Raw genomic sequence first — 120,809 nt, 5'->3', positions numbered from 1 at the left:
TTGACGTAATCGAGACTAGTTGACTAATCGTGGCAGCCCCTAATATATATATATCAATATTTTTCAATACACGTGTCCATATTTATGTCTCCAGATTGTTTGTATAGTGAGCCTTTAAGACTGTACTCTTGGAACAGTTTTTATTTTTGCTGCTTTTGTCTTACACTGTCAAATAAACACAGATTTGCAGCGTTTGTATGTGTGTGCAAAAGCAAATGTGCCAGGCCTCAAAGACAATGGGTGCTTTGCACAACAAAAGCAGGATGTGAATCGAGCATATGACCTGTACAAATCTCAGCAGGGGTGATTAACACCTCGGGACTTTCACCAGAAAATAAAAAAGTCAGAAATTCTAGTAGGTGTTGGGTTCAGGGGATTTCTGCAAATTTGCGCAGGGTTAGTAAATCAAGTGTTGAAGTTAGCTCGGTGCTTACCTTTAGATGAGCCCACAAACCGAGAGAAACTCCGTGATGAAGCTGCAATTCTTTCTCTCAGCTACGATCCAGGAGACAAGGGTGGGCGGATCGATGCAGATATTTATCCAGACGTTGGTAGTGGTTTTTGATCGGTACGTTAGTTTGTTTCTCTCCTGTAGATTCACTTCTTTACTCGCTGTGGATGAAAAAGCAGCTCTGTCTGGGTGAACACCTCTTCTTATGCGGCAGACGCACTTTGCTCCGCCCCCTTCTTCCTGCCCTGCTGGGATTTGTTACTGTGCCGTCACGTGACTCAGATGCGCTCAGAAGACGCATTTGGACTGCAGAGAGTGAGAAAGAGGAGCAACATGTGGAGATATTTTATGACTGTAATTGAAAATGCTGGAGAACAGATGGAAGGCGTGTCAAGCCACAGGAGACCACAACAAGCTGTAGAGTTCAGCTTATTTTACCTCAGTTAAATGCTTTAACTGAAGTCTCACTGCACACACTCAAACTTAGTGTTTGTGTACACCTTGGTCATTATAACCTGACACTGATCAGTGCTGCTCTGACGATCACACTCACATCCATGTAATCATTTAACTGGGCTGATCTGGAGTTACTGCACAATGCTGAATGTGTCCTTACAGTACAGGGAATAACTCTCTCTGTGTTCCTGTAGAGAAACTCTGGGTTTGTGTGCTGACCAGCATCACTAACAGTAAGATACAAAGACTCACTCATACCTTTCCACACGTGTGACAAATTCAAAAAGCTGCTGAAACCTTTAGAACATCATAAACTACACATTGTTGTCCTCTTTTAGGATGGAACAGCTTTCAGATTTATTTACTCTTAAAAGGATAAAAGATCTTTTTAAGAATTTTGCATTCAAGACGAGAATGTTTAAATAAGTCATGTAAATGAGAATTTCAAAGTTGGTGGCTGCAGTATATACAAATTGGTGTATCTCAAAAATAAAACTATGAAGACACTCAAAATTAATTTGGAAACTGTTTTATGCAACTTTTTTACATTTACAATTTTGAGGGATGAACCTCTGAAATTTCTTTAACTAGAAATTTGTGTAAAAATACTTCTGTAAACATTTGGGATATAATGGTTGTATTGATGTATAGCAACTTGAAATACTCCCAGAAATGGCACTACAACATGTAAAAATATAACGATAAGCTCAGGCAGACTTGGTTCTGTGGTAGGTCTAAAGGGTTAAACTGCTTCCTCACATCTGCTTCAAGATTATGAAGGGTTGTAGTAGGAGAAGGTGGTGTGAAATCCTCATAGCTGTGGAGTGAGGGGGGAGCTCCTGTGGGTGAAGTCTTTGATGGTGGTGATGGCTTTTCAGTGTTCCAAGTGACTTCTCAGTAAACAGTACATTTGCACACTGACGGAAAACAGCCCACGGAATGAACAATGGGCTGTAAGGTCAGTTTCTTCATCATTAATATGCAAATCATGACCATTGATCAAATTCCACGAGTACCCTTCACAGAGAGTTGGGGAATGGCTGCAATCCCAGCATTGTAAGATGGTGAAAGATGTACCCTTAGGGTTAGGGGCTCCAGATTGGACCCCCTGCCCTGCAATAATACATACAAAACCCAACAATCCCTTTGGTGACAATGGGAAGGAAAATCTCGCTTTTAACAGGAAGAAATCAGAAATCTCCGACAGAACCAGGTTCAGGTTCTTCTTTCACCCCACAGACGGTTGGGGTGAAAGAAGGAAGACAGGATAAAGACATGCTGTGGAAGACAGACAGAGATTAAGTATGATTGAATGCAGAGAGGTCTGTTAATACATAGTGAGTGAGAAAGGTGACTGGAAAGGAAAAACTCAACACATCATGGGAATCCCCCGGCAGCCTACACCTATTGCAGCATAAATAAGGGAGAATTCAGGGTCACCTGGTCCAGCCCTAACTATATGTTTTAGTAAAAGGGAAAGTTTGAAGCCTAATCTTCAAAGTAGAGAAGTGTAGAGTAGAGAGTGTCTGCCTCACCAATCCCAACTGGAAGCTGGTTCCACAGAAGAGGGACCTGAAAACTCAAGGCTCTGCCTCCCATTCTACTTTTAAATACTCAAGGAACAACAACTAAGCCCTGTCAGTACTGCAGCATTTTGGATTAACTGGAGGCTTCTCGGGGAGCCAAGACCAAAACCCAAACCCAAAGTGGGTTTTGGTCAGTGATTGTTGATCAATGGTCATGAGAATTTGCATAATTATGATTGTCTGTGAAGGTTCTCAGTCATCCAGGTCATCGTAGTCAAAGGAGCTTGCAAAGAAAAGTGTCTGGACTTCACAAGTTAAAGAAGTCCAGACGCTTTTCTTTGCAAGCTCCTTTGACCATAATTAAGATTAAGGAACTGACCTTCCAGCCCATCGTTCCTTCAGTGGGCTGGTTTCAGTCATTATGCAAATGTCCTGTTTATAAGATTGAAACCTGCAGTCAGCTGAGACTGAAGAAGTCACCTGGATGAGTGACGACGTTCTCCCACAAAACGCTACGTCCAGATGAACACAATCAACTTTTGGAGATTTACTTACCTGGATGATTGAGAATGCATCAAGACGATATATTGTGGTGGTTAATGTGCAGCTCTTGGTGATTTGGGAGAATCATGTTTTTAATCATGTTGTGGATTGAATGTTGGGTTTTATTTTATTTTGTCTACAGACGTTTTTCTCACCTGTGATCTTTCAGATTGATTTGTTGAGTTGACTTGAATCACGTGAAGGTTTAAAGCTGCTCCTCCCCCAAAAATAATAAAGTATAATCATGAAGAATGTAATAATGTCTTCCTGTGTCAAACACAGCTGCAGTCAAAGCAGGAAGGAAAGCTGGTTCAAACTGTTGAGAGGCCCCATCATTAAAGCACAGGTAGATCTGGCTGAAATGAATGTTTAGCATCGAGGGAATTCAGATGTTCTGTTCAGTTTTCTTTCTATAGGTAAAGTTCACAGCAACAGTCGTCTTAAACTGATGTTGTGATCCACTGTATGGTTTATGATGGAGACACTGAGTCTGGTTCAGCTGCTTTGTTGGATTCTGTATGTTAAAGAGTCTGTTTACATGGTGGAGGGGGTGGGGGCTGAAGGTGTTGAAGTGGGTGCGGTAGGGCAGATTATTTATCTCCTTGTGGCAGAAGCCAGTTTGTCTCGTTTGCTACAAAGAATCGGCTTTTGGAGCAAACTTGTTCATGAACTTCACATCACCAGCCTGGGGTTTACAACTAGTGTTAATGGAGGACGTTTGAAGGTTCAGTTTGTTCCACGACTGCATTTCACTCACTGCCTGTTTGTATCTCTGTCACTGCAGGACCAACGTGGACTGAGAAGTCAGCGCTCAAAGCTTGGGAAAGTCAGTCTTTTACGCAGACTTCAAACTTAAAAACACACCAGCTCATCCACAGTTAAAGCGTACACTTGTGATCAGTGTGGCAGAGCTTTTACTCACAGTAAGAGCTTACAGAGTCATCTAGTTACCCACTCTGGAATAAAAGCATACAGCTGTGTGGAAAAACTTTCAGCCAGATAGAAAGCCGGTAGTAATATAGCTGTACTTTTTTTTTTTTTATTGTTCTCATTTTTCAGAGGGAGACATGCAACATGGGACCTCTCAGACTCGCCAGACTCCCCACCACCATGGTTGCTAATCCAGACCCCCCCCCCCACAGTTGTGCAGGATCCTACAGGATAAGGTCTGTGTGAGGAAACCATTATCGACATCAAGCTTGCAACCAACCACCTGGTGATGTTGGCGCTAAACGCCTTTCTACAGGAAACATGCTACGGATGTCAAACAGCTCATCCCAGTCAACTGCAACACAGCTGCTTGCTCGAATTGCCCGAGTATTACTTTGACACACACTATGATGATGTGATGCTAAGGCTCAAGACATTCCGATTCATCCCCGCCAGACGCCTGTTTGTACGCTCATACACAGTCAATGGGACTGGAACAATTCAGCAGGACTGCAGAACACACCATGACTGAACTGAGATCGTCACAACATATAGTATGCACAATTAACGACAACATTGCGCTGCTGTTAGAAGCAAGTAGTTATGCCCGTCAGGTTAAACCAGGCATGCTTCGCATGATTGGTAACTACTGGGCTGGGAGACCCCTGGTTTAATGTATGTTGTTCAGTATTCATTGTCTGTGTGAATGAAATAAAAAGACATGTTAACACCAACATCTTAGTCATTTGTGGCCAACTTTGCTTCCCACACAGAGCGTTTCTGACACTCGGGCGCTGCTTATACAATAGAGAAAAGCAACAATACAGAGTGTTTCTCTGCTCCAAGACATCAGCGGGCCTTTCACACGGTAAGCGTGTCTGTTATACCCAGCGCATAAATGTCTGTATGTCAGTGCTGATTATTCAAACCCCGTTTAAAATGTGACACACATGTTGTCCGAAAACAATTCCTCTAAATTTGCAAAGTTACTGATTTAAAAACATATTTTTGAATTTTTAGTTGCATGTCAAACATATGATAGACTCTTGAGCATGTTTCTATAGCTACATTCACAATGGTATAACCGTGCTAAATAAAAGATGCCCAAGCACCAATGCACTCTAATGCCAGCCTCTGAACTGTATGTTGATAAGTACATGAAGCGTACCTCTACAGCTGAAAACAGTTTGTATCTGCACTCTGAGGGTCTGCTGAATTGTTTTTACAGTTTTTCTCGATTGCTAAAACACATTTCTTGAAACTACGCCTCATATCCTCACAACAGTAAACACAAATCCATAACATCTCACTCAATTTCCCAAACATCCTATTTCCAGGTCAAAATGAAGCTCTACACCCAAAACTATTCACTCCTGCTGAAAAACCAAACTTTGCCCTCAGACATCAAACACAAGCCCTCAAAAACACACACACTACAACAGAGTTTTGCACACTGGTACAATTAATTCAAAACAATAGTTCCAAAACAATTAGGTTGCCTATGGTTCTCCCCTTCAAAACCCTTGTCACACGATAAACACAAAAGCCTTAACCTGCCTCCACCAGGTGGTCGTCTCTGTGTCCTACAAAAATAGAAGCACTCATTACTGTAACTGTCACACATTCATTTTACAGGAAAATAATGGAAACATACAGCCGCTAGGACACATGTCTCAATACTTAGGTCACTTTTGCAAAACTCTTCACACAATTCTCCTAACTGACCCTCAGCTTGGCAAAGCAGTTCATTTCACATTCAAAATGCACTACAACTACCAAAACACTTTATTCAGGTCTCAAATAAACTCATTCTTCCAGAACACTAGCAAAGATTGACAGCCGACAAACACACTTTGTCACCCACAAAACAATGACCTAAAAAACACTAACAACATGTAGCATTACTGTGTTTTCTTGTGTAAAACAAGGACACATCTGTTTATAATTTCAATATATGTTACTGGAATGAATCAGACATCATGCAGAATTCGTTAATATTTGTTTATGTATTTTTATGTTTTTGCACTAAGTAATCCCAAAATACAAGAATTTGTATACACACCATCCACTGATACACATACAATAGTAATGCTAATCTACTTGGTCTTCTCCATTTGGCCACAGGTTCTCATCCACATCACATCTTATGTCATCCAGGGCAATACACCTAGGAAAGGATCTTCTGGCATGCCTGATCCATCCCTGGCAATCTTCTGCTGATATCTCCAGGCATCCAGCATTCGTTGCATCCAGGAGGGACATTTGATCATGTGGATCAGGGGTGCCCAATCCTGGTCCTCGAGAGCTACCGTCCTGCAGCTTTTAGATGCATCTCTACTGCAACACAGCTGAATCAAATGGTTTGATTACCTCTTCAGCGTGCCATCAAGTTTGGCAAAGGCCTGATAACAAGCCATCATTTGATTCAGGTGTGTCGAAACAAGGACGCATCTTAAAGCTACAGGACAGTAGCTCTCGAGGACCGGGATTGGGCACCCCTGATGTGGATGATTGTCGTAAACCTTCCACCGAGGAAAAGAATTCCTCTATGGGGTTGAGGAATGGAGAGTAAGGTGGGAGGAAAAGAGACTCCATTCTGGGATGGGCTGCAAACCACTCGGTGACTGCACGGGAGTGATGAAATGCCACATTGTCCCATACAGTTCTAAATGTTGGCTCATTCCTTCTCTCCGCATCCCTTTCCTCACCTAGCACAACCCGACCATAGAGATCATGCAGGAGCGCAAGGAGCCGTTCAGTGTTGTATGGCCCAATCAGTGGTCTGTGTAGCAGCAGTCCATCAGTGGATATTGCTGCGCACATTGTGATGTTGGCACCCCTCTGGCCCGGGACATTCACTGTGGCGCTCTTCCCAATCACATTCCTCCCTCGTCGCCGTGCTTTGGCCAAGTTGAAACCTGCCTCATCCACCAAGATGAAAATGTGGTGCGTTTGCCTGCCTTCAATCTCCATGACTCTCTAACATAAATCCACAAGGCAACATGAGCTGTTACAGTAGTAAATTTGTAAAATTGTCTTTGTGTGTGTTTGGTTTTGTTCAAAAACAGATCTGTATTTCATTCTGATCTTACCTGGACATACTGGTTCCTGAGTTGCTTGACATGTTCAGAGTTCCTCTCAAAAGGCACAGTGTGCAACTGCTTCATCCTGACCTGATGTTTTTCAGGACTCTAGAAATTGTTGTTACGCTTACACTGTGAATGTTTGCAAAAGTAACGTTGTCTGCCAAGACTCTGTGTCTAATTTCAGTGAGTTTTATCCCATGTTTCTGATGACCAGATCAACAATGGCAGTTTCCTGCACATCAGTGAACATCTGTCCTCTCCCTCCTGTGTGAGGTAACCGTTGAGTCCTAAGCAGAAATGGAACAACAATTACACAAAAGCTTATTTACTTCTGAAATGTGCAAATGCCCTGCAGAATACAAGTTACCTGTTGGTTTGCTGGAAAACTCTAACACTAGATGCCACTGTAGAGCGTTGCAGATTTGGCTGCACTCTCTGACCAGCCTCTCATTGAGTGACCATGATTTACTACATGATCAGTTACAGTAGCTCTGATCTCATCTGAGACTACAGCTCTTGATCTTCCTCTTATTCTTCTTCCACCATGCATATGTATTCCTCACCCCTTCCCAGCCACTCTTCTTCCTCTTTCAGCCACTTCTCCATTTCTGGCTGGGTCCATGTTTACGTCACACAACAAACCTATTCAGCAGTCGTCTCCTTTTGTAATGAAATTGAAGGAGTAACACCTGTGTAGATGTTCATCTACAATGAGAATCAGCTGTGGCTGGTTAAACTGCATTTTTAGATTTAAAATATGTTTCAATAAAATATTGCTGTTGGATTTTGCTGTCTTTTTAAGTTTTGCATTGTTTTGACCATAAGTTTAACAGTTTTGAAAACAGTATGTAAGCACATGCAAAATGTCCTGTACGTACAAAGGTTTTTGGCAGTTGTTGCGTCTGAGTGAGAAAATAATTCATGAAATTTGAGAGATGTAGTCATTGAATGCATTTTGTGCCAAAACAATGATAACTGGTCCTCAGTTTAGTCCACATAGACTTCTGTTGTGCTCACTGTGTGAGGAGTTTTGTGACCTAAGTATTGAGACATGTGTCCTAGCGTCTGTAAAAAACCTGTAATGATCTCTCTCTATCTCTGTGTGTGTGTGTGTGTGTGTGCGCGCGCCCTCACAGCAGGAGCTTTTCTCAAACGCATTTTCAATCAGTTTTTTTACAAGAAGTGCAGCTCATACAATGGTATAAATGTATTCTTTGGGTTTCTTTATGAATATGAGACTCTAAAGATTTTGAGTTCGTGCATGTTGTGAAACAAGAATCTAAATATTTGTGTCACAATGATTTCTATAAAAGCGTGTTGTTTATGGGGATAATGCAACAAATCTTTTGTGCGTCCTATTAATGATCAATGGTGATTGAAGAGGAACCCATGCTCAGGACATTTTCATGACAAGTGTCAGCGCAGACAACTACTAACGAGAGAACATGTTTTATCATCATAAAGACTGTGATATGAAGCATCTTTAAAGTGTCACTTCAGTAATGTTGACTCATGTTTTTAATAATGACTTTAAAACACTAAACTCTAATTTCTGTGGTTTATTTTAAGTTTACAGAATATAACATGTGGTAAGACGACGAGTTTTACTTCTCACTGTCCGTGTTATGTGTATCTATTTATCATGTATGCTACTTTGCTCTGTGGACTGTAAAATGTTTCATTGTGTTCATGAAATAAACCAGACTTTCACTGTCTGCATCTTTTACTGTTTTTCTGCTTTTGTTCACTCCAAGTTTGACAAACCTGCAGATATCCAGAGTTAACTCACTAACAATGTGGAGCAGTCTCAGTGTATTTAGCTGCTTTTTCCCTGAACACAACCAACTGAGAGAAACGCCTGCAGGCCTCACTTTGGTCATTTGAGCGCTGAAGGAGATTTGTTCCATAGACACCTTATACTAGTGTTTCCTGCATTTAATCCATCACTACTATGTCCTATTTCAATCCAGATTCCTTTTATAGTTTGCAGTGAAATTTGTTAAACCACTGTTTAATGGGACAGAAGTACAAGTCACTCTTTACTAACACATTTGTAGATGAGTTTATTGCTGAACAACACAGCTAGAAGCCTCACACACCGGTTTTTGAAGTTGTGTGTAATGGTTGAGTCTATCAAACCCTACCCTTTTCTCCCCAGTATCACAACAGTATGACTCCCAAAGTACACCTTCAGCCCCCACCCCCTCCACCATGTAAACAGACTCTTTAACATACAGAATCCAACAAAGCAGCTGAACCAGACTCAGTGTCTCCATCATAAACCATACAGTGGATCACAACATCAGTTTAAGACGACTGTTGCTGTGAACTTTACCTATAGAAAGAAAACAGAACATCTGAATTCCCTCGATGCTAAACATTCATTTCAGCCAGATCTACCTGTGCTTTAATGATGGGGCCTCTCAACAGTTTGAACCAGCTTTCCTTCCTGCTTTGACTGCAGCTGTGTTTGACACAGGAAGACATTATTACATTCTTCATGATTATACTTTATTATTTTTGGGGGAGGAGCAGCTTTAAACCTTCACGTGATTCAAGTCAACTCAACAAATCAATCTGAATGATCACAGGTGAGAAAAACGTCTGTAGACAAAATAAAATAAAACCCAACATTCAATCCACAACATGATTAAAAACATGATTCTCCCAAATCACCAAGAGCTGCACATTAACCACCACAATATATCGTCTTGATGCATTCTCAATCATCCAGGTAAGTAAATCTCCAAAAGTTGATTGTGTTCATCTGGACGTAGCGTTTTGTGGGAGAACGTCGTCACTCATCCAGGTGACTTCTTCAGTCTCAGCTGACTGCAGGTTTCAATCTTATAAACAGGACATTTGCATAATGACTGAAACCAGCCCACTGATGGAACAATGGGCTGGAAGGTCAGTTCCTTAATCTTAATTATGGTCAAAGGAGCTTGCAAAGAAAAGCGTCTGGACTTCTTTAACTTGTGAAGTCCAGACACTTTTCTTTGCAAGCTCCTTTGACTACGATGACCTGGATGACTGAGAACCTTCACAGACAATCATAATTATGCAAATTCTCATGACCATTGATCAACAATCACTGACCAAAACCCACTTTGGGTTTTGGTCTTGGCTCCCCGAGAAGCCTCCAGTTAATCCAAAATGCTGCAGTACTGACAGGGCTTAGTTGTTGTTCCTTGAGTATTTAAAAGTAGAATGGGAGGCAGAGCCTTGAGGTTTCAGTGTCACGGCAGAAGACACTTGAGGCTGGCTGGGTTCTCCTAAACCCCCAGCAGAAGACACTTGAGGCTGGCTGGGTTCTCCCGAACCCCCAGCAGACGAAACATGAGGCTGGACGGGCTCCTCGGGCCCCCCAGCTGAGATTGACGGCTGAATGGGTCCCTCTGGTCCTCCAGCAGAGGACAGGGGTAGAGGGGCGGACTCACTGGAGCTCTCAGCAGGGGATGACGGCTGAGACTGCTCAGTAAAGTCCTCTAATGAAGCCACTGGTGCTAGCATCTCGACCTCTAGGGGTCCAGAGGTGGCTGGTGACTGGCACCCAGCCTCTGGGGAGGCCCTAGAGGGAGCAACTGTCTCTGAGATGGCCAGTTTAACTGAACCAGTTAAAGTCTGTGTGAAGTGTGTTCCCTGCTTGTAATGAGGCTGTGAGGATAAAGGCTGGGTAAGTGAGTGGACAGGCTGCTGAACTGGTGGCAACTGAACTACAGGTAGCAAAGTAGTAACAGGTGGTGGAGTGGCTGGCTGAACTGATAAGGCTGATGAATCTCTTGCCAACTGAGCTATTGACTGGGCTATGGACTGTAACATGGTGTCTACTGGGTCTGACTGTGACTGTAATGGAGGTGATGAGTGAGTGGCTGACTGAGTTAGCGACTGCTGGGCAGCTAACCGAGCTACCGGCTGAGCAGCTGACTCAACGAACACAGCCCCGGTATAAACAGTCATATGAACTGGTGAAACAGACAGAGCGTCTTTTCCACTCACCACAGCCGGCAGTTCTGAAGTCCTATTCTCCAGCTGTGGGGCGACGCGCCGACGGCACGATCGTCGCTTCCTCCCGGGCAAAACCTCCGGCGGGCCGGGCAAAACCTCCGGCGTCCGGCTGAGTTGGGAAGCGGTAGCGGCTGGTGGGTGTAGGTGAAGTTCGTGAAGGATGAAGTCTTGCACGAGTGGGTGTAGTGAGTCCAATAGCCAGGGATAATCCGTGAGCAGCTGTTGCAGTCTGGCTTCCAGAACGTGGAGGAATGCTTCTCCCTCATGCTCTAGCCACAGGTTGATTATTTTTGAAGCGGAGTTCGTGATGAGGTCCCGAAGCTCCGTGGGTGGGGTGAATGCCGCTGGATCCATATCTGGCTGGTCCGTACTGTCACGGCGAGTGAGGTGAGCCGTGTGGAAAATAAAGGAGGATCCAAATGCAGGCAGTCGTGAAGGTGTGAAGGTGGTTTATTGAACATGAAAGTAAATACAAACGGCAAAAGGAGCTAGAACTAAACTATACTGGGATAAACTAAACTACAGAGCACAAACCTTAACGAGAACGACCAGAGGAGAATGATGATGGACAGCAGGGAAACACACAGATGAAGCAGGGTGGAAACACAGACGGACCAGCAACAACAATGACGGAAGACATGACTTAAATACACAGAGAACCACAGGGGAATTACACACAGGTGGTGGACACAGCTGGGAATAATCAACAAGACGAGACAAAGGTAAAACTGAACACACTCACATGAGACCCAGACCTTCACAATAAAACAGGAAATGAGAACACCACACCAAGACGCAGACCTGACACTGAGAGACAGACAGGAAATGACATATGAAACTAAACCCACATCGTAAACCCAGATAAACAGAAACATGGAACTCTAATAATAGAAATCATAATCATCACCATAACATGACAAGAGAACAAGAACACAATCCCTGATGCAAACTTAAATCAAAACACAATAAACTCAAAATACTGGGTCCAACGGACCCAGAACCGTGACATTCAGGTCCCTCTTCTGTGGAACCAGCTTCCAGTTGGGATTGGTGAGGCAGACACTCTCTACTCTACACTTCTCTACTTTGAAGATTAGGCTTCAAACTTTCCCTTTTACTAAAGCATATAGTTAGGGCTGGACCAGGTGACCCTGAATCCTCCCTTATTTATGCTGCAATAGATGTAGGCTGCCGGGGGATTCCCATGATGTGTTGAGTTTTTCTTTTCTAGTCACCTTACTCACTCACTATGTATTAACAGACCTCTCTGCATTCAATCATATCTGTTATTAATCTCTGTCTGTCTTCCACAGCATGTCTTTATCCTGTCTTCCTTCTTTCACCCCAACCGTCTGTGGGGTGAAAGAAGAACCTGAACCTGGTTCTGTCGGAGATTTCTGATTTCTTCCTGTTAAAAGCGAGATTTTCCTTCCCATTGTCACCAAAGGGATTGTTGGGTTTTGTATGTATTATTGCAGGGCAGGGGGTCCAATCTGGAGCCCCTAACCCTAAGGGTACATCTTTCACCATCTTACAATGCTGGGATTGCAGCCATTCCCCAACTCTCTGTGAAGGGTACTCGTGGAATTTGATCAATGGTCATGATTTGCATATTAATGATGAAGAAACTGACCTTACAGCCCATTGTTCATTCCGTGGGCTGTTTTCCGTCAGTGTGCAAATGTACTGTTTACTGAGAAGTCACTTGGAACACTGAAAACGCCACGTCCAGATGAACAGAATCAATTATGTTGGTACAAACAATTCACCACAAAAAAGACTCAATATTCAGGAAAATTCAGAAGTGCTTTAAACTGTGCAGTAAATATTTATGACAAACTCAAAACAATGTAACTTAAAACATACTGCAAAACAGTGCTGGCTCTCATCTCAGTGGGAAAAATTTTCATGGACATGTGCAGCTAGAATTTTACTTTGGAGGAAATGGGCTCAATGCAATTCTTAAGCATGTGTGCAAATGTCCGATGGATGGATGGACCTTTATTAAACCCTCGGCTCGGTTCCTCCGGGAAATTCAGTTTCCAGTAGCACAGCACCGACAGAAGTTGCATGTTGCAGATACGCTAAGGGAAATGAGAGTAAGGATATAAGCACAGGGCCCCACTCCACTGACGACCTGCTGCTGGCCAACACCCTCAACGACTTTTACTGCTGGTTTGATGAGACATCAAGCAGCCTTGACACCTCCACCTTCCCCAACAATAGAGACACTTTGGTCCATCATTCCCCCACCTCCCCACTCCCACCAGCACAGAGCCATCACCACCATCAAAGACTTCACCCACAGGAGCTCCCCCCTCACTCCACAGCTATGAGGATTTCACACCACCTTCTCCCACTACAACCCTTCATAATCTTGAAGCAGATGTGAGGAAGCAGTTTAACCCTTTAGACCTACCACAGAACCAAGTCTGCCTGAGCTTATCGTTATATTTTTACATGTTGTAGTGCCATTTCTGGGAGTATTTCAAGTTGCTATACATCAATACAACCATTATATCCCAAATGTTTACAGAAGTATTTTTACACAAATTTCTAGTTAAAGAAATTTCAGAGGTTCATCCCTCAAAATTGTAAATGTAAAAAAGTTGCATAAAACAGTTTCCAAATTAATTTTGAGTGTCTTCATAGTTTTATTTTTGAGATACACCAATTTGTATATACTGCAGCCACCAACTTTGAAATTCTCATTTACATGACTTATTTAAACATTCTCGTCTTGAATGCAAAATTCTTAAAAAGATCTTTTATCCTTTTAAGAGTAAATAAATCTGAAAGCTGTTCCATCCTAAAAGAGGACAACAATGTGTAGTTTATGATGTTCTAAAGGTTTCAGCAGCTTTTTGAATTTGTCACACGTGTGGAAAGGTATGAGTGAGTCTTTGTATCTTACTGTTAGTGATGCTGGTCAGCACACAAACCCAGAGTTTCTCTACAGGAACACAGAGAGAGTTATTCCCTGTACTGTAAGGACACATTCAGCATTGTGCAGTAACTCCAGATCAGCCCAGTTAAATGATTACATGGATGTGAGTGTGATCGTCAGAGCAGCACTGATCAGTGTCAGGTTATAATGACCAAGGTGTACACAAACACTAAGTTTGAGTGTGTGCAGTGAGACTTCAGTCAAAGCATTTAACTGAGGTAAAATAAGCTGAACTCTACAGCTTGTTGTGGTCTCCTGTGGCTTGACACGCCTTCCATCTGTTCTCCAGCATTTTAAATTACAGTCATAAAATATCTCCACATGTTGCTCCTCTTTCTCACTCTCTGCAGTCCAAATGCGTCTTCTGAGCGCATCTGAGTCACGTGACGGCACAGTAACAAATCCCAGCAGGGCAGGAAGAAGGGGGCGGAGCAAAGTGCGTCTGCCGCATAAGAAGAGGTGTTCACCCAGACAGAGCTGCTTTTTCATCCACAGCGAGTAAAGAAGTGAATCTACAGGAGAGAAACAAACTAACGTACCGATCAAAAACCACTACCAACGTCTGGATAAATATCTGCATCGATCCGCCCACCCTTGTCTCCTGGATCGTAGCTGAGAGAAAGAGTTGCAGCTTCATCACGGACTTTCTCTCGGTTTGTGGGCTCATCTAAAGGTAAGCACCGAGCTAACTTCAACACTTGATTTACTAACCCTGCGCAAATTTGCAGAAATCCCCTGAACCCAACACCTACTAGAATTTCTGACTTTTTTATTTTCTGGTGAAAGTCCCGAGGTGTTAATCACCCCTGCTGAGATTTGTACAGGTCATATGCTCGATTCACATCCTGCTTTTGTTGTGCAAAGCACCCATTGTCTTTGAGGCCTGGCACATTTGCTTTTGCACACACATACAAACGCTGCAAATCTGTGTTTATTTGACAGTGTAAGACAAAAGCAGCAAAAATAAAAACTGTTCCAAGAGTACAGTCTTAAAGGCTCACTATACAAACAATCTGGAGACATAAATATGGACACGTGTATTGAAAAATATTGATATATATATATTAGGGCTGCCACGATTAGTCAGCTAGTCTCGATTACGTCAACAATCAAATTCGTCAACGACTAATTTAATAGTCCACACGTCGTTTGAAGCTGTATGTGTGTGTGTGTGTGTGTGTGTATATATATATATATATATATATATATATATATATATATATATATATATATATATATATACTTATATATATATATATAAGTATATATATATATCCTTCTCCTCACTCATGTCTGCGGTAGGCTCGCTTAGCATAGGGGATCTAGCCTTAGGACCCTTACTGGATACAGACGCCCCAGGCAGGAATGGAACGTGCGATCCTGGGTTCCAAAGGCGTGTAGTCCACTACGCTATACACACACACACACACACTCACTCACTCACTCACTCACTCACTCACTCACTCACTCACTCACTCACTCACTCACTCACTCACTCACTCACTCACTCACACTTGGAATTAAGCACATTTATTTAAAATGAAAAGCATGTTGTATGCAACACATCACAGAATAAATAATTATGAGAAAAAAATGTAAACAGTGACAGTGCAACTCAAGTATTGTTTTCAGTTTATTGTAAACTCTGCCGCTTTGGACAACACAAGGGGCATTAATAAACATCTTTGCTATTTAGTGCACAATATTTGAATAAACTAACAACATCCACCAACATAGAACTGTGGCAGTCAGTGCAACTGAGGTAGGTATTAACATCAAGTCTAAGATGACTCACTTAATGGAGAGAAAAAGTGAGTGGCAGGTTTTTTTTTTTTTTTTTATAAGAAAAGTAGCTTTTCTGCATTATCAGCAGTCAGACTGTTTCTGTTTTCATCTATAATGTGTGACACTGAGCTAAAAAGACTTTCACTTTCCACACTGCTACATGGGGATGAGAGGTATTTACTCGTCTGTTTCTCTGTTTAGAAGTCTCACAAGCACAGTCACAGCTGGGATGACATCAGAGGCTAGTGCGTCGTAGCTGCTCACTTTTTTAGTTAGTTCCTCAAAGGGGGCGAGGATGGCAACAGTCGTCTCCGTAAGAGCCCATTGGTGAGCGGTGAGATAGTCAGGGAGTTCGTGCTCAGAAAAGCCCAGAACTCGCTTTTGCTCAATGAGGGACTGGAGCATGTAATACGTGCTGTTCCAGCGCGTCTGTACGTCCTGCTGCAGTCTCTTTTTTTGGCTGGTTGACCTGTCCCTGAATGTCCTCGAGGCGGGAGTAGGCTAAGGCGGAATGTTTAAAATGCCCAACTATTTTCCGTTCCACTGCTATAGCATCAGCTATGCTCCTCTGTGCTAATAAGCGTGGGTAAATAAGCGTGGGTAAACTCTTTTACATCATGTGCTAATCTCACTGGGCAGGCGTACAGACACTTTGCAGGCCAAATGTCTCTCACCTTTGCCCTAGAAACAAGTCTAATATTTATCTGTGTCTGTAAGTGTGTTTGCATTGACCCTCAAAAGACTGAATGCCAACTCTCATGAGCACATTTGCAATGTGTGTATGAAAAGAAGTATAACTACTTATTCAATAAAAGGTCACAAAATACCACTAATAAAAGGCCGGTTAGAATAATGAATTTCCCACAACTCACTGCCTCTGTTTGTATCTCTGTCACTGCAGGACCAACGTGGATCGAGAAGTCAACGCTCTCAGGAGCCCGACAAATTCGTTGAAGAAAGAAGTGGAAGAAAAAAATACAACTGTGACGAGTTTGGGAAAGATTTTACTGTGAAAGCTTCCCTAAAAATGCATCAGGTCATCCACACTGGAGAGAGACCATTCAGCTGTGACGAGTGTGGAAAGTCTTTTACCCACTCTAGAAGCTTAAAAACACACCAACTCATCCACACTGGAGAGAGACTGTTCAGCTGTGACGAGTGTGGAAAGTCTTTTACCCACTCTCGAAACTTAAAAACACACCAACTGATCCACACTGGAGAGAGACCGTTCAGCTGTGACGAGTGTGGAAAGTCTTTTACCCACTCTCGAAACTTGAAAGCACACCAACTGATCCACACTGGAGAGAGACCGTTCAGCTGTGACGAGTGTGGAAAGTCTTTTACCCAATCTGGAAACTTGAAAGCACACCAACTCATCCACACTGGAGAGAGACCGTTCAGCTGTGACGAGTGTGGAAAGTCTTTTACCCGCTCTGGAAGCTTAAAAACACACCAACTCATCCACACTGGAGAGAGACTGTTCAGCTGTGAGCAGTGTGGAAAGTCTTTTACCCACGCTGGAAGCTTAAAAACACACCAACTGATCCACACTGGAGAGAGACCGTTCAGCTGTGACGAGTGTGGAAAGTCTTTTACCCACTCTGGAAGCTTAAAAATACACCAACTCATCCACACTGGAGAGAGACCGTTCAGCTGTGATGAGTGTGGAAAGTCTTTTACCCACTCTGGAAACTTAAAAACACACCAACTCATCCACACTGGAGAGAGACCGTTCAGCTGTGACGAGTGTGGAAAGTCTTTTACCCACTCTGGAAGCTTAAAAACACACCAACTCATCCACAGTGGAGTTAAAGCGTACAGCTGTGATCAGTGTGGCAGAGCTTTTACTCGCAGTAGCAGCTTACAGAGCCATCTAGTTACCCACTCTGGAATTAAGGCATACAGCTGTGACATTTGTGGAAAAACCTTCAGCCAGATAGGGAGGCGAAATACACACCTACGCATTCACACCAGACATGATGTGTACTGCTGTGAGCAGTGTGGCAAACACTTTGCTACAAACACAGAGTTACGATGTCACATGTTTACCCACTCTGAGGAGAGACCTTATAAATGTGACCTGTGTGAGAAGACTTTTAAATCTCCACGTTACCTGAAAGCACACCAACAGATCCACACTAGAAAGACTCTACAAGTGCAGCTACTGTGAGGTATGTATTTTTGTTTTTATGTTGTCAGCCCGACTGTTTGAGGGATAGTGTTTGAGAATTGTATTACTGTTATTGTAGCATTAAACTATTAATTTAATGTTTTTACTCTTATGGTTTTTATAGCACATTAAATTGAGCTGAGTGTGACAATGTAAACAGTAAAATGTAATTGGACTTTGGCAGAGATGCTCTTTATCTCAGGCGACGTTCAGGATAAAAATGTTGACGGACTGACTTACACTGTCTTTGTGTCTTTGTTTAGAAGCAGAGCAACACAGATGGATCAAGTTCTCAACCCTGTCATCGCTGCGGGAAAGACTTTTGTTGTGACCTTTGTGGAAAAACTTGAAGTCATTGAAGGACTCTGAAAATATATCAACGTAGACACACTGGAGACGAAATGAACTACTGTAAAGAAAGCACTTCAAAGCACTTCAAACAATATGAAGTCATTCACAGTGGCGTTAAAAAGCATGTCTGCGATCAGTGTGGGTCATCCTTCATCAGTGCACGTCAGCTTGAAAAGCATAAACGAGTCCACACATGAGAGAAACCATACAAGTGCAGACACTGTGACAAAACCTTTTCCCAATCATGTGATCATACTAAGCATGAACGCAGACACATGAAAGAGAACTTCATCTGTGAAAGAGTTTGAGTAATCTCAGTTCATACTCCACTCACAAACGATTCCATGTTACAAATAAACTGTTACGTCTTGATTCCCGCTTTTACGTTAATCTTGTAAACAGTACATTTGCATAACGACTGAAACCGGCCCAGTGAGTGAACAATGGGCTGTGAGGTCAGTTTCTTCATCATTAATATGCAAATTCTTATGGCCATTGATCAACAACCACTGATCAATGGCCATGAGTACCATTCACAGAGTAAAAATTTGCATAATGATTATGAAGGAACTGTTTTACTGTTACCAATGTTCAAAAACATTTACTAAATTATCTCCTCTGTGCAAACATCAGCGTGATGCAGGACTGAAATCACTCCCATCTCTGGATCAAAGTGAATCTGCAGAGACAGAAAGATCCTCTTCTGGTTTCAGGGTCAGACTTAAACCCTTGAGATCAGGCTCCACAGAGTTCAGGTGGAGTCTTCTGTAAAGATCTGATGAGGCACCTATGAATGAAAATGTGCCTCTCGTTACATTTTAAGCTTTCTAAACTGTTCTACTGTAGTGTTTGTGTTGAGTGGTTAGCTTTGTTCCAGCAGTTTGATTAAGAAATCTGTTTCCTGTTAAATTTTTATTGAATGCATTGATCCAGGTGTTCTGCAGTTTTTTTTTCAGCTTGTTTGTGTAATGAAATCCTGCAACAGTTAAACCAAAATTTTACATGTTAAATAAAGAAATGGTTTACTGACAAAGAGTTTGAGCCGTGATGTCATTTCCTGTATATCAGAGCAACACCTGAAGTGACCAGTGTTTAAAGTCAGTCAAATTTTGTGTCAGCATGACCTTGTGAAAACTGCTTGGCGATGCTTCACTATGTTATCTGCTCACTGTTGGGGCGTAGAAGGACGAAACTCCCAGGGTGACCAGTGCCAGGAGCTTCCTGATGCAGAGAGTTGAGTGTGGGGGATATAAAGGAGAAGCTGAGGCATCCCAAGGTTAAAGCTGGCATAACTGAACTTTAATGTTTGATGTGTGTTTTGGTTCTCCTGCGTACAGTAATTAATAGCTTGAACACAGCAGAGCTTGATATAAAGACCTTACAACTGAATTGAATTAAATTGGTTATTTAGTAGGTCTAAAGGGATAAACTGCGTCCTCACATCTGCTTCATGAATATGAAGGGTTGTAGTGGGAGAAGGTGGTGTGAAGTCCTCATAGGTGTGAAGTGAGAAGGGGGCTCCTGTGGGTGAAGTCTTTGATAGCGTCGATGGCTCTGTTGTGGGGGGAGTGGGGAAGGTGGGAGGATGAGTGACCAAAGTGTCTCTATTGAGGTGTGAAAGCTGCTCGATGTCTCATCAAACCGGCAGTAAAAGTCATTGAGGGTGTTGGCCAACAGCAAGTCGTCAGTGGAGTGGGGCTGTGTGCTTCCTGAAGTGAAAATCTGGCATTTAAAGATGAATGGGGAAAACTCGCTCACAGCTGACTAATGAACATTTGCATGCATGCTTAAGAACTGCATTGACCACATTTCACCCAAGGTTTAAAATTCTGCCTGCAAATGTCAGAGGTCTGTGTCCATATTTTCTCCAGCATACGGGGGATTCCCATCATAATGAGTCTTTTGGTAAGAGGTGATAAAGAACCTAATCAAAATTTCCATCCAAATTCCCTCCATCTTTGTGAGCTAGTGCATTTCAATTGTTGTTTATGTTATGCACACTCCTCCCTCCTTCTCCCATCTTATTTGTAAAAAATGTATACAAACAGGAAATGTGTTTTTTGTTGATGTCACCACTATATGCCTTTTTGAGCATTGCTATCAAATCTACATTAGTGTCCGACACCACTCTAATTGTCCTCTTTATATAGTGTCTTATTAACAAGTATCGGCATAAATCCTGTCTTTCCAGATTGTATTTTTGTTTCAATGTATCAACACTAATTAAATTTCCATCTTTAATCAAGCTATCAAATGTAGACAATCCTTTAGCAGACCAACTTTTGAGACATGAGTCCAATTTTTGGGGGGTAATGTCAGAGACATAAGCATACCATTTAAATAATACCAAGTCTTGTTCTAGTTTGAATCCAAATATATATATTGTTAATTAAATGTTAAATAGAAAATATAAAAAGTTGCATTTCCTGCGAAAATGCAGTGTAGTGGAATCTGATGAAAACGGCAGGAAAATCTCCCTTTTAACAGGAAAGCAGAACTCTCAAATAACCAGGAAGGGGCGGCCATCTGTCACAACTGGTTGGGGTGAGAGAAGGAAGACAGGAGAAAAGACAGACAGAGATTAATAACAAGTATGATTCAATGCAGAGAGGTCTATTAACAGTGTTGGGAAGGTTACTTTTAAAATGTATTCCACTACAGATTACAGAACTTTGTTGTCTGGGTCAAGTTTGCTAGCCAGAGACAGAGAGAGGCATTGAAAGGCTCCAACGGAGCTTATTGTTTGGGAGGAAAACACGAACACAGCGTACAGTCGAGTCTTAATAGCGTACTTACAACTGGGCTTTTGGCTGCAGTGATTATTATTGTATTTACATGCTTCCAGCTCGCGTTTCTGCTCTATGACAACTTGTACTTTTCTCCTTTTTCTCCCTCCTCGCTCACAGACACATCACGGGTATGGCAGTCCATTCTCCCTGCAGCACGGACTGCACTGCCCATGAGGCTGCATTCTTTAGAGCTATGCTTGTAACACTCTCTTATTGCCTTCATATTATTTTTAAAAATATTTCTTCACTTCATATGAGATGCGAGATTGAGACACGGGCATTGTATTTTTTCACAGCCCGGTTAAAGGCTTTGGCTGAATTTACACTTCACACATTTTAATATCAAACTTAGTGTTTGTGTACACCTTGGTCATTATAACCTGACACTGATCAGTGCTGCTCTGACGATCACACTCACATCCATGTAATCATTTAACTGGGCTGATCTGGAGTTACTGCACAATGCTGAATGTGTCCTTACAGTACAGGGAATAACTCTCTCTGTGTTCCTGTAGAGAAACTCTGGGTTTGTGTGCTGACGAGCATCACTCACAGTAAGATACAAAGACTCACTCATACATTTCCACACGTGTGACAAATTCAAAAAGCTGCTGAAACCTTTAGAACATCATAAACTACACATTGTTGTCCTCTTTTAGGATGGAAAAGCTTTCAGATTTATTTAGTCTTAAAAGGTAAACCTTGTTTTGCATTTAGGAGAATGTTTGAATAAGTCACACACACGGGAATTACAAAGTCTGAGGCACACCATTAACCTCAAATTTCACTAAACCTAACACTGAAACAATCTTCTGTATGTTGATGTGTGAATGTTATTGCAGTGTCAACTCCTCACGCTGAGTGTTCAGAGGCAAGTCCTCTCATTGTTCCTCAGTAATACAGTTTTCATCAAACAGAGCAGAAATGAACAGACATGAGCGTCTCTTTTCTCGGCTCTGTGTGCACAGCGAGGGACTTCTCTCTGCTGAATTTGTGACAAAGTGTTAGTGTGTTTAGTTTTTCAGTTGGGTTTTATTTCAATCATAACAACAGTCTCCTTCAAGTGCTTTACATGGTAAGGTAGACCCTACAACAGGGATCCCCAATCCCCTGACTCTGGTCCAAATCTGGACCCCAAGAAGGTTTTGTCTGGACAGCCAAACATTTTTTCATTTAGTTTGTAGTTGGAGAGTTTACTTTCACTTCATCACTTAAATCACTTAAATCACTGCTGCTGTTATTGTGTATTGTGTATTTTGTTGTACAGTTATTTTATTTTCAATTTAATTTATATATTTTATCTTATTATTCAGTTGTCCAAGCATTTCACTACATATCGTACTGTGTATGACTGTGTACGTGACAAATAAAAATTTGAATTTGAATTTGAATTTATTCCTTCCTGTAATCTTGTTTTCTAATTCAAACATGCTTTTACCATTAAAGACTGCCCCCCCTTTTTTTTAAAACCCGTGTGTATATTTATAGCATCCTCCTTATGCATTTCATGCATGTGTTATTTTCAGACATGTGGGGGTTATGTCACTCCCCCCTCCTCCTCATCAGTAATGATCTAGTCCGATATTTACTTGGGCGTGAGCCAATTAACCAATACCTACCTATTATATGTCAGCTGACCTATCTATGAAGTTTTGACTGGTTAATTTGGAATCTTTTTTCTGTTTCCTGTCTTGTATTTAAGCAATTTTTACAATGTTTTACTATGACCCTGATGAAGGCCACAAGCCGAAACGCGTTGGTCAATTATTAAAGTTGTTCATCTTCCCTCAAGTGTTGCTGGAGTTCCTGCTTTTTGAATTCTTTCATCCTCTCCATGCACCTTGGAAACAGGTGAAGTTGTGCCAGAAAAGTTTTGCGGAGATTTTATTCCTGCCATCTGTTGTGGGCAACTCTTGAACAGGCGTGACGCAGCCTGTAAAATAAATAAATAAAAATAAACATTTAAAAAAGTGATAAGCAGATTGAAATATACATGAATGCAGGTGATGATCAGTGCATGGGACCGATGCAGTGAACACAGTATAGGTCATGCGTTTGTGGTGGGAACAGTCTTATGGTTATTGTTCATGTGTCCAACAGCAGAGGGGAAGAAACTGTTCTTATGGCGAGAGGTTCTGGTGCGAATGGACCGGAGCCTCCTGCCTGAGGGGAGCAGGTCAAACAGACTGTGTCCAGGGTGAGAAGGGTCAGCTGAGATCTGGAGGTGTACAGGTCCTGCAGAGATGGGAGTCTGCAGCCAATCACCTTCTCAGCAGAGCGCAAAACACGCTGCAGTCTCTGTTTGTCCCTGATAGTGGCTCCAGCGTACCACACGGTGATGGAGGAGGAGAGGATGGACTCGATGATTGCAGTGTAGAACTGCATCATCGTCCGTGTTGGCAGGTTGAATTTCTTCAGCTGCCTCAGGAAGTACATCCTCTGCTGGGCTTTCTTAATGACGGAGGTGATGGTGGGCTCCCACTTCAGGTCCTGGGTGATGGTGGTATCCAGGAAGTGGAATGAGTCCACAGTGGTGATGAGGGTGTCAGTCAGGATGATGTGGGGGAGTGGGGCTGTGTGCTTCCTGAAGTCCACAATAATTTCCACTGTCATTGTTTAGCACCAGGTTGTTGTGGCTGCACCAGGACACCAGACGTTCAACCTCCATCTTGTAGGCAGACTCATCCCCATCCGAGATGAGTCCAATAACGGTGGTGTCATCTGCAAACTTCACGAAACAAAAGGGAGCACAAGAGTCCAAACACACAAGAAAACAGTCCAAGAACACAGGAAAACAGATCAAAAATCAAAAACAAAACCAAATCAGAGCCCAACAAGAGTCCATGAAAAGTTCAGGGGGCCGACCGTGCACACGGCAACGGCGGCAACGGGCAAACAGTTCTGGAGACCGACCGTGCACACGGCAACAGCGGCGGAGGCAAAACCAATCAGGAGGCTAACCACTTGGAAGGTAGTGGCGGCCACTGAAGGTCGGCTGCGATGCCAGCGGCGGTGACGGGAAAACAGTTCTGGAGGCCGACCACTTGGAAGGCAGTGGCGGCCACTGAGCAGGTCCGGAGGGTGGCCACGATGCCAGCGGCGGTGACAGACTCTTTCCGGAGGCCGTCCCCGAAGGTCATGACGCCACCTTAGAAGCCCGGAAAATGGCTGGCAGAGACGAGGCGGAACGGGTCGAGCTGGCTCTGACGGCGGCGTGGCAACCACAGGACCAGACGAGGCAAGACCAGACGAGGCAGGACCAGACGAAGGCGGAGCGGAGGCCGGAACAGGCGTGGATGAAGACACGGCTGCGGAACCTGACGGCAGCGGGACGGCTGCGACTGAGCCATGGATAACTGAACTTGAGGTGAAAGTAGTGGTGGTGGAGTTGGTGACTGGGCTACAGGTGGCTGCTGAGCAGGTGACACTGGAAACTGAGCTGAAGGTGGCTGCTGATCAGGTGACACTGGAAACTGAGCTGAAGGTGGCTGCTGATCAGAAAACTGAGGTGAAGGTGGCTGCTGATCAGAAAACTGAGCTGAAGGTGGCTGCTGATCAGAAAACTGAGCTGAAGGTGGCTGCTGTAAAGGTTGTAGTGATGGTGGTTGTGATGGTGACTGAGCTAATCCTCCTGAGCCTTGTGAACACGAGAAAAACTGCTGGAAGGGCTCACCTGAGCCTCCAGCTGACACAGGAACGGGTGCCAGCACCAGCTGAACACCAAACCCTTCCATCCGAGGAACTGAAACGGGTGGAGGGGAACGCTGGGCCCGAGCTACCCTAGGAGCAGAAACAGGAGGAGAGAGAAGCTCAGGAATGGTCTCAAAATGCCCAATATTGTGTTAAGGTTCATAAATATTGGGGATGGAGACAAGAGAAAAACCACAATAACAACACTGGTCTGGTCGGGTTGAGTCAAACGATGATTTTAATGATCACACACGTGGGAGATGGAAACTGTACGCAGACAGCATCAGATCTCAAAATGGTGGAGCATTGCTCAAACTTTTATAGCCTCTGGTGCCTCCACCTTATCATAAAAAGCCTAAACATTCACATGCTTTCTCTCACACAGCGCCTAAGATAAGATAAGATAACCTTTATTAGTCCCACACGTGGGAAATTAGTTTTGTCACAGCAGGAAGTGGACAGTGCAAAAGTTATGAAGCAAAAATTAGAATACGATAAGAATAAATACAGTACACAGCTGTACAGAATAGAATAAAATAATATACTATATACAGTAGAATAAAATAGAATAAAAATATACAATAAGATAAAAATAGAATACAAATGCTATATAGAACTGAGTAAAAAAACAACGATGCCAGAAAAGATTATTGCACTTAGTGTTATTGCACATGTGTGGATGTGTGTGTTTGTTCAGTTAAAGTCTTTGTTGTGGAGTCTGACAGCAGTGGGGAGGAAAGACCTGCGAAATCTCTCCGTTCCACACCGTGGGTGCCGCAGTCTCCCACTGAAGGAGCTGCTCAGTGCTGTCACAGTCTGCTGCATGGGGTGGGAGATGTTGTCCAACAGGGATGACAGCTTAGCCACCATTCTCCTGTCACTCACCACCTCCACTGGGTCCAGAGGGCATCCTAGAACAGAGCTGGCCCTTCGGATCACCCTGTTCAGTCTCTTCCTGTCCCCAGCAGAGATGCTGCCGCCCCAGCAGACCACACCATAAAAGATAGCAGAAGCCACCACAGAGTCATAGAAGGTCTTCAGGAGTGGGACCTCCACTCCAAATGACCTGAGTCTCCGCAGCAAGTACAGCCTGCTCTGCCCTTTCCTGTAGAGGGCGTCTGAGTTATGAGTCCAGTCCAGTCTATTGTTCAGATGAACACCAAGGTACCTGTAGCTGTCCACAGCCTCAATGTCCATACCTTGGATGTTCAGTGGTTGCAGTGGAGAATGCTTGTGCCTGCGGAAGTCTACCACCAGTTCCTTGGTTTTACTGGCATTGATCTGGAGGTAGTTCAGCTGGCACCAGTCCACAAAGTCTTGAGTCAGTCCTCTGTACTCCTTGTCGTCCCCATCAGTGATGAGGCCGACTATTGCAGAGTCATCAGAGAACTTCTGCAGGAAGCACTGGGTGGAGTTGTGGGAGAAGTCTGCAGTGTAGATGGTGAAGAGGAACGGAGCCAGAACCGTTCCCTGTGGGGCCCCCGTACTGCAGACGACCCTGTCCGACACACAGCCCTGAGTCCTCACATACTGTGGTCGGTCGGTGAGGTAGTCCAAAATCCAGGTAGTGAGGTGATGGTCCACTCCAGAGTTCTCCAGCTTGTCCTTCAGAACCGAGGGAAGAATGGTGTTGAAGGCACTGGAGAAATCAAAGAACATGATTCTCACAGTGCTTCCAGCGGTCTCCAGGTGAGTGAGGGAACGATGTAGGAGGTGAATGATGGCATCATCCGCTCCAATGCCAGGCTGGTAGGCAAACTGAAGTGGGTCCAGTGATGAGCTTATTAGGCGCCGAAGCTGAGCCAGGACCAACCGCTCCAGGGTCTTCATCAGGTGGGATGTCAGAGCCACCGGCCTATAGCTGTTGAGGTCCTTGGGGCGTGAAGTCTTTGGCACTGGAACAACACAGGAGGTTTTCCAGAGCTGTGGGACTCTTCCCAACCTCAGGCTCAGGTTGAAGAGGTGCTCCATCACCCCACACAGTTGGTCCGCGCAGGACCTGACGACCCTCGAGCTGATGCCATCTGGGCCCGCTGCCTTCTTGCCATTAATCCTCCTCAGTTCCCTCCTAACCTGGGTGGTTGAGAGAGACAGGCTGGAGCCTTGTGTTGAGTGTGTATTGGATGCTGTTGTTGGGGGTGGGGGGGGGTGAGCAGGGTGAGTAGAGGAGGTGTGAAGTGTCTGAGGTGGAACAGCAGCAGTGGGGGTGGGTGAGTCTGCAGCCGATGTTGCAGACTGCCTCATGGCTGAATCAAATCTGTTGAAGAAATGATTCAGTTCATTTGCCCATCTCACATCCCTCCCAGGCAGAGAGTTCTGCTGTTTGTGGCCTGAGATGGTTCTGAGGCCTCTCCAGACTTCACCAACGTTGTTTTGCTGAAGCTGTTTCTCCATCTTCTGCCTGTAGCTGTCCTTCCCATTCCTTATCAGTCCCCTCAACTCTCTCTGCACCCTTTTCAACTCCTCTTTGTCTTTGGATTTGAAGGCCCTCCTCTTCTGCTTGAGGACAGCTTTAATTTCTGGGGTAATCCAAGGTTTGTTGTTGGAGAAACACCGTACAGTCCTGGTAGGTACGGTGTTATCCACACAGAAATTAATATAGTCAGTAATGCATGTAGTAAGGCCGTCGATGTCCTCTCCGTGGTCGTCACAGATCACCTCCCACACAGTCGACTCAAAACAGTCCTTAAGAGCCTCCTCGCTCTCCTCTGACCATCTCTGCACTGTGCGGGTGGCTGGTGGCTCCCTGCGCACTAAGGGCTCATACACAGGGACAAGGTGCACCGGGTTGTGGTCAGATTTGCCCAGTGGAGGGAGAGGTGATGAACTGTATGCCTCTTCTGCATTGGCATACAGTAAGTCCAGTGTTTTATTGTCTCTGGTTGAGCAGGTAACATACTGAGTAAAGGTGGGCAGTGTGGAGTCCAGTGAGGCATGATTGAAGTCCCCTGATATTATGAGAAGGGCTCTCGGTGATTGTGTTTGCAGTCTGCTGACCACAGAGTGGAGAGAGTCACAGGCTGCATCCGCGTTGGCCGAGGGGGGGACATACGCTGTTATCGCGATAACATGCGAGAATTCCCGGGGCAGATAGTACGGACGCATGCTAACGGCTAACAGCTCAATGTCTCTGCTGCAGAGTTGTTCTTTCACAGTGATGTGCCCAGGGTTACACCATCTGTCGTTCACAAACACTGTCAGTCCCCCTCCTTTCCTCTTACCGCTCTCTCTCGTCCTGTCCACTCGCAGCATCTGAAATCCCGGTAGTGTCACGCTCGTGTCCGGAGTTAGCGGTGTTAGCCACGACTCCGTAAGCATCATGATGCTACATTGCCGGTATTCCCTCTGTGACCAGGTTAGCGACGTGAGCTCATCCATCTTATTGGGTAAAGATCTTACGTTTCCAATAATTACAGAAGGAAGAGATGGTCGATAACGTCTCCTTCTTGGGCGACGGCGCTTCTTCCCAGCACGACACCCCCGTCTTTGCCTCCTCAGCTCGCTGGGAATGTCGGGTCTGTCCGCCGGCAGTACCGCTGCAGGACGCAGCGCTAACAGCTGATCCTTACTGTAAACAAAGGATCGCTGCTCTGGGTCCCCAGACACGGGTGAAAAAAGTAGAAATAAACTAAGAAAAACGACCAGAACTAGCACAAAACGGTAGAACATGGTTGCAGAGTCTAATTACTGATACGTTAGTTATAAAAAATTACGAGAAGAAAAAGATAAGAAAGAAAGAAACTCAGAATGAGCAGAGCTGCTGTAACAGGCTGCCGCACACGGGGGGCGCCGGAAGCATATAGTCTAAGCTACGACCTTGGCTCCCCGTCTATCTGCTCCTGCTGAGATGGGGCAGAAAACTCCAGCATGTTCTGTTCTCTTCTAATCAAACAAATAAGGCGATGACTTTCTGCAAACAGTATTTCTTATAACTCAGCAGTATAATGCATCATAAAACAATATCATTCATTCACAATAAGTCAGCAGTTTAATGTAATGCAATAGTTATCAGCTTCTTCTAATTCAGGAGAATAATGCAAACTAAAACTACATAATAATTCACAATCTTTAATTAGGGGTATAACATGGCATAAAATAATATTATAATCTAACAATTGCCAACTGGGTCTGGGCATATAGTCTTAGCAGAGTGGGCAACCTCAGAAACATTCAACCGGGACACAGAACAGTCCCTGGGAAGAGCCACAGTCTTAATAGATTGTAGAGAGGTGCAACTAGAGTCCTTAAATGTCCTTGGGGAACAGACAGCCCCTTCCTTCAGAGAGCCTGAGTTACAGCCTGCAATTTCTGTCCCTACCAACTGCCTGCGCCCTTGCTGAAAAGTACATGGCTGAAAGGCTGGCTTAGAAACATTAACCACCTCCCTTTCAGCTGACTTGAAAACAGAACATCAGGCCTAATGAGACATGGGGAACAAAGCTGCACACACCAACATAAGACAAAGACTTTCACAATAAAACAGGAAACATGAATCACAACTCAGAGACATGGACTAGACACAGAGACAGAAAATGACACATGGAACTGAACTATACATGAAACCACAATTCCTAAAACATGGATAATAGAAACATGAAATTCTAATAATAATAATAATAATAATAATCCCCACAACCACAAGAGAACAAGAAAACAATCCATGATGCAAAATAAAACCAAAACATAATAAACTCAAAATACTGGGTCCAACGGACCCAGAACCGTGACACATTCCCACAAAGGTCAGTCTTCTGTTGTAGTTATTACGTAATTTATCATAACATAATTGTTGATGTCTCACATTCTTCACCCAGCATTTCAGTGGCTCCCCTCTGAGCGACGCCTCCGCTGCATTTCCCGCAGGACTGAGAGGAGGAGAGCCACCTTCGTCCCCAAAGCCACTCTGCTTTTTAACTCATTTCCCACACCATAAACATAAACTACTCTACACTCTTTTATACTGCCGACACTTTATTTTTATTTATTTTTTGCATTGTTGATTTGTTTTTCACCGAAGCAGCTAATAAAGCATGATGGAATACAATTTTGCCTCTTTCTTGTAAGATTCTATAATAGAATGAAACAATAATGCCAGTTATAAATAAAGACAATAAATTGAATGAATTACAAAAAACTTATTATATTTCTATTAGATCTGAAAATGTTGTGTAACACTACAACCTGAAACGACAAATAGATTGTGTTTATGCCTCTCCCTAGGGCCAGCTCCCCCGCTGACCCCAGTAGGCACCCCCGTCCTCCTGCACCCACCAAGGCAAGGGAGCCCAGGCCCATCCAGACCGGGGCCTACGGCAGCAGCATCGCCCAGCCCCTCAGGACCCGGGGCAGCCCACCCGATGACCCCACCGCAGAGGAAACTGTACCCACCCCGACATTCAATCATCTCCCAGACTACACAAGATAATAGACACCCGGGTTAAGTTTATTCTCCACCCCTCCTATGTCTCTCTTTAATTGTGAATACAAATTGATCAAGCCAAGTTCTCAGAGCGTTTCATTAGTCATCCACTCTGCTCCAGTAGTTGAACCTCAGCTATTGGCCCAACACACAGGTAACCATTTAAATCTGTATCCCAAGTGTTGAAAGGGGTGTTACACACAGCAAGAAGGTCCTGAATTCAATTCCAATATCAGGGTCTTTCTGTGTGGAGTTTGCATGTTCTCCCCGTGTTTGCGTGGGTTCCCTCCGGGCACTCCGGCTTCCTCCCACCGTCCAAAGACATGCAGCTTGTGGGGGTAGGTTAATTGGATAATCCAAATTGTCACTAGGTGTGAATGTGCAAATGAATGTGAGTGCAGTCTTGGCAGCCGGGGGTCAGTCCGCCAAGGCCTCCGCTCCTGGCCGCCACCCGGCACACAATGCACCCGACCCCTATGGCGCCTCCTGCGGGTGGTGGGCCTGCGGGAGGATGGGCCCATGTCTCCTCTTCGGGCTGTGCTCCATGTACTAAGGCCCGGCCACCAGACGCTCGCCCTCGGGCACCCTCCCCGGGCCTGGCTCCAGGGCGGGGCCCCAGTAACCCTATCCCGGGCAGGGTAAACTGTTCCCTCGATATCCTTTTCATAAGGGTCTTCTGAATCGCTCTTTGTCTGGTCCCTCACCCAAGACCAATTTGCCATGGGAGACCCTACCAGGGGGCAAAAGCCCCCAGACAACATAGCCCCTAGGATCCCTGGGACACACAAACCCCTCCACCACGATAAGGTAGCGATTCAAGGAGGAATATCTTCTATTAATAATTTATTTTCATTACTCTGCATCCTACTGTCTTTGCACATGCTCATTGTGCTTACTGCAAATACATGGCCTGCAAAGGTGATGACTCCGAGGCTGCTAGGCTGAGTTTAATATGCAGCACACATATTTTAAGGAGACCAGAAGGCTGACAGTTAAAACTCTATGAAGTGATGCCAAAAAACAGTTTCTCCAAATCTTCACAGTTAAAAGTATTTTGCGTATTTTAATGAATAAAGATGGCGGTTTATAAAATTCACTGTATGTTAGAGATGAGTGATGATACAACAAATTTTAGTGTCTGTCCAATACCAAGTAAATACAGGGCCAGTATTGCTGATACCAATGCCAGTGTAGATATGTCAAATCAAATCAAATCAAATCACTTTTATTGTCACATCGCATGTGCAGGCACACTGGCACAGCACATGTGAGTGAAATTCTTGTGTGCGAGCCCCACAAGCAACAGAGATGTGTAAAACACAACAACACAAACGAGCAAAATACAAGAATGGCCAACCTGAAACTAATAAATATATGTACAATATATAATAGTGTATGCATTTCTGGATGTGTATACTAAATGTTTTTCTACGTGTGTGTGTGTGTGTGTGTGTGTGTGGATACACATTTTTACAAATTAAATAGTAAAAAATAATAAATACAGAGTTGAATATGTGCAAAACAGTGGCATTTATATACAGTGTGTGTAGTGCATAATGTTAAGTTCCAGTAGTGAAGCTGAGGTGTCTATGAAGTGTTCAGCAGTCTGATGGCCTGATGGAAGAAGCTGTCTCTCAGTCTGCTGGTACGGGACCGGATGCTGCAGAACCTCCTTCCTGATGGAAGCAGTCTGAACAGTTTATGGCTGGGGTGACTGGAGTCCTTGATGATCCTCCCCGCTTTCCTCAGGCAGCGCTTCCTGTAGATGTCTTGGAGGGAGGGAAGCTCACCTCCAATTATCCGTTCAGAGCACCGCACTACTCGCTGGAGAGCTTTGCAGTTGTAGGCGGTGCTGTTGCCATACCAGGTGGTGATGCATCCAGTGAGGATGCTCTCAATGGCACAGCGATAGAAGGTCCTGAGGATGCGGGGGCTTATGCCGAATCTTTTCAGTCTCCTGAGAAAGAAAAGGCGCTGCTGCGCCTTCTTCACTGTTTTGTTTGTGTGTACTGACCACGTAAGATCCTCAGCCAGATGTACTCCGAGGAACCGGAAGCTGCTCACTCTCTCCACAGCAGCGCCGTTGATGGTGATGGGGGTGTGTACTTCTCTGCACCTCCGGAAGTCCACTATCAACTCCTTTGTCTTTGCGACGTTGAGGGTGAGATGGTTGTCTTGACACCAGTGGGTCAGGGCGCTGACCTCCTCCCTGTAAGCCGTCTCATCACCGTTGGTGATAAGACCCACCACTGTAGTGTCGTCCGCAAACTTCACAATGATGTTGGAGTTGTTAGTGGCTGTGCAGTCGTAGGTGTAGAGTGAGTACAGGAGAGGGCTCAGTACACACCCCTGTGGAGCACCAGTGTTCAGTGTGATGGGGGATGAGGTGATGCTGCCCAGTCTGACCACTTGGCGTCTGTCAGACAGGAAGCTAAGGATCCAGCCGCAGAGGGAGCTGCTCAGTCCTAGATCCTGCAGTTTCCTGTCCAGCTTCGAGGGAACGATGGTATTGAATGCTGAGCTGTAATCTACAAACAGCATCCTCACATACGTGTCTCTCTTCTCCAGGTGTGACAGGGCAGTGTGTAGTGTCAGGGCTATGGCATCATCAGTGGACCTGTTGTGGCGGTATGCAAACTGTAGAGGGTCCAGTGAGTCGGGTAGTGCAGAGCGGATGAAGTCCCTGACCAGCTTCTCGAAGCATTTGCTCACGATGGGGGTCAGGGCTACAGGTCGCCAGTCGTTTAATGAGGAGATGGTGGAGGATTTGGGTACAGGGACGATGGTGGCCATTTTGAAGCAGGCTGGGACTACAGACAGAGAGAGGGAAAGGTTGAAGATGTGTGTGAACACTCCAGCCAGCTGATCCGCGCATGACTTGAGGACGCGGCCGGGAATCCCATCCGGACCAGTAGCTTTGCGCGCGTTCACCTTCCTGAAGCACTTCCGCACATCCTCCTCAGACACAGTGTGCGCACTGACGTCATCCGCGGTGCGCACACTGTCCGGTCTCATGGTGTTCGCTGTGTCGAATCTAGCGTAGAATACGTTTAGATCCTCACACAGAGAGGCCGTGGTCTGCGGTGTGCTGGGTTTCCCTCTAAAGTCTGTGATCGTGTTTAGTCCCTGCCACATACTCAGAGGGTTGTCAAACTGTTGCTCCACCCTGTCCCTGTACTCACGTTTGGCTGCTTTGATCGTCTTCCGGAGTTGGTAATGTGCGTGTTTGTAGTCCGATGTGTTCGCGGAGGCAAAGGCGGTGTTCCGTGCCGCCAGTGCCGCGCGAACATCTCCGTTAATCCAGGGTTTTTGATTTGGGAAGGATTTAACTGTTCTGGATGGGACGACATCTTCCACGCATTTCCTGATAAATCCACAGACTGAGTCTGTGTACTCACTAATGTCTCTAGCAGCCAGTGCACCGCCCTCCGGGTTGGAGCTTCCTGTTTCAGCTTCTGCCTGTAGGCGGGCAGGAGCAGGATGGAGCGGTGATCTGATTGGCCGAATGGGGCGCGGGGGAGGGCTTTGTACGCATCCCGGAAAGAGGTGTAGCAGTGGTCGAGTAGCCGTTCTCCACGTGTGTTAAAAGGAATGTGTTGATGGAGTTTTGGTGAGACTTTCTTTAGGTTTCCCTTATTAAAGTCTCCGGCTGTGATAAACGCTGCCTCTGGGTGTGCGGTTTCCTCACTGCTGATCGCGCTGTACAGTTCCCTGAGTGCTCGGTCAGTATCGGCTTGTGGGGGGATGTAAACAGCCGTAATAATCACTGCTGTAAATTCCCTCGGTAGCCAAAATGGCCGGCACTTAATCATCAGGTACTCCAGGTCCGGTGAGCAGAAGGATTTGACCGGGTGCACGTTCGCATAATCACACCAGCTGTTGTTGTTCATGAAACACACACCACCGCCTCTGCTTTTCCCAGTAAGATCCTGTGACCTGTCTGCGCGGTGCACAGAGAACCCCGGTAGTTGTATTGCGGAGTCGGGTACCTTGTCTGATAGCCAGGTTTCATGTTTAACCTATAAAGGCAGATGTGAGTGAAGTTGCCCCCCCCCCCCTTCTTCAACTCCAACAAAAGTGGTATCAAACGTTTGTGCTGGTTTGTGCTGCAAAAATGTTCTTTTGTGCTGCTATCATTTTAAAGATATTAATAAAATTTCTAGAGGTCATCAAAGGTCAACCAGCCCCCCCATATTAACGGAATCAAACAAGATCGGTGTCAATCAGTTGTGCTATGTTTGTGCTGGTTTGTGCTGCTAAAATTGTCATTTGTGCTGCTTCTGTTTTAAAGATTTTAATGAAAATGTAAAGGTCAAAAGGTCAACCTTTACCCAAATCAAACAAAATTTGATGTTAAACGTTTGTGCAGGTTTGTGCTGCAAAAATTTTCGTGTGTGCCGCTATCATTTTAAAAATATTAATAAAATAATGTCTTGATGCGTGCTTAATCATCCAGGTAAGTAAATCTCTAAAGGTTGATTCTGTTCATCTGTTCGTTTTCAGTGGGAGAAACATTTCAGGGAGTTTGTGTGTTCGCTCAGACACGTGAAAAATTAAAGGGAACATTGGTGGGGGGGCCAACTTCACTCACATTAAAGGCAGCTGTGGAGGAGAGCAGTGTGTAATGATATATGTGTCATGGTCCTGGGTCGGTGACCCAGCGCATTTAGTTTGTTATTATTTTCTAGATGATAAGGATGATTGTTTAGGTTCTATGTGTTATATTCGGTCTGCCTCTGAGTCTGCGTCTGTATCTGTCTGTCTGTGGTGTCACCCCATCTGTTTGTGAATCTGTCTGTTTAGTTCAATGTCTTGTCTGGTTCCATGTGTCTGAGTTTCCTGTTTTATTGTGAAGGTCTGTGTCATATGTGAGTGTGATCAGTTTATGTTTCCCCTGTCCCGTCAGCTCAGATTCCTCCCAGCTGTGTTGCCCTCCTGTCTCTCATCCCCTGATTACTGGTGTGTATTTAAGCCCTGTGTGTTCTCCTGCCTGTTGCCGGTTCGTCTGTGTAACTCCGCGTCAGTCTGTGTTACTCGGTGTCCTGCTCGTCTCTCTGCCTCTCATCCCTTTTTGTTTCATCTCAGGTTTGTCATTTAGCTTTCCCAGTTCAGGTCTTTAGTTTTGTCTTCCCTCTTGCCTGTTTTGCCTTCTCACCACTGTGTAAATAAACTCACCAGCATCTCATCCACTGCCTGCATCTTGGGTCCTTCTTCTAACTCCACACGGCTCGCCTTGACAGCCGTGACAGTATGAGATGAATTCTTAACACATTTGAATGACTTTTACTTCCCACAATAATGAGTCAACACAATAAAAACACACATGAAATGTAAATGTACATGTCTCTAAAACTTTGACTCTGCTTCTGCTGTTTAATGTCTCATAGCCGAGGCTATAAATAAAATAGAGCTAAAAATCAACATTAAAAGGTTAAGCCATTTTTCATGGAGTGTGTTTGAAGTATACTTTTCTTTTACATTTCCATAAAGAAAAAAATAGACATTTATACGATTCAGTGTTCAAATATCAATCTCGTCACAGTAGCATCGATCTAATAGCACATCCACTCTGTCTTTTTCTCAGCTGCAGCCATTCCCCAACTCTCTGTGAATGGTACTCATAGCCATCAGTGGTCTTTGATCAGTGGGTTTTGGTCAGTGGTTGTTGATCAATGGTCATGAGAATTTGCATAATTATGATTAACCCTCGTATGGTGTTCGGGTCTGTGAGACCCGTTTTCAGCTTTTTTCAAAAGAAAAATTAAACAGTTAATTATTTATTCAATTATTTATTCAACCTGAAATTCATTGGCTTTGGCTTATTTTCTGTGAAGAACATAAATCCGAACTAATTTTCAATGACCTCATACTGATTACATACAAGGTGTTCGGGTCCACTGGACCCAGGTCTAATAAAAGTGTTTAAAGTGCAGGTCCTGTGTTCCCACACTCTGTCTTCCTCCTTTCTGGTGCTGCTGATAGTGTTTTCTTCCCCTCCTGCTGGCGCACAAAGTTGCAGCATTGTTGAAAATTAAACTATCAACACCATCTGCTCTGACATTCCCACACATTTTACCCTCTTTATTGAGGGATCCAAATTTTATTTTCTCATACCCTGTCCCACCTGCAAATTAGGGGCATAATACTATAAATAAGACTTTGCCAGTGTGGTTCTTTATCACAACTGATCAAGATGGCAAAAGATTATCTGCTGCGAGGGCCATCCAATTGATTTTGGAAGAGAGAGGAGCTTCGGATGATGATGTTGACAAAGAGGTTTCAGAATATTTCACATTTCTGAAAATTCAGAGTCTGACAGTGACTTTGAAGAAGAGGATGAGGTTGAGCACCATTTAGTAACAAAACGAAGACGAGTACCCCATCTGCAGCCAGCTCAGGACCAGAACAAGCCCACCAGACAGCAAGTGAAGAAATATGGATGTCAATAACTGGTGAAATTGAATGGTCTTCTTGCCCAAGAAATGAGCCACCCTACAGAGCTGCTACTGTGATAAGCCAGGGCCAACACGGCTGAAGTTACTCATGTGCAGGACATCAAGTCTTCATTTGAGCTTTTCATCCCAGATTCCATCCAGAAAATTATTCTGGATTGCAGTAATCTAGAAGGACAGTGTGTTTTTGGAGAGAGATGGAAGGAGATGGACCAAATTCATCTAAGAACCCCAAAGGCCTACTTTGGGGTTCTTATCCTTGCAGGAGTTTTCAGGTCCAAAGGGGAATCCACAGAATCCCTGTGGGATGCAGAAACCGGCAAGAACCTTTCCGTGCATCAACGTCTCTGGAAAACTTCCACAAAATTTCCAGGATTATCCGTTTTGATAACCGAGACGACAGACCAGCTCGACGGCAGAGAGGCAAGCTAGATGCCATCAGGACAGTGTGGAATAAGTGTGTGCACCACCTCCCCCTGTTTGACATCCCTGGACTAATGTCACCATTGATGAGCAGCTGATCCCATTTAGCTGTGAAACATATTGCTTAACGAGTAAATGTGTTGTGTCTTTCCACTCACTCCACTTGATTATAACTGATTAATTTTTATAACATTTTATAAAAAAACAAAACAAAAAAAACCGAGAAGCACATTGATTGATTGAGCATGCATCAAGAAGATTTTTCCTGCAGTTACCTGTGAAATAATATGGCATGCTGTATGGTAACTGTTATGATTCAGACATCAGTACTTAACTCTTACCTTCAGGCTCTCATTAATAATGAGATGAACACAAGCATTCATACATCGTTTCCTAGGGGCTTGTTTTGCTGATGACTGTTGCATCTGTCCATGTCTAACCTCTAGTTTCTTCTCTCTCTCCATGAGCGCCTCCTTCTGGCTGCTGATGTATTCAGTGAGCATGCCGCTTGTCCTCCAGCACTGTGGACAGCTGATGTTCCTCTGGATAAGTTCTGTCTTAACATTTATTGGTCGGCTCTGAGTCTTTGGGGGGAAGACTTCTATAACATAGCAGAGATAATCCTCCTTAGGACCCGGCCTTTGCGGTCAACGTGGGCCGGGTCAGGGTGCACAATCAGAGTCTTGTCCATACATTCTGACTTTTTAACGGAAAAAATGTCACAATCAGTCAGAAAGTCTATTCTTTCTACTGAATGAATGTCCATAGAACGAACCGCCTTCACCTCACTTCTCTCAGCCGTGAGAGAAAAACAGTCCCCATTACTATTTACAGGTGAAGCAATAGGGGTAAAGTCAACATCACTCACCATTGCCTGCTGTTCTGACGAATGGGCTCTGGCTGTAGTGTGGAATGACGGCGGAGGCGCCGCTTCCTGCTGGATGGCACTGGTGACAATTGAGAAATGACGTCCTCGTCCTCATCTTGCGATGACATCTGGTGGCTTAGCTCACCCGCCAAGCAGGAGGCGGGTGAGCTAAGCGGCAAGTAGTGGAACTCTGTGGCCGCGGTGTGGAAACGCCTCCCGCGGCGATTGCTGCTGTGCAGCGGACGACTCCGCGGCGAGCTTCCTTCCACCATCCAAAGACATGCCCCACTATGTGTAAAACAACATTTGACACACATGTGATGCCATTACATATGTATATAACTAAGTAACACAGAGTTGAGATTGTTAAAATATGTAAACAATACTTAAAATTAGAAGAAATTTCCATCCCAGAACTGGTGTAACTAAACAGAGATCCTAGTTTCAAATCCCAGCAGGGATTTTTTTTTGTTTTGCAATCTTTATGTGTTCAGCACGCTGAGGAGTGACAGAAAGGATGAGGAATCATCCTAAAAATCAGTTTTCATATCTGTGTAGGTGGAAATTATTGGAGGACAACTGGGTTATGGAACTACTGTGCTCAAATCTATCCGGTAAAACGTTTATGAGTAAATTTGATCTCTAACCACAAATCACCATCTAGAAGTTGATTAGATTTACTGGAGACCTGTTCAGTCCTTTATCATTAACTAGACATGTTTTGGATAGATTCAAAATTTAGCATTGGTTGAATCTTTAAATGGTCTTTTATTTTCAAACTAAGTCAGTTTTCAGTGGGTGACTTTGAGTTTCCAGTTGAGCTGCATGTTTTGGATAGCTGGAAAAGTAGCTTTTACTTATAGAGCTCGTGCGAAATAAATAAATCAAGTTTTACTCTCATATCGTCCAGCTTTCTGATTAGTTGTCTTCTTTCAATATCATACTTCTGACAATGCAATACAACATATATTTCCTGTTCCCTACTGCAGTCACACTCCCCTGTACAGTTTTTTCCTATTGAACGTAATGTGCTATTAAAACCAGTGTGTCTGAATCTAAATTGAGATATAACCGTCTAATCTCCTGTTTCTTCCTGTACTTCATGTCTCCCACTTTCCTTTGGATTTTGTAAAACCATCGCCCTTTCCTCTCTTCCCTCCATTGCTTTTGCCACCTTTCCTTCATTTTGTGTTCTATTCTACTCTTAATCTCCGTCCTACTAGCACTAATAATCATATCTATTACTCCTCTTTCTCACTCTCTGCAGCTCTGTGCCTGCAGATGAGTCACGTGACTGCACAGTAACAAGTCACAGCAGGACAAGAAGAAGGGAAAAGTGAGTCTACCGCATAAGAAGAGGTGTTTGCGCAGGCAGAGCTGCTTTTCATCCACAGCGAGTAAAGTAGTGAACTCAGAGGAGCGAAACAAACTATTAGTGATGGCCAAATGAAGCTTTCTGAAGCTTGCATTGAAAAACGCTTTATTACTCGAAGCTTTTCAACACAGTCCTCTCTGGTGACATCTGGTGGCCAAAAATATGAAGAGCAGCTTGAATCCACACAATAAAACCAACTGCTTCATTATGACTGCCCACTCTACAGAGCGGTGTCCTGTCTGATACGGGCCGCCGTTGTGTTGCTTCTAACGTGTTAAAAACGTGTTAAAAAATGTGGTTTATTTGTTTAATAAATAATTTTGACCAGTAAACTCTCCTTGTTCAAACATGCACCATGGCGTGGTCTTTCTTTGCTTTTCACTTCTTGATGTTGGTAAATACAATAATTGGAAAACACCACGTTACATATAATATACATATAATAATGTACAACACATTATGGAGTATGCTTCTGCTGTGAGGTCCTGCCTCCATGCAGGTATGCAATTAATCGCAAGATGGGTGTATTTATCAATAATATTACATTGGGGAAATTTTCCTATACATATTTCTGACCTGGGGTAGAATTGATTGTGAAAAGGAAAATGCTTATGAACTTGCAAATTAAATACATGATGCTTTTAAGGTAACCCTTTTTTAAATTTTTTTTTAAGAAGCGAATTTGTTCCACTGTGCGATGGCCGAACCTGTTCCTTTTTGTGGAGATCATTTCTCCTGCATTAAGGGAAATCCCTTCACGTGGCACAGAGGAGGCTGCAGTGCAGACAAACTGGTAGAGATGCAGTTATACAGTCTACCAGGGCCCCACAAACTATCAGCTAAAGAGAATAAATACATTAAATTGCTGCACATTTGGCAGACTAACATTTTAACATTAATTAAACAATAAAATATATATATTTTTTAACATTAAATGTAACGAGTCAAATGGAAGTTTTTCTAAAGTTATTTGATGATATTTATATTATGAAAAACAGATTTTTGACATTTTGAGTTTTTCCCATTTAATTCATCCTGATCAATCGGGTTTTATCCCCAATAGACTTTCTTTCTCAAATACTAGATGTCTCTTAAATGCAATGTACTCAACAACACTGCCCAATTCTGCTGTGATTTCACTTGATGCCCAGGTGGAGTTATTTGTTTGCTACTCTTGACAAATTTGGATTTGGGCCGAAATTTTTGAATATGGTTAAGTTGCTTTACGCTTGCCCTCGTTCCTCGGTCCTTACCAACCATGAGAGGTCGCTCCCGTTCCTCTTACACCGTGGGACCAAGCAGGGTTGTTGCCTCCCTGCAACGCTTTTTGCTTTAGCTCTTGAGCCGTTGGCCATTGCCATATCTCTGGTATAAATTGTGGCACATCAGAGTACACCATAGGTGTTGGGTCTAAACTCAGACCCCGCTGTATCCAGGACTTATTCCCATGAACGAAAAACAAAGCAACAGTGTTCGATCGATTTCTTGCGCAAGGGAGGCCTCTCATCTGTGACCAGCACGTTGAAATGACCACAATGGTGGCCTCCTCTCGCTGCCTTTTATTGACAAACTTCAAACAATAGTTTACAAAACACCTCCCCTTGCAACCCCCCTTTGGTTACAAAGACAAGGCACTGTATATAAATGTATACACTGAGTGTGTGTGTGTGTGTGTTATGTGAGAATGTGTGTGTGTGTGTGTTATGTGAGAATGTGTGTGTGTGTGTGTGTGTGTGTTATGTGAGAATGTGAGAATGTGTGTGTGAGACCTCCTGCTGACCAAAGGGTCATAAACCCAGGAAGCTTACATCAAAAGAAACAGATCTTTCAGATAGGATGTATCTACAATAAAACCTCCCCCAGCACAGTGGCTGGAGAGGTGGTCAGGATCAAAGGAATGGCTTTGATCCTACTGCTTAAACTAAGACTATACAAATTTAAGAAACACAATGGCAACATTCAACAATTAGACTTAACAATAGGTCTTTATGCAGATGATATAATATTGGCTCTTTCAGACTTAAAGGTCTCCCTTCCACCACTTCTTAAACTGATTGACACCTTTGGCCACTTATCAGGGTTCACCATAAATTGGAAGAAGTTTCCTGTCTAGTTTGCCCTTTAAGGTCTCCCATGATTATATTTCATACCTGGGTATTAACATCCCTAGGAACTCAAAACTCCTCTTCAGGCTTAATTATTCGGTGCTAACTGATGAGCTCAAGTGTATGATAGATAAATGGAAACTTCTCCCACTTTCAGTGATTGGCGGTATCAATATAATTAAAATGATTGTGCACCCTAAATTCACGTACCTATTCCAGAACGTTCCCGTTTTTCTCAGGTATTTCTTTTTCAAAGGGCTGGATGCCATTATCATGCCTTTTATTTGGGCCTACAAGCCCCCCAACATCTCGAAGTCTCACTTGCAAAAGCCCACGGACGAGGGAGGTCTGGGCCTTCCAGTTTATAAACATTATTACTGGGCCTGTAACGCCAGAGCCTGGGTCTTCTGGAATCAGTCTATAGCTGATGATGCTGTGGAAGGCGGGCCCAGCCCTAAATGGCTCGAAATGGAGCCTAGCACCGCTATCGAGCACACTGGAGCATCCTTGCCAACCATCTTATTTTCAAAACCGGTTATTAAAAGTATACCATTATGTGATAACTTTATTCTTTGAAACTCTATAAAAATATTGAATCAAATCAAGAGAATCCTGAACCTCCCGAAAATGGCAACTTTTGTCCTGATCTGCCACAATCCTAGTTTTAAGCCTAGTACAATGGATTCTGCTTTCAAACAATGGCCTGTTAAAGGGTTAACTGCTATAAAGGATCTTTATATTGACAATCATTTTGCCTCTTTTGCTCAACTTCAGACCAAGTACAACCTCCCTACAAGTCATTTTTTTCGATACTTACAAATTAGGAATTATGTCAAGCAAGCATTCTCTAATTTAGGTAACATCCCCGTACAGCATGTCTTTCACAATTTAATGAACAAACCTCCCACCTCAAAGCACTTGATCTCTCGGCTTGTTAATCTTTTTTCTTCAGCAGCCCCCTTTCGCCACATTAAAGAGGCTTGGACAAGGGACACTTGTTTGGTTATCTCTGACCATGCATGGGCAAAAGTGTTAAGCCGGATAAAACTATGCTCTGTTAACGCCCGGCTTCAGTTAATTCAATTTAAGGTAGTCCATAGGCTGCACTATTCCAAAACCAAATTGAACATTGGACATTTCCCTCAAATGTGATAAATGCAAACTTGTGGACGGTACTCTTGGCCACCTTTTTTGGTCCTGCTCTACACTTACAGCCTCATGGACTAGTATTTTTAGTTTCTATAGCATTGTTTACAATCGGCAACTGTATCCTGACTGTCTTATGGTAATCCTGGGCTGCTCCAGCAACTCCTTGGCAGTTCCCTTTGCTGTGCAACAGGCCTTAATGTTTGGTATGGTTATTGCCAAATGTCTAATTCTAAAGGAGTGGAAATCGGCCTCCCCTCCCTGCTTCAAGAGGTGGCGCGAGGAGATGGTCTCCTTTTTATACCTGGAAGAAATTTGGTTTTCTACATCTGATTCCATGGAGAAGTTCAGGAAGATATGAGGTCCCTTTATAGATCACATTAAGAAGGGCAGTCCACGCCCTGGGTCCTGACTACGTTGTTTTAACTATTATCATTCTGAGCTGCTGCCCATAACTGTTATGAATCGGCTCCTCCTAGTGATCTCTGGATTCAATCTTCAATGTGGATTGAACTTACTGGATTATTGTGTGACATGTATACCATTTGCTTTTTTCTTTTCCGCTGTTCTTAATAAGTGCTGGCCGCGTATCCTGTTGTTGGGTCTGTTGCCCTTTTTTTTCTTTTTTTGTCCTGTTTTTGGTTTTGATTTTCTTTTTGTTGTCTTTATTGTCTGGGTTCCTCTGTCCCGCTGTTTGTGACTGTGTTAATTTTTTTGTTTTTGGAAACTTAAAAAAATAAAAAAAATAAAAAATTATTCGTAGATGACCGTTAGATTAGTTTGACGCTGCCGACACTTTCATGTGACCCAATTAGGAAACTTTGGGTTAACTCAGAGAGCTGAGGATATCGTGGATATGCTGACCTCGCTCCGTGGTGTACAGTGCTGCTTACCCTCATGATTAATATTCACAATAAAAATATTAGCCAAACATCATGAAGTCTGTATGTGTTTCAAATACAGGCCCTTTACCATTTCACAGTGTCGAACAAACCTGGTACAGTTAAACCCAACAGTATGTGACGGAAACACCAACGTTATCTATCTTAATAAAGTTTATGAGTTTATACACAGGTCACGAAGATTATTGAACAAAAACCCAAAGATCAGATGTTAATCGGATTAATTTTCTCTCTCTCCTCCTTAAACATGTTTTTAATGTTAGTAATAATTCAGAATTGGCGACTGAAACACGTATGACACATACGAACATCAGGAAATAAAACCCCGATAAATATAACCTCAGGAAATAAAGTCAGTGACAGCGGGGGTTGTAGCTGTTCAGTACTGCGCTTTGTCAGTGGTAATAACAGGTCGAGCAGTTGCGAGGCGAACGGGTCTATCCTACGCTTTGCCGTGAGACTGGGCTGGACAGACGTCTCCGAACTCATCGAAGCACTTTTGCAAAGAGGCTCCATCTTTACAAACTGACCGGATAGCTGAAGATTAAACCGTTACATTCTTGGTTAAAAAAATATTAAAATTGTATTTGGTGACACACAAACAGGGTTTTTCCAAGTACAGTTCTGTTAGTTTCCACATGCCGGTTGTTAACGCCTTCTAAAAACAATGGCCACCAGGCCAAAGCAACGGTTATGACTCGATCAGCGTTAACCCCGCCCCGAGTTTGATGAGTGAGGCTGACAGATAAAATTATTTCATGTTGAGAGCTGAAGGAGTCAAGTCTGCCAAAATGAATGAGATAAATACACCATTAAATCATTAAAATGAGTCAATAATCAATTAATTAATTAAATGTGTCATAAATATTTAATACATTTATTATTTCTCAATTTAATTAACTATTTCCATATTATTATTTCTTTTTCTTTCTGTTAAACTAATCCTAAAGTAATAATGGTATTTCTATATATGATATTTATATAGAGATCCTCCAGCTTCAAACTATATTACCCTTCCAGGACCTAAAGCACCCCTCCAACAGCCAAACCCATCTCTTCTCTGATTGGATTGTTACATTTGTGATTGACATGACATTGACAAATCAGCTGAAAGGAAGAAAAATCGGGTCAAAATTTGTACTTGTAAGTTGAAATCCCCACACAGGCAGGAAACCTGAGCGCAGAGTTTTACACGAAGTTTTTTGCTCTGTACCTGTAAGCAGACCTTAACAAAAAAAATTGTAACTCATGTAAATATTTTTTGCAAACACACAAATTCTCATCTGTAGATGCACAAACATAAAACTTTAACATATTTTGGTTTACAAGGTTACACAACACGCATTTGATTTACAAGTATAAATTATCTATGATCACAATTTGAGCCCATAGAAGTGGTTCAGCTCCTCCACAAGCGCCACGTTACCCTCAGTAAGGGTTTCTAGTTGGTTAAGTGCTGAACGTCCTGCCATACTGGTCTTGAGTTGTTATTGCTGAAGTAGTCTTCCTCTTGTACGCTGCCTTGGCCTCTCTGATAACTGTTCTCAGCTCAGATCTGGCTGCACTGTACTGCATAACATCACTGGATCTGAAAGTGGGGTCACGCTGCTTCAGCAGGACCTGGACCTCTAGTCATCAAGGGTTTCTGGTTGGAATACACCCGGAGACGTTTGTCTAAGGTCTCCCCCGTGTTGCACATTTAATATGCTGTTTAAATCTGGGGAATACTGACCTTAAATCAGTGTGGTTGAAGTCCCCAGCTATGATGTGCACTGCGTCAGGATGGAGTTCTGCTGACTGCTTATTGTCTTGTGGAGCTCCTCCACGGCTGAGTTAGCATTAGCATCGGGTGGTACATACACGGCTGTTACCATGACAACAGTAAACTTGCGAGGTATGTAGAAGGGTCTGCACTTCACAGTCAAATATCTTTGTGTTTTTGCACCAGCTGTCATTGGTGTAGATGCATAAACCCCTCCTTTGTTCTTACCGGGGTGGCCGTTCCTGTCGTGACAGAGGACCGGAATTGATGGCTGCAACCAAGTCTCTGTGAGTAGTACAACGCTGCTGTCCCGTACACACTTGTTGACTGCAATCTGTAACCTCAGTTCATCGGTTTTGTTGGTTATGAACCTGACGTTGGAGAGGAAGATATTCGGGAGCGGTGGCTAAATCGTTGTTTCTTTATCCGTGCGGGCGGCCCCGCCCTAAAGCCATGCTTTTGCCTCCTTTGTTTACGTTTCCTCTTTGGCTTGCCGCTGGGAAGGAGTTCTTATTATGTCCTCCGGAAGTGGTGATAGTCCGACGTAATATTCCTTGCACAGCGCAAGCCCAAACTCAGAAGGTCCTGACAACTGTAAGTGGAAAAGGTAAGTGTCCTCCAAAAAAGAAGTCAGCATTGACCATCGACCATTATTAATGATAATGTCGTGCTTTCAGCCCTGTGTTTTTATTCATTGACTCTGTTTCCTAACTGTGGCTTCCATTCTCTACTACTTTGCAAACACAAGATACAACCCCCCCCCCCCCCAAAAAAAAAACATATAAACTAGGATATCGTGGTTTTTGTGGACCCTGATGTAAACTGATGTTATTACACAGCTGTACTCTCACTACCTCTAAATTCATTCGTTTTGGGAGAATTTGGCAAGCACTCAAATGTCTACAGGAAACTTATAATGACATCTTGGTGTTCATATAACTTAGACCTTTTATTTAGGTCTGGCAGAGAGCGCTTGGAGCATGAAGCCATAGAAAAGCAATGGTGGACAAGAAAGGGGGGGCCGTTATGCATGATGGGCCGTCTCAAAAATTTAATGTTTTGCTTAAAACCATTTGGATATTTGTCTCCGACCCTGTTACCACCCCCTCTGCTAGGCGACAGGTGGGGGAGAAACATACACAAGCCCTCTAACGAAATCAGAGTAAATAAGGGGTTTTATTGCAAACGTTAAACTGAAAACCGACGGGGCTGTTCAACAGACCACCGGGCAAACAATTAATACACAAATACACAAAGAGAAGAACAGGCAAGAATAAAAGCTAAGGGTTAACTAAGGAGAACCAGCAAACACAAGACTCTAATATAACTAAGGTCAGTTGTATATTAGGGGTTACAAACACAGTTCAAATGGTAGGCAGACGAGGAGGACACTGCATGCTCACGTCAGAACAGTAGTTCCCCGTAGTGTGAGGGATCTTCAGCCTTTTATACCCACCAGGCAGCCAATCGTCCGCGTGGTCTGGCACACTTTAATCTGCATAAAAGAAGGCCGGCACAGGTCTCCCAGTAACCAATCACCCACGACTCACTTGGATTTGCATGAACAAAAAAAGGCAGTCTCACTCCCTCCAAGGCCCAGGGCTGTAACAGACCCCACAGATGTTACATTGCCACAAAAGCCTGTCTGGTGGTATGCATAACTTAATTTCATCTTGAAGCGACATGCATGTATGGCTGTAATGGGTACGTTATCATTCAAAAATCAGGTATAGGAAGCAAATGGGATAAATAGGGCTGTCCTGGTACCAACAACATTTCAACTGCTGAACAGAAGTCACGCAGCCGAGGCTGGGCTCTTTGTTATCTTTTCCTCCTAGTCTCAGCAGACCTAATGTAGAAAACAACATATTCTATCTTTAAATTATTACACAGGCATTTTATCCTTTTGAGTGAAGCAGCTTTTGCATATCCTGTGTGTACTTTTAAATTATTGAGTTTACATTTTTTAATTATTCACCATTTACTTGACAGTTTGGTTTGAAACCCTTCTGCAGTATGTTAGATTTTATACAAATGAACTCTTCAAAAGCTTTAGTGCACAAAATGCATCCTTTTTTATCCAGTGAAATAGTAAATGGACTGGTACATTCAAAGTGCTTCTTACTGCAAAATCAGGTTCACCAAATTGCTTATTTATGCTTTCTGGTCTGACTGGTTTTATTCTGCTTTTCTTTCTCTCTTCTTCTACCCTTCTCTATTAATGATTTCTCAGGTGGAACCAGGAAGTATATCGAGAAGAAGTCTGCCAGACTGTATCTGTGAACATGGTGACAACCAGGCCACTTTGGGCTTAGGTCTGTTTAGAACATTTTGCTTACCTGTAATCTCTGTGGCCATGGCCATCTGACAATGCTGTGATTGCAGCCATTCCCCAACTCTCTGTGAATGGTACTCATGGCCATTGATCAGTGGTTGTTGATCAGTGGTTGTTGATCAATGGTCATGAGACAACATCTTCAACCTTTCCCTCTCTCTGTCTGTAGTCCCAGCCTGCTTCAAAATGGCCACCATCGTCCCTGTACCCAAATCCTCCACCATCTCCTCATTGAACGACTGGCGACCTGTAGCCCTGACCCCCATCATGAGCAAATGCTTCGAGAAGCTGGTCAGGGACTTCATCCGCTCTGCACTACCCGACTCACTGGCCCTCTACAGTTTGCATACCGCCACAACAGGTCCACTGATGATGCCATAGCCCTGACACTACATACTGCCCTGTCACACCTGGAGAAGAGAGACACGTATGTGAGAATGCTGTTTGTAGATTACAGCTCAGCATTCAATACCATCGTTCCCTCGAAGCTGGACAGGAAACTGCAGGATCTAGGACTGAGCAGCTCCCTCTGCAGCTGGATCCTTAGCTTCCTGTCTGACAGACGCCAGGTGGTCAGACTGGGCAGCATCACCTCATCCCCCATCACACTGAACACTGGTGCTCCACAGGGGTGTGTACTGAGCCCTCTCCTGTACTCACTCTACACCTACGACTGCACAGCCACTAACAGCTCCAACATCATTGTGAAGTTTGCGGACGACACTACAGTGGTGGGTCTTATCACCAACGGTGATGAGACGGCTTACAGGGAGGAGGTCAGCGCCCTGACCCACTGGTGTCAAGACAACCATCTCACCCTCAACGTCGCAAAGACAAAGGAGTTGATAGTGGACTTCCGGAGGTGCAGAGAAGTACACACCCCCATCACCATCAACGGCGCTGCTGTGGAGAGAGTGAGCAGCTTCCGGTTCCTTGGAGTACATCTGGCTGAGGATCTTACGTGGTCAGTACACACAAACAAAACAGTGAAGAAGGCGCAGCAGCGCCTCTTCTTTCTCAGGAGACTGAAAAGATTCGGCATGAGCCCCCGCATCCTCAGGACCTTCTATCACTGTGCCATTGAGAGCATCCTCACTGGATGCATCACCACCTGGTATGGCAACAGCACCGCCTACAACTGCAAAGCTCTCCAGCGAGTAGTGCGGTGCTCTGAACGGATAATTGGAGGTGAGCTTCCCTCCCTCCAAGACATCTACAGGAAGCACTGCCTGAGGAAAGCGGGGAGGATCATCAAGGACTCCAGTCACCCCAGCCATAAACTGTTCAGACTGCTTCCATCAGGAAGGAGGTTCTGCAGCATCCGGTCCCGTACCAGCAGACTGAGAGACATCTTCTTCCATCAGGCCATCAGACTGCTGAACACGTCATAGACACCTCAGCTTCACTACTGGAACTTCAACATTATGCACTCCACACTGTATATAAATGCCACTGTTTTGCACATATTCAACTCTGTATATTTTATATATTTTATTTATTATTTTTTACTATTTAATTTGTAAAAATGTGTATACACACACACACACACACACACACACACACACACACACGCAGAAAAACACATTTAGTATACACATCCAGAAATGCATATAGTGTATGCATATATATATATTGTACATATATTTATTAGTTTCAGATTTAGCCATTCTTGTATTTTGCTTGTTTTACATTATTGTATTCTGCACAACTCTGTTGCTTGTGAAGCTCGCACACAAGAATTTCACTCACATGTGCTGTACCAATGTACCTGCACATGTGATGTGACAATAAAAGTGATTTGATTTGGTTTGAATTTGCATAATTATGATGAAGGAACTGACCTCCCAGCCCATTGTTCCTTCAGTGGGCTGGTTTCAGACATTATGTAAATGTACTGTTTATAAGATTGGGGAAACCTGCAGTCAGCTGAGACTGAAGTCACCTGGATGAGTGACGAAACGTTTCTCCCACAAAACGCTACGTCCAGATGAACAGAATCAACTTTTGGAGATTTATTTTCCTGGATGATTGAGAATGCATCAAGATGTGGCCATTGTAGTTGTTTACATGGAAGACTTGCATGAAACTTGTCTGTTTAGAAGGTTTGTCACCTGTGCCATGTGGATTCTGGAGCTCAGCTACCCTCTGGCAGCACTGATGCAGCAAAACCACTCGCTTACCTTTTTATCCACCTATCCATCCGTCCGTCTTTATAAAACACTTTAAAACAACCACAGGTGATACGAAGTGCTGTATACTGGAACTAAATACAAATATATAAGACCTAAATAAAAAAACAAATTTTATAAAAAAAAAAGGTCAAATAATTAAAAGAAAAAGTAAAAAAAGTCTAAGCCAAAGAATAAAACTGGGTTTTAAGATGTGTATTAAAAGTGGACAGCAAAGATGCCTCTATAACGTGCAATGGCAAGTTATTCCATAATTTAGGAGCAATTATCTCCTCTGACCATTCTCCTAGATCTCGGCACTTCCAGGAGCAGCTGGCCAGCTAACCTGAGAGGGTGTGTAGGGCTGAAGAACCTCAGGAATTAAGGCGGTGTGATGATTCGGCTGTTCAGCAGGCAGGAAAAGGGACTTGCAGGAATATGACTTTAAATAAATAATAATTAAATATAAATAAATATACCCAGCCTCGGATAAAGCGGATGAAGATGGATGGATGGATGGATAAATATATTCACTTAAATATGATCATAAAACTCTTGGTCCCTTTCATTTTACACTGTTAGGGTAGAGTCAGTGCTTCGTTATCCAATCCGTTCCAGTCGTTCACAGTGATCGGCCACATTACTGAAAATCCACGTTTTCAGTGCTACTTTACGCTCTACTGCATCTACACCGGGGGACGCGCTAGCGTACATGCTGCACACAGAAAGACAAGAAAGTAAGCCTTCATCACTCCTGGTAGTAACAGTTAGTTAGCTCCAGCTAACAGCAGCAAGTCCCATGTAATTAATGAACCAAGTGCTTTATTTTGATAAACCTAGCTAGCACACTAAGTTAAATTGTTAGCATAATGTTGATTTGTGTCACTTGTTTTAGCTTTGAAAAATGGAGCTGAGCTCATTCAGGTATGGTTGTCATCAGTGGACATTATAATAATACACTAATAATAATAACTCGTCCATCCCTATGAACCTGTAGGAGTCAGGACAGAAGAGCACAGAGAGTTAGAGGGGAGAGAGTTAAGTAAGATAGTAATTTAGTCATTTTTTTCAGGGCTTTAAACTTAGAAGTACCTGACTCCGTGGTATAATTCTCAAACACGCACCCTAAAGCAGATGACTCGTAAGCTGGAGAGGAAATGGCGTGTCACAAATTTAGAGGATCATCATTTAGCCTGGAGAAATAGTTTGCTGCTTTATAAGAAAGCCCTCCGCAAAGCCAGAACATCTTACTATTCATCACTGATTGAAGAAAATAAGAACAACCCCAGGTTTCTCTTCAGCTCTGTAGCCAGGCTGACAAACAGTCAGAGCTCTGTTGAGCCAACCATCCCTTTAACCTTAACTAGTAATGACTTCATGAACTTCTTCACAAATAAAATTTTTATCATTAGAGAAAAAATTACCAATAATCATCCCACAGATGTAATATTATCTACAGCTACTCTTAGTACCATTGATGTTAAGTTAGACTCTTTTTCTCCAATTGATCTTTCTGAGTTAACTTCAATAATTACTTCCTCCAAACCATCAACGTGTCTTTTAGACCCCATTCCTACAAAACTGCTCAAAGAAGTCCTGCCATTAATTAATTCTTCAATCTTAAATATGATCGAATATGAATAAATATGAGTAACGTGTTACTTGTAATGCGTTACTGTAATCTGATTACTTTTTCAAGTAACGAGTAAAGTAAGGCTCCTCCTTGAATCGCTACCTTATCGTGGTGGAGGGGTTTGTGTGTCCCAGGGATCCTAGGGGCTATGTTGTCTGGGGGCTTTTGCCCCCTGGTAGGGTCTCCCATGGCAAATTGGTCTTGGGTGAGGGACCAGACAAAGAGCGATTCAGAAGACCCTTATGAAAAGGATATCGAGGGAACAGTTTACCCTGCTCGGGATAGGGTTACCGGGGCTGGAAGGTGCTACACCTGGAGACTCTGTTGTCCTGCTGGGAGACTTCAATGCTCATGTGGGTAACGACAGTGAGACCTGGAGGGGCGTGATTGGGAGGAACGGCCTCCCTGACCTGAACCCGAGCGGTGCTTTGTTATTGGACTTCTGTGCTAATCACAGTTTGGCCATAACGAACACCCTGTTCGAATATAAGAGTGTCCATAAGTGCACGTGGCACCAGGACGCTCTAGGCCGTAGGTCGATGATCGATTTTGTAATCGTATCACCAGACCTGCGACCATATGTTCTGGACACTCGGGTAAAGAGAGGGGCTGAGCTGTCAACTGATCACCACCTGGTGGTGAGTTGGATCAGGTGGCGGGGGAGGACGCTGGACAGACCTGGTGCACCTAAACGCGTAATGAGGGTGTGCTGGGAACATCTAGCAGAGGCCCCAGTCCGCGAGATCTTCAACGCACACCTCCGGCAGAGCTTCAACAGCATTCCGAGGGAGACTGGGGACATTGAGTCCGAATGGACCACGTTCAGCGTCTCCATTGCCGAAGCTGCTGCATTGAGCTGCGGCCGCAAGGTGGTTGGTGCCTGCCGTGGTGGTAATCCCCGAACCAAATGGTGGACACCAGAGGTGAAGGGAGCCACCAGGCTGAAGAAGGAGTCTTATCGGGGTTGGTTAGCCTGTAGGACTCCGGAGGCAGCCGACAGGTATCGACAGGCCAAGCGGAATGCGGCTCGGGCAGTGGCTGAAGCAAAAACTCGGGTGTGGGAGGAGTTCGGAGAGGCCATGGAAAAAGACTTTCGGATTGCCTCGAAGAGATTCTGGCAAACCATCAGGCGTCTCAGGAGGGGAAAGCGGTGCTCTACCTGCACTGTGTTTAGTGCTGGCGGAGCGCTGCTGACGTCGACTGAGAAAATTGTCGGGCGGTGGAAGGAATACTTCGAGGACCTCCTTTATCCCACTGACACGTCTTCCGAGGAGGAAGCAGAGTCTGGGGATGAGGGGAATGACCCGCCAATTTTCGGGGGTGAGGTCACTGAGGCAGTTAAACAACTCCTTGATGGCAGAGCCCCTGGTGTTGATGAGGTCCGCTCCGAGTTCCTGAAGGCTCTGGACGTTGTAGGGCTGTCCTGGTTGGCTGCAATGTTGCGTGGAGATCAGGGGCAGTACCTGTGGACTGGCAGACCGGGGTGGTGGTCCCCATCTTTAAGAAGGGGGACCGGAGGGTGTGTTCCAACTACAGGGGGATCACACTCCTCAGCCTCCCGGGGAAAGTCTATGCCAGGGTGCTGGAAAGGAGAGTTCGTCCGCTAGTCGAACCTCGGATACAGGAGGAACAATGCGGTTTTCGTCCTGGTCGCGGAACACTGGACCAGCTCTTTATCCTCTTGAGGATACTTGAGGGTGCATGGGAGTTTGCCCAACCAGTCTACATGTGTTTTGTGGACTTGGAGAAGGCATTCGACCGTGTCCCTCGGGGTGTCCTGTGGGAGGTGTTGTGGGAGTATGGGGTGTCTGGCCCATTGCTACGGGCCATTCGATCCCTATACAACCGTTGCAAGAGCTTGGTTCGCATTGCCTGCAATAAGTCGGACTCGTTCCCGGTGGGTGATGGGCTCCGCCAGGGCTGCCCTTTGTCGCCGGTTCTGTTCATAATTTTTATGGACAGGATTTCTAGGCGCAGCCAAGTGGCGGAGGGCTTTCGCTTTGGTGGCCTCAGAATCTCATCTCTGATTTTTGCGGATGATGTGGTTCTGTTGGCTTCATCGGGTGAGGGCCTCCAGCTCACACTGGAACGGTTCGCAGCTGAGTGTGAAGCAGCGGGAATGAGGATCAGCACCTCCAAATCTGAGGCCATGGTTCTCAGCCGGAAAAGGGTGGAGTGCCCACTCCGGGTCGGGGATGAGTTCCTGCCCCAAGTGGAGGAGTTCAAGTATCTTGGGGTCTTGTTCACGAGTGATGGGAGAAGGGAGCCGGAGATCGACAGACGGATTGGGGCTGCAGCTGCAGTAATGCGGACGCTGCACCGGTCCGTGGTGGTGAAAAGGGAGCTGAGTGTAAAAGCGAAGCTCTCAATTTACTGGTCAATCTACGTCCCTACCCTCACCTATGGCCACGAGCTGTGGGTAGTGACCGAAAGAACGAGATCGCGGATACAAGCGGCAGAAATGAGCTTCCTCCGAAGGGTGGCTGGCCTCTCCCTTAGAGATAGGGTGAGAAGTTCGGCCATCCGGGAGGGGCTCAGAGTAGAGCAGCTGCTGCTCCACATCGAAAGGAGCCAGCTGAGGTGGTTCGGGCATCTGACAAGGATGCTTCCTGGGCGCCTCCTGGGCGAGGTGTTCCAGGCATGTCCCACCGGGAGGAGGCCCCAGGGCAGACCCAGGACACGCTAGAGAGATTATATCTCTCGGCTGGCCTGGGAACGCCTTGGTATTCCCCCGGATAAGTTGGAGGAGGTGGTTGGGGAGAGGGAGGTCTGGGCCTCTTTGCTTAGGCTGCTGCCCCTGCGACCCGGCCTCGGATAAAGCGGATGAAGATGGATGGATGGAGTAAAGTAAGGGATTACTATTGCAAAAACGGTAATTAGATTACCATTACTTTCCCGTAGGAACGCAGTTACTGCGTTACTAAAACTGTGATTTTTTGTGAGAATGTCTCATGACAGTGACGTAAGCGAGTGTGACGTTCGTGACAACAGCTGTGTGCAGATCAACAGTGGATCATATATCGAGTGCAGGAGAGAGTATCAGCGTGCAGCGTTTAAAGCGTGGAAGTACTGACCTTACTTTGAGTTTGATTCCATAAAAAGTGACAAAAACATTAGTGTCCATCGTGCGTGGGAAGAAAACTTCTTTTTACAGCAAAAAACCCCCTAAACTTCCAAGCAAGCACCGAGTAGCTACGACGTAATGGGAAATTCACAGAGAAACTCGCGGATTCTTCCACTGACCACTGCGGCACACCTGCACCAGGGTAAACCTCCGCGTACCCCCAGTCCTGCTTTACAGGTGAAAATAGAGCAACAGGACCACTGAGTCTTTGATTTTATTTATTTTCTGCTGTGTTTTACTTGCATCTATTTGAAAGACTGAGTGTAAACACAAAAAATATTTTTATTTTATGTGCTGGAATGTGCAGAAAGGTTCAAGGTTCTTTATTTGTCACATGCAAAATAGGTTTAAATGTTAAACAAATTTCTTCAAGTCAGAGAATGTTGCATAGAATTTCATTTTTGCTTGAGGCATAAAGTTAAAAGATTAAAACTGATAAAACAAGTTTAAAAAAAAGAAACTTTTCCATTTGATTACATTTTGTATGATGGATTATGTAGAAAAAGTAGAATTGGGCTAAAAGATCTATCGCTTTATCACCTATTCAGATTGTAAATCATGTTTTTAAAAAGTAACTAAGTAACTAAGTAATTAACCCCAATTTGTCCTAAAAAAATGGTCACACTATTGGTCCTAAGGCCACAAAACGGCCCCGCCCTAAAAAGTGCAATAAAAATATTATATATTCATTTTTTTCCACTTTAAATTGGTCAGTCTTTTAAAACTACTTCTCCCTGAAATATTCATATAAAGTTTTAATTATATTTTCGTTGTTTAAACCCTTTAAATCCCAGTTTAATTACATGAGCGCGCTGTTTTTTTAGCCCTAAAAAACAAAAAAAAATTAATATTTTCAAAAAGAACATTTGAAGTAATATTTGATTGTTATTATAATTAGGCCTTTAGATGGTCCAAAGATTGGCACCAACATTCATTTTGACCTGCCATTATTTTTTTTGCAGGAGCACATTAAAAAAAATGCATCCTAAGGACAATTCCCCAAAAAGTGCTATAAAAACTTTATATATTCATATTTTCTTTCACTTTAAATTGGTCAGTCTTTTAAAACTACTTCTCCCTGAAATATTCATATAAAGTTTTAATTATATTTTCGTAGTTTTAACCCTTTAAATCCCAGTTGTATTACACGAGTGCCCTGTTTTTTTAGCCCCAAAAAGCAAAAAAACCCTAAATATTTTCCAAAAAAAACCATTTGAAGTAATATTTGATTGTTATTATAATTAGGCTTTTAGATGGTCCAAAGATTGGCACCAACATTCATTTTGACCTGCCATTATTTTTTTTGCAGGAGCACATTAAAAAAAATGCATCCTAAGGACAAAGTGCCCTGTTTTTTTTAGCCCCAAAAGCACACAGCACACACGTCAGATACCACGTGACAACAAATATATAATTTTCTGTTGATTAAAAAAAAAAGAACCCTCTAAAAGCCCTAAGGGCAGAAAATGGTCCCGCCCGAGCAGCGGGCCAAGCTGCTGCTGCACGCCGGGAATGAGTCTCCCTCTCCTGCGGGTCTGTCTCGAGCAGCCCGCTGGAAAGGTGTATTTTCGAGCAGGCGTCAAATGTGAAACAAGGGCGCCACCTGGTGGACAAATAAAAAAATTACAACTCTAAGGCCCCTAGTCCAAAACGAAACTGAAAGTGGAAACATGATGATTACATTAGCGGTAATTATTTTGCAGTGAAAAATAGCGTTTATAATGGGTTTCAATGGGGCACACATCGACCACTTGGCACAATAGTGTAAGTTTATCTGTAGCTTAGCCACTGAACCTAATTTAAGGAAGTCAGACTGAAATTTTAAAATTAAATGTAACCGAACTTCTTTTTGGAAAATCTGGCTATATTCCATTCAAGACAGTGCAAATGGCTTGGATACGAAGAACACAAAAGCCAGAAAAAGGTCCCAAGACAATCTACGGGTTTTAATTACTTTTGAAAATAAGTAATCAGTAAAGTAACTGGATTACCTTTTGGGGGAAGTAATCAGTAATTAGTTACTGATTACTTTTTTCAAGTAACTTGACCAACACTGGTTGTGGGTGGCTGTAGCTCAGGTGGCAGAGCAGGTCAGCCACTATTCAGAAGGTCGGTGGTTTGATCCCAAGCTGCACCCTGGCTGCATGCCAAATATCCTTGGGCAAGATACTAACCCCATGTTTGCCTACTGGTGGTGGTCAGAGGGCCCGGTGGCGCCTGTGTCCGGCAGCCTCGCCTCTGTCACTGCGCCCCAGGGCAGCTGTGGCTATAATGTAGCTGCCATCGCCAGTGTGTGAATGTGTGTGTGAATGGGTGAATGACTGAATGTAGTGTAAAGCGTCCTATATACAAATGCAGGCCATTTACAAATGCAGGCCATCAAACAGCTAACTGATCATCTGCAGAGGAATGGCTTATTTGAAGAGTTTCAGTCAGGTTTCAGAGCTCAGCACAGCACAGAAACAGCTTTAGTGAAGGTTACAAATGATCTTTTTATGGCCTCTGATAGTGGACTCATCTCTGTGCTTGTCCTGCTAGACCTTAGTGCAGCATTCGATACTGTTGACCATAATATCCTATTAGAGCGATTAGAACATGCTGTAGGTATTACAGGTACTGCGCTGCAGTGGTTTGTATCATATCTATCTAATAGACTCCAGTTTGTGCATGTAAATGGAGAGTCCTCTTCACACACTGAGGTTAATTATGGAGTTCCACAGGGTTCAGTGCTAGGACCAATTCTGTTTACATTATACATTATACAGGCAGTATCATTAGAAGACATAGCATACATTTTCACTGCTATGCAGATGACACCCAGCTCTGTCTGTCCATGAAGCCAGATAACACACACCAATGAGTTAAACTGCCGGAATGTCTTAAAGACATAAAGACCTGGATGGCCGCTAACTTTCTGCTTCTTAATTCAGATAAAACTGAGGTTATTGTACTCGGCCCTGAAAAGCTTAGAAATATGGTATCTAACCAGATTCTTACTCTGGATGGCATTACCTTGGCCTCCAGTAACGCTGTGAGGAACCTTGGAGTCATTTTTGACCAGGACATGTCCTTCAACGCACATATTAAACAAATATGTAAGACTGCGTTCTTCCATTTGCGCAACATCTCTAAAATGAGAAATATCCTGTCTCAGAGTGATGCTGAAAAGCTAGTTCATGCATTTATTACTTCCAGGCTGGACGACTGTAATTCATTATTATCAGGATGTCCAAAAAACTCCCTGAAAAGCCTTCAGCTGATCCAAAATGCTGCAGCAAGAGTCCTGACAGGGACTAGAAAGAGAGAGCAGATTTCTCCTGTTTTGGCTTCCTGTTAAATCCAGAATTCAAAATCCTGCTCCTCACATACAAGGTCTTAAATAATCAGGTCCCATCTTATCTTAATGACCTTGTAGTACCATATCACCCTATTAGAGCGCTCCGCTCTCGCTCTGCAGGCCTACTTGTTGTTCCTAGAGTATTTAAAAGTAGAATGGGAGGCAGAGCCTTCAGTTTTCAGGCCCCTCTTCTGTGGAACCAGCTTCCAGTTTGGATTCAGAAGACAGACACTATCTCTACTTTCAAGATTAGGCTTCAAACTTTGCTTTTTGCTAAAGCATATAGTTAGGTCAAAAACTGACCGTGTGCAACTTTCAAATACTTGTTGGGCATGTCAGTTGTGATCAATTAGTGCAGTTCTTGAGACACTGACTGCCATTTTGGAGTGCCTGCTACCTGCCATAGGATCCCCCATAGCTGTTGGTCTCAGAGCAAAGCTCTACAAGTTCTCAGCAGTCTTTGCACTACTGAGGTTTCACACTTCTGTCTGTAACCGAAGGACTCCACAAGTTCCTGTAGAAAGAGACTTTAGACCTGGCAGAAGCTTTTATCTGCAAACAAGCTGTGTGTGACACACTTAAGGACAAACACTCAGGTGCATTTGCCACAGAGCTGTATGTGAAAACCAAGGCCCTGTGCAACACCCACAGTATCCCTGAACCAGGTGCCAAGACGAGGCAAAAACAGAAGAAAAGGGAGGATTTTGTGCTGGAGGCAACTGTGGGTTCATGCACTGAATGGACAACTCAGTCACATCGGAAAGAGTGTTACTTTTCCCTTGTGTGGATCAGATGGTTTGCAAGCTTCATCAAAGATTTTCCAGTGTAGATGCAGGGCTACTAAAAGGCAACTCTTCTGTTTTCTTTTCATTCAAATTTAAAACATTTAAGGCCAAATAAACTCTAATGTCATCTAACATGCCAAGAGTGGGCATCCTTCTGCCTCAGGGGCAAATAACTTTGGCAGTCATCAGTGTAACGATGACATGAGATTGATGCCTTCTAAGGATGGAACCCAGAGGCAATAAATACTGCAAAAAAAGCAGTGGCCCTAAAATTAAGCCCTGTGGGCCTAAACCAATTAAGTGCAGTGCCACCAATGCCCACTAAATCACTTATCGAAATATTTAAATATTGTGGTCCAGTGTGTCAACGGCAGCAGTTAGGTCAAGCAACACCAGAACAACATGGTTACCAGAATCACATGTTGTTATGGATCTTTAATAATGCAGACTCTGTGCTATGAAGTGTTTTAAAACCTGATTGAAAAACCTCCAGGATGCTGTTATCATCTAGAAAATATTTCAGTTAACAAAATACAATTTTCTCTAAAATGCAGGAAAGAAAAGCAGTTTGGAAATAGCCCTATAATTAGCCAATAGAGTGTGATCGAGGCCAGGTTTCTTAAGCAATGGCTGCAACTACTGCATGTTTGAAATTTGCAGGAACCACACAGCTAATAATGGCAAGAACAGAGTGCTCTGTACTAGGACAGGATCACGGTGGGGGGAGCTGGTGAACCACATCCTCTAAAAGGGAGAAAGTCACAAACTCAAACTGAGTAAAAACAGCAGAGTCAGGAGCCATGGTGATGACAATCTTTTCAAGATTACCTAGCGGTAGTCTTTTGTGTTTGAAATTTGAAATGACACCTTTTTCCATCTGCGTTCTGCTCAGCGACGTTCCCTCTTGGTAGAGCATACTGAGTCTACCCCGTCTTTAATACTCGAATCAATGCTGATCTGAAATCACAACAGGAAATATACTGGTTGGTTTCATTAACAAACATTTATTCAAATAGTTGAGACAGTGCACAGTTTGTCTTCTACCCTGATCATCGTCCTCTGGACACACAGAATCCAGTGGTTGATTTTGTGTGTGAGATGCTAGATCCAATGATTTATGCAATCAACACTTTGTAGTATTTGACTGTAGCACAATATCACAACAAGTGAACTATTATAACTCAGCTGACTGTAAATGCATTTTTCTGTGTAGAATTCATACAGCTGATCACATCAGAAAACATTTATTCACCCAGGGACAACACAAGAGTCTATACACGGAGAGAGTATTCATTCACAGTTCTACCCACTGGATTTACATTTCTACCCGTGTGCTACATTTACTTTACTTTGGATTTGACCTTTGGGACAGCTAAATCAGGAAATAAAGTAACTAAATTTTGTGTAAATATTCATGTCATTTTTCTTTATGGCAAACTTTTATTTTAATTTATTTAAGAGAGTGAGGATAGGATTGCTTTGACCTAAGCTTTACTCTAAAGAATATAATGTGTAATTCTCACCATCGCATCTTTTATATAAAATTTTGTAAACGTGGCAATGTTCAGGTGACATCACACAGGCTGGTTTAATAAATGTCATAGGGGGGGGGGGGGGGGGGGCAATTCTGATGTTTTCCTTTGAAGGTGTTAAGAGGCTAATGTAAAATTCATTGGTGCACATTCATTGCACAGCTCAGAAAGTGAGAAATGAAATCATTGTGGAAGTGCCACAAAATGTTGTTCTTCTTAAGGCTAATCCTGGCTGACTCAGAATTTAAAGTCCCCACAGACTCCCACATTAAAATGAGTAAGTGACCCACTCACTTCTGGTGCACTCCAAGGTCCAGCACATATATTATGAACAGAAGGTGTATTCTCTTTTCTTGGTACCATTTTCCCTAAATGTAATCTTTACTTTCACTGTTTTCTCAATGACACCCACTTATATGTCTCCTGCAGGCCTCATTCCTCCCCCCACCTTCTCTAATTTTCTTAAGCTCAAAGAGGATAAAACTGAAATCCTTCTCATCTGCACCAAATCCAACCTACTGAAGGCAAATCATTTCATTCTCCCTACTGACAGCTCCGCGATTTCCTGTTCACCTCAGGTAACGAGCCATGGTGTCATCCTAGATAGCTCACTATCCAATAAATCTCACAACAACGATCTCACCCATTCTGCCTACTTCCATCTACACCACATTAACCGATTACTTTCTTCTCTTTCCACCCAGTCTACGTCCATTCTTGTCCAAAGTCTCGCTACCTCCCGCATTGACTATTGTAATTTTCTCTTACATGGTTTCCCCCAAAAATCCCTCCATAAGCTGCAACTGGTTCAACTGCTTGCTTTATTACCAGAACCCCCTCCTACCAGCACATCAACCCCTTCCTTCAGGAACTTCACAGTAGTATTCAAACTTCTGCTCACCTTCAAGGCCCGTCATAACCTCGCTCCTCCTTTCTGACCTGTTAAGCACTACCTCTTCGCTCACTTTGATCTTCCTCTTTCCAAATTCCTGTGCCTTCTTTCCACCTCAGCACGATGGGAAGCAGAGCGTTCAGCTGCTCTGCTCCCAGGCTGTGGAACTCTCTACCCCCTGATATAAGAAGCATTGGTTCTCTCCCCCAGTTTCAACTCAAACCTGCTGTCCAAGTCTGCATATTCACTGTGAACTTATTGTTTATTTTATCTTCTTTTTTATTGTTCTTCATTTTGTCATTGTTCTACTATGTGTTTTACCTCTTTTTTAAGCATCCTTGGGTGTCTTGAAAGGTGCTTTTAAATAAAATGTATTATTATCCATCCATCCATTCGCTTCCGCTTATCCTTTTCAGGGTCGCGGGGGGCGCTGGAGCCTATCCCAGCTGTCATAGGGCGAAAGGCGGGGTACACCCTGGACAGGTCGCCAGTCTGTTGCAGGGCCAACACACAGGGACAAACAACCATTCGCACTGACATTCACACTCACATTCACACCTAGTGGCAATTTAGATTATCCAGTTAACCCATCCCCACAAGCTGCATGTCTTTGGACGGTGGGAGGAAGCCGGAGTACCCGGAGAGAACCCACGCAAACACGGGGAGAACATGCAAACTCCACACAGAAAGACCTGATGGTGGAATTGAACTCAGGACCTTCTTGCTGTGTGGCAACAGTGCTACCCACCGTGCTGCCTGTATTATTATTATTATTATTATTATTATTATTATTATTACAGTCCATTTTTCCAAACTCGCAAAATACTCCTTGAGCAGGAGGAAGTCACAGGTTTTTCAGACCGTGGTTCAATTTTGGGAACTTAATCTTTTCTGTTGTACATGGTTCGGTTTAGGAAAGGTTTGTGTTCTTAAGTGTTGTACTTTACCGTAAATATGGAAAAAGATTTAAATGTCATTTTTATGTGGTGCCAATGGGTTCTGAAGATGTGTTCATGTGTTCATATGGGGTGGCTGTAGCTCAGGTGGTAAAGCAAGTCACCGTTAGGAGGGTTAGGTGGTTAAGTGGTTAGGTGGTTCAATCCTAGTCTGCTCCAGTCTGCATGCCAAATATTCAAGATACTAACCCCAGGTTGCTTTCCGATGCATCCATCAGAGTGTGAATGTTAGTTAGACAGCACTAAAAACGTAGAAAAGTGCTTGTATGAATGGGCGTGATTGGGTGAATGAATGAGTTGTACAAAGCATTTTGAGTGCTCAGAGTAGAAAAGCACTCTATAAAACCAGCCCATTTACCATATGTGATGTGCCTGAATGGCAATGGCTGGTGAGAACCAGTGAGGTTGAGGGTTTTGTCTTTTTGCAGGATTTGGTGCTAAGAAACAACAGGAAAAATATTTGCAAAAAGTGGCACTGCAGTTGTGCTTTTCACTGAAACCTTTCACCCTCATCACAGACTTGTAACCTGTCCAGAACGTACCATGGTTGTACAATGGTAACATTCAAACAGTGATAGCAAAGATAGAAATGCCCCTCCATGAACAGCAACCTTACCATGCTATAGGGATTTATTTGTCACAGTGATCCCAGTGTTGCTGGGATTTTTTTTTCTGTGGCAAGGGAACAAAATCCCAGGTCCTGGGTGAGGGGCCAGACTAAGAGTGATTCAGCTGACTGCTGTGACAGGAAAAAAAAACAAGGCCAAGACCAACAAAGGCCCCAGTCCGGTAGATCTTCAACTCCACAGACCAGAACAGTATTCGAAGGGAAGCTGGAACACCAAGATTATGCAGACCATGTTCTGCATCTCATTTGCTGATTTGCAAGATAATTGGTGCCTGTCATGGTGATAATCCCTGAAGCAGATGGTAGAATGTCCACCAAAGTGGAAACTTCTAAGCAGATCTCTGTTTGTTTTTAATCAACAGTCACAATAACCGTGATAATGGGAGAGATTTCAGAATCACCATAAAATACAATTATTGAGAGAATGTGCATACACTGGCTTCTACACAGTATAGAGTATTAAAGAAAAGTACCTGGATTAGTTTTGATAGAAATAAATTGCTCAATGGCACAAAATAAATTTGCAGCGAACATGATGCTGCTCTTGCATTCGTGGAAAGATTGGTCCACACATTTTACACGCTTAGTCATGTAAAATCACATTTTTTATTTTCATCGTGATAATTATGCTGAGGTATTACAATTTTCTTTGAAATTTGTTACACATAGCACCTGTAAATGAGGGTTGGTTATATATATATATATATATATATATATATATATATATATATATATATATATATATATATATATATATATATATATATATATATATAGGGCTGTTGGGCAATGCTACAAGTGAATCCTGACATCCTGAATGACATCCTGCTGTGGGGGCTCTATAAATTTGACATTTTATTCAATTTTCTTTGTAGTTTTGTTGTGTGTGTGTGTGTGTGTGTGTGTGTGTGTGTGTGTGTGTGTGTGTGTGTGTGTGTGTGTATACTGTTGTATATCTAATGTGACTAACTTGAAACGTTCCATGCTTTCATAGTAAATATTCCAGTTGTTGGTCACCAATATTTACAAAAAACCCAAAAATCACTAGTCTGGTACCAGGAAAAAAAAAAAACATCTTCAAAAGTGATTGTCATTTAGCAAAACACAGATTGTCACCCATTTTATTCATCTATATCTGCTCTTATGTGGATCGAGCATTCATAACATAAAGTACATACAACTTTTACTTTGTGTGTTTCTTTGTTTCTCCAATATAATCCGGTCTTTTAAGTCTGACGTCATTAACCGTGCCTGGGCTCAAACTCTGCTTCAGGCCCCAACGTCAAACAAACACTGCAGCATCACTGAGAGTTAAAAACTGTTTAAATTCTTTCATCTGTAATAAAATGATCAGTGTTGCTGCTCTACCAGGTGTAACAATTAAGTTTAACATCCAGGCATCCATGAAAACAGAATTTATTAAATTTAACAGAGTTTGAAGTTAGCAGGAAGTTAGCTCGCTAACTTCCACCTAAACATAATATAGCATGTTCTGACTGAGAGATTTCTGAAACAATTCAAACCTGCAGCTCTGTTATCACTTCCAACATAAATGAAGACAGAAAACTAAACAGCAGTGACGTTTGTAGGGTTACTGAACAATGTTCCCTCTAATGTTTCATGTGTCTGAGCGAACACACAAACTCCCAGAGCGTCCCTTGGACCACTGTGAGCAACAGCAGACGTGTGCACTGTGGTCACGCCAGCATCGAATCCATCCAAGGTTTATTAAAATAATCAAAGCACAGCATTTACATTTATGTTAGACTTTTGTTTTTGTTGTCTTTGCTCACAGGCTTTCGAGCGTTTTCCTTATAAAACGCTGTTTTTAACCTTTTTTCCCGCAGTAAATATAAACAACGACAGTATTCAGGAAGAAACTCTGGTTTTACGCGGCCGATCAACACAATTTAAAAACTGGTATAAAGTCCACACTTTGTCTGTCAGTTGTTCCGTCTGTCCTGCTCACATCTCCAATGGTTGTGCACGTTGTCATTAACATGGCTTCACTCCACATCAGCTGCTTTGCTAAAACACCGGCACATAAGGACGCTGTCATAGCCTGTCAACCACGTTGATTAGCTGTGTATATACGAATGTGAATCGCATCATTGGCTGGACTACGGGATAAGGTGGCATCGTTCTAATCCCATACGGGAGCAGCCAGTCACTGACTCACACTGCAAAACAGAATTGTTAAAGTATTAATTTTAATTTCAATTCAGGTTAGATTTTTTTTGTGTGCAACGCAGATTTTCTGTGCGCAGAGACATGCCAGCAGTGCGCAATTGCGCATGTGCGCAGCTTAGAGGAAACATTGTTATTGAAGTTGGGCTAGCTGGTATATAATGATGTGCTACATGATCACTAGCGACACAGCTACGTTAGCATAGCATAAACACAGTGAAGCTGGAGGATGAACGCTAACTTTTTTCCACTCGATAAAAGTTAACGTGAGTGTTCCTGATGGTTAGGAACAAATGTAATCACATGGCAGGATGCTGTAAACGGACCAAACTTCAGCCAGGAGAACAACTGAGATAATCCATCCACAATACGAGGTTAGTCATTAATATACTGCTGCATGGGCTGGGCTGTAGTTACATCGTAAGGTTTTAAAAACTGAGCTTTAAAAGGATTAGCAGTAATAAAAATTGAGAGAGGCCAACAGTGATCACTGACTGTTTTTAAGGGCTTGTTGAGATTAAATAGAACAAGATAGAAAGCATTAAAACATGTTAAAAACACAAGAGCCTTAATAAATTCAGAGTAGTTTGGGCCCAGAAGCAGGATTCATCACGTCATCACCTAAAGACCAGATTTGTAAGGTGTCTCTATCAGTTAACGAGACTGTAATTAAAATTACTTTTAGATGTGTTAAATGCAAAATAACCTCAGAAGTTATAATTCAAATTTTAACAAAGGGTACGTGACATTAAAATTATGGTGCAACACATGCTTTTACACTGCTATAGATCTGTGCCTGAAAATGCATAGGTTTTTTTCCCCTTGTTTTGCTAGGACATTATGGAGAAAGTGGACAGGAAAGCAAGTCGAGAGAAGGGACACGACATGCAGGGACCTGGAGCAGATTCAAACCCAGGCCTGTGCTGTAGCCTTTTAACATGTGGGCCACCTGCTGAAATGGGTGAGCAATTTAGGGACTGTAGACATGGTTTTTATATCCAAACTCTAGGTGCTGAATATTCTGTTACTTTATTGTGAACAAAAAGTTAAAGTGTTTCACTAAAAGCTACAAAGACAATTTAAATCAACCTGCCACGTAGGGAAGGAGACTTGAGGTTAATTGCACTGCCTTTTTAAAAATTTACTAATTACCTCTCAGTATAAAGAAGAAGATTTCACCACTTTGCTGCCTTGTTGTGCTTAGATCTGGGACCCACGTGGAGGTCCAAATATAGGTAGAGGATATAAAGACAAAATTGGGGTTAACGATATACGTTGTACAGTAAACACTTATTTCAGTGCAAGTCACAGCATATTTGACGTCATAGCTACAGAAGGAATGCTAAGCACACTTATGGTTTAAACAGTGTTTTGTTGAATATGTGGAATTTGTACAGAAAAGAGACAGAATATAAAAGTTCTCTCTTTCACATGTCATTCTTTAACGCTTTATGAAATATTACATTTTGCATCTATTGGGATTTTACATTATGTCATGTAGTACGTGAACTGTTTTGGGGGGTGTAGCACCATACACAGTATTTACAGTTCAGAGAACGAAACATTGGTTTTACGGCTATGATACAAGTATTTTTAGTAGTCTGCTACACTTTCATTGTTTCTGCGCTACTTTTTTGTGGATGTTTTTATCCAAAACACTATAAAAAAGGTTCCACTGGTAGAGCATCTACATTACAATAGGGAGTGACCACAAAAGTACACAGTGATTTCTACAACACTTAAAAGGTTGTGCTTTAGTGTAAACACTTACAAAAATCATGCTGACTAAAACCCTTTCTTTTATTTTATTATCATATTTGGGGATTCCTTAAAAATATTGTTGCATCTCATCAGTGCTGAGTTTTTTATTATTTTAGTCCTTGTAAACAGGAGTAATAGATGTTCCCTTGTAGAAAATATTCCGAGCATTATCTGGGCTGTTGGCTCTCTCTGGAATCAGGATGATGTTATTGACTTTTCTTTGTAGTGTGGACTCTCGACTTGAGGTGACTGAAGGGGTTTCTGAAGCACTCTCTCCACCTTCGCCACCACCTCCTCCAGACCCAGAAGTGCTTCCATCACCTGGAGTTACCCTTATAGTAGAGAGGCCCTGTGGTTGAACCCTCTGCTCTGACTGCCCAGTTTTCTGCGTGTGAACTGTAATTATGGGTGGGGTGCTAATGGTGGCGGTGGTAGTAACAATGTGATTGGCACGCTTTCTGTCAATAGATCCTTCACGTATTGAGTCAGAGCTTTCTGAGTCTCTGTTCAGATCATTGAGCTCAAAAGACTGCCTCAAACACCCACTTGATGCTCCCCCTACACCAATCGTCTCTGTACCTCCACCAGCTCCAGTGCCGTGATCCAGGGATCGCCACCTCCATGTTCCGCTTCCATCTGTAGATGGAGCTTGGATCACTGGTCTGCTGTTTTCGGGGTGTGCCTCTACTCTGACAATTGCACCAGTGCTCCCTGAAATACTGCCTGATGTGCTGCCCAATGAGCTGGGCCCTGTGGTGTTGGTGGGGTCTTGATCAGTAAGTGCCCTGTAGTGAGCAGTGCCTTGGAAACTCCCTGTGTTGTTGCACGCCATGCTGCTTTCATCTAAGCTTTTGGAATGGGTCTGTAGAAGTCCTTGCTGTTTAGACATAGCAATCACTTGCATGATTCGAGGTTGGAGATTCTGCCCATTTTCATTAGTCCTGCAGGTTGCAGTCTTCTCTGCAGCTCTTTGCCAGGTAGCCTGGATAGTGCTGTTTGTTGTTGACATCCCCTCTTTTCCTCCTCTGCCTCCCACTGTCCTGTCAGAGATGGCATAACTTTCATGACCTTCCTCTGGTATGTGGACCAGTTGAGAAGACCCAGGTCGAGGCTGCATGTTTATCCTAGCTCCTCCAGTGATACCACTACAGTTAGTGGGTAAAGTGGTACTAGCACCTGTGGCCAGTTTGGCCATATATGCATGGGCATCAAAACCACCATTCAGACCCATTGCAGATGGCTCAGAGCTTGATCGGAGCTCCATGCTGCCATGATGGTGTGGATGCTGGGAGGGTGGCCCTGATGACGAGTCTACAGACGAGGAGAATGAATCTGGGACCTGAAGAGAACACTTATGAGTGTTGTTCTTACTTTTCCATTGAGACAAAAGCTGCTTTGAGCGGCTAGAGTCCATGGAGGCATGGTGGAGGGTGGCAGCATGGCGCCTAGCTGCCTCTTCATATGCTGCCATAGCCTGTGGGGTGTGGACCCGAGGGAGAGTGTGACTAAAGGTCATCATGGCATCTTTGCTGTGGGGGCTGTGTGGGGATATCACTTCCACATCTGCACTAGAGCGCTTCAGGCTTCCATCGGGCCTCTGCTGCTGAAGACCTCGGTGAAGCAGACCCTCAGAATGGGAGATGGGGATGGTAGGCTCCCCAGATATGCTAGCTTTCATTTGCAGGTGGTTGAGGACAGCTTCCTGGCTAATATGTGGCAAGGAGCAAGGTGGGCAGTGCACAAGTGCAGGAGGACTGCTGCTGGTCTCCTCACTAGACTGAAAATTTCCAACTGCATACAATCCCTGGCAACAGAGAAACAGAGAAACACTTCTAGGTTCTTTTACTTAAAACCTAATATGATATTAATATGATTTCATGCTTGATACCTGGATTCTGATTTTGGATAGGCTAGTGTAAATTAGGGCTGCCATTATTAGTCGACTAGTCACGATTACGTCGACTATCAAAATCGTCGACGACTGATTTAATAGTCGACGCGTCGTTTGAAGCTTTGTAAGATCACAAAAGACGCAGGAATAAGTAGCAGGATTTAAGAGTGTAATAACGGACTGAAACAGAAGATGGAAGCACTGCATGTACAAGGATGCCAGCTGCCGTTAAACCCCGAAAAAGAAGAAGCTGTGTCCCAGAATTCATAGCGCAGCCCTGCTCAGTTTCCAACAATGGCGGCAGCTACTTAGTTTTAATATTACTCTTATTATTCTTTCTGGGTCACAAAATAAACGTTTAACATATTTTCAGGCGAGAATGTAGCTGTGTAAACCTCAAATATCTGCTCAGTTTATCAAGACACCGCATATTTTCAAAAGCGCTCCGACGTTTTCGGAGACGTCTGTTACCCACTAGCTCGATAGCGAGCCGGGGGCGAGGCTAGCTAGAGCCGTGAGAACACCAGACTCCCGGCAAATCGTTTTCAAACCCACCGCCGTCTTTCGCTACTCAGGTTAAATATATATGAGTCACTTAGATAACTTAAAAATGTTATTGTTTGGCTTCTTTCAGTATTTTATTTGTTCCTGAGTAAATCGGTTTGGCTGAGATTAAAGTTATAGTTTTTACACAGCTGAATAAACGTCAAGCAGACAGCTGATTATCAGAAGTGTGAGATGCTGAGAATTTACTCCGGTGTCCTGTTATATTTTAGAAAGCAAGGAGTTTATTAAACTTCACCGAAACAATCTGCAGATTTCATTAAAATTGAATAAACTATCATCTCGTCTTTATTTTTAGTTAGCACAGACCTTAAACACTTAAAGCTGTAAGCTAATGATAGTTATATAAGAGCAGATGCTGCTGGTGCAATAAGCTGTACTTTTACGTTCAATGGATGATGATCTGATTAGTCGACTAATCGCAAAAATAATCGGTGACTAGTCGACTATCAAAATAATCGTTTGTGGCAGCCCTAGTGTAATTTGGGCAGGGCCTTGTAACTACAGTAATACTACCCTTTTTATTACAAGCGATTTCAAGTGTGTGTATAAATTAAGGAAAAACAGAAAATACTTCTCATGGGCCTTCAGGATGGGTCTATTGTTGAACTGGATGGATTCAGGTCCCTTAATCCCACCCATAACACTGTGAACAATTTAGTCGGTTCAATGCTTTATACTACATTGAAAGCCCCAGTCTTTCATGAGACTATTTGATCGAGTGCTTTGATGTGAGAAAAAATCCCACTGGCTTTGGTGATTGTCTAACTCAATTTGAATCCAATTAAATCTCATACATACCTGATAAAATATCTAACCTTGATTTAAATTAAGTTGGTTGAAAACTTAAAAGCAGCCAACACATGTTTCTCCAAACATAAACTTTTATTATGATGAGAACATCTGTACCCATAGTGGCAAAAACCACATCTAATTCCATACCAGATAGACAGCAACAGCACCTCCAAGTAGAAAGCCCAGGTAGACGTCCATTGCATGGTTCTTGTATTGAATAATCCTGGTCAAGCCACAAATGATGGCACTCATAATAAAAGAAAAGACGAGCAGGGGCTTAAGTAGCTTGGATGAGTCCGTCAGAGTGCTGTTGAAATACATCTGCAACATACAGCAAATACAATACTGGTTTTATTTATAGCCTTAAGCTTATTGGTTTTTGTCATATACGCTTAGGGAGGTAGCATACTGTGGGTCTGTCTCAAAATACTACCATTTCCCCCAAACAATAAAAACAAATTTATGGACTGCACAGCTAAGGAATGAGCTGAAGCTATGCTCAGCTGAAGCTGATACAATTGATTTTGAACAATTTCAGCACTTTGTACAATATGTCTCATTCACCAATATAAGTGCATTCTTCCTATGTCTAAATACAACAATTTTCACTTTTGCTGCTCAAAGCATCTTCCATGAGGAGTCTAAGGAGCTCGGAAAGAAAAGTGTCTGGACTTCTTTAAGTTTCCTTGAAGTTGTTTCATCCGAGAAGCTTCTTCAGTTCTAAGAGCAACTGGTGTAAAGGGTCCCAGATTTAAGGTCCATGGGAGTGTCCCCCCATGAACGTCATTCAATTCAATTTCAATTCAATTTTATTTATATAGCGCCAAATCACAACAAAAGTCGCCTCAAGGCATGGACCCCCTAATGATCCTCTCCCTAATCACATGAGCCAAGGTGTGAAAACGGGTGTAGGTCACAATCAGCCAGGGTTTTGGGTGAGCTCATTGTGAAACCTAGCCCCACCCCATCTTGTGATTTCCTGAGGTCAAATGCTCTAGGATGTGTGCGGAGGGAAGGATCTCAAAACGGGATTATAGATGGCAGACAGTTGGTGTCGTAAGCCCCGCCTCTGTTCAAAGATGGTCGCTCACAGAGGACATAGATGGCTTCTTTCACCCTTCTTTCAAACCATTGGTCTTCTCTGTCCAAAATGTGAACAATGGCGTCCTCAAAAGAGTGACCTTTGTCCTTCAGATGGACAGCTGAGTCTTGTCCCATCGAGATGGACTTGACTGTCCATCTGCATCTAAAGGACCAAGGTCACTCTTTGTCCAGATCCTTTTCTTTTCAAGCTCCTTAAACTACGATAACCTGGATGACTGAGAACCTTCACAGACATATTCCATAAGGAGAAAAACTCATTTTACATTTTAACTGAAAAGAAAGCCTGTTTGGTTCACAGAGGGTTGAGTTGTTTGTTATGTAACTGATAAAAAAATAAGAAGATAAGTTGAATTGAAGTTTTTTTGTTAAGTCAAATAAACAACGGTATCCTAAGAAGATGTGAGGGACTTCTGCTGTAACACTGGGGATCACCATTTGCACGAGCTCAAAACATCACTCACCGAAACATAGACGGCAGCAAAGGATGCCAGAGTAGCATGCTGTGATGGGAAGGATTTCCTGCAAGAGACAAAAGAACAAAAACAAATTCATCCAAGATTCACCTCAGCAGGAGAGCAGGAGGTAAAAAGAAACACAACTGGCCTGAGATATCAAAAACAAAATCCTACACACTATCTTAGGGACTAAATGACTGAACCAAAACTGAACCTCATTTCATGTGCTCTGCAGTGTTGGGAAGGTTACTTTTAAAATGTATTCCATTACAGATTACAGAATACATGCTCCAAAATGTATTCTGTAACGTATTCCGTTACGTTACTCAATGACAGTAACGTATTCTGAATACTTAGGATTACTTAATATATTATCATGCTTTTTACAACAACGTGAATGTACTATTGCTGTGTGATTTATTACTATTACTGAAGGTCCGCGACTCCGAACTGTAGTAAAGGGACCTCTTGTCATGGTTGGCTGTGTGGCAGGTGGGTAAGCAGGAGTGGTGGATCCAAAATGCAGGACTCAGACACAGAAGTTCAACTTAAAGCGCAGCTTTAATGCTGGAAAACCTCTTACTAACTAAACTCACCAAAAGACAAACAAAAACGCTGGTGGACTAAAACACTGAAGCAGAAATACTGAGCTGGAAACAAAAACACTGGTAACACGGAGGGAAAACACACACAGCTTGTTGAGGGTGCGACGCAACACTGACTCAGAGAAACACAGGGACTAAATACACTGGGAAGTAACGAGGAGAATGAGACACAGAAGGAGAGCACAGCTGGGGGAAATTAGAACTGACGAGACAAGCAAAGCAGGACACATTCACATAAGACACGGACCTTCAAAGTAAAACAGGAAGTATCACACAGAGACGCGAACTTGACACAGTGGAGACAGCAACTAAGAAACACAGAGACATAAACCATAAGGCAGAGGACTAAGAACCGAGAGACACAGAGGGGAACCCAAACATGCAGACACAGACTTACACAGAACAGAGGGGACATAGAGAAACATGAAGGGCAAGGGATCGAAACAAGAAACCATAGAAACTCACACCAAGTACAATAATACAAAAATCACAAAGAACTAAGACGCTGGGTCAGGAGACCCAGGACCGTGACACCTCTGACTAATACGGCGGGGTCCCTGTTGGCTCGTAGCCGAAAACTAGCTTTACTTTGTTGTGTGGGTCAACTTTTCTTGACAGAGAGACGCGTTGAAAGGCTGCTCCAACGGAACTTATTGTTTCGGAGGAAAACACGAACACGGTGTACAGTCGAGTCTTAATAGCTTACTTACAACTGGGCTCGTCAGGCACTCTGTTTGGCTGCAGTGGTTATTATTATATTTACATGCTTCCAGCTCCCGTTTTTCCTCGATGACAGCTCGTACCTTTCCACTCCCCTTTTTCTCCCTCCTCGCGCTCACAGACCCATAACGTGTATGGCAGTCCATTCTCCCTGCAGCACGGACTACACTGCCCATGATGCTACATTCTTTAGAGCTATGCTTGTAGCATTCTGCCTGTTAGCTTAGCACAACAACAACAACAACAACGACGAAAAGGCGCTCTCTCACCCAGGAAACACACAGTCACAGAGAGAGAGAGAGAGAGCGTCGCCCTGTAACCATGGCAACCGTAACGCTGCCTAGAACAACAGAACAACAGTCAAACAAACCCAAACAGTCCTGACCCGCGACAAAATGAAACAGGAAAGTACCGCAGTGTAATCCATTTATTTCAACAAAGTAACTGTATTCTGAATACCACCTTTTTAAACGGTAACTGTAACGGAATACAGTTACTCATATTTTGTATTTTAAATACATAACGGCGGTACATGTATTCCGTTACTCCCCAACACTGGTGCTCTGCAACATTGCAGTCATATGTTTACTAATGAAACACATACAAGCATAGAGACAAGGCTTGCCTAAGGCTACTATTGTTGTAAACTGGCCTATATAAACAAAGCAGAACCAAATTAAGCTAGCGTTATAAACTGCAGAGTGCTACAGAAGGAAAGTGAATCTGTAGCTTTGTTTCTCACTCTGCTCCATCCATGACCTACTTATGACAGCTCCTGATATTAAAGCCTCATGCTAACTCCTGACTCTGCATATGTGCACATTGGTAAGTGTTGGTGCATTTATGGAAACATAGTTGCACAGTTGCAACATCTGTGGTGTCATGCAAATTGCATTAAGGGTTTGAAAACAGATAGCACAGCTTATGTCAGCACTAGAAGTGGGTCAACTCTAGTGCTGACATAACCATTATAATTATACCTGCAATAATCTCATTGTAACACAAGTGTTACAATGTATGTCAGTTTAAAACTGAGGTTTCAATACAAAACGTAATAAATAATACAAAAGACATGCATAATATTTAAAGCTGGAGTGCAATAATCATTTGAAGCCTCCTTTAAACCAGTCGTAGTAGTAGCGTCCAAAAAGCACCTCTTTGGCTCTTGGAACACATGCAGGAAGGAACAGACCACTGTCTCTCTCAGAGGGGGAGGAAGTCCAGTTGTAAACTTAGAACAACACATACAGCACATACACACAGTTGTGCTGCTTTAAAAGAAATTCTGTCAGATACAATCAGAATCAGAAAGGGTTTTATTGCCAAATGTTGAGCAGGTTTACAACATTAGGAAATTGCTGCGGTGCTTCAGTGCAAACATACTGTCATAAAAATATAAAAATAAGAATAAGAATTAAAAGTGCTAAGTGGATAGATATATACATGATATATACATGAGTGCAGGTGGTGATCAATATTAGAGAGGTTAAATGTTTGTAATGTTCATTCTGTAAAATCTGTCTATTCACCATCTCTTCAGAGAAACTTGTCTCTTCTGCTTCAGCTTTTGTATTTTCTTTCTAATTAACAATCAGAAAATGATACTTCAGCCTTAGGGGACATAAACGAAGAAAACCATGACATCTGAAAATAAAGTATTCTGTTAAAAACACATAACATCCTAGAAATTGTGTGGTTGTTTTTTTTGTACATCTTTTGTACAAACAAGTATTTGTTCAAGTTACTTGATTACTGGTAATTGTAATCATGTTGATGACAAATTGATTTTTCCAGTTGGTTTTCCAATTTAAATTGTTTTTTTTCCCTTCTTGTATAATGACTAGGATATCATTTTTCTTGTCATTACTGCTCAGGGCAGTTCTCATGACATAAATGCTGCATTTTGGGGGGAGTTATTCTCTTCTATACCAACTGGTCAGTAAGAAGTAGTGAGCCTGTTTTGAAAATGTAAGGAGTAGAAAATATATATTTATGTAAAATGTAGGGAGCAAAAGGAAAAACGTTTGTGTTTATTGTTCAGTTCTACAAAGCAGATGTGACGAGACTGTGCACCCTTGTAATGTGAGGCCTCCCACTGCTATGTGGTGTCTATAGCTCAGGAGGCAGAGCAGGTCGTCTGCCTTATTAGAAGGTTAGTGGTTGGTAGTTCAATCCCTGCATGCTCCAGTCTGCATACCAAATGTATTTGGCCAAGAAAATAACTACAAGTTGTTCTCTGGTGCATCCATCAGAGTATAAATCTTGCATAGAAAAAAGTGCTTGCATGAATGGGTGAATGAGGCAAAAAGTACTCAGGTGGAGTAGAAAAGCACTTTATAAGAACCAATCCATTTATGCAGTGATACCCCTCCTAACATCTAAAATACTTCTATTTTTTTATAGCTGCATCTTAAAGGACTATGGTTGTCACTAGAGATGGCACGATACCACTTTTTTATGTCCGATACCGATATCATAAATTTGGATATCTGCCGATACCGATATGAATCCGATATAGTGTTTTTTAATCAACAAAACTTTTTTTTTTAAATATCTTGCTGCATTTTGTATAACTTCATACTCAAGTTTAAAACAACAACTACACTAAAGCTATTCTGTTATACCTGTATGCAAAAAAAATAAATTTCATAGTTCAGCAATACTGATCAATCTAATAAACTTAGACCTACACCATCCTCCCTATTCTGGTATTTTAAAGAGTACTTAGCGTAAATATTAAGCAACCTAACTAATAGGGTTCCAACTCCCAGCAACACCAAAAATAAATAAATAAAAAATAGGGAACCACCCCTCACACTCCACCTCATGATGCTTAATCGACGTAATCAACCTTAATTTGATGCAGTGTGACAAAAAAATGCACAGAAATCAATTATTTTTCAAGAAATATTAAATAGATTCAACATCTTTCTTCAACAAAATTGCAGACTGCACAGATGGTACCTTCCCAAAGGAAAAAGTACTATAGCTTACTAGGGTATATATATTAGACTTAATAGTCACTATATACAGTAATTGACTTCTATTCCTTTTACATCAAATTAAAACTTTGGGTGTCAGATAATTATTTATTAAAAGCTCGACATTTTAAATGAGAATAAGAAAGAAAAGTATGTCTTTGTGCCCCCTTTTCCCAGTTAATGCCCTATCGGCCCCCCTGGCTAAACTTTGCTAGATCCGCCCCTGCACAGTTACCAGCCGTCAGCTACGTAGAAAAAGATCCTGGTGTAGAAAGTAATATTAAATAAATTCTAACAACAGCTTATCAAGCTTAAACGTGCTGCTGTTGTTCAGCCGCTGGTTTCCTCTTTCTGGTGCAAAGTGGACCAAAAACAAACAAGAGAGACGGACTCGCGACAGAAAAGCCGATCAGCTGATCATTGATCAGTTTCATGATTGAAGTAGCAGCCGGAGAGCGAGAGGCAGTCGCTCGTTAAGCTTAACGTGGGAATGCTTTACAAACATTCAGAGATGGACTTACACACTTGCTTTACTTCTCTCGGGGATAACTTTGTCGGAGATGAAATGCCAGGTTGCTAGCGAAGCTCCACATGCTATCCAGACCACCGACAGGTCCCGCATGCCACAGCCGCTCTATCACGTGATGCATACTGCTCCGAGTGCTAACGTTCTGAGGTGAGTTACGGCGTGTTGCAAGTTTTGCGAGGTGCTTTCGTGATATTTAATGGATCGGATTACATTTTTTATTTTTCTCCGATATCCGATCCAGTAATTTAGGTCAGTATCGGACCGATACCGATACGTAATATCGGATCGGTCCATCTCTAGTTGTCACATTACTAGATATTTAAACTTCATGCCAATGTCTAGGAAAATACTTGATACAGAATACCATTTTTGATACCACAGGGAAGATTATTACCACATCCTGCAACAACAGAAGTTATTATTAATTAGATTGAATTAAAAAGTATTTAATAAAAAAATATGTCAACAATTTCATTGCAGGTTGTGAAGGTGAAATATATTCTAGAACAAGTTGAAATTATTTATTGCAGAAGAAGCACATTATGCAAATGGTAATAATGAATTTGTGTGGTATTACTTATGTTACAGTAAAGAGTGCATTGTGCATTCTTAAAGTCGTACATGTTGAATTGAACTGAGTATGTCGTCTGTTCAAAGCCTCTCCCAGTCAGTGCTGTTCTCCATGCTTGTCTCACTGTACATGATGTTATTAGCACTTTAAAGGTGATCATTTAGGACTCTAACAAGTTGATTTGTTTACATTTGGCTATCTTAATTTTTAAGTGAGATGTGCGTTTTGACTTTATATACTTTATGCATATAAGGCAACTGTTTCCTTTTGCAATATTTTTGTGTGACGTGTTTTTCTGTGTTTTAATAAAAGGGGAACAAAGCACATTTAAGTCAGCCTAAGATGATATTTGTTCATTTTCACATCGCCTTACTGAGATAAGGCGAAGTGAAACATGCTTCTTTTACTCCAAAGCACCGGAGCACTCAAAGCTTTACAGAACTTGCCTCATTCACCTATTAACACAAGCACTTTTTCTATGGGTATGGATAAGTATGGTATCGGAAATCATGACCAGAAAAGTCCAGGTTCCATCCATTTTAAGCATGTGAATTACAATGTCTTGTCTTACTTATATTGGAATAAGCATGTACAGATTCCAAAAAGAGGAGGTTGTATCTAATCTAATTTTTTGTCTTGTAATGATTAAACACAGAGTCAATACAGTACAAGTGTAGACAGGGCAGTCACTTGAGACTGTGAGACCAGACTGGCCAACCTGCGCGCTGCATGAATAGACTACAACAAAGCCTATGACTCAGTGCCTCACACATGGATCCTGTAATGCCTTGAACTGTACAAGATCAACAGGAAGGGCCTTCATCAGGAGGATTGGGAAGTGGCGAACAAACTCAGCCAGATCATTACCAAGACTGGCTACGGATACCAAGTATGGAATGGTGGATTCTGTTGTAGCAAATGCACTTAGCCAAGAAAATGGACAGGAACAATAATCTTCATATGAGACTTCAAAAAAAGGGGGTACAACACAAAAACCTGACATCAGAGCAAGATATATAATGGCTTCCCAAAAACTTTTCATTTTCTAGCTAAACCTGAGTACATTCCATCTCTACTGCAAAGGATTCTGGGGAATGCAGTTTTCACAACCTTTCACTACCTCACTGACCGCTCACAGTATGTGAGAACTCAGGGCTGTGTGTCGGACAGGGTCGTCTGCAGTACGGGGCCCCACAGGGAACGGTTCTGGCTCCGTTCCTCTTCACCATCTACACTGCAGACTTCTCTCACAACTCCACCCAGTGCTTCCTGCAGAAGTTCTCTGATGACTCTGCAATAGTTGGCCTCATCACTGATGAAAACTGACCCATGGCCTTGTGGACTGGTGTCAGCAGAACTACCTCCAGATCAACACTAGAAAAACCAAGGAGCTGGTGGTAGACTTCCACAGGCACAAACATCCTCCACTGCAACCACTGAACATACAAGGTACATTGAGACTGTGGACAGCTACAGGTACCTTGGTGTTGATCTCACCTAAACTTACAAATTATCATACCATTTTTAAACAAAACAAAACAAAAATTATTATTTTATCATCACTCATTCTTACAGACAAATATCGTCCAAAGCAACAATATTTTAAGGTCCATATCAGGTTAAAACTTTAATATTTCGGCATTACGTTCAGCCATCTTGGATGGACTTCCTCTATTTTTCTTTTTCCAAAGCACTTAAAACAATATTACACATCAGCCACAAGAGGGAGCTCTAGTGCAGTGTGCAAAACTGTATAATCCAGCGTAACTTCTAAAAGGCAGAACATGGTACATTGTTAAAAAAAAAGAATGCACCGGCCAACTCAGCAACACCAAAAGACCATGATGACCACACAACATGACCTACTCAGTCAAGAAAAATCTTTGGGTAGGGGAAATCAAGATTAACTTGTACTAGAAGGATGGTAAGAGAAAGGTATAGAGATGGAAAAGAACACTCATGATCTGAAGTATATCACAGCATTATTGCATGGGCATGTATGGTACAAGGTGGAACTGTTTCAGTAATGTTTCTTGCTGATGTGACTGCTGATAGAAGTAGCAGAATGAGTTGTGAAGTGTACAGGCTCGTACTTTCTTCTCAGTTTCAGTCTTATTCATATTGCAAAAACAGCTCAAGAGTTTCTTAAGGCAAAGAAAGTCATTCACCTGATCATAATTCAAACAAGCATGAAGATAAATCACAGGAAACACAGTATCGTGTGATATTTGTAGCTGGTCATTTAAGGTGGTCATTGGTGGGGCGATCGTGGCTCAAGTGTTGGGAGGTCGCCTTGTAATCGGAAGGTTGCTGGTTCGAGCCCCGGCTTGGACAGTCTCGGTCGTTGTGTCCTTGGGCAAGACACTTCACCCGGTGCCTACTGGTGGTGGTCAGCTACTACAATGTAGCTGCCATCACTGATGGGTGGATGACTGGATGTGTAAAGTGCCATGGGGTCCTTAGGGCTAGTAAAAGTGCTACACAAATACAGGCCATTGACTCTAAAGGTGTTTTATCCAGATCTAAAAAACAATCCATATTTAAAAGCTTTACTTTGAACATTTGATTTTGAAATATGTGACATGTATTGAAATGGCGATACATCTAAACAATTTGTGCAAAACTTGTGTTAAATCCTTTGATTTAAATCACAAGTCCACATTGTTGATGTAAAAGAGCCAAATGACAAAAGTCTTTCAGAGTGGTGACTTTGCCTGTGTTGCTATTAGCGCAGCAGAAATGAAATCCAAACTGAATTTTCATTTGACTTATCTGTGTTTTCCCCTTTGTTCTTTTTTCCTGTTTTCATTAATGTCATGTGTTTGAATTCACTTGTTTCATACACTCTCTCCCTCCCTGGTGTGTAATTAGGCTGTTTTCCTTCCCTCATTCTCTTTAACGAGAGAATGTCTCTTTCTGGCTCTTTCTGGCTCCCTGATCATCTTCCTCTCTCCAGTAGTTTGTTTCTTCTTCTAATGACCTACTTAGTTGCTTCATGCTTTTCCTGGCATCATTGTCCAGCTTCTGAAGAAGCGTCATCATCCTTCCAGCATACTTTTGCAGAATTGATGATGCATGCAATTGAGTTATTCCCTATAATTTTCTTATAACGGTATTATTGTTGTAATTTGTTGTCATTATCTGTCTTGATGCATGCTCAGTCATCCAGGTAAGTAAGTCATTTTGGGATTGACACTGTTATTATTGTCATTGTTGGTCGTAGTTATTGATTGGGATTATTGGTGGTGATGTTTGGCTTGAACTATAATTATTATTATTGTCATAATTCTCTCCTAATTTGCATTAAACCTGGACTGAATAAAATTAACACCCTCACATTCACTGCACACATTCACAGTCCTGCTGGTATTATTTTTCTTACCAACTCTGTCTTGTCTGTAAGTTTTCCAATCTATCCCTGCTCTGTTCTTTATGTGATATACTTCATAATAATATTAAAAAGAAAAAGCCTTTTTTTCTCTGTTTTATAAGACAATTGTCTTATATTCCCCTCTAAGAGTGCTAATGTACTTTATAGCTAGTGATATAAAGCATCACAAAGAATCACGTTAAATGATTTTTCTTGACTACAAAACTGATCCACTCTTAATTTGTGTGTCGTTTGCGTGAAAGTGTTCAGAATCCAAGTCTTTCAGTGTAAAGTGGAGCATATCGAGTGTTTTTTCTTTCCTTACCTGCCCTGGTTGATTGCTGCAGGGTCACTCCCTGAGCAAATATCTTCCATTATGTATGGGTTCTGTTCACAGCTGACATTTAGGGTGGTGTAATTGGGTTTACACACAGTTAGGAAATATGGTGTTGGGTATCCAGTCATCAGTTGGAGGACGTCTGTGATGAGGGCCGTGGCACAAAGACCGAACGCATGAACTCCTGAGGATAGATGGTGAGATATGTGCTTACCAAGAGGAAAAAGAGTGAGAATATCAGATTTTACAATGTTTAGTTTAAATTGTATGGTTGTATTATTTAGACAAAATAATGTATCGCGGTATAGTCTGACGCTGGATCACTTCACAATCCAGTCCAGTTTAATTCAGCTCAGTTTTTCAATGGTTGCTCTCAACGCCGCACGAATTGTCCAACAATTAATAATAGCAAAAATGAAGGAGGGTAAAATGACGATGAATAATAAATTAACTACACAATTGAGGCTGCAGTCGACAAACAACTTTGCCATAAAATTACCGTGAAGTGTTGTATTATGTATTATATTTTCTTTGTGTGAGTGAGAGAGTATTTATGTGGCCGTGTCATGGATCGCTGTGTGGCAGGCAGGAGGAGGACCCAAAATGCAAAACTCACAGACACGGGGATGAACTCAAAAATTACAGCTTTAATGCTGGAGAGGCAGAACGTAGGAAATACAAAACTAAACTGGGAAAACTAAATACAAAGCTCGCCAAGAAACACAGGGAAGAACACACACAACATGAGGGAAAACGCGACACAGAACTGAGGGAGACGCAGACATAAATACACAGAGGGTTAACGAGGGAAGTGGGAGCACACGGGGAACACAGGTGACACTGATAATAATCACGGGACATGGCAGGAGTGAACACAACACTGACGGTAGAGGTGAAACAGGAAGTACAGAGGTTCAGACAGGAGGAGAGAGAGCACGGGGAGAACACCAACATAACGGGCAGGGGAGACACGGAATAAACACGAAAGGGGACGAGGGCTCATGAATACACAGAGGGGCACACAGGGGGTGAGAGTCACAAAGGGAAAGCACTCAGGGAACAACACAACAGGGCAACTCAGGAAACAGAACCTAAACAGGGAACAAAATACAAACATACAAGAAAACTAAGAACACTGGGCCAACATGGCCCAGGACCATGACAGGCCGGATTTATTAAGTGAAGCAAATAGTGTGACACTGCAATGTGGATGATGTGCTAATTTATAAAGTGGATGCATTTGGATGATTTACCATTTGGATGATTTACCATGTAGTAATGACCAAACCAAAAATGGTTTAAAAACAAAGTTTGTGTTTGTTACTTTTGGGTAATGCTGGAATTATATGATTTTGGTTTAGCACTGTGGATGAATGCATCGTCTTTAGAGACTGAATCAATTTTAATATCCAATGCTAATAAAGCAAAACCAAAACGAAAAGCATGAATCCATTGAGATAATAGTAATTTTACTGTTAGCAGATAAAATGCACACATAGAGGTGGCTGTGGCTCAGAGAGGGTAGAGCAGGTCTGCTAATCAGAGGTTTGATGGTTTGATTCCTTGCTGCTCCACTCGGAATGCCCAAGTACCCTTGGGCACCTCCCAATGTATCGAGAGTGTGCGTAAAATAATTATAAAGCACTTGATGGCATAGAATAAAAAAACAGCATGTATATGAATAAATTGGGGAGTCTTGTAAAATTCCCATTTTGAGCTCCCATAAGGAAAAAAGTGTCACCACAAAGGTACTAGAATTCTTAACTGGCTACCATGGACTGCCTTTATGTGACATGAGTAAGTGTGCAGTTTAAAAAAATCAACCTACCAACAAATCGGACGGCTCTGCGTATGAAGGAATTGAAGTTGCAGCCAGCTGCGTTGATGTTAGCCTCACCGCCACCGCCGAGCTTTCTCCGAGACAGACAGCAAAACAGGATGGCCTCTCCAATCATTATCTGTCAACACAACAACTCACCTGTTACGTCTGCTCACAGAGGAGGAGACACTCAGAAAATTCAGACTATAAATCTCTGCCAAAGTGGTTCTGACATAATCAGCCAGTTTGAGAACATGAACAGGAACTGGCTGCTTTATGTGAGCAATGTGCCACAGCTTGTTCTTTGGATTCCACTCAAAGCTCTCGGATAAACCCAGCCACGTAGCTAACACACAAATGCACTCTGCATGGGATTACACATCTTTGCAGAACCAGAAGGATGGAAAAAATAAATATTTAGAGATTATTTAGCATTGGACAGGTGCAAAAGGGAGAGGGGGGCTCCAGTGATGTGCATATTATCAAAACTGACCCTGGACACATGACCCACCCTAAACCAGAGAGAAATGTACACCACATTTTTCTCTTGCAAATTTTTCATACGGGAATTTATGTTTGCAAAGTTTAATTACTTTCCAAGGTGTTTTAAGTTTTATGCTTTTTACAGTGATGATATCTAAAAGTCTATAAAACTTACTGTGAAAGTAACCAACACGTCCAAAGACTCAGAGATGCATAGAAGTAAATTATCCAAATAGGGCTGGGCAAAATGATTATTTTCCTAATCGATGAATCTAGCGATTAATTTTTCGATGCATCGATTAATCTAACGATTCATTTTTCAATCCGATTCGATTTCAATTCGATTAACGATTTCTTCCCCCATTATTTGACTTGTATAGCAATTTCACATTTACTAATTTATGTATATAAATGAAAAACACAAATTTATTCATTTGAAGACCTTTTAATAAAAAAAAATTCAAAATAAAGTTGTAGAGGTCGTACAATCAATACAATAGAGATAGCATTTAACAAGAAATGAAATGTGCAAACATACATAAAATTAAGGAAAAGTTAACAAAACATTTCAAATAAATAGCAACAATGGTGTCTTTAAACAAACAAAATGTAACATTCACTTTGCTTTCTGCCAAAAAGTGCTCTTCATTCACAAAACAAAATCCACAATAACATTGTACTACAATCTTCTGTTTTAAACAAAAAATTAAATGTTTTGCAAAACAAATATAACAAAGGAAATCATAGCAAAAAATTAATAATATACAAACAGCAGAAATGGCGTCTTTGAACAAATAATGAAATGACAAGTTACCCCTAAGTAGGACTCTGTGACCAGACTTGTCCAAGCATCAGTGGTAAGGGAGATTTTGGATGTTTTGGAGGCTTTTTTTTTAGTTCATTCCTTAGTTTCTCCACTGAAGTTTCATACTTTCTCTCCATCATGCTTGTAAAATGACGCTTAGACGGCAGAGTGTAACCTGGCTGGAAAGTGGTCAGCATTTCTTTGAATCCCTCACCCACAGCAAGTGGTCTCTTGTCTTTTAAAATCATAGCTAAGACGCTCTCAGTAAGTACAGCCACCCCCTGGGGGGTGCATGGTATACTTCTTCTCTGACAGTAGTCCTCCAGACTTTTCTGTTTATTCCTGAAATCATAAATCACACACAGCACACAGATGAATTCGAATAATTACAAAATAATCATATGGAAAGCATAATATCAAAATAATTTGATAAGGATCTGGTTGAGATAGATATATACACACATACTGTTATGCCATGTGCTTTCATAGCATAACAGTAAAAGGTTAATGATAATCCCCAATGTTGAACATATGATATGCAGTAATCATGATGGCTGGAAAAGATAACGTTTAAACACCCAGGGCTGATGGCACCTTTACTGGTGCACTGCTTTCTAGTCATTAGATGGCATAACTTTGACCTATAAGATCAAGCTGGAGAAGCATTATGTATAAAAACAGCGTTCAAATAGGATGAAACACATTAAATTTGACAAATCAAGAGTTCATTGTCATTTTGCTTTTGCAAGCACTTTAACAATGTTGTAATAGTGTCCACGACGGCTACGTTTAGCAGGTGGTGCATTATCCTTGTTAACATTTCTCCTGCGGCCAATTCGCTGTCTCACATTTTTGTCTTTCGCCGATTCTGATAATCAGCCTGCGTGCATTCAGACTCATTTCGCCAGCATGGGCCACAAACCAAAAAAACAATAACAACAGCAACTGCTATATGTTACTGCTCAGCAGCTTAAATGAGTTTTGCATTTACGGAGGTTGGGTGTTTATCTCTGTGTCTATGAGTGAGTGTACGTCTACGTGGGGGGGTCTGGATGAATTAACGGGTAAAAACTAGCGTTAGTAAAAAAGTTGAAAACTTACGGTGGTTTGTCCTTTGCAGAAGCTGCTCCTGGATGCAGTCGTTTGAGGTGCTGGTGCATAGCCGTCGTGCTTTTATGATAGGCTATTTCCACCTTACAAAGTCGGCAAACGACTGAATCACTTCCTTTTCTGTTAAAATATCCCCATACTGTAGAACTGCGTGTTCGGGTGGAGTGATTTAAGTTGACTGCAACTGCCTCACTCATGATTCCGCTACTCGCTGCCGCCATGTCTTTTTTTGAAAGTGACGACGCATCGACGCAGATTTTTTTACGTCGACGTATTTTTTGCGTCGACGTAATCGATTACGTCGACGTGTTGTCCCAGCCCTATATCCAAACCAGGTTTCTACATCAGATTTACACGACTGTGTCTAAATATTATGGCACTGATATTTATATACGGAACTTTTCTACACTTACTGGCAATTCAGTCATTTTACACTATAAGCTGCACTCACCCATTCAAACACATTCATTCAATACTTTATATTACACACTTTACACCACTTATTGTACCAATATTTATGTAAAAAAAGCATGTTGTATTTTTTTCACTCGATATGACAGCAGTTATTAGTGTCGAATGTGAAGCAGCGGGAATGAGGATCAGCACCTCCAAATCTGAGGCCATGGTTCTCAGCCGGAAAAAGGTGGAGTGCCCACTCCGGGTTGGGGATGAGTTCCTGCCCCAAGTGGAGGAGTTCAAGTATCTTGGGGTCTTGTTCGCGAGTGATAGGAGAAGTGAGCTGGAGATCGACAGACGAACTGGTGCTGCGGCCGCAGTGATGTGGACGCTGCACCGGTCTGTCATGGTGAAGAAAGAGCTGAGTGTAAAAGCGAAGCTCTCAATTTACCGGTCGATCTACGTCCCTACCCTCACCTATGGCCACGAGCTGTGGGTAATGACGAGAACAAGATCGCGAAAACAAGCGGTGTAAATGAGCTTTCTTCGAAGGGTGGCTGGCCTCTCCCTTAGAGATAGGGTGAGAAGTTCAGCCATCCGGGAGAGGCTCAGAGTAGAGCCGCTGCTCCTCTACATCGAAAGGAGCTAGCTGAGGTGGTTCAGGCATCTGACAAGGATGCCTCCTGGGCGCCTCCTGGGTGAGGTGTTCCGGGCATGTCCCACTGGGAGGAGGCCCCAGGGCAGACCCAGGACACGCTGGAAAGCTTATATCTCTTGGCTGGCCTGGGAACGCCTTGGTGTTCCCCCGGATAAGCTGGAGGAGGTGGCTGGGAAGAGGGAAGTCTGGGCTTCCCTGCTAGGCTGCTGCCCCCGTGACCCGGCCCCGGATAAAGCGGAAGAAGATGGATGGATAGATGGATGGATGGATGGAGAAACTTTGAAGCCACTTTGAAGCCAAGGATTTTCTGGTAGTGGACAGAATTCAGAACAATGCTGACTCTGCATTCACTAATGCTATCTACCGCCTGACTACCGAGGACAGTGACGTCATCAGCGAGAGACCGGTGACCAGCATCGCGGAGCATGACGTCCGAGCGGCATTGAGGAGAATGAACACAAGGAAAGCGGCGGGGCCAGACGGCATCACCGGCCGTCTGCTGCGCTGCTGTGCTGACCAGCTAGCAGGTGTGTTCACTTACATCTTCAACGAGTCCCTGGCGAAGTCTGTGGTCCCCACATGCTTCAAAAGATCCACCATCATCCCTGTGCCCAAGAACAGCAAACCCTCATCCCTGAACGATTACCGGCCAGTTGCACTGACCTCGGTAGTAATGAAGGTGTTTGAGAGGCTGCTGAAGAACATCATCTCCTCCTCCATCCCAGACACCACAGATCCGCTGCAGTTCGCCTACAGATCCAACAGATCCACAGAGGATGCCATCGCCCACGTCCTACACACCACTCTCAGCCACGTGGACAAGAAACAGGGTAACTATGTGAGAATGCTATTTGTTGATTACAGTTCAGCGTTTAACACAATAGTGCTCTGCAGACTGTTCACAAAGCTGAGGGATCTGGGACTTAACAGCCGTCTGTGTGCATGGGTGTTGGACTTCCTCACTGGCAGAACTCAGGTGGTGAGGGTGGATAGATGCGTCTCTAACAGCATCACCATCAACACAGGAGCACCTCAGGGATGTGTCCTCTCGCCACTGCTCTACTCCCTCTACACTTCAGACTGTGTGGCCACCCACGGCTCCAACACCCTTGTGAAGTTTGCTGACGACACAGTGGTGTTGGGTGCCATCTCCAACAACGATGAGGCGGCCTACATGGATGAAGTGAAGAATCTGGCATCATGGTGCCAGGACAACCACCTCCAGCTGAACGTCAGCAAGACCAAGGAGCTGGTGGTGGACTTCATAAGGAGTCAGCACAGAGACTACAAGCCCATTATCATCAATGGAGCTCCAGTGGAGAGGGTGCAGTCCTTCAAGTATCTTGGTGTCCACATCTCCTCAGACCTGACATGGGCTGCCCACATTCAGGTCCAGACCAAAAAGGCTAGGCAGCGCCTGTATCACCTACGACAACTGAGGAAGTTCAGGGTCTCTCCAAAGATCCTCAGGATTTTCTATACAGGCGCTGTGGAGAGCATCCTCACACAGAACATGACATCGTGGTTTGGGAACAGCTGTGTGAAGGACCAAAAAGCTCTCCAGAGAGTGATCCGTACAGCAGAACGCTGCTGCAGGATTGCTCTCCCCCCGCTTCAGGACACCTACACCAGGAGATGCCGGACTAGAGCAGCGCAGATACTGAAGGACCCGTCCCATCCTGGCAACAAACTGTTCCAACTTCTGCAATCTGGTAGAAGGTTCAGCATCATCCGGGTAAGGACAGAGAGACTCAAGAGGAGCTTCTATCCCCAAGCCATCCGTGCCCTAAACACACACACCCGCCCTCTCACATCATCTATAATTGACTGAGACAGGACTCTCCCAGACACCAAACCAAGGCACAATGTACATTTCAAATTCCTTTAATTTTAAATATGTTTATATTGTCTATCCTGTAAAATAGTCAGATTGTCTATTCTTATTTAATTCACTTAATGCACAGAATTCACCTGCTTGCTGCTACTACTGTACATTCACCTAATGTATATACTATATATATAATGTTCTTCTTCCTCTACCCCCCCCCCCCCCCCCCTTTTTTGCAAATGTCGAGGAGCGTGTCAGGCTACATTTCACTGTGTGTTATACTTGTTTAACTATGCATGTGACAAATAAAGAACCTTGAGTCTTGAACCTTGAACTCCAATGAACTCAGTGAAGATCTAAGAAGAAAACTTGTAGAATCAAAGTTGGTAAGGTTTCCTGGACCATTTCCAAATAATGTAATTTCAGCTGTTCACAGGCACCCACTAGAGTACGCTGGGCCCTCAGGCCCCCCTCATGAAGTCAGTTTCTGATTCCTTGATCAGAGACAATTTAACATTGTCCTGGGGGTTGTCTCATTGTTGCCACTCTAGCACACATGTTAATTCATGCCTGTTAATTTCATCAACACTTCTGCTACTTAACTGAGGTTTAACTGACATGATCCTTCCTTAAATCTGTTTGAGCATTTTATTATTAGCAGCTTTTACAGCTCTTTATTGATATATTATGTGTTCGAGTTCTGTATTATTTTTTTTTCTGTTAATAATTTTATTCTGCATTTCCCTGAACTTCTTGTTGTTTTAAGATGATTTTTTATTGTATTGTTATTTGTGACTTTAGTTCTTAGTTTTCTGTGACTTCAGCTTTGTTAGATGTCCTCACCCTGTTTTTGGTCATGGTCCCTCATGACATTCTCTTTTTCCTTGTGTCCTTGTTCTTGTTTGTATGTGTTTGTGGGCGGGACTCATCACAGGTTCCCGTCTGTGGCCGAACACACCTGCTCCAATCACCCACCTAATGATCTAATTAAGAAGCCACTACTTAAAGTGGCTGCTGAGACTTTGTATTCACTGGATCATCGAGCTAATCGGTTAGTTAAAACCGTGCTCCTGCTACTCCAGAGCCTCCGGGCTAGAACCAGCAGACTGAGAGACAGCTTCATCCATCAGGCTGTCAGGAAGCTGAAGTCTCGCCCTGCTCCGTCCCTCTCGACTCTCACACACATGAACTCCAGACCTGTATCCAGCTCCTCCCTCCGAATCCAACACCGCCCTTTCACTGACTGCCCCACCCCCACTTGCACATGAACTCTGACACTAGTTGGTGTTTTTATCAGGTAGTATTCATTGCATTTTCCAATCGCACCTGTATGCAATCTTAACTTATATTATTGCATTACTGGAATAATCTTCCAGTTGATATTCCCGTGTCTGAATTCATTCAATCTTTTAAATTACGATCAATAACTTATTTATTTAACTTAGCACTGCCGAGTAATTAGCGCTCTGTTTCATCTGGTAGTGTATTTTGCACTTCCTTAAGTGATTTCAATTTTATGTAATTTTAATTTAGTTTCCTACTATTGTATTATTGAGAAGCACTTTGATGTACCTCTGGTCTTTGTGCTACATAAATAAAGTTGTATTGTATTGTAACTGTCGTACATACAGTGGCTTGCAAAAGTATTTCACCCCCTTGAACTTTCCCACATTTTGTCACATTACAGCCACAAACATGAATCAATTTTATTGGAATTCCACGTGAAAGACCAACACAAAGTGGTGCACACGTGAGAAGTGGAACGAAAATCATACGATTCCAAGCATGTTTTACAAATAAATAACTGCAAAGGTAACTGTAAATAACTTCACTGTAAATAAATGCACTGAGCTGTAATCTCCCGAGTCCTGCACTTGAGTTGTCCAGGTCTGGAGTCTCACTGCCTGTTAGCTTTGACAGTTTTCTCAGAGCTTTTCTGGTAATTTGATTTGTGATAAAGATGACGGACACCCAGAGGAAAAAATGCAGATCTCTTCCCCTTCTTTCTAATTTACATTTTACAATGGTTGTGTGTTTATACTATAAAATCTATGACTAGAGCACCTCCATAATGACTGCTAAAGGCTATTTTGCACTGTTTCAAGACTTAAAATAAGGCTGTTGTCAAGTGTGAAGCCTTACTGTGATGGCAGGTCCAGCAAAGGCCAGGCTGAGCAACATCAGGAAGGGGATGACCTCGTGGTTAGGGTCAATGTAGGGCAGGCTTAGGCTGCGGTCATGACAGTTGAAGCCAGACTTCACTGGCTTGAACACATCCGTCCACTCCAGGAAGTACAGACTCACCACAGATGAGACCAGGATGGGCAGCTACACACAGACACAACATCAGCAGACAGAGAAAATGAGGCGTTAGTTCAAAGTCATAAACAGCAAGAGCTTCAGCAGATTGCCACTGAATAGCTAAACAGCCAGTCAAAGCTGCAAATGCCCATATGAACCCGTGGGTCAATGAGCACATTAACATTTCATTTCATAATAAGAACAACAACATAGAAAGGTCAGGATGGATGGACGGTTATGCAAGATGGCACGTGGACTTAATTCCTCTTATTAATTACATCCCAACAAACAAAATGACAACCAGGTCTTAAGACAACATTAATTATAACATGTTCAGTTCAATCCCAACTATAAAATAAGGTCAGAGTTATAAATGTGGTATTTACTTTTTCAATTCAGCAAATGGAAGTACTCGCTGTACTGATGTGTAAGCAAAATACTCAACTAGTTACATAAATATCTGCTTTATACAGTGAGCTAGGGACATTGTTTTTAGCAGAACTGTGAAGCTGAGAGGAGGTTTTTGTGTGCAAACGGGAGCATACTCGGTTTTCCTTTTGACATTCTTCACCAGAGTTCAACTACCAGTGCCCAGTACCATAACATCTCCTAGGTGCCCAGCATGGCCCATCTAACCACACTCTGCTTGCCAGATGAGCAGTGGGTTTTACCAAGAAGAAAAACTATAATATGGGAAAAATATGAAGTACCATATTTGATATTGCTTTAGTGTTTTTTGTTTTCTTTCAGTGCATCTGTTTTATGAAACGCCACCGAGTCAGTCTGAGTGCATTTAGCTGGATTTGAGCAAATAGTGTGAATCAATCTGTGGTGGGGCGTGGTCTGCGTGGTCTTTTAGTGCCCCTTCCGAAAATCTCCCGGAGCCACCATTCTCCCGAATTTCTCCCAAATTTCCACCCAGACAACAAAATTCAAAAAACCATATCGCAGAATTCATAGCGCGGCCCAGCCAATTCCAGTCTCTAACAATGGCAGCAGCAACTTAGTTTTAATATTACTCTTATTTCTCTTTCTGGGTCGCAAAAAAACTTTTAACATATTTTCAGGAGTGAATGTAGCTGTGTAAACTTCAAATATCTGAGCCGACTGACACATCGTCGTCAAACCCTGCGGTCTTTCGCTACTCGGGTTAAGCATGATATATAAGTCACTTTGATAACTTAAAAATGTTATTGTTTGACTTTTTCAGTGTTTTATTTGTTCGTGAGTAAATCGGTTTGGCTGAGATTAAAGTTATTAGATTAGATTAAATTAAATTTAACTTTATTATTCCCTCGGGAGTAGGGATGGGTATCGTTTAGGTTTTATCCGATACCGGTGCCAAACCGGTACTTTTGAAACGGTGCCGGTGCTTAAAGAATGGAGAACACCAACTTTGTCCAAAAACCTCTCATGTTCAGCTGTTTTTTTGTAAAAAGATAACAATGTTAGCCTTTTCTGCAGCTATGGGGCATATATGGTATCACTCTTGGCTGGAAGCAGTGCTTAAACAATGGAAAAAACACAAACTTTGTCCAAAAACCTCTCATGTTTAACTGTTTTCCACTTTTTCTTTGGTCATTTTAGCCTTTTTGGCCAGGGTGAAGGGAGTATCTGCCATCAAACAAGAAGACAGCTGCATGTAGCTATGATGATGTTTGCTAGTTCACCTTACCTGCATTAATGTAATAACGTGGTTAGCCTACTCAACGTGAATTACACATGAACAACATTAAGCTACTCACGCAGAGAAGAACGGCTGCTGCTGCATCATCATCCTCATCATTTCTGCTACACTGGCAGGGCTAGGGGCCAGGACTCTGCTCTTCATCAAAGGAGCTTGCAAAGAAAAGCGTCTGGACTTCTTTAAGTTACTTGAAGACGTTTCACCTCTCATCCACGGGACCCACACCCAGTTTCACACCTTGGCTCAGGCGATTAGAGGATCATCAGGGGGTCCTTTTGTCCCTCTGTGGGGGGAAACTCCCACTAGGTTTATATCTGGGACTCTCCACCATTTGACCTTAGAACTGAAGAAGCTTCTCGGATGAGAGGTGAAACGTCTTCAAGTAACTTAAAGAAGTCCAGACGCTTTTCTTTGCAAGCTCCTTTGACTACGATGACCTGGATGACTGAGAACCTTCACAGACGACTCTCCTCTTCGTGTTTTTGGGGGATGTTGCTAACTCCGGGTCCGATAACAGGCACCACACCCGCAGTAGATGTGCACGGTGTGAGGTCTCGCAGCAAGCTATCAAATACGGCGCATTTCTCGGCTCTTAAAAAAATGCTATGCGTCGCCAGGTGTTTCATCAGATTCGAGGTGTTACCTCCTTTGACAGTATCACAGTATCAGCTTAAAGCACTTGTTGCAGGCTGCTGAGTTTGCATCTTTTGCTGTGAAGTACAGCCAGACTTTTGACCGCTTCGCCTTGGGCATTTTTAATCTGTAGCTCTGCTCTAAAAGAACGTACGTACCTGGGCCCGCCTACTATCCTTGGAAAGGTAAAATGATTGGCTAGAATCTAAAGTGTATGACATCTCAGGAAAAAAAGCACCGAAATAAAGCACCGAAATGTGCGCTGCTTTTCGGTCTGGTTACTACCGTTTATGTCAGAACCGGTACCCATCCCTACTTGGGAGGGTTCCTCTGGGGTTTTCACACAGCTGAATAAACGTCAAACAGAAAATAATTAAACAGAAGAGTTTACGTCAGCGCCCGGTTATATTTTAGATAGCAAGGAGCAGACGGCAGAGTTTCACTCCACCGAGGGAGCTCGTGACGTACTACCCGGCTTTCTTTAGACCGTGAAGGCCGGGTCCTCAGGTGGAAGCATCCTCTGAATTTGGACACCCCCGCTGTTTCTGGGCCGGCCAATAATAACGGTGACATTTAACGTAGTTTATCCGATAAATAAACTCTGTAAAATGTTTTTACCCCCCCATCCCCCCCAACAGCCCTTATGAATGTCTCCCTAGTATGGCCACAACACCTCACTCTTGGAGCACTTTTTTGCCACATGTATCGCAAACCACGTCTCAGCTGTTTGTGGAGGTAAAATAAGTCCGCACGTGACTACGATTACACTCAGCCATTGTTGTGAGTGCGCACGCCAAGGGGCTGCGAGGCATTTATACAGCCCTATTTTGCACATGACTGTGAAAGGCGGAAGAGGAAGTAGTTCCTTTGAATGTAGACAATCCGAATGTTATAGTTTCTTTTCCACTGTGTTCCTGTTAATGATAAACTACAAATTTACTCTAAATTACTAAAATATCGATATTTTATGATGAATGAGCCATTACAAGTCTTTAAATTGCTTGTCTTATTACTTGGCCCGGAAATTTGAGCATCTAATGTTGCTCTGCTGAGATTTTTGTAATCAAGACATAATAAGAAAGAAATGAAAATCCCAACATTAAACACACAAACTCACAAACAACACTCTGAAGGTATGCTGTGTTAGCAAAACTGAACACACTAACACCAGAACAGGAAGTAAATACAATAGGAAACAAGAGATAAAAAGAGAGACGCAGAGCTGACGCTGGAACGAGGATGTAACTCGATGAGACGTGACACATGAAACGCAGAAGAAATCACAAAATACAAAAGAACTGCAAGAGACTAAACCATGGAAACATTCATCAAAGAATATTAATCATCAAAAACATAAACACTGGGTCGACAGAGCAGGACCAGGACAACTCTTACATGCTCTTTACATGCCTTTCCAGCATTTTTGGTTCAATTTTGACCAAGTACGTGCGTGCCTACACACTTCTATTGAGAATGTATAAATGGATGATTAATACCTAATTAATGTTTCAGAGACCTGGAAGAATGTATTGTTTAGCTTTAACAACACTGATTTTTGGATACAAACATCTATTATCAGACAATATTATGTTCTCAATTTATATTGTTTTCAAAGGGTAAGTTGCATAAACATTCTAGAACCATGTATAGCAGCTACAATCATTAAACACTGTCCTCTCTTATGTCCAGAGGCTCAGAGACACGGTGACCAACTGGCTGCAGCCGGAGAGAGAAATGTGACTGTGAGTGTGTGAGAGCAGTTTGTGGACGGGCTGCCTGTGAAGAAGCAGGATTCATTGCTTCTCCTGGACCATCATCATCATCATGGGCCACCACAACCTAGCACATGCAGTAACACCTTCGTGTCTGCTCTCTCTCTTCAGGTCCCAGAGCAGCTATGGACACTGGTTTCCACTCATAGGCAGGAGTGCTGGAAGTGCTGGAACCTCCTAAAAAATGGAAGGACGAAGAATCCACAGTTTGGTGGACAGAAATGAGCCGGGGCCTGAGGCACCAAACTCATCATTCCTGCCTCACCCTGTTGTGAAAAACCTTCCCACACCAGTCTCGACAGTAGATTTTTCAACAGATGACCCCCTGCCCAGCCCTACAGATTACCTGGACATGAAAGATAAATACTTCAGAAGGACTTAGCTGCCATGCTGGAGATGAGAATGATGGAAGAGTCACACAGTGCATAGTGAAGATGGGTCTATATGCTTCTTTAGAAGAAGAAGAAGGTGTACTTTATTGGTCCCCGTGGGGAAAATCCCTCTCTGCATTTAACCCATTCACTCAGTGAAGCAGTGGGCAGCCACTGGGCGCCCGGGGAGCAGTGTGTGGGGACGGTACCTTGCTCAGGGGTACCTCAGGGTAGCTGTTCAGGGGAATCGAACCCCCGACCTTCCGATCATGGGGCCACCACTCTACCTACTGAGCTATCCCTGCCCCCGTGTGCACTACTGCGAGGTGAATGAGGTTGTTGAGCCCTGCTAGTTTTACACCGGTCTGCACAGAGTGCATTCAAACAAGCTGTGATTAGTGTTTGCTGATAAAAAATAAAAAGACTAATCAGAGCTGTGAAAGCGTCCATCTTCCTTTGATGATGCCTATTAAATATAACATGCTGGGTGAATGAATAAAGGAAGCACGATGGATGCAGGAGTCATCCATGTTTGACAGTGAACCACCTCCACACACTGAGCTCATCCCTACGTTCCTCCCGACTCCCATTTTCTCGTCTGTTTTTTCCCGGCCGCTGCCAGCTTCCCTCAGCTTGTGAATATGACAAATATAGGTCAGTGACTCACGTTGCTAACACTGCAGACGAAGCTGCTCCAGGAGAAATACTGTACCCTTCATTCTTCAAAGCCGATTTTAGCGGAATAATTTATGTCACATGGTCTCATTTTGAGAGTGCAGTATGATTTGCACAGGTCAATAGCAGCTAACTGCATTTGAAACATTTCATAGTGTCATGATTCCTTTCAGCTGTGAGGTAACACACATCAATGCTTTTTTTTGGCTCACCTCCATTATTTAAAAGTCTCACAAAGGCGGAATGAATCGTAGAGTTTATTGTAACCAACCCCTGAAATAAGTAAAGTTCACTGTCCTCTATGTAATTAACAAACATTTAATTGAATTTCTCTGTTAATTGCCTAACAAAGTAATTACATGTTTTTCAGATGCTGTGAAACATCGTGAGTTAGATGTATGCCACAAAGGAGAATGCCCTGGTTAGAAGGGATGGTGCTGTTGTTCTGGGTTCTTGCTAAAGCCACGTTGAATTTATTTCATTGTACAGAAATGATCCTCAGTGAATATCAGTAAATGAAGCTGAAAAGGTAAACCAATAGATCACTGAAGAGATTTTCAAACTGAGATAAAAACACTTGGATTAACTGAAGGCTTTTCATGGAGTTTTTAGGACATCCTGATAATAATGAATTACAGTCGTCCAGCCCGGAAGTAATGAGTGCATGTTTTTCCAACATCACTCTGAGACAGGATGTTTCTTATTTTAGAAATATTTCACAAATGGAAGAAAGCAGTACTATGTAGTAAGTAAGTAAGTAAAGTTTATTTATTAAGCGCTTTTCATAGACAGGCCGTCACAGGGCTGTACACAAAGATGAAAACAAACAGAAAGTTAAGTAACAAATTAGACAATATACACAATAAAAAATGTTAAATGTAAATGAAAAATTTAAAATTTAAAAAGCGTTGATCAACAAAAGGCTGATTTAAACAGAAAAGTTTTTAACTGCTTTTTAAAGGATTCCACAGAGTCAACCAAACGTAGTTGTGGTGGTTGACTGTTCCACGGCCTTGGTGCCACAGACTGAAAGACTGAAGGCTATATGTGTTTAATATGTGCGTTGAAGGACATGTCCTGGTCAAAAATGACTCCAAGGTTCCTCACAGTGTTACTGGAGGCCGAGGTAATGCCATCCAGAGTAAGAATCTGCTTAGATACCATATTTCTAAGATTTTCAGGGCCGAGTACAATAACCTCAGTTTTATTTGAATTAAGAAGCAGAAAGTTAGCAGCCATCCAGGTCTTTATGTCTTTAAGACATTCCTGCAGTTTAACTCATTGGTGTGTGTTATCTGGCTTCATGGACAGATAGAGCTGGGTGTCATCTGCATAGCAGTGTAAATGTATGCTATGTCTTCTGATGCATGAGACGGCTGTCAAATTCATTTTACACTGTGGGCCACATACAGTCCACTCTGACCTTAAGTGGGCTGCACCAGTGACATTCTCCTTTCTGTCAGAGGAAAGAACTTACATATTGTTTTTCTACATGATTACAAAAAAGATGCTGTGACAGAGAGAGAAATTTGTCAGTGCGACTCTTTGGAGTTAGATTGGAAGAAATGTGTAAACAGTTCATTGCCCAGACTGTCCAGTTTTGTTTTGTTTTTTAACTGTAGCTATAAAGAAACTGAAATTTCTATAGTAGAGAACCCGAGGGCATTGGAGTTAAACAGGTTAATTTGTAATTGCTTAATTGCTTTGTGTAGTATGAGTGGCCATAAGGGAAGTTTTTATCTGTAGGAAAAGCAGTAAAACTGAAGAAAATACAGTTAAAAGTCCAAAATTTCAGCTTCTGTTTGTGTTTGGTGAGCAGTTAATAATTAAAAATGGCTTCAAGCGCACATTCAGGCCTGTGAGACTCAATTAGATAGACACTGAGCCATGGCTCTGTGGTACATGCAGACATCTCTGCATCTCTGCTAATCAAAGACACCTTGTATCTACTTTATTTTATGTAACACTCAATACTGAACTGTAGATTTTAGACTTTTTCAAGGAAATTTTTTGTTCAGTGTTTTCATAAAAACCTTGTTTCTATGCATTTACGAGGGTAAACAAACATGAAGTTTAAGGCCTGGACAGGTTTGGAATTTTCTGTCTTCCACAATGGAAAATGGGTAAAAATAAAAATGGGTGTCAGCTCCTAATTTTATAAATTCTGCCCTCAGCTTTGCCGTCTCCAATATCATTGAAATGCACCCAGATGCTGCTCACTTTATGCTTTCCCTTATTTCTTCACTTTTCCCCAGCATGCTTGCACTTAAATCCGGCTCCTCCATCTCTCAGTATACCTGGAACGTACCACTACACTTGCTGTCTTCGGGATGGGAATTGACAAGAATTTAGCTATTCCGATTCCATTATTGTTATTACTTATTGATTCTCATTGGGTTCTCACTAGCTCCACTTTAAGAGTCAACACCATTAGTAAGCAGCATATCAAAGACATTACATTTGTGGAAATTAATTGCATGTTGTGTGGTCAAATGTTTGTCACTTGGGGTCCTTGGCTAGTTTAGCGTTAGCATGCTATCTGTGCAGATGCTTGCAAAGAGCGAGAGTGTTAGAAGCAGTATGCAGATGTTCCTGTCTTGCATGCAGTTTGCACTTTACTTTTATTTTTATTGCACTAAAGGACAAATGCAAGAACCTATGAGCAGAATCAATAGGCAAGCAGACTAATGATTCCAAGGACTCTCCATGGATTTTCAGCAGGGATTCAGCTCCCACATACAAACATACCATATCCCGGATATAGTTGTGTCATGGGCCACATGTATGTTTGACACCCCTGGCCTAAGGGAAACCTATATAATGTAATGTAACCGTCTCTAAAGCTGTTCAAATAAACCATTCCTCAGATGATCAGTTAGCTGTTTGACAACTACTGTAGGAAGGTTAATGGAGATTGGCCTATAATTAGCTAAGACTGCTGGGTCTAGAGATGCTTTTTGAGTAAAGGTTTAACTACAGCCAGCTTGAAGGCCTGTGGTACATAGCTGATCATTAGAGATAGGTTGATCATATTTAAGATTGAAGAATTAATTAATGGCAGGACTTCTTTGAGCAGTTTTGTAGGAATGGGGTCTAAAAGACAAGTTGATGGTTTGGAGGAAGTAATTATTGAAGTTAACTCAGAAAGATCAATTGGAGAAAAAGAGTCTAACTTAACATCAATGGTACTAAGAGTAGCTGTAGATAATATTACATCTGTGGGATGTTTATGAATAATTTTTTCTCCAATGGTTAAAGTTTTTCTTTAATGCCTCGGCACCCATATCAGTGAGAATCTCACCTGGACCCATAACACATGGCAGATCATCATGAAGGCTCAACAATAAAATTGTGAATTAACCTCCAAACTTCTCAGCAACTTCTACAGATGTACAGTGGAGCGTATCCTGACAAACTCCATCACAGTGTGGTAAATGGCCTGCATTTGTATAGCGCTTTTCTAGTTCATAGGACCCCAAAGCGCTTTGCACTACATTCAGTCATTCACCCATTCACACACACATTCACACACTGGCGATAGCAAGCCACCAGGCCCTCTGACCACCACCAGTAGGCAAACATGGGGTTAGTATCTTGCCCAAGGATATTTGGCATGCAGCCAGGATGCAGCCTGGGATCGAACCACCGACCTTCTGATTAATGGCTGACCTGCTCTGCCATCTGAGCTACAGCCACCCCAGGGAACAGCACCACTCAGGACATTTACAGCACTCGGGTCAGGAAAAGGGCACACAATATCATCAAGGACCGCACCCACCCACAGCACACACTGTTCACACTCCTGCCGGAGTGTAAAAGCAGGGACAGGCATTGGCATGAACACACAGTACTTACAGAGTTTGAACAGTAATTTACTCACATTTGAAAATAAATATTATAATCATTTAAGGTACAGGATTCCATGAGCTGTAACCCATAATGATCAGAATTTTGGACTTGAAGCATATAAAATCCCTTAAAGTTCTTCTGACACAATCCTTCTACTGGCTCGTATGTGTTCCTGGCAGCTCCTTAGTGATTACAGAGATGAGAGCACAGCGTAGAGACAGTGCATTTTGAATAATAGATGTGTAAAAATGGAAAGCAGGCTCCAGTGGGCTTTTCCTGGCAGTTATTTTTGGTGGGTCCTGGGCCAATGGCACCAACAGTCATAGAGCTTTTTGAGTGACTCACTGGTAGTAATTCCAGTATATCAGCAGAAAGTTAAAAATGTCATAAAGTGAATTCTGTCACACAAAAGTAGAATGGACACAAAGCCCTTTGGAACCAGCCTCCAGGTTAGAGGGTTAGTGCTGCAGCTGTGATTACATCCTGCTGGGGGCAGATACCCTCTGTAGCACCACCGTCCACATGTGTCAGTGTAGTTACATAAAGGAGGAGGCACTGATTTAGCCTGAAGCTGCTGAGTGATGCATTTACAGTTTGAAGGAATACCAAACTCGCTATAAGAGGATTCAGCATCAAATGTATAACCAAGCTACAGCGCTATGACAAAGTCTTTACCTCCTTCCTGATTTCTCAGCTTTTTGTCAAACTTAAATGTTTAAGAATGTTTAAAGAAAGGTTGAGCCATTTCTTTCCAAGCGTGACTTGGAAAGTGTTATTCACGCCTTTATTACTTCACGTTTGGATTATCGGAATTCTGTTAATAGGGGTTGGGCAGGGCACTTTGTCACGCTTGCAACTAGTGCAAAATGCTGCGGTACGATCTTTAACTGGCAAAAGGAAATTCGTCTGATTTGTTGAAGCCCCACGTCCCCATTCTTTCACTTCGGTCAGGTAGCTGCTGTTGCTTTCGGTCCCAAAGTCACGGCTAAAACTTAGAGGAGACCGAGCATTTCCTGTTGCAGCGCCAATGCTTTGGAATAGCCTTCCTCTCCATATTAGACAGACTACATCAGTGCCAGTTGTAAAGTTCAGATTAAAAACCTATTTTTATTCCCTGGCTTTTAACTCTGTGGGTAACTGACACTTTTATTAATTTTATTGCTATGTCTGCTTTTTGCTATTTTATTACTATATTTATATTTGTATTGTACAGCACTTTGGTCTCCCAGGTGTGTTTTTACAGTGCTATATAAATAAACGCTGATGATGAGGATGACGATGATGTTTCAGATCATCAAACTAATTTTAATGTTAGACAAAAATAATTCCACAATTGCTCCTGAATTCCTCCTACATGACCGGTTTAATCTAGATGAAACTTCCTAGAGAACCAAAATTCATAACATCTATAAGGTGACTGATTCAAAATTAAAATGTTTACTATAAAATTTTCTTTTTCCATGTATTGGTATATAAAAACTATACTCTCTTGTTAGGCTGTGGCCTATCGATCCTGCCAGGGAAGTCAAACGTACATGTGACCCATGATACAATTATATCCGGCCCGCAGGATAATTTCATATCTCAGTGATTAATGGCCTGCTGGCATGTGAGAGCTGAATCTTCAACCCTGCTGAGAATCTGGACCTGATTTGGGAACAGCACCAAGCAGGACAGACGAGATCTGCAAAGAGTGGTGCGCTCAGCCGAACGCATCATTCAATCAGAGCTCCCTGACCTGCTGTCCATCTACACCAAGCGGTGCAAGTCCAAAGCTAGGAAGATTATGATGGATCTCTCCCATCCCAACAATGGACTCTTCTCACTGTTGAGGTCTGGGAAGCGCTTCCGCTCCCTTAAGGCCAAAACAGAGAGAATGAGGAGGAGCTTCTTCCCCCAGGCTATTCGGGGCCTGAACCAGGTGTAGGACTGGACTCTCCCAAACATGTCACTATAAGACTGGACTCTCACACACGTCACCACACGCACCACCACACATTTCCTATAATCCTATAATTCCTATAATTTATAATCCTTATCTTTATAATCTCTTCTGCTATTTGCACATTCTTTACTGTAAATTCCTAAGTTAATTTGTAAATTTTTGTAGTAAACTGTAAATTGTAAATATTGTAAAACTTTTCTTCTGTCATTTAATGGTCGGGCATTGTACAGCTACAAGCATTTCACCCCCATGTCATACTGTGTATAGTTGTGTGTGTGTGACAAATAAAATTTGAATTTGAATTTGAATTTGAATCCAGGGAGAATCTTTGGAATAGTTGGGCACTTATAGGGCGGATTTGGACATTACTTGTATTTTTAAGGACGAGAGCTAATGGTAAAGTGCAAACTGCATCCAGGACAGAAACAACTGTATTATGCTGCTAACACAACTTAGGCTCTTTGCAAGCACCTGCACAGACAGCATGCTAACGCTAAGCTAGCTAAAAACCAAGAGTTACGCTATGAGCAATATAATGAATTATTGTCTCCTTGGAGTGATTAACTAACGTACTTTGAATAAAATCATTCTGTGTGATGTGTGTAATACATTTCTTTTTTGAGTAACAACCCAACACTGATAACAACAAAGAGGGGAAATACATCCAACATGCACAAACATTTGACAATACAACATGCAGATATTTGCAGAAATGTCTTTGAGAGTTACCACCATCACTAAGCGGCACTAGTGAGAACCCAGTGACAATCGATAAGTAATATCGATAATGAATCAGACTCACCAAATTCTTATCAATTCCCATCCCTAGTCAATACATCCTTCAGACGAGGAAGAAACCTGTGTGTTCCTTCCCCAGACTTGTACTTATCTTCATTCTCTGGTGTAAAAGTAAACTCTGTAAATCTTAGTCTTTGTCGCTCTGCTTTTGGGTGCATTTTTCCATAATGGCCTCACCACCCTGACAGAAACTACGTGATCAAGACGAATTCAATTCAATTCAATTTTATTTATATAGCGCCAAATCACAACAAAAGTCGCCTCAAGGCGCTTCATAGATACAGAGAAAAACCCAACAATCAGCATGTACATGAGTACATGCTGATTTTATTCACATAAATTGAATATCACATTTTTATGTTGATATGCACGTTCCACGTATATTTTAACCCATCATTACAGGGTCTAAGTTTTAAGAATTGGCAATGTTTAATTTCCTATAATTCTACACCATTGAAAGACGCCACAACAGATGGCAGAGACAGGGGAGTAATCTTTCTGTAAGTTTGCTTATTATATCCCCTATGAGCAACTGCTTTGGCAACAGTGGGAAGCAAAAACTGCCTTTGAACAGGAAGATACCTCCGGCAGAACCAGGCTCAGGGGCGGCCATCTGCCGTAACTGGGTGGGGTGAGGGGAGGAAGACGAGACGAAGACACGCTGTGGAAGAGAGCCAGAGATTAATAATAACTAATGATCACATGCAGAGTTGTATATAAACACATAGTGACTAAAAAAGAAACACTTCAGGCGGACTTCCGGTGATGCCGGTGAAGCAGCAAAACAACAAAGCGCCGCCACACAACACACGAAATAAGGGATGACTGAAGTCAACAGGCTGTTAAACAGCCAGGTGAACAGAAAACCTATATGAAATGACTATGAACAAAAAACAAAGCCGGATCTAATGCTACTGGAAGAACTGCAAAAGCTACGTAAAGAGAACCAAGATGGACACAACCACACAAAGATGTCACTCGAAAGACTGGAACAAGAGGTCACAGATATTAGAGACCAACTCGAAGAGCGAATTGGACCAATAGATGAAAGAACTAGCAGAAGACACAGTTATGCGACACCAGACGGCGCTGTGATTCCTGCTACAAAACAGACTGACACGCAACAACGTGGATTTTTCAGATTCCAGAGGGAAGTGAAGGAAATGATATGATCAAAATTAACCGGAAGCTGGATCACTGAAACTCCCAATGGAGATGGGTATCATCATTGAGAGGGTGCATCCTTCATGTGGTCCTCGACCTAAAGACCCCACGACGCCTCCTAGATCTATCATAGTGAGATGACCATACAGACAGCATGGAGCCAGAGACAAGTCTTTTTCAAAGATACACAAATCTTTTGTGACCACGACTACTCGTCCGACCTACAGAAGAAGAGAACCAGAACATATGAGGTTATCAAGCAACAAGGTGCAGGCGAAATGTCTATACCCAGCAAACCTGAGAATAAAACTGGATGCAGGAGAGAAGACCGCTGCTGAAAGAGCTCAGAGTCAGAACATGGTGCGACATCGAAGACGAGCGGAAGGAAGGTTGGACATGCAACAGGAAGACCCAAAGAGACACAGCGTTGTCAACATCAGACCTAAGAGCCCTCATGCAGGAAGAACTTTAAATGAGTTAAATGCTAGAGTGACTTAAAGGTACGCTGATTGACATGTAGAAAAGGTCAAGGTCAAGGTCACGGTCAGATTTATTTATATAGCACATTTCCAACAGCCGATGCTGCACAAAGTGCTTAACAATAACAATAAAATTAAAAACTACAGTGTAATACAATAATAACAATAGAAACAATAAAATAGAAGAATTGAAACAATACTAACTAATTCAGATAAATCCAAAATGCTTGGGTCATAATGTGTTAAAAACCAGAGCGTAAAAGTGTGTCTTTAGTAAAGATTTAAATTGCTCAAGAGTTTGAGCAGATCTAATATTAAAGGGGAGACTATTCCAAAGTCTGGGACCTGCCAAAGAGAAGGATCTATCACCACGAGATTTGAGGTTAGTCCGTGGAATGGACAACAATAGTTTTGAACTAGATCTCGTGGGTTTTCCTGGAGCATAGGCAGAGAGGAGCTCTGACAAGTAGGGGGGGGCTCGGGCGTTGAGTGACTTAAAAACAAAAAGTAAGAGTTTAAATTGGATCCTGTAGGGGACAGGGAGCCAGTGTAAAGAAGCTAAAATTGGGGTTATATGCTCTCTCCGTTTGGTACCGGTTAGCAGGCGAGGAAAAAAGAAAGAAGACAGAGTATATCTGGATATTTGTTCCTGCCAAAATATAAATGGCCTGTATTTATAATACTAGTCTTTACTTTACTAGTCCCTAAGGACCCCAAAGCGCTTTATATATCCAGTCATCCACCCATTCACACACACATTGGTGATGGCAGCTACATTGTAGCCACAGTCACCCTGGGGCGCACTGACAGACGCGAGGCTGTCGGACACTGGCGCCACCGGGCCCTCTGACCACCACCAGTAGGCAACGGGTGAAGTGTCTTGCCCAAGGACACAACGACCGAGACTGCCCAAGCCGGGGCTTGAACTGGCAACCTTCCAATTCCAAGGCGAACTCCCAACTCTTGAGCCACAATCGCCCCAAAATATAGATGTAAACTGTCACATATTTACAAACATTATGCTTCATAAAGTCCAGGCGGTGGATGTGTAGGATTAATATGAGTGGACCACACTCATTTTTACACAACAGTGGGATATTGGTTATTTGTGCATTAAGCATTTTTTCCCACAGAGAAGGAGGGTCACACTTCTCTGCCCCAGTATAAATGGGGTTGTCCACAATGTGGACGACTGGAAGCGTGGAAGCCCTGTTCTTTTTCCTTCTCTCTGACATGTTACAGACATAGTTTACATTTTCACTTACAGACTAAGCATGTATACATTATACACATGTTAGAACACAAAGGGGAATATGCCATCATGTGGCGAATATGACAGATATGAACTTCGTTAGTTATAACGTAAAAAGAATTAATAACCTAATTAAGGGAAAAAAATCCTCGGACAATTAAAGAGACTGCGGTGCTCTGTAGCTCTCATTCAATAAACTCGCGCATCTGAGACAGAACATCAACCAAGAATATGATGCATCCTGCAGGAGCAGGACGAACAGAGGGGTTGCTGTCCTGTTTAACAAATGTGCTTATTACAGTAATGGAAAGGTTTTTCAGGATGATGAAGGCCGTTATATGATGGTAACTGGAACAACTGGAGGCTTATATGCTCCAAATGAAGATGAAAAAGGTGAAGGACTCTTACTTATGGCGGGGACTCCAACACTTTACCTTTCATTAATGCAAAATCTGACAAAAACCTAAAAATAGAAAAGGATTGGACAAAACATACTCTGGAGGTGTGGACAACAATAAGTAAAAAATTGGGGGGCTCTTTATCTGTCTCAAGTGCCATGCCAGTGAGAGGCAATGTAGAACTGTCCCTGTGTGGACAGTGGATTTAGTAGGTAGCCAATGCAGGCCTTAATACAATAAATCAACTCATTAATGGAACAAGTCATTTAACCAGCTTCAGGAACAATTCCAACTCCCCTCTAAACACGCATATAGATATCTTCAAATAAGACACTACATCCTGAACCACAAAGAAAGAGCTTTGATTGATCCTTACAGCATAGAAGAAAAACATCTCCCAACTAAGGAACATGTTTCTCATAAATACAAAAGCCTTATATGAGTCCTGCCAAAATACAGGACATATTTAGGAGAAATGGGAACTATTGAGTGTTATTATCACTGATAATGTATCGGAAGATCATTATCTGTGCGACTGTTCCTCTGCGTTTAAAACACATCGTAAAGGTTTCCCTCTTTGCTTTCCTCATATTTAACGTCACATCAGCAGCGACATCAGAGGCAACTTTATGTATCTGAAAGCTGTTCCTAAATAGTGCCAAAACTGGCATTTCCAACGTACGTCCCCCAAAATCAAATTAAGCCCGATATCGGCTACGGATGTTAAATTCACGTTATATTTTGGTACCATTGACGGATATTTTCCGTTTATGTTAACATTTAGAGGGACTTCTTTTTACTGTAACTCATTAAATGTACGTCTTTATATCCTTAAACACATATTTCCACACAATTACAACCTAATGCACCATTTGCTCACAAATTCTTAAATGTAAACTTCTTAAAATAATCTGTGCTTTGTAAACAGCAACATTTGTACAATTAATGTTAAATATCCTTATATAGTTCTTGTGCAACCCCTGTCACAAGGGAATAAATGGTAAATGGCCTGTATTTGTATAGCGCTTTACTAGTCCCTAAGGACCCCAAAGCGCGTTACACAACCAGTCATCCACACACACATTCACACACTGGTGATGGCAGCTACATTGTAGCCACAGCCACCCTGGGGCGCACTGACAGAGGCGAATAAGCAGTCAACTAGTCAACTGTGGAGAGAATCTGATTGGAAATTTAAAATCTGATTTTTAATACACCTCTTGTTATCTCCCCATGTTATAAAAAAACCTAAAATATAGAAATATGTCCGAATCCAAGGATTCTGGATAAGAATCAAAGAAGAAACAGAGAAAATCCTTCTAGTTAATTCTCCACTAAATGAGCTATACCTCGAGAGAGATACAGTCCAGTCAAAAACTGTATTCTACAGATACTAATGGAAAGAAACAAGCCCACCGTCCATAACAATGGAAACATACTGAAAAGAGTTCACACAAAGGAGTGAATGACAACTGAAAATGACCAGATACCTGGGTGAATGAACAAGAATCCTGGAATGCTGTATTATAAGGTTATAAATTCCCTTTATGATATCTTATTTTATTGATCTTGGTCTGGGATATGTTTGTTTTTTATGCTCCTTTGTCAGAGAATGTTAACGTTGTGTTTCTGTTGGATTATCACAAAAATGAATGAATAAAAACAAAACAAAGTAACACTTCCAGTGACATCACAGAAGCTAATTTAGCAAAACAGTGGTGCTCCACCAAACAGTGAGAAAAATAAGTGACATTATACATAATAGCAGCAAAAAATAAATACACTCCTACAAAATGACTACAACCATGAGACAATAACTCTGTGTACAGATACTTGGAAAGAAAAGGAAGATAAACAGAGAGCACCAAGCCAGCCTGACCTAATGCTACTCAAAGAGTTGAAAACGCTGCATAAAGTATATCAAGATGGGCATAATTACACAAAAATGTCTTGAGCGGTTACAGATATTAAAGACCAAATTGCTAAACACAAAGGAAGAACTGGACAAATAGAGGAAAGAGCTTGCACAGTCAAAGACAGCGATTTTGCACCATACCAGATTCACCATGATATGGACCTCTCCACAAGCTGCAAGGATCTCCAAATCAGACTGAGATGCAACAACATTAGCATCTTTCAGAGTGAAGATCCTAATGTTTGATGTGAAGACTTTTCCAAGCTCCTTATTCCAGAGTGAAGATATGATCGGATTTGTGAAGCTGCTTCGGTAGAAAGTGACACAACTACCAGAAAAGGACATCAAAATCCAAGGTTTACAAAATGATCAGACAACTCAAAAGAAAAGATGTACAAGTAAAATGTCTGTATCCAGCAAAAGTGCAAATGAAACTGGACACCATCTTTGCAGCACTAACAGAGGCCTCCCTGCAGCTGAAGCAGCTCTGAGCTGAGACGCACTGAGCAGAAAGAGCTGAAGGAAGGCTGGAGGAGCAACGTTAGGACTAGAGGGATACAGTATTAAGGCCCGTTCCAAGAAGAAATATAGAGGTATGCTGAGTGAACTGAAAAAATTAAAAAAAAAAGTATAGGTTGAAAGACACAACAGCAATTGAACCAGTCACTATTTCTGACTATACCCAGCTGTCATCAACATTAATACAGGACTACGGGACCATTTTAGGCTAAATGTTTCATTACTAACAGATACTTGGATTAAACAAGAACTACAAGCTGCTTTACTCGAATACTTTGTTCGATGAAGGTAATGTTTTCTCTTGATGTGGGATGCAAGTAAGGCCACAGTAAGGGGGAAGCTTTTCTCAAAAAAGGCTCAAAAACCAGCAACAACTGGAAAATGAAATTAAAAAGAGAGAGGGAGCATAAGCAATATGGAAAGAAGCTACATTGGGGCGACCGTGGCTCAGGGGGTTGGGAAGCGCATCTGTAACCGGAAGGTCCCGGTTCGATTCCCGGGCTCTCTGTCGTTGTGTCCTTGGGCAAGACACCTTACCCTACTGGTGTTGGCCAGAGGGGCCGATGGCACGATATGGCAGCCTTGCTTCTGTCAGTCTGCCCCAGGGCAGCTGTGGCTACAACTGTAGCTGCCTCCACCAGTGTGTGAATCAATAGTGGCATTGTAAAGCACTTTGGGTGCCTTGAAAAGTGCTATATGAATGCAATCGATTATTATTATTTAAATAGTTATAAGAAACTACACAATAATTAGATGAGTCCCTAACATATAAGGCAGACGGGGTATTGTAACTGAATAGTAAGGAAGGGTTCCTTTCTGAAATTTACTGTTTTGTGGAAAAAAACCAAACAAACTGACAGGGGATTTCTTTAAATCACCCTGTAATTCTTCAGCTAAGACACCTGAGTTAGAAAACACAGAGACTGCAGTCGTTTTTACACATGTGGGCAGCAGCAAACGCACCCTACAACTGCGCCCTGCTGCCTGCGTACTTTTATTTTTATACATGTCTGTGTGTGTGTAAAAGTAACAACGTCACTCTGACTCTGCACAAACCCAAAGCAACGGGTTATTTCCCCTTTCTACATTTGTTCTCAGAAAAAACAGGAAGTGGATTTAGTAGCTGAATAAGTTCATCAGAAAGTTATTAGGTGAAAGATCACATAGACATTTAGATTGCTTAAACAACAGAAAAACACATTTCATAAAGCTGATCAAATTATATAAAAACAAAAATCTCTTGACACAAACACAATAAGTGGCTTAAAAAATACACTTAGTGCATCACGGGCTGCTCCACGGTGTGGGACGGAGAGATTTCGCAGGTCTTTCCTCCCCACTGCTGTCAGACTCCATAATAAAGACTTTAACTGATCAAGCACACACATCCATACATATGCAATAACACTAAGTGCAATAATCCTTTCTGTCATCGTTGTATTTTTACTCAGTTGTATATAGTATTTGTATTTGTATTCTATTTTTATCTTATTGTATATTTATTTTATTTTATTCTACTGTATATAGTATTTTATTTTATTCTATTCTGTACAGCTGTGTACTGTATTTATTCTTATTGTATTCTAATTTTTTGCCTCATAACTTTTGCACTGTCCACTTCCTGCTGTGACAAAACAAATTTCCCACGTGTGGGACTAATAAAGGTTATCTTATCTTATCTTATCTTATCTTAAATAGTTGCTTCAAACAGCGTATGTATCCATTCAGTTGTTTGAGGTAAAGTATTGCCAGTCATCTCTGTCAGGTTTCTGTATATACGATTAAAAACCCCTGTTATTCATTGTAATGTGTGGGTTAAGTGTCTGACTTGTAGCAAAATGTTGAAAGTCATGTCTGTGACCTTCAGGATTATCTGATAGAGAGCAGAATTCATGGTTCCATCAGTAGAGGCGAAGCATTCAAGCACTGAAGCAGCAAAGCAGCCCTAAACCATCATGCTACCACCGCCATGTTTGATGCTTCCAGCAAATGTGTTAGTTTTAAGACACTAATGTAATGGGATGTAAGTTCCAAAGTTGAACTTTTTGGAAGTTGTACATTCAAAAAGTTCCACTTTTGTCAATCCACAGAATATTGGCCCAAAAGAGACGAGTCTTTGTGTTCTTTTTGTCAGCAGTGGTTTTCTCCTTTGAACACTGCCATCAATGCCACTTGTCCAGTCTCTTTCTTGTTGTTGAACAAAGAACTTTGACCTTAACTGAGACAAATAGCCTGCAGGTTAATGATGTTTGGATGGTTTTCTTGCCTTCGGATTAGTTGCACTCTTGCAGTAATTTTGGTAGGCTGGCTATATTTTCTCCTTTTATGGATTCTGACTGCCGCTGTGGTTCACGCCTTAGAGATGGCTTTGTAACCCTTTCCAGACGGATAGATGTCAATTACTTATTTTAACAACACATTTGTACATAGATGGAGAGTTCTACCACTGGGCAAACTGGTACTATGGATATTTCTGTCATATTAATTCCCCGTTTCTCAGAGAATGAATAGAAAAGAAAAAACAACATTTTCTAAAGCATCTGAAGCATCTGAAGCACCCAACTTGACACATATTTCAAAAACAGGCTTGGCTGTTGTACAGCATCCAGAGGCAAAGGCTTTTCACACTCAGCTAGAAGACAAACAGAATGAGGGTTACTGGACCATTTTAGTGATAGGCTAGTTTACCCAAGTAATGACTATTTGACTGAATACCTAATGAACACAGTTATTTTACAGACAGTGATTAGTGAGTCAACTGAAGGCTCGCAAAGCGACCAGTGCTGTCAGAATGGAAGATTAGCAGAGTGATCGGAGCCAAGACTGTCTTGCATTGCTTATGCTGCCTTTCTCTGAAAAGCCTCGTCTCCTGTGGGATAGCTCAGCCCAGCAGAGATCCTCCATTGGCCTACATATGCAAACACTCGCTGCCAGCCTACTTTGTGTCTCATTGCCCTTTTCTTTTTGTCATATCATAAGTTTTATTTCAAAACTGCAAATAAAATTGATTGTGCCTTGCATTTTTACTCAAAGTCTTATTTAGGAGCCCAGCAAACTCATGACTGAACTACTGCAGAAGCAGTGGTTTCTGGCCCAACTTCACCTACTTCCAAGATGCATTAAAAAAAGCCTGTCACCATGACCCTGGTGAAGGGCACGAGATGAAATGTGTCAGTCGAACAACAGAGTTGTTCTTTATCCTACAAGTGTTGCTGAAGCTTTGCTGTGGCTGTCAGCTGTGTTTGTTCTGGCTTAGCTGCAGAAGGAAGAAGTGTGGCTGTGATTTAGCTGAGAATCTCCTCTCCTTAGATAACACATGTAGGCCCACGACATGCACATGGAGGCGGAGCAGTGCACACAGTTCAGTTCAATTCATTTTTAATTACGCAGTGCCAAATCACGGTGCTCTTTATATTGTAAGGTTAGGACCCTACAATAATACAGAGAAAAGCCCAACAATCAAATGATCCCCTCTGAGAAAGCACTTCATGACAGTGAGAAGGAAAAACCGTCTTTAATAAGAAGAAACCTCTGACAGAGGCTCAGGGGCCAGTTTGGGGTAACAGGAGGAGGAGAACATGCTGTCGAAGAGAGAGATTAGCTCTGTAGCTAGAGATGAATAATAACTAATGAGTAGGTAGCTGTGAGAATCTCTAAAGAAAGACTGCTCCTTGGCTGGGTCATAGTATGCACCCAGCAGTATTAGGTATGCATGCAAAAAGTAACTGAACTGTACAAAACAGTGAAGTGCTCTCACTCTTATTGAGGACGACCCACAGTAGCTGGATAGTTGCTACAGTATCCAATCACCAAACTGTGCAGGCAGCATGATTACATTAGTTGCAGCTTCCTTAAACTTTGAGACTCATAGACTAAAAATACCTTCATATATACTTACTTATACTTATATATATACTTTTTCATTTTTGTCTGTGTTCCCGTAAATATTGCTTGGCAATCGCAGTATTACAGGAATCAAACATTAATCTTTTAAAATCCACGAGGCTTAGTGAAACTTCCTGCTAATAATGACTCACGTCACCAGGAGAACATTCAAAACAGGTTGAATCTATTTAGGTTCACAACCCACTTTCAGTTTACTGTCAAATAACATTTGGAATAGAAGTCCACCTGCTGTCAGCTGATGCTAAATAATATCTGAAGCAGAAGAGGAAAAGCAAATCAGATGTGACTGCCAACAACAGTAAACAAAGGAGGTGGAGCTGTTCTTATCGTGACAAGAAAAAGAATATTGCAGCAACTTCAATCAACGAAACTTTGTTCCTCGTCTCCAAGTCTTTTGTCTGTTTTTTGTCTTAACAATAATATTAAGTTCATATGTAGCTTGTACTGATGTCTGTGTCATCTTTGCTTGCACAAACTTCCAGGCCTGTGCTGTTCTCTAACTTTGAGGCTAACAAATGTTAGCTTGAAAAATACCCATAAAAAGGCAACAGTGCTCATAAACTAAAGGCTTGGAAGCTTGAACTGTCCCACTACAGTGTAACATGTTGAGTTATGGACTGTGCAGTCACACCAGTGAGCTGAACCAAACCTCAGCGATATTTACATCTATATAAACGTGTTAATATTCAGTAATCCTCACTGAAATTCTGTAGGAAATATTTAATAAGCACTGTGTCTGTTTGAGCTCAGTGACCTGCCCAGGCTGTTCTCTGCGTCTAGTCCCCACACTGGCCCAAGCTGGATAAGCAGTTAAGATGAATGGATGAAGGGCTAAATAGACTGTTTCCACCTCATTCTGCTCTGTGTGTTCCTATTATTAGACCAACAGATGAAGCAAGCTGTTTGAAAGCACGGGGGTGTCAGGTGTGACTGGGTGGCAATGCCAACTGTTTCCATGGCTGATGTACAAGAGCCTCTTGGCAGAATTTGAGGCTGCAGTAAGTCAGGACTAGCTGTGTGAAGTGCACACTTTTAATGGCACATAAAATAAATGTTGGCAGCTTTGCTTCACACATACGCTCAGGACATCTGTCTCAAACAACAAGTTCTGTTTTTAGCCACCGAACCACAGAACCTTGAAAAACATTGTCAGTTTTTAGCATTCTGAAAAACCTTTGGGGCAAACTTAAAAGACCGTGTTAAGCACATGTTAGACTAAAGCCGTGATAAAGCTGACTATGTATTATTATTATCATATATCATTTTTATTGAATGAATATTGAGGGAAATACTTGATAGCATCAAAGCTTAATGAATCCAGATAGTTTGCTGTTTGACATGCAGCCACATAATAGCTTGCTTTGCAGTTTGCAGGCTGAGAAAACAGCGGACGAGGCGCACAGAGTCAGGCTCAGTTTGTCACACAGTGGAAGACAACAGATTCTCTGTTCCTCACATTAAACAAGCTGTAAGACGAATACATGCATGAAGAGCTTCTCCAGCGTTACACAACCAGAATAAACACCACACTGTTCCTCCAAAGCAGGCAACCTCTCCTCTCAGGTGTCCTGGCACACACATCAGGTTCCTGGGGAGCCTGACGAGTGTGATCCATGCTCTAGTTGGAAATAGAGCTGCAACGATTCATCGAGTATTTCGAATAATTTGATAATAAAAAATTCTCGACACAAATTCTTTTCTTCGATGCTTCACTGAAGGCACGGCTCTGTGACGCGCCAGTTTTAAACAGAAACACTGATAACACAACAGCAGCAGACGTGATGACACTTTCACAGTTTAACATGGAGTCGGCGTTTGTTTACGCACCGTGAAGAACGAAGAGGCGGAGCCATTACTGAGACCGTGATCTCAAGCAGAGTGAAGAAAACATGTTTCTAGCCTCCAAAGCAGTCGCGCTGTTACTGTGCTCACCATTAAAACCTTGACTAACGCTAACAGGACTCCTTCATCAGAGCACCTGATCCACCACCGTTTGTTTTACACAGAGAAAATCTGCAGCAAAGCCTCCAGAGCTGCAGATGAACTGTGAGTCTCTTATAATTGCACAAAACTGACTCACTCGATTAGCAGTAATGCCCTGCTTACTGTCTGCCCCTCAAATGTTTTTTCCTGGGGTAGAATGATTGTACAATATTCATGTTCAAAAAGAAAGTGGGTGAACAAGGTTCACTTTATTTTAGATTTATTCTAATCCAGCGGTCCCCAACCCCCAGGCCACGGACCGGTCCTGGTCCGTGAGCCATTTAGTACCGGGCCGCGAGAGCTGAGGCTTCGGTGTGAAATATGGTTTTCAGGGCTTTTATCATTAACTCGGTGTCCCTGGGTCTTTTCCCGTCTGTTATGAATAAATCTTCTTCTTTTTTTTGGTTTTATTTTGTTGTACTTATCTGCGACACCTTAAAGGGCGGTGCGTGAAAATATTGTCAGACATAAACCGGTCTGTGGTGCAAAAAAGGTTGGGGACTACTGATCTAATCCACACAGGGTCAGAAGTATACATACAAATATATACATGCATTCAAGCCTTTCAGTAAGTGGTGCTAAAGGATCTACGGTGTCTTCTAACTTGACCAAAGTCTATTAACTGCTCATTATTTACCACAACTACTCGTTTCTCTTTGCAGCGTAGCAAGGATTTAACAACAGTCATTGGACTGACTGGTATTCACAACAAAAGTCAAGTCAAAGAAGCAGAATTACAAATTTACACTAGTTGGTAGGTCTCTTGAAACTCTTCCTAAACAACTGCAGATTCCAACATAATGAGTTCAGACAAATGTACATAAGCACACCTTTTCCAGGGTCAAACTGCAAACTGCTCCAAAATCCACTCCTCCAAAGCTCAACTGAACATTTGCAGTTCTAACGATGAGACAAGAATTGAGCTACGTGGCCACAACGGCGAGAGGAGTAAAAGCGAGGCTTTGAAACCTAAGAAAACTGTTCCAGCTGCCGAGCATGCTCTGGCTGTCTCAGAAATTTGAGTGTTATATTTGACAGTTCAATGTCGCTTGACAAACACTCCAAACAACTGTTTTTTTCATCCAAGAAACATTTCTAAACTCAGACCCCTGGTGTCAAAGGCAGAACCTGCTTTTATTTCTTCTCGTTTGGATTATTGTAGTGGTCTTTTTACTTGTTTCAAATCAGCTTTGGATCGCCTTCAGACTGTACAGAACGCTCCAGAATCCAGTTTTGGCTTCTCTTCATTGGTTGTCAGTAAATTTTAGGTTTCATTTTAAAATTGTAGTTTTATCTTTTAGAGCTCTGCACGGTGAGGCTCCCCAGTTTATCTCTGACCTGCTGAAACTTCATCCTGAGCACTTAGGTCGTCAGGTCAGAGGTCACTGTTGGTCCCGGGCACCAAGGCTGTGGAGCTCTGTTGTCTTTACGCTGTACAGACTCCATCGACTCTTTAAAAAGCAGCTGAAGACATTTCTATACAAACAAGCTTTTAATTAATGTTTTATATTATTATTTATATTTCTGGTTGTATTGTAACTTTAATGACATATAAATACGTTTAACTCACTTACTGTTTTGCTCCCAGTAGGATCATGCTCTGGGGCTGTTTTGCTCCCAGTGGTACTGGTACATTGCACAAAGTAAACAGGAGGAGGAGGACTGCCTCCAAATTCTTCAACTTCACCTCACATCAACAGCTAGATGTTTTAAGCTTTTGAGCATATGTGAATTAGAGAAACTCCAACATTAACTAAAACGTGTGCTTTCAATTGTTGTTGTTTTAAGTATTAAAGGTGAATGCTGTACAATCAGTCCACCCTGCAAAGACAAGACTTCAAAGAAATCATGTGAAGCTCACATTAACATGACATGCATGCCCATGATCGGTGTACACATCATTCTCACCACAACAATAAGTACGAGGGACTTTGTTCTTTGGGCACAGTAAACTTTCAGCACTGACCTACTTTAAGCCTCCTGCTGTTTGCAAAAATAGAAAAGCAAAAATCCTTCAGTGAGCTGCTTCAGTGATTCTAAAAAGCTCGAGGCTGACTTTCACTGTTCTGCCACATTAACTGCAGTGAGGTCGCACTGCTGTGTGAATGAAAGATTCCCAAAACAAAATCCAGGGAATCCCCTGACAATGTCACTGCTGAGAGAGACGTTCATGGAAATGTTGCAGTCATTCCAGAAATACCTATCACACAGTATTAAATGGAGTCATATATTATACATAATGCTGTATAACTGTAGAGCCAAAGGCCAGCAGTGAATTAGGGCATGCATAAAGATAGCAGTGGGGGAATGAGCAACGGCCAACAGAAGCTGCATGCAGCGCTTCAGTGTTTGAAATCATCAGTTCATTTTCATTATCTTGTAACCGACCTTTTAACCTGATTTTCCTGATATAAATGTGTGTGAAAATAAAAATGCACCGCTACACTGTTGGCCTTCATCTGCTTCTGTCATGGCTGCACTAAATGCACTAATTTGTCACCTAAAAATGGTAAAAAAGAAAGTGCACCCCCTTTGAGTTCTAAGGTTTTACTATCAGGACATAACAAGAAATTACAAAATTTGATAGATTAGGTAAATACAACCTGAGAACAACAACACAAGTGAAATTACACTGTGTCATTTTAACAAAAACTAAGACACAATGCAGGGGACTGTGTGAACAACTCAATACACCATAATCCAGCAGCTTGCAGAACTCTTCCTTTCAAGTAGTTGTTTTCTATTCAGTTCATTTTAATTTTATATATACAGTGCCAAATTATAACAACAGTCGCCTTATATTGTAAGGCAAAGACCCTCCAATAATACAAAGAGAACAGAGAAAGCCCAACAATCATATGACCCCCTATGAGCAGCACTTTGGCAACAGTGGGAAGGAAAAACTCCCTTTTAACAGGAAGAAACCTCCAGCAGAACCAGGCTCAGGGAGGGGCGGGGCCATCTGCTGTGATTGGTTGGGGTGAGAGAAGGAAGACAGGATAAAGACCTGCTGTGGAAGAGAGACAGAGGTTAATAGTAACTAATAATTAATTAAACTAATAATTAAATGCAGAGAGGAGTATAAACACATAGTGAGCAACACTCATTTTGATCCACTGTTCTTTAAAACATTGCTTCGGTTCATTGAGGTCTCTAGTTTATCCACAGCTTTCTTGACTCCTCACCACAGCGTTTGAGGCCTGAACTAACCTCGTAATATTTTGATTCTTTCCATTATCTGATGCCAGAGTGCTTCAGATCGTGGTATTATTCCTGAGAAGTAAAGACTTACAATTGGCAGGTGTACTTTCTTTTTACTGACTAAACTTTACAGCTTCCTAACATGCACTTATATACTTTTTCCATAATATTCTGCTTAAAGCATTTTTGTGTAGACCCTGCAACTTGAAATTTTGACTCTGATCTCCTTTTGTTACAGTAGGCAGGAGACTAATTCCAGGTCCTTAGACAAAGGTCTTTTTGGTTTAGGGTATATTATACGTCTAATGATTCCCTTAGATGTATACTCACAGCCTAAAAACTATCCAGCAACTAAAATGTTTTCAATTGAGAAGGAGTTAAAACCAGCGTGTTTTCATTTTGTATTTTGGGGGTTGGCTGGAAAAACGAATAGCAGATGGACGATTCTAAGTTGGGCTAAAAACAGCAGCTGAATGTGAGACTGTGCAATGATTTCTGCAAAATCTGATGATTATGATATGTGATTTTTGCTTTTTGAATGATACATATTTCAGAAATGTTGAGGTCTCATAACTGATGCTCATGAACCCAAACACTTAAAATGTAGGGGAGACCGGGGATAGTTGTAACATTTTTGACATTTCTGTCTGTAAATTGGAGCTCGTTTAAGCTAGTGGATTCAAAATGTAATGCAAAGTATTTACATGTCTCTGCTATTAAATAGTGCAGCTATTTTCTCTGCAGCACAATTACCCATTGCATGGTATGGTCTCAAGCACAAAGAGTGAAATGTTACAATTAACCACATAGTCTGGGTTAGTTGTAACATTTCCTGGGGTGAAATGTAACACAATGAAATAAGGGTACTAACAAAACATTAACATGTAATCTTTGTTTATTCAACACATGAATGCACTTAGAGCCCTTTATGTAGCTGTGTGTGTGTGTGTGTGTGTGTGTGTGTGTGTGTGTGTGTGTGTGTGTGTGTGTGTGTGTGTGTGTGACAGAATGCAGAAATCTAGCTTTTGAACATATTCCAACCCCCCAAAAAAGAGAAATTATGGAATTTTCTGCAACTGAATATTTCATTAATTTTGATTGGTCTTCCTTGAGTTTGGCCTCATTGGCTCAGTGGGCATTATAACCTACAACTCTTGCACCAATTTTGAACATAACAATGAAGCTGAAAAAATGTAGTTGTTCACCAGCATCACAATTCCATTACTTTTTATCCTGGCTTACCTTGGTGAGGTTTGCAAAGTGCTTCAGAAAGATGAGGAAATCTGTTTCTTGCACCCATCCTGATTTATTTCCACTACCAGTACTTCCTACTGGTCCATCTCTGACACAGTGGTCTGCACAATGTATGTGTGGGGAACACAAACAGTGGAGGAATTGTGTTGCCAATGGCATTAACCGCATATACAAAAGCGACCAGTGAACCTCTCTCTGCTGATGTCGTTGCCCCAACTTGTTTAATATAAGTTAAAGTAATAGTGTGGTAAGTTGTAACATCTGCATTATTGTTACAACTGACCCAGACTCCTATAGCCATGAACTAGCTAACATTACAGCCAACGGCTAAAACATTAGCACTAAAGACCTACACAGAATATATCCCCATAGACATACAAATAACATAATTTAAGTTTGATGAGTTTAACTGCAAAGCAGATAATGCTATTAGAAATTGAAATAAAGTAGAAAAACGTACTTTTTGGCATACAAATTACTTTTTTTCATGTTAAATTGTCTGTGTTTGACAAAATGTGCTGATTTTTCACATGTAATAGCAGAACTGAGTTAGGCATGCACAGGATGAGTCACATCATTTGAAACTTAGCCCTGATTGGAGAAATTGGAAGTGTTACAACTATCCCCGGTCTCCCCTAATTTAAAAACATTTGTTTTCGTGGTTTGCATTTTGCTTTCTATTGGATCCAACAGAAAGCAGAAAAAATTAAAAATAAATTAAGAAATGATGCTACGTTGTGATATTGTGTGTATTACCACGGATGATTGTTGAGATGTCAGCGTTTTACTGTGTGAGCAGCTAATATCATACATATTAGAAATATAAAATTCAATAGCTGCAGCTGCACAGCTACTTAAAAAATAGAAAAAAGCAGCAGCCCATTGGCTTTTACTTGACCTATTTTGATAATGAGAACAGGTGGCTGTGCTGAGCACAAGCAGAGGGGGTAAAGGGGGGATGTTGTGCTTTATCACATACTTTAAGTGGATGAAAATCTCGATGAAAACGTGCGCGCCATTTGCTCATCACAGGCTATTGCATTTTAATGCTGACCAATTAGAATTACCTATTTTTATATAGCTTCATATAACGCACCTACTAATAGAGGCTCGTGTGTAATAATGCAGCTCTGATATAAATACGATCAAATCAAATGACATCCTCGCTGTAGCAGGCGTTTGATGGAGGTACAAAGCAAAGCCTGACTCACCTCTACGAAATAGAAGCAGGGCAGCAGGCTAACACTGTCTTTAGTCTGGATCCTCTTCTCTCGTACAGACATGGTCGGCCTCTGAACGTCCAAACAGATCCGAGATGTAACGAGGAAAGAATGGCCGCGCTCCTCCAGGCGTCCTGCTGGAATCAGGAGCGCTCCATACCGCTGTGTATAGCAGTATGCAACAACCGCTCAGTGTTCAGCACGGGGACCCGATGCTCCCTCCAGCGCGACCCTTTATACCTGCTGGTGAGCTGCTGGTGAGCTGCTGGGAGCGCGGTTCTGTGTTTTTCTCTCCGCTTGCTGTCAGGTAGAGAACAGCGCCTGAGCAACAGAGCGAGAGGAGGAAAGAATGGGGGGGAGAGCGCAGACGCACTGAGGAGGGCTGACGGTGGACCACCAAAGTGGATGTGCATGCAAAAACGTCTGTTTCACATATTCTTAAACGTAATATGAATGCTGCTTTGCCACACGCTGCTCACGCTTAGGTGTTATGGCATCATTTGTGGTGATTATGGCGCATAAGCAGCCCTTATCTGTGCGACTGTTCCTCTGCGTTTAAAACACATCGTAAAGGTTTCCCTCTTTGCTTTCCTCATATTTAACGTCACATCAGCAGCGACATCAGAGGCAACTTTATGTATCTGAAAGCTGTTCCTAAATAATGCCAAAACTGGCATTTCCAACGTACGTCCCCCAAAATCGGCTACGGATGTTAAATTCACGTTATATTTTGGTACCATTGACGGATATTTTCCGTTTATATTAACATTTAGAGTTTTACTGTAACTCATTAAATGTACGTCTTTATATCCTTAAAGCACCGCAGCAATTTCCTAATGTTGTAAACCTGCTCAACATTTGGCAATAAAACCCTTTCTTTCTGATTCTGATTCTGCACTCTAAAAAAAGATCTGCTGGCTTAACGTAAAAAAATTAAGGTAACAATTTGCATGGATCTTTTTAAGTTACTTCAGCTTAGCCATTATAGCGTAAATGCCACAAGAGTTCTCTAGTTAGGCAAACTCTATTCCTTACGTACAAACAACATGATTTGCTTTGTCCTCTACAAGCTTAATTAAGTTGAACCAACTTAATTTTAATTGTTTAAAAAATTACTCCATTTAGTTATTAAAACTTATTTTTTTTACTTTTATTCTACTCAGAAATATCCATGCAAATTGTTACCTTAATTTTTTTGAGTACTAATAACTTACAATAACTTATAACTTACAATTATACAATAAATTACACATTGAAATTCCAGTTTTATGATCAAACTGTTTATTAGAACACCAGTCCACCATTCCAGACTCATTGACATTTCAATAGCAGACAAAATTGTTGCCTCCATAAAATAAATGACACAAAACACCCCTGTAAATCTGTCTCAAAAAGACTGAACATTTTGACAGTCATGCTCTGATTCAAGTTTGTTTGTGTTAAAGTGATAGTTTAGGTTTTTTTAAGTATGAAGTACATTGTGAGTGTATTACACACAGTAGACAGCAGTCAGCACATTCCTGCCACCAACACGCACGATAGGCTCAGTTTGTTTGTGTGACTTTGGTAAATCTGAACTAACCCGAACTAACACCAAAGTCACCAAATAACACAATTACACTTACTGATCAAGGCAGCAGGAGACCAGCAACTCCTGTGTGCTGTCAGGTAAAATTGCTGTTTTTGTCCATGGACGCTGGTGGGCCAGAGCGATTGAAACAACAAGCAGTAGAACTTCTCTTTCCTCACAGAAAAGGCTGTCAGATAGCAAAATAAAGCAGTAAACATATTCTTGATATAATGTACATTTAAACTGACATCAGTTTTATTAGGATGGAGGCTCATCTTGCGTGCCGGTGGCCCTGTCTGCTTCTCCGTAGGTAGAGCTTACTGACTGCCATCTACTGTGTGTAATACACTCACAATACATATGTACCTCATATA

At 42.4% G+C, this 120,809-nt stretch overlaps 2 protein-coding genes and 1 pseudogene across 2 annotated transcripts in view; 1 reads left to right on the top strand and 2 right to left on the bottom strand.

The window, feature by feature from the left end:
- LOC146701110 (uncharacterized) overlaps window positions 1-7,073 on the bottom strand; it is a 29,918-nt gene extending 22,845 nt beyond the window's left edge. Inside the window, exons 1-3 of the mRNA XM_085469292.1 lie at window positions 6,999-7,073; window positions 6,728-6,885; window positions 435-492 (exon numbers count right to left, since the gene is read on the bottom strand). Of these exons, the coding sequence (XP_085325418.1) occupies window positions 435-492; window positions 6,728-6,885; window positions 6,999-7,073 (291 nt within the window). The remainder of the gene's footprint in view (window positions 1-434; window positions 493-6,727; window positions 6,886-6,998) is intronic.
- A 9,612-nt stretch (window positions 7,074-16,685) lies between these two features.
- On the top strand, window positions 16,686-18,252 carry LOC146701109 (uncharacterized; annotated as a pseudogene).
- A 45,209-nt stretch (window positions 18,253-63,461) lies between these two features.
- plppr4b (phospholipid phosphatase related 4b) lies at window positions 63,462-119,194 on the bottom strand. The gene is made up of 7 exons (XM_085467433.1): window positions 118,857-119,194; window positions 89,686-89,871; window positions 82,273-82,402; window positions 80,433-80,628; window positions 71,338-71,395; window positions 69,920-70,093; window positions 63,462-68,326 (listed from the first exon to the last, which is right to left on the bottom strand). The coding sequence occupies exons 1-7, from the start codon at window positions 118,926-118,928 to the stop codon at window positions 66,635-66,637; spliced, it is 2,508 nt and encodes an 835-aa protein (XP_085323559.1). The 5' UTR covers window positions 118,929-119,194; the 3' UTR covers window positions 63,462-66,634.
- Between the last annotated feature and the right edge of the window lie 1,615 nt (window positions 119,195-120,809).

Source organism: Copadichromis virginalis, linkage group LG9, assembly GCF_057382275.1.
Source record: "Copadichromis virginalis isolate Kocher_CV1m ecotype Utaka linkage group LG9, C_Virginalis_male_GT1.1, whole genome shotgun sequence".
NCBI lineage: Eukaryota > Metazoa > Chordata > Actinopteri > Cichliformes > Cichlidae > Copadichromis > Copadichromis virginalis.
This window is presented reverse-complemented; position numbering and strand designations above follow the sequence as displayed.

Bases quoted from the DNA above. Each gene is read 5' to 3' on its own strand.
- plppr4b (XM_085467433.1), bottom strand. From the start codon at position 118,928: ATGTCTGTACGAGAGAAGAGGATCCAGACTAAAGACAGTGTTAGCCTG. The intron at 89,872-118,856 runs GTGAGTCAGGCT...GTCTGTGTGTAG, and splicing joins CCTGCTTCTATTTCGTAGAG to CTGCCCATCCTGGTCTCATC. The intron at 80,629-82,272 runs GTAGGTTGATTT...ATCTATCCTCAG, and splicing joins CAGAGCCGTCCGATTTGTTG to GAGTTCATGCGTTCGGTCTT.